Consider the following 144179-nt stretch of genomic DNA (forward strand, 5'->3'; position numbering starts at 1 on the left):
GTTATTGAATACATTGGCTCCAAAATTGTTTAACTGCAGTGAATGGAAGTGATGTTTTTTATAAACATATAGAAATATGTATATATGAGTAGATAAACATATTTATACAAATATACTTATTACAAAAAACCCTCCCTGTTTATTTAGAAATAAGCTGTAGTGTTGTTTATTATAATTCAACTGTTTTTGTTTGTTTCTTTTCCATCCTGACTCAAATCACCACAAGTAACTAGATGTAGTGCCTAGCATAAGAATTTCTAGTATAGTCTCATATGGGTGAAATTCCTATTTTATTATAGCTATAATGGTAGCAAAGAACTTCCCTAATCCTAATTTTAAACCTCAGGCATGATTAATTGACAGAGTTCTTGCACAGAATTAGTGCCTGACTACACACACACATATGTAACACTCCAACACTCATCTGCAATATTGTGTGAGGAAATTTGTTTGAGGGACAGAACCAGTTGTTCTAACTTGCAACTGAAAGATGTTAAGCAAAATTTGGTCTGCTCAACCTCCCTTATAGCCTGTAAGAGATGGGATATACAAATACTTATAAAAGATGAATAGGCCAAAGCTGTTGATGTTGGCAAACAGGTCTATCACTAGGAATACTAGAATATGATAGTACCCAGGGTACCATATGTAAAATTTGTTTCTTTATAAGCAATAGAAAGCAAAATTATTTTTTTCTAATTCATAACAAATTTTGGTACCAAATTATGGTTTATTTTTTATTATCCCCTTGGTACAAGAAAGGTTTTGGAGGCACCTAATCTAGGCAATGTTATTCAAAAATATAACATTGAGAAGGTAAGTCTTGAAATACTTGTAGATTTTGATGTTATGCAAAGATTTGTCAATGGAAATTGAGTACAGAATGTGCTTCCTGTGTAAAAAGCAGTTTTTGATACACTAAGTAAATGTCAAAAATGCCAGATGTCGAAAGCCAGTTGTCAAAAGCTGGACGGGTGAATGTCTTATTCATGAGTAAATCCTAAGTGAGCTCATACTTAATCAATAGTCATATAAGATTAGTTTATGTACACATGATTATCAGGACTTAAGTTGGTTTAAAATTATGACAATAATTCTATTGACTTCAGCTACCCTAATATTAATAGCATTACTTAATCTTTCTTAGAGACAAAGGTGAGACAGAGTTTGCGTAGTATATAACTGTTTTCTGGAAAAGAAAGGAAAAAGTTATACAAACTTTGTTTGACCTATCATTATGATCTGTGGGTATATAAAATACTGTCTAAACAGGGTTCTTCTCTCCTTTTCTATTTTAATGATCACGGACTGATCCTACATCACTGATATAACTGGAAGTTTACCATGATATTGCCAACATTTCTTTGGGGAATATCTTCTCTCTGTTAAACTTGCGTAGGGATGGTAGATGTATAAATGAATCCTGTGCTTCCTGAAACCAGCAAACATGCATATATATATATATATATATATGTATATATACACATATATGTGTGTGTGTGTGTATGGAATGTGTATATATATATATATACACACACACATTCATATTCCATATATATATATATTCCATATATATATATGGAATGGAAATTTCAAATGTTCAGGTATACATGTTTGATCATTCATAGGCAAACACATACATATGTATCAATGTACATATACACACATATATACATGCAAGAATAGCAGTTCTTTTTAGATCAAACATGTATACCTAAACTTATACTTACATATCAGAGTTTGACCATTCTGAACATCTGTGTATACATTCAGAAATATATGAGTGATTGTATGCTTATGTGTCTTTATATATATATATCCCTATATAAAAACTTTATCAGAGTACCTTAAAGCAAAAAGTAATAATAATCCAGAAAATATACAAGTTTTCAGAGAATTTTGAATCAGAAGATTTGATAAAGAGTGAATATCTTTAACTGCTGTTCAGGGGCCAGAGGAAGGAAAATTGCTGGCTTCAGAGACTGAATGGCACAGCTACAGCTTCGAAGAACACAAACTCCACCTAGTGGTAATTCTGAAGGTGAAATTTTAGAAAACTAGGAATTCTAAGGCACATTCTCAGTTGCAAGACGGAGGGCTGCAAAATCTAGGCATAAAGATTTAAATTGATACAGTTATCTTTGGGAAAGTAAGATAAATTATAGAAGAATATACTAAAAGTGTTTCTACCAGGGAACCTTGTGCTATCACTCAGCTGACGAAAGCCTTTTAATAAAAAACCCTTACATTTTTATCATATGAATTGTGAACTTGTTAAAAAAATGTTTTAACTTAGTACACATGAACATGCAATTTGTTTTCTTGAACTTGTAACTATACTCTTTTTTATTACTGAGGAAGGCATGTAAGAAGACATTAAATGGATTTATTTGCTCCTGCTTCTCCCTGAGGAAAGTGTGTGGACCAGATAAACATACAAATCCCTGAAACTGCTTTGATGTACATCAGTTTAGAATCGGGTATGTAATCTTTGTAGCATTAGCTTTAAGGGCAACTCCCACTCTAAAGCAACATTTTTCACTAAATCAACTCACATTTAGAATAAAGAAATTTTCCCTATGGTAACAACTTCTGTGATTGAGTCTCCTTCCTTTTAAAAAGAATGTAAAACTTTTATTTAAATTAATGAGGATACCATTTACTTTATTTCTCCTTTTCCACTTCTTTCCTATTCACAACAGTATCCAAGCAGAACAGAAACTAAATGTGCATTCCAGAAAATAGGAAGACATGTAAATATAAAGCACACTGGCAGAATAAAAATAGCTCATGTAAAACTCATCTGCAGAACTTGGAGTAGCCCAAAGAAAAATAACAGATCAAAACAAAAAGATCTTAACTCTGGCAAAGGATGACCCCAGCATCCAGGTTTTTAATATGATGCCTACTGCAGCACAGAGGCGGCCCCATGAAAGAATCTGGGCACCTGCCACACTTATAGGGACAGAGTGTTCAGCTGGATCAACTTCTAGGTCAAATATAACTCTAGACACTTGTGACTATGTTATATAATACTTAAGCAATCCTGAAATTAGGAAAAAAAATTGATAAATCAAAGGCAAAACATGACCAAAGGCAAATTAAAATGTGTTCATATGTCAGTGAAATTAAATAACATTTTCCTAGGTTTTCTGTAAAAATCATCTGTCCCTTGTAAAGTATTTTGAAAAGTACACAGATTCTCATAAATTCTTGATTTTATATTTAGTGCTAGAGCTTGTGTATTCATAAAACTTAAGTGTATTTTAGTAAGTGGCAAACAGACTTTAGATCAGATTTATCATGGTTGGGACATAAGCAGATGTCTTTATATTTCTTATTTATCTAGACTGAATTTTTGGAAATCCAGTCTTATTCAAAGGGAACACTGGTAATTAGAATAGTGCATTTGTCACTTCTGCTTCTTGGACTAATTCTAAAAACAAACATTTTGCTCATCTTTACTGCTAATGGGATTCATACTCCTGCTGCTCAGTCTTCATCTGAAGAAAAGCCAGCTTGCCTGAGAAAACCATGGATATTTAGCTCGTAATCTACTTGTAATATCAATGTATTCCATAGTAACTAATCTCAATTTCACAAAGGATTTTAACTTTAGGTAGAAAACAGGCAACGGCAGTAAGTGAGCTGTTGCAATAATCCTGTTTTCCCACAAGCCTTTTTCCTAAGCTAAAAACAGAAACACAGAAAAACCATCATGAAGCGATTTAATTCTTCAGGCTAAAGAATTCTTTTCTTGTTTAAATAGGCATCATCATCTCTTTTAAAAATAAATTTCTTTGTATACATGATCCCAGTCTTTTCCTATACTAAAAGCTTCACTAGAGACTGATTAAGGTATGGGTGTTCAAAGAACAAGGGGTTATAACACAGCTGAAACAACAGTAAGGATGTCCAGTTTTTACGGGGACTTACTCTGTGAGGAGAAAGTCCCATCAGCTTGCACTGATTTCAGCAGGACTGAAGGCATTCAGCATCTCTCAGCAATGAAAGGTTTCTGCAAGTCCCAATTTGGCAAGATACTTAAGTAAATATTTACATCACTGTTAGGTCTGTTTCCAATAGAGCTACTGTCACGTATGAAATTAGACACATCCTTAAGTAACTTCTCGAATCAGGGCCTACATGTTAAATACTTTGGAGTTTTATTGCTATTTTTCTAAAAGTCAAAACAGAAGGAGGCATATGTATTTCTAAGTAACTGCATACCCTGTTTAAATTGTGAATTCAAAACAATATTCTTACCTAGTTTTTTAAAGCAAACAATATGTTACAGCAGATATTTATAGTTTTGCTCTAATATCATACTGAAAGTGGTACCCTGTAGACTGAAATGTATAATAAAGTTATTTACCAAAAAACATGAAATGCCTGTATCCAACTTTTCACATAAAAAAATATATTTTGTTTTACAACACCGAACAGTTAAGGCCACAGCACTCCAGCAAGACTTGGATAAGCATATCAATTGTAATTATTAAAATTACCAATAAATACCAAGAAAACGGTCTTCATGTTTAAAATCACAGCAATCAAGTCAGTTAAAAAAGCAATCATCTACAGCTCTAGTAAGTCATAATTGTTTTCAAGTATAAATCGCAATGTGCTTTAAGACTGTCACCTTCTTACATATTATAACAGTGTTAGAGTAGTATACAAGTAGAAGATTTCATTTTTCTGTCCTGGTTAGTCACAGTCTCCTTGGAATTCTCCAAAGTATGATTCTGATTTTCATCTTTACTGTCTTCACCAGATAAATCTTCCTTTCCTTTTTCTTGTTCACTCTGGAACAGCTTTCCAGATCCATCTTCCTTGCTGTTACATACATTCTTCTGGCCTGTCAGTGGCTTTCGTTTAAACAGGGAAAACTGAAGTAAGAAAAGATAAATAACATGCACCAAAGAATTAGTTGTGGAATTCATTATTTAAAAAAAACAACAATGCAAAGCCTTTGGTATATACCAAAATCAACTTAGGTCACAAATTTTGGTAAAATAAATCATTTTTCCAAAACAACATGACTATTAAAAAAATTAATGAAAAACATTCTTCTGCAATCTTTGTAACTTAAATGTTGCAAAAGAGCACAAATGAACAAGAGAAGTTAAAATGATTGTATTTTGTCTAATTACATAATGTACATTTTCTACTAAGTAATGTAAGTTATGCAAAATTACTTGCATTTCTTTCAAACAAGAATCTAAGGCAAGATCCAAAAGTATAGACTGAGACCTGCAGAGCCCCAAAGCAGTAAATGCTTTGTATACTTCATTTTAAACATGTGTGTAGTTCCATTAAAGTTAATTACAATACATTTTTATGTCCATGAGACTACACGCATGCTCAAAGTTAAAGTGATGCTTTAAGGTCTTTGTTTGATAGGAAATAGCAGCCTGTCTCTGGCATGAAAAGCCTTTGGGTCCCAAACCTGTAAAAAATTCCATATGAGGTACTCCTCAATATACTATTTAAGTCAATGCATGTTGGAAATAAACACCATGTCAACTAGCTCAGCTGCTACTTTTAGAGGGAAATATGGTGGAAAGCTTATCTAGATAATGTCCCATAGGAATCAACTCCTAACTTTTCACCTCAATAAAACTTGATGTGATTAACAACCTCTCTCTTGTGGGCATGCGATACACGAACAGATAATAATTGGCTTTAGCTCGCTTCTACAGACAGAAGTACTATGATTTATTTTAATAGAGCAAATTTTTATCTAGTCTTGCTAACCCATCTGAATAGATAGTAGCCATTCATTGTTCAAAAATACTCTCATTAAGCTAATAAAAGCAATGTATGAAAATCTGGAAACTGACTCTTACGCTTGCCTTCAGGAGAAGCCAAACTAATCCAACCATCAGTTACATAAACTAAATAGTCCTTTTTTTTTAAAATAAATTAAAACTCCTTAACTAATCTTTTTATAGCAAAGGATTTCTGTATATTAAAGGATCACGCATGTCATGGTTATTCTTTAAGAGCAATAGAAAAAACTCTGGGAACAGCAGTTAAGTTATTTAAAACACCAGAAGTGATGTTATTTACTTTAAAATTAATTATAGTAATATCTTATTTATTTTTATTCAGTTGTTATTTCTTTCATTGCAAAATTTTCAACTATGTATATGTGTCTTAGAGAATTGCCTACTACAGACTTCATCAGAGTGCAATGTATTAGCAAAAGTCTTTTTTTAGTAAGGCAAACATATTGCATGTGTAAGTATTTTTACAGTCTAATGAGAGATTATAGTAATAAAATTGCCTCTTAACCTTTTATAGTTTCACAAAAACAGTTAGTTGCTTTTACTGTAAGAAAACAATACTTAAAACAGATACTAATGCTCTGTGTTAATCATGATTCTAATTTTGCCTACTGTTACATTTATGTTCCCTCTTATGAAATAGAATTTAGCTTTATTTTCAACCTTACATTATTTCTCCCTCACATGATCTGATGTTTAATCAGAAGATATCACAAATATATAGATGGCAAGTAAGTGTGTGGGAGATTAGGGTGATAACTATTAACAGGCTGCTCTCTTTCTCCCTTCAGTCTGTATTGTGTGTCACATCCCAGGTACATTGCTGTATTTTTCTTTATTAACGTTTCTATTTTGAGAGGAGATTTTAGATTTTTGTAAGAAGGGATGCACTGAAGTCAGTGGGAATTCTGCCATCCTTGGAAGCATTTTGTCCTGGCTAAATTTGTAACAATTTGTGTGTGTGTGTGTGTGTTCCTATCTATTCTCATACCTCTTTGCAAATGGGCAGCATCATTCTCTCATCTCCTAAATCAAGGCAGTGACCAGAACAGTCATGTGGCCCTGTCTTACTCCCGGAGTCCAGTCAGGTCACAAATGGATGCTGGTGGTATGACAGGTGCACACACAGATATGTGCTGGACATGCATACAGCTCAACTCACGTTTTGTGGATGATGGGTAGATGTAATTTGGGCTGCATGAGAAGAATGTCTGTTGGTCACATGTAAGGCACATATTTACTCCTACCACCTGAAGCCGTGCCACACAGCCCTAATAGATCTCTTTGCCTACACTGGCAGTAGAATTGTACACTTCTGAAATGGAGTTTTTTTCTGTGCCACTGAACAATTCACATCTTTGTTCCTTCCCCCGAAAGACTTTGCCATTGACCTTCTGGTCCACTGTCTGTTACATTAAAGGCATTGTAAAGAACAGTCAAAGAAGAGAAAATCTGATGGAGAGAGCAGCTTGTAGCTGCAGTCTCACCTTCAGACATATTAAGATATGAGAAATCTGGCCTTTTCCCATATGGCAGCTATTTTTAATTGAATGTTGGTATACTCTGAAATTATATTAAACTAAAGAGATTATCTATTACAGTGGATTATTCCTGGGTCAGATCCAAACAACCTTATGACATCATGATTTATGCCACAGTTGGTAACACTACTATGACATTTAGATACCTCTGTAGGCAATATCCCAACATTCTGCTATTCAGTTCCATTAACGTTATAATGGCTCGTGATGCTTTCCATATGGATTTTTCCTCTTCTTCCCTTAAGTGAACCTATCCTTCATCTACATTTTGGAGTCAAAGAGTTGGGAAGTATGTGGCAGATCTAATGTTACATGGCACTCTGTAATTTCAAAGGAAAAGAGTGGAATTCTGAAATACTCAACAACCTACATGTCTGACAGTCTCTGTCAGAAAAATGTTGCTATATATGTTGAATATACAAGTTTCTAATATCAGGATCACAAATTGGTTCATTCTGATCCCTGGATAGTGCACAATAATGAACACCCTTCCACAGTAACTTACAGGAATATCACAAAATAAATTATAATTTTCAAAATAAATTCTAATTTTAAACAGAAGGAACAGGTTGCTCAGTAGTTTCAATGTTTATACAGATCAGGTAAATTTTGATATTTTCTTCAGTTTCAGTAAGTGACTGCCTTCTTGGTCACCAGTAAAATTAGAAGGAAAAACGAGACCACGTACCTTTTTTCTCCTAACTATTCTTCCAACTATTCTGTCATCAGTGTTCTCTGAAGAATTGTTCACAGTGCGAGTGTCAGTGCTTTCTTCCTCTATAATAATATAAACCTTTATATTAACTTCCTTCTGATTCTTGCAAAGAGGAACAGAAAAAATTGTTCTTCTAATTATTTTTGAAGAAAAAGTCAATAAATAAAGTGTAGATCTTAAAAAAAAGCAATCAGAATATTCAGTTCAACTTGATGCCCAGCCAAATCCTGACAAGAGGGTTTTTTTTCAATCTCTATTTATAATGCCCCTATATTATTCTCCAGATGCTCGATTTTCAAGAACAGAACAAACACTTATGGCAATGGCAAGATATAAAATGCTTTGACTAGGACACTCATAGTTTCTTCTTGTTGACAGAAGACAGAATGTCTTGCACACTAATTTTGAAAGTATATCCTAATTTGGAAAAGCTGACTTTTAGGGCAAGAGTTATGGTTCAGCATGAATCTTTATTCCACAGAAACAATTCTGGGAAAGGAAAAGCTTTCCATCTGGGTTGATGTTCATGTGTTTAAATTTTCCTATACTCCCTGCAGGAATGATATAAATTTAGGACTTAGTATTAAAACTTCCAAATCACTGGATGATGGAAAAATATTTAAGGATCCATTCTAGACAAGCTATTTCCATTATAAAATTGGAGATAAATGGCATAGCTTCTTCATTACTAAAGGGAGTGGTCTTTTATTTTATACTATATTCATTTTTTTTCTTTCAGAAGACTAATTATAGCTTATTTTAGAATTTCTAAAATAAAGAAGTATTTTCGACCTGTCTTGCACAGAGGGCACTGATGCATGCCTTAGCTTTTCTAAAGGAATATATAATTCACTCAAACTATCATCAAAACTACAAGCAACATCTAGGATCACATCTTCAGCATCTCTGAACAACATTCAGAAATTACCGTGTTTCATCTAAAATAATCTATTTGTGAAAGCAATGAGGCAATGTCAGCTGAAAGGGATGGAAAAGGCTTCTCTGTTGAAGAAACATGGCACTTAAAGTTGCTTGACAGATAGCCCAATTGCTATTAGTTTGTCACCTCACAACTAGAACTGCTCTTAGTAAGTGAAGCATAATCCTGCTAAGAGAAAGTCTCTCACGCACTTCTCCCAATACATAACTGAAAATAGATTTTTTTTCTTTCAAATCATTAAAAATTAGTAATGTTTTTTAACTCCCTAATTTCATCTCTCAAACACTGCTTTACCAACTAATGGCAATAACTGTATTATTCAGCATTTATATAACAGATACTTTAGAAAAGTTTTATCGTTTGAAATGTTTTATTTGTTTTTACAATGTCTCTAATGGTCCAATTCTAAGGAATTGTGTTCTTACCTTGCTGAATGATAGTCTCTTTCTGAGTAGTCTCTTCTCTCTGTAAAGAAACAAAACAATGACATCCCTACTTTCAAACTCGTTAAAAAAATAAAAATTTAACTATTAATATCCATATATGCGTTCCTCCCTCTTCCAAAGCCATGCCAAACAACTTTGCATTTCCAAGATAGCTACACATATATTAATGTAAGCTGTAAAGCTAAATTCTTCACAGTACAGCAACAATTTAAAAGGAGTACATGCTTTTACCTCTACAGTTTCCAGTGTGGTATTACTGTTTTTCTCTCCCTCAGGTGTTTTACTATGATGTTTCTCTTTTTCATATTTTTCCTCCATTTCCTCTTCTTTGTCTATTTTTTCTGCTGCTGCTTCTTCTTCTTCTTCTTCTTCTTCCTCTTCTTCTCCTCCTTCTTCTTCTTCTCCTTCTCTTTCTTCTTCTTCCTCTTCTTCTTCTTCTCCTTCTTCTTCTAGTTCTTCTTCTTCTTCTACATCATCATCATCTGTCTCTTCATCTCCAGACAAGTTTTTTTCCTTTGATAAGATGGACAAAAAATAATTTTGAAACTCATATGCTGCACAATGATATTACAGTCCTCACCCTGAACAGTTCACCATACCTTTTCCCTTCATAATTTGACTATGAACAAGAAAATTCAAAAGAAAATATTTCAAGGAGTAGATAGAATAAGGACAAAGAGAGGAGTCCTTATGCAAGGTCTCTTGTTTTAATACTATAGATTTAAAACAAATAGAACTCCAGTGAACATTAGGAATGAAGCTGACTTTTATGTTCTGATAATACATGCCTTCTTAACGGATAAAAAATGAAAACAAACATTTTTTGTAAGCAAAATACTTTTATTTAAATATTTCAAATATGCGTAAGTAACAAGCCCAGTAATAACTGACACTGAAAAATAATTATTAAAGTCTATTTCTCAACAAAATTAATAAAACAATACCAGATACAATGCTCTGATTCAATATAGACACTATAATTTGAATTATAGTTGATTTCAGCCTAGGATAAAACTTCCACATAGTAAAATAAAATAGCCAGGAGTTTTATGAAATAAAAAAAATGTACAAATGCTATTTTTGAAAAAATATGTAGCAAAAGAGATCAATTATATACTTATGACTCTATTCAATCAGATTGCCAGTGCTATGCTATTTATGCTATTTCTAACAGTATGAAATACATTTTATATAGAAGCATTCCGTTGCAGAAATGTAAGGGCCTAAACCAAACTTCCAAGATGGACTGCTGATGTCAAATTGGGTAAACCCTGCTGTTCATCATTGCAACAGAGTGCCCAGGTGTACTATTACATTTTTGCATTCTGATGCTTTTATTCTATGATTGATAGAAATATAGACATTCAAGCAATATTTTGTATTAGAGAAACCTGAACAACAAAACATTTCTGTTCAACTGCAGCCTAAGTCATATTGGGAACTGGTGAGAATGACTGGCATGCTCTTTTGAAAGTGTGGTGGAGGAATGGGTCTTATTTGGGAAACCTTCACTGTATACTCAGGTCCAAGTGCTGTCTCTCTCCTATCTTTAGTCAATTCTTTCCTTACTCCCTCTTGCTTTTTTGCTTTTTTGCTCTTTTTTTGGCTCCACTATGACTCTTTTCCTGTGTACTCTTAGCTCATCAGAAGGTAACTTGCTGCTCAAGCAGAGACCTCAAGCTCGTGTTTCTAGAGGTTGGAACACAAGGCTTTTTAGTCAAGAACGTCAACGGCATGTAAAAGCTTAATAGACGAGGTTTTTCCTGGCCTGCAGTTTTCTGGGTGAGTTAACTATGTAGCAAAGTTTATCTGGGACTTAGCTAGAACTCAGACATTGGCAGGTTTCAAGAAACTTTCTACCACTTTAAGCCCAACAGCACATCTATAACTAAGAATCTTAATGACACCACAGTCATTCAGCTTTCACCACTTTCATTGTTCTCTTTTCCCCATTGTTCACAGGCTTTTCTGGTGCCCTTCCCAGCTTCAAGGACCAGATTTTTAAACCCAGGATGAAAAGCTGCACTGTGCATACCAACACGTGCAGCAGAGTTTATGGGAGTTCTCTATAGTTCTCCGAGGTCACAGTGAGTTAGCTCATGTTAACACTAGTAGAGTGTAAAATTTTGATATATTTTGATATGCTAAGTTTAAATGCTTTGCAACTGCATGATTTACTTTTTACAAGTTGGGGAAGAAGAATGCTTTCACAACAATAATTCTGCCTGTGGTGAAACAGCAAGGGTTAATGGCTGTACAGATCTTTTCACCTCAAAGAAGTGTCTGTAACTTAATGTGAACTCCCATGATCCATACACTGATCTTCCTGTTTCCACGTGTAAAAGTAGAAAGCACATGAGCTGCACAATTCTGTATCAGTTTCCCCTTCAACGTCTAATATCTGGGGAGAACATGCTACATTCTGAGAATTCTTGTGAAAATGGGCTAGCTGCAAAGATAAATCCAGGATGGAATTTAAGCTATACAGGCACACATCAACCACACACTGACACTAGAGAGCATACCTGGAAAAATGAAAGTATCCTGGTAGTATGGTTTATTTCCAGCTAGGCTCTAGAAATTTTAGGAATGAAATAAAAGCATAAATCACCACATGCCATAGGTAGAAAGTTCCTTCTGTAGCCTAGCACAGTGGGGACCCAAAAAGGCCCTTTTCAAGAAGGATGTGAACATTTTTTGAAAAATTTTTAGTTTTAGTGAGAAAATGCATTATGAAGCTAAATATGACAAACTCTGCACACTTGATTTTTATCTAATATATTCAGGCATCTATAATGGAAAGCAAAACCAAACAATTCTTTCACCTAGGGACTGAGAAAAGGTTGCTTCTTTCATATCAGTGTAGCTAAGGAACAATGAACAATAAAAACTGAAAATATTTTCATTTAAACTCCTTTGGAAGTGGTATTATTTACCATTGGTATGGCCCACATGTAGGCTTAAATGGTACCACTTCGAGTGCACTGTAATATCTAATACGGAGGTGTTCAGAGATAACACATGCACTGGATTTTATGTGTTTGCAAAAAATGCAAAAACAGCTCCTCTGGATAAGAGATAAGACTCCATTCAGTCTTCCAAGACAGTATCAGATTGACATAGAATTTCTTAGAATGACCATCTCTGAGAAAGACAGAATTTTCTATTTTTGGTTCCTTCTGATTAGATAGTCTTCACAGACATTGAGTACACTTATTAACTAGGGAAGGGATTCAACCTAGCCATTTCACACTGGAAGAAATTTAAGGATTTGTGGGGCAATACACTATGCAACATGCATCTACAAAATGCAGCATAAAGTAAAGACAGCTATATCTAAAAGAACAGTTTAGTCCAGCTTTGAACTACTGAAAATACTTTATCTCACTTATTAAGCACATGCAAATATCTGTAGCTCTGCTGATAGGAAATATTGGTCAAGCAATTAATAACAATACTGATGTTCCATATAGTGTGGGCAATAAAAGTAGTTAGGATTTGAGTTCTGAGTAAGGAACAACTTCTAATCATACAGTGAAAGGGTCATAACATGTTCACATGAAAATTAGTGCCCAAAGTCAAACGAATGTGAAAAAAGGTCTTCCAATCCCCACCTTTTCAATTACTTAGTCCAATCTTAAAAATGACCTAAACTTCTAGCCTAATTTCAAGTTACACTCAGTTTCCAACTTTCTATCTACTGGAAACTGCTTTCCTCCTCATCTAAATATTCAAAATATAATCTGAAAAAGGAAGGCTTATTTGCTTTCAAAACCATTTCTCTTACGCAGATAATAATGTCTCTGAAGATGAACAGTGGTCTTTAATTCTCATTAAGCTGGCAGGTAAATCTACCAAAGGTAATCAAGAAAGCCAGAACATACACAAACTTCCTAGAAGCATAATCTAATGCAAGTAACAAAGATAGGAGGGAAAAACACTTTTTTTTTTTTTTTTTTTAAATTTGGTGAAAATGTCACCAGAAATAAATGCTCAAAATGGCTAGGAAAGGTGTCATAGTATAATAGCCAAAGAGACTTTTCTCCTGCTTCTTGGTAAAGCTAGTATTTATTAGCTGGGCTTAGAACAGTGTTATTCTAAGAATAAAACAATGTTTTAGCAAAGTAAAGAATTTACTGTCAGCACTACAGAATTTGCCTGTCACGCGGACAGGCTTAACACTGTGGTAAGTGGAACCAGGTGGACACATATATACAATACTTGAATAAAAAAGCAGAGCACAATCATCAGTGTGATATCATCCATGTCAACATAGCTATAGCATTTCAGAAATTGTACACAAGATCCTACAATAGCCTTATAGAACTTACAGAACATACGTAAAATTCTTATGCCTACAAAAATCACTGCTCTTTTACAGATGCACAATGGTTGAATTTCTATTATAATACTCTGTAGGTTCTGCTTACAGTGAACTTGCATATCTATTTCCTAATCAGGTTTGGATTCTATCATAAAGATGACTTTTCTTATTAATCTAAACAAAGGTATCTAAACATAGGCATCTATATATGAGATAGAGCATAAGCTGCCATTGCAGTTAATGGAGATCTTGGGTGGGATTCCATGTTTAGTGCTACTCAAGATGCCCATGGAATCTGAGACATCCTTACATGGGCTTTACGGAGATCTGAAATGTTCTGAACCCCAGCTCATGGCCATGCAGGATACTCCACAACACCTGAAGTGACACTAGATGTGTATGTTTAGGCAACTGAGTCATGCACCTAAACAAAACAATCAGTGGAGTTAAGAGAGCTACTAATCTCACTCTAAAGAAGACACCTGCTGTTATTAAATTGATTAGCTTTCCAAACTGACCACATTTCCATTGACTTAGACACAGGTGTCTCCTGCTCTCACCTTATCTTTTCATCTTCTAAAACAACTTGTTTTGAATGATAACTCAGATACCACCATTTTGTTACTGTCTATTTCACTTGGCCATTTAAAGCCATGTTTTGGAGAGTTCTTCCAATGGTAGCGAACATGATGAGATCATATTACAGGTATCCTTTTTATTTGAAAAAATGAAGCATCTGGCCTCTACTAATTAAAACAAACATTTAATCCAGAGCAATCTCTGCATTATTCTTCCTGATCACATTTTAGGAGATTTATTTTCATATTCCATTTCATATGCCATAATCATAGAAAGATAATGTTGTAAGGATAACTTCAATAGTACCACTTCTAAAATGGAGACACAGAAGGGCTGACATGCCCAAAGTCATACACATGAAGTCAACAGTAATAAAGAACAGATAAGCAAATATTTGAAAAGGTTTTCATTTTAGCCTGAGATTCCAGTTTCTTCAAGAACAGAAAAATTGTTGGTACTATGAAACAACCTTTAAAATTTTGTACATATAAATCACTACAATGAAACATCAGTCCTGAGAAGATGACTTTGCAGACTTAACCGACTGTACAGATCTTGTATTACTGTTTCTGTTTAATTTTTACATGCATTTACACTGATTTCCCTGTGAACCTAGGGCTTCATAACAAGACATTCTTAAGGCTAAATTTGCTGTATCTTAGTTTTAGGGGACCAATGACTGTATTTGCCTAAAGTTTTGGCAAAAGTATTGCCTCAGTGGGTATGACAATGTCTTCTGCTAAAATGGCTGCAGCAGGCTTTTTTTCAGGCAGATTAATTACAAAAGATGTTTCTTTACTGAATGCTCTGTAAAAATGTAGTCTTATGCTTACAGAAGAGAGAGAAAAAAAATTACACTCTGTTCCACACCTTTAAGTCTGACCTGGTGTCATGCTCTGGCTGACAGACAATCTCACTGAAGCTTGCTGACATGTCTTATTGCAGACCATGTCCGAATGGCAAGTAGGAGCACATTTCTCTATATAGCCTGAACTGCTTCACTGTGAATCCCTCCTGCATACTTGCTGGGAACTGAGCTCTTGCAGGCTGACTGTCCATAGCTACCATTTCAGAAGGGAAGACTGATGGTGTTGTTCCAAGCCTTCTCAAGAAATCAAAATATTTTTTGTTTGATATCACTGATTTATGTTTTTAGGAAAGAAAATCTCAAAATGACCAAGGAAATATATTTAGTTGCAGATCTTTTTAAAATGTTGTGAAAACACGGTGATGAAAAGAAATCTGTAATTACTATATGTACTACTCAGAAATGGAGAGTTCTGGGAAGATCTGGATTTACAGAAAGGACACTTCTGTTTCAAGTTGCCCCAGAGACTGTTAATAATCCATGGAGAAGATTATCAAAGAAAGCTGAGAATGAAGCAGTAAGCTATGCGCTTCTTCCTTGGCCTTCTTTTGACAAGCAGCCATGAATTAGCAATTGCTTAGCTGAGTTTTTAATCACGCAAGGAACGGATTCCTCCCATTACCTGTCCAGCCTACTACCTTTAGATGCCCCAAAGCATCTCATGGCTCACTTACACTCCTCAACAACAACTGAACAGAATACATATCTAGTAGGACTTTCACTATGAAGTACAAGACAATGTATCAGCTCTAAGGAAGTTGGCCAACGGGCTGCGACACACGATGCCGTCATATGGGAGTGAACAACGCTCCCTTTGCAGACAACTACTACATACCATCCTTCTTTGTAGATGCAGGACTGAAGAGGAATAGCTAGAGGAATTATCCACTAGCTATCATTTTGTTTTCCAAAATACTACTGCATGTCAATGCCCCTCTTGATTTGTCTATGCTGGGAAATGCACTGTGTTAATACTTTACTAATACAGCATTTTAAATAACAATATTAACCATGACTTTACATATAGGTGGGAGAAAAAAAAATCCCTGTTTACCCTTTGTGGGTTGATCGATAAGGATGGATAGGCATGTAACATTCAGTTGATGTTGATCTTGTCATGACATCAAGTTCTCTAATGAGGAGTGACCTGAAATACTGCTTTACAAAACTCTTAATAATGCTAAGATACATATCTTATAATTTCTTCCTTGGGAGTTACAGTTAAACAACTTAACAACTTAAAAGCCCTATACTGTTAGCCACTTGTCATCAGGAATTTGAACTGGGCTTTCATTTTGCAACTATTAATACAGTAAAGTTACTAGTGCAGCTACTCTAACCTTTGGAGAAGTATCTTTCACTTCAATTATTAAAGAAAAGGCTGTTCAGTTTGTTGACTGACAAAATTCAAAGACATAAGTACTCAGATGAGACTTAAAAGCTTATTCTTTCAGTTACAAGCAGTAAAGCAGTCAACATGCTAAACTAGGCTTTCCTTATATATTTTCATGGAGACAAAGAGAAAAGCTCAACTGAATGCATTCAAAAGAATTTTCAGTAAAAAGTAGAGTCAATTGACAAACGTTGTCTAGAAGTTAACATCTGTGAGTAAAATAAACAAAACTTGTTATTCATTTTATTTCACTATAAAATTAATGCAGAGAGAGACCGGAAGCCTGCTGATCATGTGCATACTACAGTATGTTTACAGTATATAATATAGCATATACAGTAGTTTATGTTGCCACATGTTCTCATTACTGTCATCCCCTGGTGCCTCCCTCCATTTTCTGTGGAAACTGTATGAAATACCCCATTAAGATATACTGTGCTCTATTAGGCTACAAAAATGTCAGGCGCATTCCGATGTTTTATAGCAGTCAGCTCAGAAAAAAATCAGATTTGAGTGCAATATACTGATGGTGCCACAATAAAGTACAGCAAACTTAAAGAGGCCAACTGCAATAGCTGGGATCATGTTGGTAAAGGGAATCAATCTCTGACTGTACAGAAATAAGCCTTAGAAGTTCAGACCTTCAGGCTTCCAGTCTAGGCTGACAATAAGACAGCGTAAAAACATATAAACATACACAAGATAGTAAAAAGTGGTTAGACTAAGGATCCATTTTTAAAAGTAGCTTTCAGTGAAACTCAGGCTCTTAAGTATTCTTGGTACTTCTGAAGTTTTGCTAATGTTGGTTGTGTATAGGCAAACATCATTCAAGTTATCAAGAATACAACATTTAATGATGTCCCACTAGTGCTCAGTGATGGAAAAACAAGCAGAAATTATGGAACAGCAAAAATTATGGAACCATTTAAGTCAACTATTGGGTCAGGTCACCATCTTTGAGAGCTCGTCTAAAACTATGGCTTAAAAGTTCTTTGTCTATTAATTGCGTTTATATGATGAATGATTGCCTCTGGGGACAACTTCTTGGACACAAGACAGTGACAGAGCTGAGACACAGGATTTTATCACACTTTTAGTAATTCTATTAGGTTATATTGCTTTGCTAATTGTATAATTCTATGTCAAGAGCACTCAACATGGATTATCTGATACTTGTAACAGTCCCTTAATACTGTAGGCTTGAAACACTTTTCGGCTCTCCTGCTGTCATGTAAGTATCCTGGTGTACTAATGAAATGCTGAACTCATAATCTAATGCACACTGTGCAAAGATTCAAGCAACTGAAAGTAATTTTTATGTCAGACATGAGTTTCTTTAGCTACCTGTCAAGCAAAAATTGAACTTTAAAGATAGTTATGTCTTCTTGTTAATAATGATGTGAGAAAACATTTCAAAGTAGTAGATGCCCACATAGTGATTCACTGATTACCATGAATACTTGCTGACTATTTACCACAACAGTACTTGTGATACTACAATTGCGTCCTCCAGCAGGATGGTGTCACTTTGAGATAACTGGAATAAAATAGTGAAAAAATAGCTGTAAAAATATAGTTAAACGCAAAGAAGTAGAAACTGATTGACTCATTTTTCATGGTTGTGTTCCAAAGTCTCCTTATGCCAGTACTTTACTAAGCAATATGTTTTGTTTACTGAAAGCCAGACATGAGGACCTATAAGCTTCACAGATCTGTCTGCACATTCGTCACAGGCTGGCAGTACACCTGCTTTGCATTAAGAGAATTAACCTAATTCCACTGACTAATCAAGATTTGGGGTGTCATTCAGAGAGTACAGTTATTTTTAGTACATGGTGCTAGATGATCATTTTTGGTGCCCTTATCTTGAAGATTATTTCAGTTGGCTTTGCTGTAATTATTCTGTGGCTTGCCAGTTCATTGCTGTAAGTGTACCTAAAGAAAGATATACCTCTGAATTCTTGTTTGAGTTTAAACAGCTACTTAACAATGTATAAAATTGTATTATAAAACTACATTTTAAAAATAGACAGTGTTTGTACTTTCAGGTTTCTTTTAGATTTCAACTTAATCTGTCTCACCACAAAAACAATTTAAGAGATACCTAAAGGATACTCTTTCTCTAGCAAACCAGAAAGGTTTTTTATTATTTATACTGAAGATGAATCAACATCTGAAACAGCTCAGATGCACTGTGGCTTTCATAAGCAAAATTGTATCTTCTCCCCCAAAGTCTGCTTGCCTTTAAGAATCAATAGATAATGTTAATTTCCAAGGTAAAAAGAAAAAAAACCCCTACAGAAGTAGAAAGTATTTTTAATGTGTTTTGTGAAGCATCACAAAACAAGCTGAAGAATATTTATATCAAATATAATCTCTTATGAACTACTTTACATAGTAACATAAACACCTTTTAATCTTCAGGCATTTGGAAATGGCATACCAAAAGAACTCCTGGGTACTTAAGCAAAACAGCTGAAATATAATGAGCAACTCCAAATCAGAATACGTTGATATCATCTCAAAAATTTAGTGTGTCTCTGGAAGATATTATGCTGCATATAAAATGAATTCTTAATGCTAACAGAGGAGGAGGAAAACTAACTTGGGAATATTAGTCCACATTTGGATGCAGTTTGTGCATTTTTTTCCAAAGTCTTATAGAAGGAAGTTTTAATATCTGGAGTTTGTCATGCAGCTCACACTCATTTCCAAGTGAATGATGACAGTCACTATTTTCTGTTTTTATTGTGGCACATAGGTCTGAGTACTACAAGTCTCTCCAAGATACAATCCTTTCTGTTGAAATCCTACTGTAGCCATGCTATTTACTATTCAGTGCTTATATAAAAGTATGGTCAAGGCAAATTTTCACAACTGCACAGCGCACAGGAAGGTTCTTCACGACTCTCTGTTCTTCATATAATCTTGAAATGGATGCCGCATGGGTCACTACTGAAATCTCCACAGTCTCCAGGACTCAGGAGAGATTCTCAGCTTGAAAATACGTTAATGCAAAAATGTCAATTTCTGTACAAACCACCAACAATGTTTAAACCCATTCTCATCTTGTAGCTTTTTGTGCATGGGTAGATTTTTCAAGGCACACCCAACGCAGTAACACAAGTCCTACCAACTTCCACATGCAATTTTCTCCCAGGTCATGCTGGTACTTTCAAAAGTTCTATCCCAGCTATTTGATGGTCTGATTTAAAATATATCTCATCTTCTTTCTGTTCTCTCTGTACAGGACACATGCAGTTTTTCTTTGTTTTTCTCTCCCCTTCGCCCCAAGGTGACAATGAAGTGCCTTATAAGAGAATTTAAATTTTGCAGTTATTCTGCTGCGGTTTTTCTAATTGAGAGAAGTGTTTTGTGCCTTGGCTAAATGCTGGGTAAAACAAAAGTAAATATTTTAAGCCTCCTGTAGGAAAACCAGCCTCTGTCAGTGTGGCTCACAGTCCCAAACTCATGCTAGATTGATGGTTATTGTTGAGTTTCCAGTTGAAGAGCACAGCACAGTCTCTTTTATTTTATAATTATTTATTGGTACACAAGAACTGGGAAATACTCCTCTTCAGTACTACTTTGCTCTATATCCTTTCAGGTGTAGCTGCAGATAAAGGCTTTGTTTACTGTAAAATTGTGCTTAGAGCTACCTTTGTTTAGCACCTACAGCTATCAGTGACACTCTCAATCCGGAACCACAAATACTTTACATTTCTCACAAACTACATAGGCAATTCTGGGTGAAAGGTGGGGCACTCATTACAAATTATAAAGGTCTAAATCTGGAACGTTAAACTTGGGACATTCCAGCAGATTGCCCTGCAACCCACGTATCATGCAATGACAGAAAGAGCAAAGAGTCATGTCTGACATGTCTGTAATGACTGGCCCAATGCTGGGACATTTATGAAAGCCAGAATGGCAAATCTCAGTATGCTTGACAACTCAGGACCCCAATAATAAAAATGTTAATAACTACAAGTATGGGTTTTTGAGTTTTACTTTGAAATAATTCTGTTAATATTTATTTAAATTAGAGGTTGCCAAGCAAAGAAGCAATGGGAACTATCACAAATCCTTAAAAAAGACAGTGATTAAGTGTACTTGTTTTGTATTTTTGCAACAGAAAAAAAAAGCTTCTGTAGCTCTCAGCAGTGCAATTTTCTGAAGTCAAAGATATCTCAACAAAATCTCTTCAATATGCAAATGTAAATCTCTCCCTCTGCTCATTAAAACATATGAAAATTGTATAAACATATTATAAGCTCAGTAAGTGACTTCAGATCAGACCAAGAATACAGTCAGAACTTAACTGAGGATGAAACTATGTGTTTGCCAGTTTTGCAAGCAAAATATTGGCTCAGTTGCTCATAGAATGCTACAGAACTAAACACTGCCATATATTTGCATTGCACATTTAGAAATGAGCTGAGAATTTGCTCTTTTATGCCAGCTACTATGTAGTGTGTTGCAATCTACAGATCTGATCATATTCTTTTTTCAGATTTTCTTATTTCTGAGCTTGATTTTGCAAACAATGAGATCAATGTAAATGTTGCTACTGACTTCAGTAGATGATGGATAACATTTTATGCTGCATTTCTTGTGGTAACAAATATCAGGATATTTTCCCGTAATACTCATTTTAAAACTAAAGACAATACACAGAAGTTCAGGTGAGGTCACAGTTCATAGATCCAGCCTTATATTGTATTCATATTGTATATTTCATTTCATCTCAGTAACTTCATATATGTACTGTGAATTAATAGGGGGAAAGAGATTTATAATGACCAGGTCCATATAATGACCATATGGACTGCTAAAGGCTAGTGCGAGCCCCTAGAGCTGACATTCCACTGAAACAGAAGAACTAGATTCCTGACAAATTTTCAAATGTGCCCAAACTAGCACTTCATCATAGCTTCTTCTGGTTCATATAACCACAGTATTTCTGAGATTTCTTATAGCAGCATGGCTCTTAAAGCTCCCATTTCACAGATAAAGTTACAGAGATTGAAAATTTTGTAAGATTTCAATGGAAGTTAGGAACCCAACATCATTAGGCCTCAACAAAAACAACTCAGAATGAGTGCAGATTTAAGTGATTGCATCAACGCTTGGCCAAAGTCTAATACAGTTTTTCTTGAATAGAGGCTTTGAAGTCTTTTGTTGAAATGCCACTTACGGAGAAGTTGTCTGATATTTTAAGAGTAGACAGAAACTTATGGACTTCTCAGTAAAACAAAACCAGAAAAAGATTGGAGCATGGACCTTAGTATCGTAGTATACACCTTAGTTTCTTTACAATAGAAATGAGTATCCAGGTGACTTGCCCATATAATATGGACTAAGCAAAAAGTCAGACTGCATTAGTAAGACACCCTGCCTTTAATCTCTCTTTTGTATTAAAAAGAGTATTTGACAATGTTTTTGTTGAATGACTAGATTCACACCACAAATTCAATTAATAAAAATAAAATATTGTTTGCTATTCCAAGAGTTAAGATCAGGAATGTAGTGTCATGTATGATCAAAGTAAGCTAAAAGTTATCTTTTAGCTAAGAGAAGCTAAAGAGAAGAAACAAACAAACATGTAAACAAAAACTAAATGTCCTTTTCTGCATGATTCCTACAGGCCCCCTTCTAATAATAAGAATAAAAACGTACCTACCCAGGTAAGAAATCAGAAAGAAAAAATATCAGATCAAAACGAGACATTTTCTGTAGTTTGGAGAAAGACATTTTTGTTATTCAGCATCAGTTATGCAAAGAGAACTATTATCTCAATAAACAGCTTGATATTTTCAGACAACAAGATGACAACCATTAACTGTTGAAATTTTTCAAGTATGAGAGAAGAGTTATCCTATTCAACATATTCTAAAAGACTTCTGGAAAAGAAGTGGTAAAGACAACAGCTGATTATGAAATGTTGCAGAGGGAGTATATAAAGTGACTGAGCGATAAAATTCAGTGTGGATAAATGTAAAATAATCCACAATCCTTACTTCACATACACAGTGGTGGACCTTGAAGTGTTAGTACTGTTGTAAAACAGTATCTTGACATTACAGCTGAGCATGCTATGGTGTAATGATCAGTAGGGGTCAAGTAAGTGAACAGAAAATTATTAAGAAAAGAATAAGAAAACAAAATACAGAATGTCACTATGCTGCTGTTTAAATCCATGATGCACCTGTCTTTGGAATACTAACCAACTTCTGATCCCCCATCTTAAAAAGGCTGTTGTAAGAAGGGCCTCAAGAATTATTGGAAGTAGGGAACAGCTTTTGTCTGATGAATCTTTGGCAATAAAAAAGAGGACTGTGGGAAATAGAGAGGTCTATAAAATCACTGTGGGGAAATCTGCATGGCACACTTTGCCACTTGGTAATGTGGCCTGGATAACAATAGCTGGTCAGACAGGACTGTGAGTATAAATAGTGTGTGCAGGTTGAACACCAAAAGCTTTAGAGGTCTTTTGCTCCCAAATCGAGAAACCTAAAAAGGAAACTACCAATGACAAAGTATACTAAATCAAGGAGTCAGCCTGAAAAGAAGTATAAAAGCATGAAAATTTGTGACAGTAGTGGGGAGAAGTGGGAACAGGGTAGCAGTCAAAACTGTGTTTGAGACCGCCAGAAATTGCCCAGTTGGCATTGTCACTTCCATCTCGGCCTGACAGAGCAGCCTCCCTGCCGGACACCTGTGTTTCAACTAGTCGACTAACAGTATGAACTGCAACAAGTAAGAGACCCGCACCTTCTGTGTGTTCGTGAAGTTATGGAGTGCTTTTTCACCAGCATGTGGATTAGCAGATTAAAGGAAGCAGCCTGGGTATACATAAACCTAGAGTGCCCTCCTCTCTCACAGGAGGTGTGTGCAAATAACACACCCGCACCCCCTGGACCTCCTGGGAGAAAGGGTATGTGTATATGTAATTATATGCCAGTGTGTGTGTGAGCGTGTGAGTATGTGACGTGGGGATGAGTACTTCTGGGATCAGCTGTGCAAGGGTGCTCCCACATTTGTAGGTGTTCATTAATGCTGTGTAAGTTTCTAGTATTGTTGTTATCTGCTCTATTGCCGAAATTGCTCTTGAAAATGTAGCTCATTGAATCCTGGTTAACTGTTATTAATAAATCAATAAGCCACTTCAGTCCTGGTTTGATTTAAACCACATGAGTTGAGCAGTTTTTCCCTGTGACAATTGAGTTCTTTTTCTCTACTAATACCAGAATCTGGAGGCATCAAATGAAACTAACAAAGGACAGATTCAAGACAAAAAAAAGTTACTTCTTCAAACAGGATGTAGGCTAATCTAAGACTGTTTGCCAAAATACGTTTCGGATGCTAAACCCTTCCATGGGTTCAAAAAGTGACTGAAAGAAGTTCATGGAAGAAAAATGGCTATAAATACAACAGATACATCTTCTGAATCACATATTATTGAAGGCCAAGCAATTGCATATAAGAAGTATTGCTACAGGTTTGCTCTATTCTTGTGTTTTTTACCAGGCATTCCCTAGCAGACACTGGCAGAAACAAGATATTGGTCCAGATAGACATTTGGTCTGAACACTACATCTGTTGTTTTCTTGCCCCATTGCAGGATTTTTTCTCTACCGCTTTTTTCTCTACTTCTGCCATGTTGCTTAAGTACTGCACATAAATCTTTTTGTATCCCATAATAAATATCAAGTCCGTTCTGAATTTCCATAAAATCACAAGTTCCTAACTTTATAAAGCAGTATGAGTCAAACTCAATAAAATTCCACTCTAGTTATGCTAATGGAGTTCTAAAGTCCCCCCAAAGCCCAGAAGCGTTGGCACAGTGTACAGTTTATGTAATGATTCTGTGCAAAACTCTTAGAAGCGCTGCAGCAATGTTCTGCCCTTCCCCCACCACAGGAATGATTCACAAAGCAAAATAAAATCAGTTCTCACTTTGACAAACGCTTATCCAGACAGAAGAAAGGAAAGGAGTTGCCCATAACTTAGCTTCGCTCCTCTCTTGGGAAGCCTTATGCTACCGGTGCAGGGTATAACAGAAACAACAAATGGTCCCCATTTACCTAAGGTTTTAGATTAAAAGTTACAGTCAAGCAATAAATGAAGAGGCATTCCCATGTGTAACCTGAGATCACTGGCTTCACAGTGCTTTCACTTTTTCCTTCCCTCTCTCTCTCAAATTTTTTTATTAAGAAATAATAGATTTTTTTTTCTATTAGAATTACAGCACAGTTTTCTTTCAAGACTGGAGAGAATCACAATTAATTAAGATGTCATATCCAAGAAACACAGTTTCAGGCCTACAAAATTACCCTTCAAAATTACTCTAAGTTTAATCACAGTAACATCCTAATCTTTCCTAAGAAAGATAAGATAGCACAGCTTAGCTCTACTTAGCGTCAGAAGTAAATATTGTCCTAGCGGTTCCGTGCTAAAGCAGTACTTTTGTAAAAGAAATAGGGACTCCATTATTAGAGAGAGCTGTTTTCTCAGGAAGTGCATTTAACAAAATATTCCGCGCTCTCAGAGTATCAGGATACTTACCCTTTTCCAAGATTTACACATGCTGATGTCAAGATAATGTGTTCCAGAACAATCCAAAGCCTGAAACTAATTTCACTGTGACAAAATGCTAGTCACTAGTCACTAGACTAACTAGATTTGCTAGAGTTATGCCATATAGCATGTGACTGAAAGTGATCTTACCTTTCAAATGTGGTGAATGGAAGGGGTGACTGAGCAAGGAAGGGTTGAGTTGGACTAGAATCTACTGGTAAACTACTGATCTACTGTAGCCTTTCTAGAAAATAAATTCTGGAGACATTGTGTCAAAGGTATTTTAATGTCAGTATCTTACAAAACAACATTTAAAAATGTTTTATAATCTCAATATAAGTTTTGATTCTATTAACATTTTTATTGAGTGGCATTTACTCATTTTGATTTCTTTCTTCTCTTGTCCTCATTTTCAAATAGGATTTAAATAATTATTTTTCCAGAGAATGCCGATACTGAGATCTGTTTAAGAAATTTTCTTAGACCACCCATCAGCACAGTATTAAAATAATAATGATGAATGACAAAAGAGTCCATATCCCTTCTTTTGTCAGTTCAACCACTATAGCAGTAATGCAGTATCTTTAAAAGTCACAAATTCATATTAAAAACAATTTGCAAGATTTGTTTCTATTAAGAAAATAACTTCATTTTTTATATATTTTAAGGAAACAGAAATATTAAACACTCTTTTTCAAAAAGTTTAGACTTTCATGCCAGTTACTCTTCTACTTCATCTAGCTTCTTGGTTTACTACATTATCTTCTTCCTGGAGATCACTGATGTGACTTTTAGGAATGAAAGACACCAATCTCCTCCCACGAGGAGAAGCTGAGGCCCTGATCCCGAAAACACATATATACTTCACGCAGCAGCAAAATATATTCCCCTCCTTGGCAGCCTTAGAGACAGATGACTAAAGAAAGATGCATGTAACAGCCTTCCATGGGCAAATACTGAATCTCTTCTGTATTGCAGAATATACACAAGTAAATAATGTTTTATTGGTGTATATTTTAAGCTCTTAAATTAATTATGTCTAAGAACCAAATGTAATAGTCAAAAATTATCACTAAGTGGATTCTGACTGTAATGCAATCTAGCACAGATTCTGAGAGACGTGTTCATCTTTTTTGCACATAATTGTGTGCTGACACTAAAACAAGAAGTCTACCTCAAGGCCTTTGAAAAAGCCCAAACCCCAATTAACCAATGCCTACATTTACATTTACCTCCCATCTACTGACCCACATAAATTTGGCAACTTGTCCTTTCTTTAATTTACTCTGAATACTCAAACAAACATCTTATCTTATATATGAACAGTGGAAAAGTGGGAGGAAAGAATATGGAGTGATACCAAATTTTAAAATATGTATTTTTCATGATTTACTGATACTCCTTTCAGATGAGACACATCATTAACAAGTTAGTTATACTGTAACCAAAACTGATGTATTACCTTAAGAAATTTGATTCAAAGGCAAAGAAGATTACACTGTTACAATGCACATTTTATGTTGTCAGCATGAAATTATAATTTAATTAGAGGCAAACATGTTTTACCTCAGCAATTATTTTTAATCTGTAACAGTGTTGTATATGATAAAGATGACTGTATAAATGACTGTATCAACATTTTATATCATTTTTTATCTCATAAAAGCTTCCCAAATCTAAATATTTTCTCCAGTCCTTTTCAAGAAATTTGCACTTAAAGCAAGTAATATATTTTGACTACATTTTAAAATAATTTTTCAAGTAATAAAAATCAATCTAAAACAGTTCTAAAGCATTCTGATGCTGATGCTTAAAATGCATCTCCAGTAGACTCTGCTACTTCAGTGTTAAATAATGAGGTAACACATTGTTCCAAAATTGCTGTGAATTATGTACTCCATTTGCTACACAGTGTTTGGATTTCATTTTTTGTTTAGAGCTGTTTGGTACAGCAGTACTTTCTGTCTTCTTTGGCTTCCTGCTGTTTTTGCTTTTCTTTTGTGGAAGCTTATTGCTATCAACCTTTTTTTTATGTTTTGTTTTTTCCTCCTCCTCCCCTTCTTCCTCCTCTCCCTTTTCCTCTTCTTCCTCCTCTCCCTTTTCCTCTTCTTCCTCCTCTTCTTTTTCCTCTTCTTCTTCTTCCTCTCCCTCTTCCTCCTCTCCCTCTTCTCCTTCTTCTTCCTCCTCTTCTTCCTCCTCTCCCTCTTCCTCTTCTTCTTCTCCCTCTTCCCCTTCTTCCTCCACTCCCTCTTCCCCTTCTTCTTCTCCCTCTTCCCCTTCTTCCTCCACTCCCTCTTCCCCTTCTTCCTCCACTTCCTCTTCTCCTTCTGCTTCCTCCCCTTCTCCCTCTTCTTCTTTCTCTTTTCCCTCTTTTCCTTCTTCCTTTTCCCCTTTCTCTTCTTCCCTGTTTTCATCTTCTCCTTCCCCCTCCGCCTCTTCTGTTTCTACCTCTATTGCTTCCTCTCCGTCCTCCTCCTCCTCTTCTTCTCCTTCCTCTTCCACTTCATCCTCCCTATCTTCCTCTTCTTCCTCTTCTATTCCATCCTTCTGCACCTCCTCTTTAGTTTCATTTGCATCTTCCTCTTCCTGTTCCTCTTCCGATATCTCTTCTTCCCTCCCTGCCAATACTTCCTCTAACTCTTCCTCTTCAACCTCTTTGTCTCCTTCATCCTCTCTTTCTTCCCTTTCTTCATTTTCCTTCTCATCTTCTCCCTCCTGCTCTGCCTCTGACTCTTTTTCTTCCTCCATCTCTCTGTCTTCTCTTTCTTCCTCACTTTCATCCCTTCCTTCACTTTTAACTTGTTCCTCTTTTTCTTTTTCCATTTGTTCCTCTTCTGCATACTCCTCCTTCTCAATATCCTCTTGTCCCTCATTCAGTATTTCTTCTTCCTCTATAAACCTACCTTCCTCATCTCCCTGCTCATTGCCATATCCTTCTTGATGATTCTCTTCCACCTCTTCTGCATCCTCATTCTCACTGTCTCTTTCAACCTGTGATTCATCTCTTTCATTTTCTTCTCCACTATCTTTTTCCTTTTCATCTTCATCTCTTTCTTCTGAAAAGTCTCTGTCTGTACTTTTTTTGACCTCACTCTCTTCTTCTTCCTCCCCTAATTCAACTTCACTGTCAACTTTTTCATCCAGTTTTTCTTTTTCACTTTCAGTCTTTTCACTGTCTTCACTCTCTTGCTCTTGGTTAGATTCCTCTTCATTTTTAACTTCTACCTGTCTGCCTTCAACAGATTTAGCTTCAGAGTTTGTTTCTTCCTCATTCAGACTTTTTATATCAGTCTCTTCTACATATTCTTTTTCATTATTTGTAGTTTGCTTCTCTTCAGTCTCACTATCTTCTTCTTGCACATCCAAATCTTTCACATTTTCCACTGCTTTTGTTGCCTTCTGGGTATCCTCGCCTTCATAGTAGTCCTCTTTTTTTTCCCTACTCTTAAGCATGTATTTTGCAAGTTCATTACTGCTTTCCTCACTTGAAGATGATGACATAGTTACAGCTACTTGTTTCAAAAATTGATCCTTTTTTTTAAACTCCCTCTGTTCTTCATTACTTTCTTCCTCTCTGACAGATATTCTTTCATATTTATCAGCTTTTTCAATTCCATCCTTTGTTTTGTTTTCACGTTCTACTGCTTCTTTACTTCCTTGCTTTTTAACAAGATTGTATTTTTGTACAACTAAACAAGTCTGGGGCTGATCACTGCACGCAGAAGGAAGTACATCTGTTTTAAGGGATTGCTTAGATTTAACAACTTTTGGCTTTTTATAGGAAGAATTTGTTTTTTCAGTCAGAATTTGTTTTTCACTGGAAAGATCATAAGTTATTTCCTGTTTGACAGATTCAGGATTTTCTGAATATTCTTTTTTCCTTTTCACTAGTTTGCATTTGTCCCTAACAATTTGTTGAAAAACGCTTTTCAAAGTACCAACGCTTTGTGCCTGCTCATATTTACCTTTCACGGTTTTTTTGTCAGTCACAGGCTTCCCTACAAAGGCACTACTTTTTTCTAAGTCTACATATTGTCCCAATGACTCTGAAAGTGAAGACTGCTTTTGTATAGAAACAGAGTCTAATTTTGAACCCTCCTGCATGAAATTAAAATCAATGCTTTTCATCCCACCCTTACCATCTCTTTTCAGTTTCATATTTTTATTGTTCTTCTATTCCACATGAGAAGCAGAAAATTAAAAAAAAAAAAGAAGGAAAACATTAAGGACAACTTAAATGACAGCAAAAGAAAAAGACTATATAAACATCTGAACAAGAAAAGAAACAATTTCTGTGATGGAACTAAAAGGTGGCACAAAAGGTGGAATCTTTCTAATGAAATGAGTTTAAAAGTGCATGTATTAGAAAAATGAAATTTCTGTTTATAGTAAAGGTACTATTCCTTTTCCACAGTCCAAGCACTCAATGTGAATGGGAGAAGAACTATGCAGCCACTGTCACATCCCATAAGCTACAGCACATGCAATGTGTGAGGCAGTGCTAACAGAAGGAAAGAAGGAAATCTTAAACCTTCCTCCATCTTTTCCCTAGGGAAACCTTCTTCTGATGCACTCAGTGTTATGCTTTTTACAATATGCTTAAAAATCTGTTGTCTTTCTGCTTTAAATTTTGCACTTATTGAACAAATTCAGCAGAATCATTTTTTAAATATAAAATGAAATGATAATGAAATATAGCAAAGTACTGAAAAGCAGGTACGATGTTAGGAGTGAAATAGAATGGAATAGAATAGAAGGTAAATACATAAAGATAAATAAACAAAGATAACTAAATAAAGGTAAACAAAACCTTTACTTAAATTGTGTCCCAAGAGTCAATTAAAATATTTTCTTATCAACAGAACAGTAGAACTATATTGCTACCAGAATAAATTTCAAATTGTATACTATAGTCTCCTGTTCCTTAAACTGGGGGAGCATTGTACACTCTCATCTCAAACTACATTGGACATGTAGACTTCTATGTCCCCAAGCAAATTCTCTCTGAATTCAGTCAGCTACGTAGAGTTTTACCTCGTGGATTAATATTGAGAATATGAACAAGAGGAGGTCTATTAAATTTGCTAGGCTTTTCAAAAACTCACAGCAAAACAATAAAGAACAGGGATAATACAAGAATTATAGACGTTTTAAACATCAGCATGAGTATACATATGGATAATTAGTTACAGTACCTTTGGTTTTTGGATTGGTGATAATTTTAAGGACTGGTCACTGGGATTCAATTCCATCACATGTGTCTGCAAAAAATGAGAGGTCTAATAAAACATTAAATATAATTAATAAGGAGGGATTACATAATGATGACATGATAGCTACACTTTGAAATACTTTTTCATTGGAGAACCTTGAAATATTTTTCAAACCACATGCTTTCCAATAAACTGCTAGTTAAATTAAACATAAGCTACTGTTTCCACGAAGTAACTTAAATCTTCACACCATTTCAAAGAAAAAGCTGCAGGATAACATTCTAAGTTTCATGTGTATCTTCATCAATATCATTCAAAAGGAAGATAGCTGAATGACTGTCTAAAAATTAGATTTCTAAATGTGATGGGAACCTAGCACATCACTTTGTTTTGGCTATGAACGTCTGGGTCAAAAATCCACTTTTAAAATCCCTGACCTAGAGGTTAAACTACTGATTTCAAACTTACTGTTCATTGATATGGCCAGTGAGTTGCTCTTCTCTGAGCAGAGGAGGCAAAAGGAGGCCTGAATGAGAGAAAAAAATATAGAGCACCATCTCCCACCACTCAATTTGATTCTCCAACTATCACCAGCATAGGGAATTGGCAAGCTTCCTGAGAAAGAGACTTCTGAGAAAATGCCAGACAAAAGATCTGGTGGTGAAGAGCTGTCGAGACCAGGAAAAGGCTAAGAAACCATATAGTCAGAAACTGTAATCACGGTAAATCCTGTTTTAAATTGACAATTGGTATTTCCATTATGACACTATTAGTAAATGAAAACCTGAATAAGAGGTGCTATTTGATTATCTAGAAAACTCTCACTGCTTTTGAGAAATGTGAGAAGCACAAAGCACAGCAGTATCAAAGCCCAATTCTACTACAGAATACTATTATAAGGCAAGTGAACATTTTAATACCACTGCCCAGTCAGTTTGAGAAAAATCTGTATGATCATTCAACTCATCTATTTCACTTTCATTATTTCTTTTATTGCTTATAAAGGGAGACAGTGGTAACCAACTTAGATGTCAACATCTACACTGTCTGTAGAAACTGAGAGCTACATGGACAACCCCTGCCCTCTCTTACTGCCTACAAGCATGTTCCAGAACCACCTCCAACTCATTGTGGAGTTTCGTCTACAAATATAATGTCTTACTCCCTTATCACATACCCTTCATCTTAACATCCAGTTTGATACCATAACATTGGGAGAGCATGTTCAAAGAAGCATAAAAGCAGAAATTTTCATTGGGGTCTTATTCCTTAATCTCTTCTATATAAAGCAAAAGAGTAAAAGGCAAGGCAAGGCATGAACATGTTTGGGTGGTAAGTATAGTGACATTTTTTTCACTCTTTCCCACATCTTCCAAATGACAAGATAATGCTCTCTGTTGCTGTTAGTTAACTGCTTACGGTTTAACCACTATATTCTCTTTCAACACAGTGAGCACCAACAGCTCTGGTTTCTGACTCCCTAGAACTTCAATATGATATTAAAGGCTTTTCCTGCTCAAAAGCTTGTCAATAAGGTAAATGTCACAGTTCAGAAAAACTGAGATATGCCATAACAGATTTTCATTCAGATTCAAGAACAATCATGTTTCTTTCCATTTTGATAAGTTTGCCTGACACAGACTTTTTTCATATTGACTAAGTATTTCATTCTGATAAGTGTTTTAAAATTGCTTTATAACGGGAACAAACACAAAAAAGGGGAAAGAAGTCTAGCACATAAAGTGTGCAATATATTATAAACAAATGCCTCAGTAAATTAATGACGGCTGCCTTGTGTATCATATCTGAAAACAATTCTTTCTTGTCTCTATGTAAATTAAGACCAAATTTTATAAATGTTAAATAAATGGTATGCACATGCAACCAGACTTTTAAATTATTAAGTACTGTTGCCCAAAAAAGTAACAATTCCTGTAAAATATGCCATCCATTCAGCATAACTGACAAGATATCCTGAGCTGAGTCCACAGTGAGTTGAAGAGTTGTTTACATCCCACTGAAGGAAAAAAAACAACACTCTTTCTGCTGCATTGGTTTAGGGCTGGGACATACCCTGCCTGCCAAGAGAAGACAATGTTTTGGAGAGGTGAAAAAGTGATAAGGTGGACGTAATTTTTAAATAAGAGAAACATGTGGAAACTTGCTTGAGGATCACCAAATAATCAAAATATCTGCATCTTGGTCTCTCCTTTAATACAATCCACCTGCATGAAAAGAACTCTGCTAGGAACAGAAAAAGACGGTGCTCTGCTTCTTTTCCTGCAGTTCTCTCTCTTCTTGGAAATCATTAAGAAGAGGAAGATCAAGGATCATGATGTGGTATCCAGCCCCTTCTAATTTTCCTCTGATGTCTGGGGCTAAAGCATGGGGAGGGGTCACACTGACTGCACTGCTTCAATCTCACATTGCAATATTACTTGGAAAATGAAAACAAACTTTAGCACTGGATAATGATGGTACGAAACAGATGCTCATTTAACAATACGTCAATACTTCTTGATACCACATACGAAGTTCTGGGCTAGACAGAAGTTCTGTACTAGAACCTAAAACATGATTTAGCTGCTTTGTTTTTCCCCTGTATAAAAACAATTCAGTTATAGATTCATTAGTGGAATATATTACCATATTTAGGATGTCAGTTGTATCTCCAAGGTTTCTGTGATTATTTTCATCATCTGAATCTTCTTCCGCAGAGCCTTCACTGAGTTTATCTTTCTGATGATTCTTTTCTTTAAGATAAAATAGGGAAAGTAAACAAATACTACAGGAACAAGTGATACACAGCAAACAGAACATCCCACTCTTATAAAGTAAAGCAATTATTTCTATTTTAGTGCAATGGGATTGAAGCTCTGAGATTCCTCATTCCCCCAGCCTAAGCCAAAGCAGAAGCACTTCACTTCCTTTCCACCAGTTTACATTAACATTAGAAGTAGTTCAACAATCTAGCTAGTCTCTGTGCACTGTATATCTCTGACCATTTTTGTAGTCTTTCAATGCATAAATATTCCAAGGGACAAAGCTCCTTTTGGATAATCTTTTCAATAATATTGTACCAATTACACTTTATTAGCTGCAGTCATTATTATCTATAATGCACATTATCTGGAAAGGCAGTGAGTTTATTAGCTTTCATGCAGCATCATACAAATATACCTACCTCATTTTCAGGTCCACCTCAAGCTCAGCAGGTATATGACCAGCTTCATATGGAATAAAACTTGAGGTTTCAGATCTAAGAAGATTTTAAAGGCAATTCAAATTTCACTGCATTGCTTTCCTGGAACCAGAAATGCTAATGAACATGCTAGCAGCACTATAAATAATCATCTTAAGTCTAGCTCAATTAATTAGTTTCAAATTGAATTTGACTGTCCAGTCAATTTGAGCTCACTTCACACTGAAACATTGTGCATTCTGCACTCTTCAGCACTCCTCTTTCCAGGAAATCCAACATGCCCAGGAACCCAGATGCAGCACACAGCTGCATTAGAGACTGTCTGCAAAAGTCCAGTCCAGTATCAATATCGTTGTTATCCAGGCTTTTGCATTAGCTAGAATATCCTAATTTATATAATGGAGAGTCAACAGTACTTTTGCATTTCCAAGGGAAGAAGAAAGCTCTTGTGGGAGTTAGCAGACCTCTTTCTTATCCAACGTCTCTTGTAGGCTTTCCAGAGTCTTTAAGAAGTTTCCTAACCACATGTTCTTTTAATTTTTTTTCTTTATGAAAATGGAGAAAGTGGTTACCTATCTTACAGTATTTTTGTGAAGTCATATTTGTATGCCCTTGAGGAACTACACAATTTATAAGTCCCTTTTCTTTCATTCAACCCTGCTCTAAACCCTTAAGCACTTTTTCCAAAACTGAATGATGTTAGAGGCAATTTCTTCTATGTACTTTTCAGCTTTTATGTCTGTATTCTGTCTGAGCCTCATGAAGTAAGACTGAACTGGAACTTTGCTTCATGTTCAAACTGAGCATTTATGAATGATCAAAGCCGAACTACATAATTCTCAGAAAACAGCGGCACAATGTAGGGACAGTTTACCTGTTTCATGGTCCAAATCCATAGGTTTAGCTTTAGGAAGACTTGTTGCAGAAAAGCAGGGTGGGCTAGTGTTGCTAGTCACATGCAATGAAGATTTTAAAAAGTTTTCTCCCAGTGGAGGCAGGGTTTGTACCATTCGAATAAACTGTTCTGGTGATCTTTCCTTTAGAAGATTAACAAAAAAAAATTGAGAAAATTCTGAGGACAAAAAGAGAAGATTAAAATACAAGCAACCTCTCATGCCTAGCAGAGGTATTTTCCTTTAGTTGATGTTATGAACAAAATTTCTTGCACATTTTGTTTGTTTATAGTCCTAGAAAGTGGAGAGGTATATGACAAGATATTTTATGTAGTCTCTACGCAATAATCATCCTATGGAGTCTTAAAATATATACAAAGGGGGGAAAAAAGCTTTGACTTTTATTTGAAATAAAAATACCAGTTTCTCAAAAAACATTGAAGTAATTAATCCACAGCATCACCACCTTTTTACAAAATAAAGGAAAATCCAGCTTTTGTGTTTTTGTGGTAGAGTTAGTTTTCAGACAGGTAAGTGAGATGATCTCTGTGCTGCTCAAGGAAATCACAGGGAATGTGTAGATGAAGATAAAGGAGAAGAAACTACTGTTTTAAGTAGCTATATGGTCTTAGGACCATTTAAAGCTGATTGTGAAACTTCCCCCTTTGATATTTTATAAACTATGAACTAGCTCAATCTATTCAAGGACTTAGAGGGACCACCAAAAAGAGTAAGGTTCTCATTTTTTAAAAATATGTCTAAGATATTTTTAAAAACACAAAGGAACAGGCTATATAGTTTAGAATTAAAAACAAACTGAGTCTTTTTCACATGTCATAAACAAGTAAAACCGGACCAGTAACTATTTTTTCCCTGCATGAATTTTGTCAACAGGATAGGTATCCCTTCTTCTTCTCACACATTGAAATTAAACATGTATTTTGAGGAGAGATATTTATCTGCTGGGTATGTGCTGTGCTTTTAGCTTAAAAAGTCATTTTGTTTCTTGCAAAAAACTACGGCAACTCTAAACAGCTCTGAATTTACCTTCTCTCGACGTCGCATTCGTGCTGATAATGTTCGTTGTAAGGTGCTTGTTACTGATGAATCTACACTCATTCTAGAGATAGTAGCGGTCAAACGGTTTTCATATAAATCTTCTAAGAGTATTTCTTCAGATCCTTTAGGCCTTGGAGCAGCAAAAACTAGCATGTGACAACCACCACAAGCGACCTACAGCACAAAAACAAAGTTCTGATTATTTCAAACGCATGTATCAATACAAGGATCTCATTTTCTTACAATCATCTCTAGGGACTTAAATGATAATGAAAACAAACAAACAAAAAATGTCAAATGGGAAATATTTTGCTTCAAATCTAGCTACTGACTTTAGTAAGATAAAAATACATAAATACGATTACTGATGCTTAATAATCTCTGTTCATTCTTTCTTACTTAAATACAATACATTATACTTAAATAAAATTTAACAAATTATTGGTACAGAAGAAAACAAAGATATTTCCTCTGATTTTCAAAAGAATTGTAGCTCATTTTGATGCAAGTCAAATGTTAACAACACTGATAGCTACAGTGACACAAACCTAGATATTTTATCACAAAACCCACAAAAAGTAATGCAAAGTACTAAACCCATCCAGTAGATAAGGTATCATTACATAAAACCATAGGTTTCACTTTTTAAAAAGTTTCAGATCCTGAGTCGTGTTTGTAATTTTGATACTGGCAATTCTGTGATATTTTTCTTAAACATCCTCAGGAAATAGATTAAAACAATGCCCTTAAAAGAAAAGACTATTTCTCTTTTCTCATCCTGTTTGGATTAAAAAAGCAACAGCTTAAATTTTCTTAAGATTTTGTAAATATCCCACTGTATAATTATTAAAATTAAAATGACATCACTCTGCGGTTTTCAGAACAGATATCAGTTTTCCCCTTACTGTCAACAATCTAAAAGCAATGAGTATTTTATTTTATAGGATACTATCAGCTCTATAGACCAAAACATCGTAGTATGGCACTACTGAATAAAATCCTAAAAAGTGGTCTATATGTACAGCCCAAACCAAGTACATTCAAAACTGAATAAGCAGCATGATAAGCAAATATAAGCTCCTTTCTTTTTCCAATTATTGTTATCTATTAATTAAACATTGTAGGAAAAATTATTCTATAATGAGATTTCAGCAGTCATTAACAATGTGTCTCATAAAAATATAAACATTTTGATGTCTGAGAAGCATGAACAAAAGTTTTACCAAAAGGACTGTGAACCTCAAAAAGTTAGAACATAGAGTGGGTTCAAACTGATTTGCAAAATTCTCTTCTCCAAGTCCTAACTTGCCATGTCGTCCATCTCCAAAGGTAAACATGAGGCCATTCTCTGTATGTGGAAAAAAGGATGTTATTAATAACAAAGGTTCAATAGAAAAACATGAAAAAAACATTACAAATGAAGCAACAGACTGTTAAGGAACATTCCTCTTCCAAAAGTAAAAACTGAATAATTATTTTTAGACTCTCTACAGAGGAGTACAATCCAAAAATATGTATATTTTCAGACAAAATACTGTCTTAGAGTAGAGTTAGTCTAGACAATTTGAAAAAAAACCCAAAATGATAAAATAGAAATTGTATAGTGAAACAAAGGTTTATAAACAAGAATACTTGTTTGCAAGGCATGACTATGAGGTTGCAGTTCCCCAGGAGATAATTTGTACAGAACTACACATGGCTGTGAATCAGAAATTCCTAATATCCAATCTGGCTTTTTCACTAACTCCCACATAGCTTTGGCCACTCAACCTTTAGCAATAGTAAGTCTGTGTGTACCTTCTTTTTCTACTACTCATTTTGTACAGAAAGCTTATTCAGTGCAAAGGAGAGTCACTAGAAGTGCATTTCAGAATTTTTCACTTACATACCTGCTATTACAGCAGTATGATTTTCCCCACATGCAATGTTACATATTTTATGCCTCCTCAAGTGTTCCACAGACTTTGGTATGGAAGTTTCAAAAATAAAAGTACCATGTCCCAGTTGCCCATACTGCCCAAGTCCAAAAGTATATACATCTGTCTCTGAAAATGTACAGGAGAAGTTAACAACAAATATGCTGCCATATATATTATAATCTGCTTTCTATTAACAAAATGAAAGTTAAATGACACTGGCATCAAAAAAGCAATGCTTTATCAATTAATACCGACAGAAGAAAATGAAAAGAAACCAGCAGTGAAGCAGTAAATTAAATATATACAGAAAATAATTTTGAATGGTTGACTATGCAATATATTTTCTAATATATAGCATAACTGCAAAATGATCTACTGATCACATGTACACATAACATCAGCTAACAAAAATTTATGGGAGTTTACTGCAGCTAATTCAAGACCACAATGTTGACATATATGTGCATTTTCAAATACGATAGTCTCATCTTAGCTTCTTGTTACCTACAACACGTATGCTGCATGACCCAAAATTTAACAGACTAAACCTCTTTAAACTAGAACTAATCTACTAATTTGTGTGGAAGAAAATACTGGAACAACAGCAGAACAGGTTTCAGTATTCCTTTTGGCTACCAAGTCAACCCTGCCTTCAACACAACACTATAATTGTGTTATCTTGTGAGAGAATAATCATTTTTCCACACTGTACATTTTGTTCATTTAACAGACTGTCTGTGCCAGGAAAAAGAATGTGAGGTTCTCCAAGGCAATAAAGATTCTTGGTGTGTCCATCCCTGGCACTCCATCACAACCGGGGAAGACTGTGAAGCTTGGAAATCTTGATGAGGTCATGCTCAAAAAGGGAAATTCAAAGACTAATTATTTTTGGGAAGAGGAGACTTTTCCTGGAATTTTATTCCCCCCCCCCCCGCTATTTTTTGCCAGAAGGCAACAACAGAAAAGCAAGAGAAATACTAATAAACAGTTGCAAAAAGCTGTGAAAATCTGTGAAAGATTGGGAAGGATAAAAAAATATTCTGCCCCAAGCCAAAGTAACTGAGACTCAGAAGCAATACATCATTACATCACTATCATGAAGAGGGGGCAGAGCCTGTCCACTCCTGCCATACAGATACCATCAGCTCAAAAATGTCACCATCTTCAGGAGCAAGAGAGGAATGAGCTTCCACAGCTGAATGTACCGAATGACAAACAAAGGAGGATCTTTGCTTTTTGAGCACTTATTCTTGTTCAGAAAATGAGGTCACTGGAACAGCGAAGTATGCTTCAGTGCCACAAAACTAGTTTATATTGTGTAACCAAATATCCTTTTGCTGTTATTCTTAGAGCAGCCACAAAGTGAAGAAATAATAAAAACAAATTAGGTTACCACTCTCCCGAACTAATCTTTTGCTTCTGTCAGAGAAAGAGCAAAGCAGACAATCGACCACTTTTCATATTGCTACCATAGTACACTTACAAATTTATATTGAACTTTCAGATTTACAAAGGAACCGGGTTGAAATAAACATTCCAAAATTAGTAAACACTAAATATGGAAAAATTCTCTATCTAGGAAACAGTTTGCCCTTTCCACCCCTTTTAAAATTGTTCCATATTAAGATGTCATGAATTCTCACTGGAAAAAAACAATGGTCTCAAACTTTTTTAGACTGAAGGTGCAAAATATTTTGTAAAGCCATTTTTCTACTAAATTTAATAGTAAACCTCCCTCTACTGGAAATTTCAGTGCAAGAAAGCAACACCTTAGAAGGAAGTCTCTTTTTAAAGTAAAACAAGGAGTAAGAATTTTTCTGTTATTTGTACTTTCTGGATAAGAATCAAGAAACTACTCCTGAAAGACAGAAATTTTCTCTAAGTGAACTGAGGAAGTTTCATCTTCATTTTAGTAAATGGATTTCTCAGGATGGCTGATTCCATAAATTCTATTTTAAAATACTGCATTTGTCTTAATATTTCTTTGGAGACAGGCAGATCATATCATTTTCAAATTATATAGCTTTATCTGATTAATGTAATTATTTTGAGTGAAGTTGGAGTTTTTTTCATATTATCTTTAATCCTAGGTTGAGGCTTTCATGTTTAGAGTAAGATATTCCCAGATGCAAACTTGAAGTACAGGAACCTATTTTCTGGGGGAGAACAGACCAATCTAAAAACAGTTTGGAGTGCCTTTATATGAAGAATGAAATTTTCCACTTCCCCTGGAGACCAGGGGGACCTGAATTTTGCTTCTCCTAAAATCTGCTTATTAGTTGGTTATCAAGGTACAGGAAGACAAAAATCCTGCAGCTTTAAATGATTTACCTCTCTGAGAGAACATTTATTCAGGACCCAGTGCAGAAGTGAGGCCAAACCTCAGTGATAATCCCATTTAGCAGAAATGAGGTATTTCTTCCAAGCTATCTTTATAACTACATGGAGACAGAAGTCTACGGCAAAACAATCTCATAGACCTGGTGATAAAATGTTAGAGGTGAACTCTATCATTCTGAATGTGAATTTGCAAATGAATTTGCTGACCACACAAATCCAAAAGGGGATACAGCGCCACTGTTTTCTTCTTCTTACTGTACTCAGTCCCAGTAATGATATGGTTAGATGATGCAGATGAGACACAGTGCCACCAGAAGGGCAGATCTCACTCCCCATTTCTTTTGTCCCCACTTGCACTGTCTCTGCTGTCCACCTGGCTACTGGCTACTTAGCTCAGTAGACCAGGTTTGGGGATTTTTGCTGCATTAGTTTCCTGTGGGATGGTCAAAACAGCACCAGAGTGGTACAAGGGGAGAGGAAAGACATACTGCCAGAGCAGTGCGTCGCACTGCCTCCAGTGGTGCTAGCAAACCATGAGGAAGGCACAGCCCATTAACAGCACCCAGAGGAAGCACAACAGAATTCCTGTCTTGCCCCGAGGAAGGGACTGCTGTCTCCCAGAAGCCTCCCATGAGAAGGGGGCCTGAAGGATGAAGAGAAGTGGTTTCAAAGCCTGCACAGAAACCACTGGCTTCCCTGTTCCAAATGATCTCCTGCACTTAAAGTGTTGGGAATGCTTTTACTTCACTTCCTGTATTTTCTTTTTTGGAAGAACAGGGATATTTCCCAGTAACTGAGTTCAAAAGGACATCTTCCATGTTTGCATGCATCTTCTGGAGTACATAGCTGCTCTTTAATCTCAATGACACCCATATTATGGTGAAGGATGGTGAAGGAACTGAGGGAGTTCCAAGAGTCTTTGTAAGAGCCACACATTCCTTCCCACCTATTTAAAACTGTATGCAAAGTTAAAAATCCCCAGAAGAATAACAGAAACACACATATTCTAAAAGCTCTCCATATAGCTTTATTCCCCTTGAACTACGTTGTTATCATTATGTCAATGAGCTATTCACTCTTATTCTAGTTTTATTTTTAAACAGCTTATACTGAAAAATATTACTCTAAAAAATCAGCTGTCTACACAATACTCAGTTTTACCAGAGCCAGTAAATTGAATTTGGGGATTTCAGTACAAATAGTATACAGACTTAAGGAATAGTTTGATAAATATAGATAATCCTACATGGTTTCAACAGTCTCTTAGTTCTGTCATGAACAGGTAGAGGTTTTTCATCCTTCTCATTCTCTTTCAAAATGATATCTTGACTTTCTTTTCTTTTTAAAAAACCTTGAGACAGAAGATGAAAAATCCAAAATTTTACACACTAATGCACTAATGTTCTATATTATATATGATGTCAAGCTATCTATTCTCCAAGGACTGCTTCACTTTTTCCTTTGAAGAAGTATCTTCACCTTCCCTCCCTTCAGAGAATAAAAGGAGGTAATATATCCTTTTACAGAGAGGATTATTTCCAGACGATCTGTCCTTATCTGAAAAAATGGAAGATATTAAGGCCACTCCCAAACATCTGTTTCTGCTCTTCCAAACTTCTCGATTCAGAAGTAGTTTTTATTTGACTTTTTAAAAGCTTATTGAAAAAATACAGAAGTTGGGATTGCTGCTTTCTTATATTTCTTTTGAAAGTGATCATACCAAGAGCTTTCATTTTCAGTAGAAAGCGTTTGCAAGAATCTTGGGTAGTGGACGCGTGTCATTTTAGTTTCTGAGCGAGAGAAATCATCTGGGATGAGGATATGACCTTCTTGGATGAGCTGATAAACTGTCACGAAATGGATAGTTTGTGCTGCTACAGTGAGAGAAAACTTTCGTGGCAATTAAATTTTTAACTGTGTTATTTTGTTTATTTTCTAGAACAACTGTAAAATATTAAAGGCAAAAGTAACAATAAGATTTTTAAAGAAGATAGTTTCTAATACTATATTCAAAATTTCTATCCTTAAAAAGTAGTTTTTTCCTTGTCATTGTTCTCAATAGCTCAATTTTCTGTTCTCTGGAAAAAAATTTAAGGTTTTCCCATTTTGGAGTTTCAGATCAAAAAATGCATTACTTTAATGCATACTGCCTACCATTCACTCTGATACACTGCTTTAGAGATTTCAAACAGTATTTTGATGTTTCTTAGCATATAAAATTGCAAACAGAATAGATATCAGCCATAAAAAGAAATAAAATGAAGTGCTTTGGAATGGACTAATCATGTATGAGAGTCAGGAAGAAATTTGTCTCATATTCAGCAAGATAACTGAATTACGCTTTCTTCTAATTTGATAAGTCCTAAATAGAACTGATGGCAAGAAAGGAGCCAGGATGCACAGCAGTTTCTCCATATGACATTGTGTCCTATCCTATTCCTACATTAAATCAGACAGACGAAACAGGGGAATATACAATAGCTAGAAATTCACTTAGTATTTTTTAGGACTGAGATGACATTCTCCAGAAAACTGGAAAGACCCTGAAAAGATGAAAACTGTATCAATAGATACTGTGTTACTAAAGCTAAGCAGTGCCCTTTTTCCACATAAGTTGAAACATAAAATTCAGAATTTATTCAACTATTGTATAGTTTCTTAATTTAGGAGACTGAACTTAATAAAGGTATAAATGTTTTTGACCCCCTTTGAAGCTATATCCCTTATCAAAATTCTGAACTTGTGGTCATGCTACTTCATCTGAGGATGCAATATATACTTCCATATTGATTCCAAGTTAAGTTTCTGGTGCAAAGCCTATAATGCATATATGCTACACTCACTTTTTATATGATTACAGTGTCCTAATCTACTTCTTCCAAATATTTAAACAGTAAATACTGTACGAGTCAGAAGAATTTCTGTATGTTAACACTCCTGACAAAGCATCTTTCACTTGAGACAGTATTTCCTTCATTCCCTACTCTTCTTCAAAGTGTCTGAAGAACCACTAGTTCATAGTCGTAGCCAATTTAATAATAGTTGAATTATATTTAAAAAAATCTGTCTGAACTTTCAGTCTTATCACAACAATTATCAATCTTCAGGAAATGCATTTGTCAGAGGATACTGCTTTCCTCTTCTCTTGGCTCAACTGGATCTTCTGGCACTGGACTGCCAGCTAACCCAGCACTAAACCTCTATCTTATTTGTCTTCTATTACAAAATCTATTTCCATAGTCAAGTAAATCTTATATAGTAAAAGATTTTGCTTACTATGACATTTTCTTCACTATATTTGTTTTTCAGTTTTTATACTGTGCCTCTGGGTTCTACTTCTAGCTTCTGCCTCCAGAGACTTCACTATAACGCTGATGTCATCTGAGTCTACATCTTCCARCTAAATCTCTGTAACAGTCATTTGGTGTAATGTAATTTTATTACACCAAATACCATTAAAACAAAGTCTCTATTGGTTGGTTTTAGATTTATGGTTAAAATAATAATCAATAATGATAATCTAATTCTTTGTGCAGAACTTTACTTTATGACCCATAAAATATTGCTAGGATTTATACATTTGCTGGCCCCAAATTTATGGTAATTTTTTCCTAATAATGATAATCTGATTTCATATAGAGAAATTCATTTTATGACATAAAATACTGCTAGGGTGAGACTGTATGTTGGTGGAAGAATAGAGACAAAGGCTTTGAAATGTAGACAAATATTTGCATTATTTCCTGGATTGGCTACTGTTATTTCCTCTTCATACATCTCCCAAAAGAGTTTTAACTCACCCACAATCTTGCAGCTCGACTAGTCATTACCTATAACCTTTTCTACCACATCACTTCAGCCTTTATTCTCTCCAGTGGCTTGCAGTGCAATACCACATCAATTACTTGCAATTCATCTCAATCAGATTTTCATTTTGTATTTTAGAAATTTTTGTTACATAACCTAAAGGCACTCCACCAGATTAACAACAGATGACTATTTAACATTTTAAAAATACAGATTTAAGGAGTGATTTATACAGCTCTTGCATTTTGGGTTAGGAAAGGAGATAATTACAGGAATGCTATACAGTTGCAGAATTCATTACAAGCCAAAGATGATATTTTGGAAATCATCTATGGGCCAAGTCAAACTCCCTTTTCTTCCTTTACAGTATTTTACAATTATTTAGTCCAATGAAAACAGATTTTGATGAGCAGATGGTGACTCCAGCAAGATGGTCGGGAAAGCTGGGAAAGAAGGAAAGAGTTTTCTGTTTAAATTACTGGAGCTCCCAGAAGCTCACAGGAAATGTATAAGATACATAATATAAGACATTTAATTAGATTAACATTTATGAGAAAGGCTGTAGCAGAACCATGGTAAGAACTATGCCATCAGATTACAGAAAAAAACAACTTGCTTTCTGGAAAGAGAAGGCAGGCTGGCTGCTCTAGATTTCCCTGGGTCCTACACTATCATCTCTTCCTCGATCATAGAGATACCGCAGTCATTGAATAGCCACAAACTCTCTATACAGCCCATTTTTAAATGTGGCTATCCTTTCAGTGAGAAAATTTTATTTAATATCCAACTTAAACAACCCTTGCTGCAACTGAAGTTCTACTCTGACATCTCACAAAGAGAACAGCTTACTACCCTCCTCCGAGAAGCAACCTTCTATGCACTTGAAGACTGGTGCCATGTCTTTCCTTAGCTTTCCCCTTTTTAGACTAACCAATCCCCACTCCCCCTTTTTTTGATCTTTCCTCACAATTATGTTTTCCAGTTATGTTTTCTTGTTGTTCTGATCTGACACTCCAGAATAATTTTATGGCTTTTATAAAATTTGATGGCCAAACTGTACATGATGTTCCAGTGAAACCTTTAACAGTGTTCAACACAGTGGAAAGCTCTCATAGTGTTTTTACATACAAAACTTTTTTTACATACCTATGATGCTATTAGAACAGCATTATATGGCTATTGTTTGCAATTTGTAATTGCCTATAGTGCCATATTTGTTTCCACAGAATTCCTGTCAACACTATTCAAAAGTTTCATGAAAATCAAAGAAAATGAAATCTAGTGACTGTTACCTTTTGACAGAAGGAAATTAGATTGGTCTTATATTATTTGCTTTTGTCTGTGTTATCTTTCAGTTGCTTATCAACAGGCTATTTAATTGTCTCAACATTTTTTCAGCTAGTGAAGTTACACTGATTGATCTGTAATTTGCAGGCTCTTTAGATGCCTTCATTCATACTTCTAAAACTATGAAGGTAACAATGAATGTTTCTACGAGTGTCTCAATTCTTGAACTGGTTCAGGTTGTATTTTCATGAGGCCCAGACTCTTGAAAACTTTCAACATATCTAATAAGGTTCTACCTTATTTCCCCATTCTTTCCAAAGTTCTTTTTCTGTTGTACCACAAATTCTGTATTACAGCCAATTATTAAAGCCTTTGATTTTCCCTCTTATTACTGCTAAAATTTTTAGCTGTCTGAATTGTTATAGTGACAAGTAAAGCCAAAAAGGAATTAAACACTTAGGCATTCTGATGTCAGATGGTAGTAGTTTCAGTTTTGACAGTGGTTAGGAACTTCTAAATTCCATTCAAAACCATATCATTACTTTGCATAAATACTGTGAACACATCTAGGAAAGTCAGCCAATGAATACATTTGAACAAAGATGACAAATTACTGTATTTCCTAAAAATATCCTTTTTTGTTGCCAGTTTCTCACTTTTCAAATTTCTAGGAATAAACTAGCATTCTTTTTTGTGAATTTTAAGTGCATTGTAATTTCTTAAGATATTACCTTTACTCACTCGCCATCCAAATTTTTAAAACATATTTCTTACAAAAGTAATTCACTAACACTTTCTCTGATGCTTACTGTGAAAACAAAATAATTCATATATGACACACTAAGCATTATCCAAAATCATATGCTAAACAAAACTAGCAGAATGTTAGTTAGTAGAAACTTGTAGAATGTTAAACATGAGCAAGATTTGGTGTTTGTGGATATTAGGCAAAATTATGAAAAATGCTGAATGTCCTAAAGCAAAGGGTGTTAAAGTTTCTTGACAGATCAGATTAAAACAGACACATTGATGAAACAGTATTTTAATAAACACATTTTCTTTGAGACGATCACAGCTACTAAAAAGAAGACTATTTTCTGAAAACTTCCATCCTAAGTTTTATTCTGAGATTCCGCAACATTTAAATGAACAATATAAAACTATGCATTGTTTTGTGACTTAAAGTAGATCTAAAAAATCATTGGAGGTGATGTTATGATCCCATATGGAAACTGAGATACAACAAAAGTCACAATACTGTTAGCATGGGATGGCAATTTCTTTTAAATACTTAAGGAATTTCTGTCTTAAAAAGTAAACTGTCCCATTTTGAATGACCTGTTCAGAAGATTAAAAGCTTAACATATTGTATGGACTGTAAGTCCAATCAGAGAAAAGAAAATGTGAAAATGGAACAGTTAAATATCAGAAACCATTTAACAACCTTGAAAGAATCAAGGAAATGATGTGGTATTCTAGAATAATTTATCATTTTAAGAGAATTTTCACTTGGAATCAAGGTGTCTTAAGGAGGTCAGAGTAAGATCACACACTTTCAGTATCTATTTCTGAGTGGGTAATCTGTACTGTGCAGAAATTGGAAAAATTAAACAGCGTTTATATAAAAATAATGAAAGATCTCAGCATATAAATATATATGTAAATACATATATGTTTCTCAAGCACACACACACACAAACTCACTTTGGAAAACACTTTTTTTTTTAATACATGCACATATCTATCCAAGTGCATCCTAATACTTGAACATCTCCCTTCTTGTATAACCCTGCTCACGATTTTTTTCAGAGTGTCCCTTTTGCCTCACTCAGTCACTACTCCATATCCTTTCCATACACATCCGCTATATCTCAGTTCCTCCCAACTCGTTTTGCTGTTATACCACAAGATCTATTAATACGAAGCCTTTCAGTGCTGCAGTACTCTTCAGCTTTCACAGCTAAGGAGGCTCTCATACTCTTCTTTCCCTCCATCCCTAGCAAAGACTGAATACTCTGTTCCCGGAGTCACTGCCCCAGCACCCACAGAAGGACCAGAGGCTTGCTTTATCTTCCTTATTCATAAGACTCCTCCTTGCTTCCAAGACAGGCACCACCTCAAAGGCATGACAGATGCCTTTTTACTCCAGTACCCTGATATCCTCTGTAAACTTATTGGAAACAGTTCTAATCACACAAGGAACTTCCCATTCACATGAGCTCATGGAGATATTTCAAAATGTGCCAGAAAGAAGGTTTGTAGCCCAAATGCACTTAAGAGACTAGACAAATATAGTAAAAAACAGTAAAAAGAACAAAACAATTTAGGTTAGAATCTGTAGAAATGAAAAGCTGGCTATGCCTAGCACTTATCTCTTTGAAAAGCTAATTTATCATTGGCATACAACTATTTATTAGTTTAGTAATATACAGCATATTTCATCTTGAAGTATTGTACCTACAGCCCTGTGAACTAATATATGAGTTTTATGTACGGAGTTTTATATACTTGTATGGTATATTTAATGCACTTTATCTGTAATAGTTTGATACATATGTTAAATATTCTGCTCAAAGTCACATGTAAACTCTGTATTACAACAGGGATACTTAATCCATTTAGACATCTAATAGAACATGCATCTCTCTACCACTATTAACAGGCAGCTAGTTGGAAAGTGACTTCCTAAATATCACATACTCAAGGTCATTTGAAATTTATTACTGAAAGGATGCTTTCCCATATAACTCCCCTCCCCTCCCCCCCCAGTATCACTTTCAAGCTACTCAGAGAAAAGAAACACTGATCATCTTACATTTCAGTGGGATGTATGTTCTTCCAGGTAAATTGAGATTACTGACTAAGTTACAGGCCTATTAAAAAGCCAGTTAATTTGCACACCTGTAAGCACCACAGTGTGTCCTCCACCACAAGCAACCTTATTAACCTTTTCCATAATTCCTGGTACAGGCTGTGGGACTCTACTGTTCTTCAGCTGTTCAGGCAACAATCCCAGTTTCCCATTCTCAGGTTCTCCGAAAGTATAGAGCTCACCATCTCCTGTGAAAATACAGAACAGAGCCGGTTGCCCAGCATGCACTCAGAAGCAAGTCTGGGTTGTCAAGGCTGCTGCAGACACAAATCAGTAGAACAGAAAAGGGTATGAATATTATAGGATAATTGTACCTAATCAACTTAGTAACACACCACATACTTATATTCTATTACTAAAGCTCAGTCATCAGAAGCACCCATCTACTGTATTTTTGGAAACATGCACATTTATACTTCAGTACAAAATGTACTTTTGTTTTCAGAGGACTGCATTTAGTGTAGACAAATTGACAGAATTCAGAGTCATTAGTATCGCACTATGAACAAATGTCTGAGAAATTCTAATTCAAAAGCTATGAACCCCTAGCCAATATAAAAGCTGACTTAACCTTAGAAATGCCTTTCTTCCCCATAGAAAATGAAAACAGATGAGCTCAGAGAGAGTTTCAAAGCTGAAGCCTTATTTAGGTGTTCAGAATTGTCCATTAGAGACATCTATCTCTCTCTCCTCTGCACATAAATGGAGCATAAGAAAACAAGCTTATTTCTAAGATAATGTTGGTCTTTGTGAATATTTCCTTTACTTCTCAGCACAACTGGTATCTTTGTTTCTTTTTCCTTCCATTTTGTCAGCCCGAACTTAAAATTTGAGAATTTAAGGGCAATGGCAATAACCAAAAAATACACAGAAATAGGAAATATGAAAAAAATTTAAAATAACCCTATGAATGGAAGTGTAAGTAAGACTGAAGCTACATGTATGTTCTAAAAAGCAAATGAGAATAGTCAAATGATTAAAACCAAGTTAAAAATTGAAGGACATGGTTTAAAAGTAGTTGAAGCTTATAAAAACTTGGGCAAAACCAGCAGTCAGGAAAGGAACTTTCTCATTCTCAGAATTAAAAACTCAAAAGATAAAGTCAAAACTGGTGTAAGAAATAGGTCATTTTTGTTGAATCTTCCTGAGCTTTACTCTAGCAATACACTCAATTAAAAGTTTCTTTTTGCATGAATAAAAACTGAGCAAGAATTTCAGTTTGCAAAACTGCATCTTCCTTATGCATAACTATAGGCCAATTAGTCAGTAATACAATTTCATTTAAGTCATCTGGTAAGTCCAACAGATAAACTAAATTCAAAGTGTTTTTCCTGAAAGACTTTTGCTGGCCATATATTATTTTCTTTGTGGCATTTGGCTCTTGATTACTTAGTGCTAAACAGTCACTACAGCAGTTGGTGCACAGAACAGAGCAGCACAGGCACTGCTGTCGTGAGGACCTTCGTCCAGAAGGACTCTGGTGCATTGAGAAAACTCTTAAACTACTACGTCTTTACTACGAAGCAGCACTTCTCCTCCCATCCTCTCAGAGGAAGTAATTTTGGAGCAGTCATGCTGATCTGCTATGTATGCTTGCATGTTAGCTTTGTCATCTACAATCTGTGATAAGCAAATAAAACTGGCAATTAATTATGATCTAGTTTCTTCAAATGAAGCCCGAGGACAGGATTTCAACAATTTTAACTATAGAGAAAATCTGCGATATTTCTGTGATTTTACGCTTAAGTTCATTCAGGACAAAAAAGAATCACTCCAGAAGTTATATATTAAGATACCTCAGTTTCAAATTAATTTAAATGCATAAACTTATCCATTAACTTGAAAACTCTCAAAAAATTGTATTATTCCATACTCAACAAGCAAAGACTATAAGGACATTTTTTTCATAGAAGCCAAATTCCTGCTTTTAATGCAAAATGGGTCCCAAACCTCAATACAAAGTTTGAAACCCAGCATTTCCACTGAAGATTTAGAGCCTAACTTTGATGGTATTTACTTTTAAAGCTTGAAAGGCCTGTGAAATTTAGCATCTGTCTTAGTCAAAAAAGGCCAGGCTTTTCCATACAGTTTCATTTCCCAAGATCACTTCTGCCTCTCACAATGGCACAGATTCTTGAAGTATCAGGCTTCTAGGTCACTATGGCCAGCAAGTGGACTAATTATCTTTACCGAATGCTCTAACAGCACACACAGGCAATCAGGGAAAGACAATAACACAACCTTATTTGGTGTCAAATTTCCTGAAGGGTTTCACAGGACTTAAATCATTAAGAGCACCCATCCACAATCTATTCACAGAAGAGCTACATTCTTTTCAGTGAAACAGGATATCAACTGTATTTCCCAACTATTACCATGAGATGTATCCCCATCCTCCCAGTCATCCTTATTTTTTCTATCATTCCTGACATTTTCTCTTTCCTGCATACAAAAAATATTTTGAACTAAACCAATAATATTATCCCAGTTCATGTATGTGTATGTATCTGTGCAGAAATATCTTATATTGCATTCTTCTATACTCTTTGTTTCTGAGGGGTGTTCTTCAGTCATTTCAACCTGTGTTTTTTAAGAAACAGCAGAAAACCTCAGCTGCAGAAAAATTTATTTCATTTCAGTTCTAAACTAGTTGGACTGTGTTTAGGCTTCTCTGTTCAGTCTGATCTTCTGTTTTATTTCTTGCATACACAAGTGCTCTGAATATGCTTAAGCAACTGATACTTTGCAGTTTTTTGCAGGATCACTTTATAATCTAAAGCACTAGCCCAATTAACAACAAAAAAAATCAGCTGTAGGGTGACAGTTTCTGTAACCAAACCATTCCGTTGACAACAAAAGGAGTCCACGCTCCCATTTTGAGATCTTATTAGGGATTCTCTTGCTTTTGAGTGAAAGAAGAAAAAACATGACTGCAATTTTTGGAAGACAAGTATCAACGTTTTAATATTATTCCATCTGCCATAGAAACAAGTTGATAAACCCTGAAAAGACACTTGGGAGTTAACTACTCATGCAATTCTCTTTGAAGAGACCACAGCATCTCTTTTTAAACATTACTGTACAGCAAGTATTAATCCAATCACAATCTAATTAATAGGATTACAGATTCAAATGGTCAAGCTTTCATTGACTCCCCAAACTAATCAAATTTATTACATTTTTTAACTTAATAATCCAGCTAACAAAGATAAACCCATTTACTAAAGCAATTTTTGAATACATTACACATCCCTCTTGGGCAAAAGCAGTCTAAAAATCATGAAGAACTGCTATCAAGCATAAAAAGGATCCAGCCAACCCCAGATAAATTTTGAGTATAACTATATGTGTGCAGCACATCTGCATTTTAAGAACATTCAGTTCACAATACTTCCACCAAACCTGGTTATTTAATTTCCTCTCTCATGTGAATCTTCTCACGTTCTCAGAGGCTAAACTTTCCCTAAGGTGGAACATGTTCAGTGTCACTAAACCTTAGATCACAGGGGCATGTCAGGGAAATGGACAAGCAAACGGAAAACTACCTTTGGCTGTCAAGGACAAACGCACATACTGCAGAAGAGAGAGGATATGAGATGTGGCTGGTGGCAGATTAGTGAAGCAGACAAAAGAATTTAATCACTCCAGGAGTCCTTGAATAAATTAAGAAAAAAAATGAAGTATTTATTCCAGGCCAAGTTTGTTGAAACCACCTCAAACACAGGAATTCTGTGTATGGAAGTGTTTGTGGAATGGATGAGCTTTTAAATTTCTGCTTAAAAATAATCACAAAGAAAATAAATGAAAGGAATTCAGGGTACCCACAAAGCTCTCTGTGAAGACTTTTTCACTGTAAGAATCTCGCCTAACCTTGCTTATAGTAACAGTTCTCGCAGGGAAAAACACCCACAGAGATCCAACATATCCAGTTCCTTTCTGGCTCCAAGAAAGGGATCCTTCAGTAGACAGACGAGCTATATATGCTTGCCAAGCTTAACACTTGCTGAAAAACTGTCTCCTCTTGACTGAGTGTGGCCAAAGACTAGTCAAACAAAGATCTGTATGTGGCCTCAAACAGTGTTGCTACATTCTCTCAGCTCTTTCATTTCTTTTTCTGTCACTTTGCGTGAGACATGCTTCAAACACGGGGGTCTAATGTCCTAAATATGCAAAAGAAGAAAAAGGAAACTGATATTGCAAAAAGTCCAAAAGAGGAAGGACCGAAAAGTAAAAACTAGAAGTTTCTTTTCAGTGGAACTCTATGAAGACTGCAAAGCGAGAGGAGAAGGACAAGCAATTAACAATATCTCAAACATGAAATGAGTAACTGGACCATTTTTCTGATTTGCATATGGAAATGAGCTAGCCATTGGCTGTGCTCCTGTCTAGTCTAAATCTTAGAAGTGTTTTTTAATTAAAAATATTTCAGGCTATATTCTGCTCTTCTTTTCTACAACTTCTCTTGGCATCAGTGGGGCCCATGTGTACATGGTAGCATATAGGTGCCCGACATGATTAGTAGTTGAATTTATCACCTGCAAACGAGGCATTCCAAAAAAGCAAAAGTAAGAAAGGTGACAAGTCTTCTTGGAACTTCTAGATACTGGGATTTCTTTGGTAGAACTGTAATATACATTAAGATGATCAAATGCTGTAAAATTTCTATAAAATGTGCTATTTTGTTACTAAAATGTTTGTGTCAAGATTCTGCTCTACTTTTCATGGACTGTTATTGCACTTGACGTTATTGAGCACCTTACAGGTGTTTACCTACTTAAAAATCTATTTAAAAGTGGCTGTTTCAAAGAAATAACACCCTTAATTAAAAAGAAAAAAAAAGCTGGAATCTGTGGTACACTGCTCTTTTTCTGGATAAGTTCTTATTAATGAACATCCTGCCCTGGAGAGGGCACTCTGTGACCAGACTATGTACTCTAGTGTGTACTCACTAACCACCTTTTATATTTTAACCTAGATATGCTTGTGCTCCTAACAGTTTGATTAGTCAGTATACTGCTGATGTCAAATGTAAATACATTACAAAAGGGAACCATATGGTGCCATGCTCAGCAGTTCAACCCTGCAACATATCTTGTAACTATGTTTTATTATTAAGGATAGTATATTATTTGATGCGCTCTGTAGTACAAATAAAGTTTAAAAAGTCAGAATGTTGTAATTTTACAGCATTGTAGTAACAGGTAAGTAACAGATGTTGAACATTTTCTATTAATAGTGTTTTCCAAAATAATAGCAATCACAATTTAAAAAGTTCATCTGGTATATTGTATTGTTTTTGGGAGAATGTAATGTAGATTAAACACTCACCTGAACTATTCAAATTTGATTTCTGGAAATAGAGAATCATTTTTTCCAGGTGTTTCCTCCAAATTCCAAATAGTATATATTAGAAATGACACTAGTTATTTTAAATTCTAGCATACAAGATAAAATCATACAATCAAAATACACGGAAAAAACCCAGGCTAGCTAAAACTTTAAACACGCTTCAAGGCATAAGTCAATGACTAACTGGCAGTTAAACCTCCCTATAATGTGAATATTCCAAATATTCCATAATTACCTAGTTTGCTATGTTTTACCACCTCTCTGTGGCAGAATACTAAGGAGACGAACCACTATTCGGAGTGAAGCCAGTACAGTAAGTCTAGGCTTACTCAAGCAGACTCAGCTTGTAAAACTTCCAACTTGATAATTTAACAGCCAACATCATAGTTAAAACAATGTGTGACTGTGGTACACTTGAAAGTAAATGCGTAATGTTGTTTTGGAACACTATCTAGATATACATTGATACTACTGCAATAGAAGTAGCTAGATGAATTCAGTATAAGTACCTAGAAGTCCAACAGCGTATTTCTGTGGTAGTTAAAGGATCAGTCAAAGTAAACAAACAACTATGGCTCAAAGGAAAAAAAATCTAAAAATGTTTCTCCTTTCGCCACAGAAGAGGGCATCTGTGTGCCAGTAGTCTCAGCAAGGGACAGTGAAGCTCATTTTTTGCAGGATTTGCAGATACTAGAGCTGAAAATTAAGAGTCCCCATCTCACAACTAGGCCTGTTTAAACAGTAACAGGTTCAACAACTCCCATCTTCACAAGTGATAACCAGTGTATCTTCCTATCAATATTTTAAGAGGTCCCAGTTTTCTCACTCAGCCGCTACCCATATCCTTTCTTCTCATCTCCCTCCATTAAAAGTTTCCACTTCCTTAGAGCATTTGGCATCCTTTATTCCCTCCATGCTTTTAGATGCTTGCCCTCACCTCTTTTTTATAATGAGAACTTTTGTCACATCCCACTGTAGTCTTGTCACCACTTCAGCTCTTGTCTGTGAGGTGAAATGCACACCTTCTCGCTATATCCTAGAAGTAAGGATCTGTTATTATTCACTTCAAGTTCAGGAAGCTGTACATTTCCTAACGGATATTCAGATCCTGATCAGTCATTTGGCATTTCGTTCATTTATTCTAATAAAGCATCTATAATAAAAGTGGCAAACTACCAGCAGAACACCTAATTAATACTTCACCCAAGAAAGCTCTCATTCTGTTAATGGCATGTTCTCAGAGAGCTATATAGATCCTGTATGTGCAAAAGTACCATTTATCAAGTAAGCTGAGAAAATCATCTGATAGAGTAGTTCCTGGGTACCCATTAAAATCTTGTCAATCAAAACTATTAATCCTTTGAAATCATTAATTATTTTGATGGGACTAAACCTTAAAGCTTAATAAAGTAAATCTATATGGCTTGGAGGACTTCATGCCTGCTTATGTTTAATATTATCATTACTGATTGATAAATTGAACAACATTGGTATTATTAAAAAAAAAGAGAGGCATCATCACTTTGGAAAGCAACAAGAGAGGTAGAAAGACAATGTTTGGTTTGGAGATCAGAGACCAGCTCATGGTAACATTTGCTTCTCCTCATAAATTTCAGATTTGTGTATTACCTATTTAACTTACTTCAAAACTTAAAATTTAAGATATAACACCAAACCTTGACAATGATGTTGCAGTGCTGGCAGATGAATTAATTTTTCCTTAAAACATAGTAAAAGTCGATTCAATATTTGCATTTCTAGGGAAGATGAAGAGGATTATTTGATCACCAGACAAACACCAATAATCTCAAAAGTTGGATTATTGAAAAAATAGAATTAATCTACATTTGTCATAGCTTTCATGAAAATAAAATTAGTGTGGTGAGACAGTCATTTTTCCTAATATCTTTTTGTAAAACATTGTGCAAATGCAAAACATTCACTGCAATTTTTTCTCACAGTATTATTAATTCAATCATAAATACACAATTATATAATAGATTACATCAGCGTTTCCCAAATAAATTATGGACCACATTTTAGAGAAGCTGTCTCTGGTAAAATTTCCCAAGGTCATACACAACTATGTAGATCATTTTCTCTTCCACATGAGAGTTTATAACAACTAACATACCTAATTTTGAAAGTAATGAATGTCTCATGAGCTACCTTTGCCAAGACAACAGTTTGAGAACCACTGACTTATGTCTACTAACTACTGTTCTCATTTTCTTACCTGTTATCAAGGCAGAGTGATAATATCCACAGGATACTGAGGAAACAGGTTTTCCAACAACCACTTGACTAGGGACACAGACACTGGCTTCGTTAGCCAAGCCAATCTGACCTTCCGAATTGTCACCCCACATAAAAAGCTGTCCATCCTCTAAAATAAAGACAGAGAAAGTTAATAGACTTAAAACCAAAAGTACACTAATAAAAAGTTAATCTATCTATTTAAGAAGAATTTCATAAACTGTATGTATGACTACTAAATGTCATCATCATAGAGACACAAAGTGATATTTAGCACAATGCAACAAAACTGTCTGAAGTAAGAGGCTATCTTCTCTTCAAAAGTGACACAGCAAACCTAGTGATAACTAATGTTGCAACAGTTGAAATACTATGTAGATACATTCCTTCGAAAACAAGAAAGATGGAGAGTATAAGACTCCTTAGTTGCCAGAGGTCACTATGCCAACAGTGTGGTGAGTTTAAGGCATCTCATTTCCAGTGGCATGTCACCATTTTCTCCTTCCAAACTGATTCTCGGACTTTGGTACATATCCAACTAATTCTTTCCTTGTCTGTCTTTCTCTTCACAAGTGATTATACTGCCCAGCTGTGTTCTGCTTTCCTTAAACTGTCACAATAGCTGTTACAGGTTTATTAAGACCAGCCTCTGTTGACACAGATACCAATAGCAGCATTAAGAAGCAAAAAAGGTGAAAAAAGATTCAAAAAAAGGATAAAAAACTCTAGAAAACATGTGGTTTTCTCTCTGCATATTTATTGGTGAAAAACAAGCTGAGATGAGCAAAACCCAGCATCTACAGTGTTAATGAGATGTTGTTTGTAACTAAAATCATTCAAAGTTGATTTACAAAGCTCAGGACAATCTTAGCCATTGTCACAAAAAATTACAAACCAAAGAACAACAGCCTGGCATCTCCCTTATACTTTCTTATGATCTCTGTTACATTCTGAAACTACAGCCTCAATAATTTATCCTCAGCACGTACAGAAACAGCTGCTTTATAGCAAGGCTTGAGAAATACAAAAATTAGATTACAGGGGAATAAAAGACCACACATCCAGTGGTTGAAAGTATTATAATCACACAGATTTCATCAAGTCTCCATTGTATAATTTTGCCAATGGAGAAAATAGGCCTAGGTTAGGCCTCTCTCAGAATCAGTAATTACATAGTTGTATCACCTGCACCTGTAGATCAAAACAGTTGTAATAAAAAGTGGAATCAAAGAACTTAGTTTCCTTTAGATTCATGTTTTGTAGCTGGCTTTCCTGGTAACTAACTGAAGCTCTTCCCACTTTGGGGGCATTCATTACTATCTCTCCTTTGTGTAAATTCTTAGTATCTACTATGGCTTAAGATTCCACTGCATACGGTTGCCAATGTGAGATGTTCTCTCTCAGCCTGATAGTGTATTTTCACAAATATTGTAGGAAGTTAATGAGACTGCCACCCTTGTCAGATTTTGTTGAAATAGAAATTGGTTAAAAAAAATTACTACGATTACTAAGGAAAGAGGACAGGGAGGCATAGAAAATACACACACATGCAGACAGAATACTAAAATAAAAGTTCCCCTGGAACACCAAGCTGAAAACACATTCATAGATTTTATTAGCTGTTTCTCTTACCAGTTATTGCTGCTGAGGTGTATGATCCAGCTGCTAGCTGTTTGATCCTGTGCTGGTTGGTAAAAAAACTAATTAAATGAAATGTGGTCCTTTCCTCTGTGTCACCTAATCCCAGCTGACCTTCACTGTTACCTCCAGCAGCATATACGTTTCCTTTTTCTGCATATAGAAAAGCACATATAATACACAGAATGAGGACATTCTCATCAGTGGCAACGAGACATCAGAAAAATTGGGGCAAGTCATTTAATTTTTTTACAGAAAAAAACATAACAGAAAAGTTGGGGTCTATTGCCCTGAGATATTCTAAAGTTGATGTTAGAAGTTCGAGTTGTAACTAGCAAGGAGGCTTTCCTGCCCACACTTGAATGGGAACATTCTGAAGGTCTTCCATGTACTTAGACCAAGGGAGTTTCTCCACCATATTGGAGATTGATCTAAAAAGTAAATATAATCTAAATATAATGTAAATATAATCTAAAAAGTAAATACAATAAGTTCTTCAAGAGTTCTGACAAAGTGACTTTCAGTGGCCCTGGCAGCCAGAAAAACCTCCTTTCCCAAAGACTGCACAACTTAAATTAAGATAAAACAGGAGGAAAGTGGAGAATGATATCACAGGCAAGAAAATTAAAGTTGTATTAGTACATAAGAGATGCATAACTTGATAGTTTTGAACAGTGCGAATGAAATATATTCTTGCTTAGGTTTTTATTAGAATTATTTTACTCATTTCAATATTTAAATCACTTTCTATTTATCTAAGTAGCTCTTTATCCTGTTTTACAATCTTAAAATTGAAGTTAAAGCTGATGATTGTTATCTTTACCTTAGGAGAACTTCAAGATTTATATGTTTAATTTTAGTATGTTTCACATTTAAAGTGCTCATCTATGATGAAAAAGATAAGGCCCATTAATAACACAAACCCAGACGCAAATGTGATAAGCAACTGACATATAGTTGATAAATGGTCCTTGCTATATAAATGGCCACAAATTACCTAGCCAAAGCGTACACTAAAAGTGACTAATACTTACCCTGTGCAGTCTGGCATACTCAACTGTTATTAAAATGTGCTGTTTTATTCTAATAGTCTTATTTACAGGGCTCAGGGTATCTACATATATAAATCCCCTAATAATCAAACAGTCTTCCTTACAACATCACTGTAAGCGTAAGGATTGTAACCACAAAGGTGGCTATTCCTTTACATAAATTTTAGAAGCATGACAAGCATTTGCATCAAATCTCTGTATACTGTCTCTCTAAAAAATTATTTTTTAGTTTAAATTTACAGTTTATTTATTTAAAGCTTAATAAAGCACATTGTCAGAGAAATAGCAGAATGCCTTGTCTAACTAAAATGCAACAAACTTTTAGAAGGCTTCAAAACAGTACACTCTATGTATCTTTAACCAAATATATAACTTCACACTTCTAAAGATATATTACTTGTCAAACATAAATTTGAGTATAGATATATAGAAAATACTAGTATACCTTTGCAGGGCTTAAAAGGAATATTGATAATTGTTAAGCACACCTCAAATGTAGGCAACAAATTTATTCATCTGTCCATTGCTAGTAAACTCCTATATAATACTAATCTATACATGTTTTGGCACAGAATAATACAAGCATTCAAAGAACTGGATTAAAAAAAAAAGAGTCTTAACAGCCCCCTTTTGAGTTTTTTTTTCTTTCCTGAATACTTCTGGGTTTCCTGATGTAGTTCTGCATGAAACCAAAGGAAGAAATATACCTTTAATATTTATATAACACAGATTACATACCTGTGTAAACTAAAGTGTGGTTTCTTCCACAAACAGCAAGTTTAGTTTTTTCTGGTTTTAAAGCTATAAATTAAAGGGAAAAAATTACAAACAGGTTGATAGATGGTTCAACAACAAAATGTTCTATGCTCTACAGGAAGTTCTTTGATTTTTTTCATGTTTTTACCAACAGAATGTAAAGCTACAAGATTAGTTGGCTATATGAGCTTAGCACATCACTTAATAAATCAGCATCCCCCTAAGAAAGGGAAACAGACATAGTCCTAAAAACCTTATAGCTGCCATTCAGGCTAATTCAATAATCGCTGCTTTATCACAATGCCACCTTCCACAAAATTTACCATTTATAAGATAGGCCTCAAAGAATACATCAAGTTGCACCAAAATATACATGCATGGAGCTTTCTTCAGTTTTCATTAATCATATTATACTTAATTCACTCTCTTGCTTCTCCCACTAATTTAGATCTTCAAAACCATCCTGTTTTTTTCATCTTATCCTCCCTACCTTCCCTGATTATGCAAAGCTACTTTTTTTGCTAGGCTTTTGCTCTGTACTGTGCTCTTGTTGATCATTAAACTTACAAGCTGCTAAGGACAGTCCTATCTGGACTAGTGCCTAAAATAATAGGAGAAGCTGCATATACCATCCTGTCTCAATCTCAACTCAAATATCACCCACCTATGCATGTACTTCTCAGCAGTTTGGTCACAGTGAAAGACTGGGAATGTATGTAAGAGGAGTTACGAGGAGTTATTTTGGTGAGAAAGAGAGAATGCAGAGGTGCCTTTTCTCCCAGGCTAAGTGCACCCCATTTCAGAAACAGAAAAAAAAATTACTGACTTTTCCCTCCTCTCTCCAATTACTGATCTTTGCCTTAACAACTCATCTTCTCTCTACCATGTCTATTTACCCTACACAATATTCTTGATGCTTTTAAGACAGCATTATTTTTACCTTATATAATTTTTTAATTGCTTTTCCACTACACTGGTCTATGACAAAGCTGGCAACCGTCATTCCTTTCACAAAGCCTTACTCAGCCCTTCCAACCCAACCTTCATCAACTCTGTAACACTCAGATTATGCTCCCTTTTACTTTCTACCAAATCACTAAATAAATCTACCTACTTAAGTCTGAATTGTCTCTGGTGTATCATACAGGCACAAACAAATCCTCCTAACTCAGAGTCCTGCCTGTTCTACCTGACACCTACTGCAAACCAGACTGGAAACTGTGGCATTTCCAAAGTTGGCTTCTTCCCACATTCTTAATTTGTTGCTTTATATCCCTGTGCTCTGCCTCCTGCCTCAGAGATGATCTTAATGAGTCCTTCACAAGCCTGTGCTCCCTATCCTTCCTCCTACTTATGCTAAAGAATCATAACAGATAAGGCATGCAATATTTACAACACTGTGGGTAGTTTTTCATAACCAATTTCATTAGCCTCTAGTCAAATCCAGGAAGACATTTTCTCAGGAAATGTGCAGCCATGACCACTTGGCCCCAAGCAGAAGTTGAAAAGTGTGTCTTTGCAACCCCATTGCCAAAGCCAACCAATGCCTGAAAGCTAGTGAGAAAAGCTCCAGGACCTTCTCCAGCTGCCTATTGCCAAGAGAAGACAGGTACCCTAGCCTAGTGACATTTTTCAATGCAAGCCAGGCTGGTTTTGAATTCCTGTCATATTCTTTTTGACTTTTATTCTCCTTTGCAATCTGATAGTAAAAACAAAGATAGACACCCAATCCATTTAAGCCAAGGTAAGAATCAGCCTCTCACATGGTTGACAGAAGATGTGAACCTGAGAGTAGCTATTCTCCCTCTGAAGTGAAATACAGAGAGAGGAGCAGATAAAAGACATCAAAATACACTAAAACAGGAAGGAAAGTGTTTGAGCAAGCTTGACAATGTGTTTTTAATGATAAACTGATTTAATGGTGAAGAGGAACACGTTAAATGGCATGAATCTGATTTGACATAAGTAAGAGGACAGGAAAAAACATTGACTTGTTAGTTTTGTTTGACAAGATAAAACTGCCTGGGAAAGATTAAACAGATAACCAAATGGAATGAAAACATATTGCACAAAATATAATAGTATATGGGCATTTATTTTATTGCTTTTTCAGACTTCATACAAATATATTAACATTTATGCCCCCTCAGGCACTTCTTACACTTGCTAAAAATGTAGCAGTACTTGTAGAAAGTCCCTGTTAGATTTTTCTAGTTTATAAAGGTACTAACATAAATGTGATACAAACGTTACATAATGCTGTTGGAACCTTTGATCTCTAACACACGCACAATACAGCAGAGATCAAGCATTGTATAAATTTCCTTGCAATCAATGTGAAGATGTACTGAAAAGGCAAAAATTATGTAAAATGAGAACCCTCAAAAAGACAGGATTCTAAGTATCTGAAGTAATCTTCAGGCTCTAAAGTACTTAGAATCTGGAAGCTGTAGAAAATAAATCAGGTATCCTTTTAAGCTATCTCTATGTGTTTGTGCAGTAATATGCTACATGTGATGAGTAAAGAAAGCAGAATCAGTTATTTTGGAACTGCATATTATAAAGCACTTTTTCACTTGGGTCACCTTTTAAAAAGACAAAAAAATCAAACAAACCTTTAACACATGTTGGTTTGCTGACAGTATTCTTTGATCCTAGTCCTAACTGGCCCCAGTTGTTACTGCCAAACACGTAAAGTTTACCGTTTCCTGAAAAAAAAGGCACAACGAGAACCCATAGGAGTGTTTGATTATTCAGCAGCTTTATAAACATGAGCAGAAACAAGATGGTCACTCACACATTACACTATTTACTACTTCCTTTTTAATGCAAACTTTAAGATTAGTCAATTCCATGCTTCAATGTAAATAATAATTACTGTCCTTGTGCTTTTCCAGGAGAAAAGTAGTAATTGTATTATGTATGTAAAGAACTATTTTTTCCAGTAATTTAATGCAGCACTTTTGTTCTGCAGTTGGCTCCCTCTGTAAGTGACAATGACCAAGGAAAGAGACTGAGATTTGTTTAATGGATGGCATAGCCAGTAGCTTTATCAACACCAAAATATCCCTGGACTTTGGGGGATGCATACAATTAGGACAACACAGATACTGTAGCTGTACATTTATGGCCAAATTTTACCTCTTGATCAAAAAAAACCCCAAAAACCCCACCTAAACAATCTCAGTAGATAACATCAGTTCATCAGTCTCAAACAAATTTTGTTATGACATTTTATATACGCATATTTAGTGAGAAATCCTCAGCCAGAAGAATGCACAAAATGGCAGACCAAACTTCTCCTTTAGTTACATGACAAATAAACCACTCTTTGGAAAACAAAAAAGTAAGGTGTACTCTTGGACAGGCCCTGAGGTTCAGGAACAGTATCAACAGGACCACTTATAAAACAACAGTACATTTAACTGAGGATCCACATCTATTACTGCAGAATTCATAATATTCAGCTTATTTTATTGTCTGAAGAGGGAAAAGTCTATTTTATTACTGCTAAATATGTTCTCTTGAAAGGATCTATAAATTTGCGCTTCTACAGAACATGGTTTATGATAAATTTTCAAATGTGTTTGCAAGTTATGTGGGTTTTTCTTTGGACATATACGTCTATCATATAAGCCTTTTTGGTTCTCTCTTTCCTTCACCATGGACTAGTTTGGTACTCTGCATATAAAGAAAAGAATGTATAAGAACACCATACACTCAAGCAGTTTTATACACCATGCAGTTTTGTACACAATGCAAACATTATGTTACAAAACTTTATCAGGGATAATTGTAGAATCATGTCAGAAACTAATATGACATGGCTTTGAATTTACAAGTTTGACCATTACAAACAGCCAACTGTTTTAGAGTTTTAGAGACATGCAGATCAGACAGCCAACTGTGACTACTGATAATACCTTCAAATTATTATTTTTTCATTATTTTTAAATATTACCTTTTGTAAAGCTGTGAAGTCCATATACAAAGATAAAAACCTTGCTCCAACAGAAATCTTTGCAAAACATCAGAAACCAAGTTGTTAAAAAACCTTTTACAACAGCTAAAAGGGGATTGTTTACTTTTGCTGGAACTTTGCAGACCTTTGTGAGTTAGAGACTCCATCACAGAGCTGTCACGTAAATGAACTTTCAGTCACTCCGTCCACCAACAATTATCACATGAGCACAACACATAACCGCAATTCCACATAATCATACCAAAATATTATGGCTGTTCTATGCTTCAGTAGCCTGGGTTCCTGGTGAAGGTTCTGAACATGATTTTCAGAGAGTTTGATGCTATGCTTCAAAATTTTTTTAAATATCTACTCTGTTAAAAAAATTCCATTTATTTTCTAAAATATAACCATGCAGTTAAAAAGAAAACAACTAACAATAACTAGTATCTAAAGATCCAAACAGATTCTTGAATTTGATAGCTTTTGGAATAATGGTCAATGTGTCAGTACTATGTCTTGCCAATAAAGTTGGAAGGGAGAAATCTGAGGTCAAATTACATTAACAGTTTAACTAATAGCATCTATACCATCATCCAACTGTTGATTATGCAATCAGGTCAAAATGCATGGAGAGCTGTCTGAGAGCAAAACACACCTTACCAAAGAAAATTTTTATTAAAAAACAGCATCCTACACTGCTATATGTATCTCTGCATCCTGCTCTATACCTTTCAAATGCCTTTATGAGAGAGTAGTACTCATGTGGGAGTATGATGCCAAGTTCCATCATTCAATTTTATCACATTCTATTTCATCCATTCAGAATTCCAGTATAGGCTGGGGGCCACCAGCTGGATAGCAGCTTTGAATAGAAGGCCCTGGGGGTTCTGGAGGACACCAAGTTGACCATGAGCCAGCAATACGCCCTTGAGGCAAAGAAGGCCAACAGTACCCTCAGCTGCATTAGGAAGAGCGTTGCCAGCAGGTCAAGGGAGGTGACCCTTCCCTCTACTCAGCACTAGTGAGGCCACACTTGGAATGCTGGGTCCAGTTCTGGGCTCCCCAGTACAAGAGAGATAGGACATATTGGAGCGAGTCCAGCAAAGGGCCACAAAGATGATCAAGGGGCTGAAGCATCTCTCATATAAGGACATACAGACTGTTTAGCCTGGAGAAGAGATGGCTCAGGGGGATCTGATCAATGTTTATGTCTGATAGTAAGGTGTAAAGAAGACAGAGCCAGACTCTTCTCACTGGAGCCCAGTGACAGAACAAGAGGCAAAGGACAAACTGAAACACAGGAAATTCCATTAAACATAAGAAAACATTTTTGCACTGTTAGGATGGTTGAATATCAAACCTGGTTGCCCAAAGAGGTTGTGGAGTCTCCATCCTGGAGACAGTCAAAACCCGAACAGACACAGTCCTGAGCAACCTGCTCTAGCTGATTCTGCTTGAGCAGGAGGGTTGGACCAGATGATCTCGAGGTCCCTTCCAAACTCAACTATTCTGTGATTCTTTTCATCCTATAATCTGCTATTTCTTGTAGCAGTCTGTTAATTCAGATGCTACTTCAGAAGTCAAGAGGCTTAAGAGATGAGAGGAATTTTTTTTTATTATGTAACAGCTGAGTGACAGCCTTTTATAATTTCAGGCTTCCAACACTTAGCAGCATAACAGAAAATAAGAAAACTGCGAAGCAGATAATTCAGACAGTGAATGCAAACCAATAGGCATTGCAGAGGAACCAAGCCAGATGCCTGTAATGAAGGAACACATCTGGGTTTTGGAACAGGCACATGATGCAATCTAAGCTGGCCAGGAAACGCTACAGAATTTTGTATGCAAAAAGCCCTACTTTTGTAATTGCATACTGAGCTATCTCTAGTCATCACCACAGTTGCATTAAAGTGAGAATTACTTCAACAGCAGATGAATAGGCAAGGATCATAGTTCAAAACCTCGCAAACTTGGATTGCTCTTGTCTGCTTCCTCTTTGGTGCTGATAAATGCAGAGTGTGGCCGTCTGCCATCTGGAACGGCTGGCAGAAGACAGGCACAGCAGAGTAAGATTAATTACTCTGGGTAACAGAAGGGAAACAACAGGATATCAAGAAAGGGACTAGTAGGACTGCTTTGGTGACAGAAATGCATACTCCCAACTCCAGTCTCCATGTTCCTCCTGATGCAAGACTGGGGTACTTCTCCAAAGTATGTATATATTGGCGTATCACCAGTGGATGTTTCAGCAACATTTGGAACAATCAGGGAAGCCACAAGATGCTTACATCTTAAGGGACAGAGGACTTTTTGAGAGACTTCAAGAAGAGAGTGTTTCCTAACCAGCACATTTCCCATATGGGTGACTGCCATCATAACTGTGATTCCTGGGAAATCCATCCATCACGTGCTCCTCTGGTTCATGAAGCTATAGTAGAGGCATTCATACAGCAGCAGGGAAACACCAGCTGAGCAAAAGTTACTAGATACTCAACATGCTTCATGATAAGAAAATGGCAGGTAGAGAAGTATTCCTATCACTGATGTTTAAAGGTATGTTTTACATATTTTCTCTGTTGCTTTTTAAACAATACTGGTAGGGGAGAGACATAAAATAGGGAGACTGTGTACAGACTTTGAGTATTTATATATACTGCTGATTGTAAGATTCTTTCAAGAAGCTATACCTGGGCAAAATTTTAGGGCAGAGTATAATATGCCAGGCACCACGATTCCTTTGTATTTATTTGTGCTATTTTGTGAATAAACTGTGTTAACAGCTCATTTAAAATTCATATACAAATCAAGTGCATCTTTTGAGAATGGGGATGACATCAGTTTTGTTAGACAAGTCACGATATTCCCCAAATACAAGCTTTATGGAGCAATAAAACCAGTAATGCTTAGGGCATTTAACACCATACAAACAAAAAGAGCTCAGCATGTTGATTACTACATGCTTATGTTGATCTTTGGTATGTGTAGGAGCAATCATCTTCCTTATTCTTCCCTTGCAGCCGAGTGCAAAAGATACTGTGCCATGTTCTGATGGCCTGTTGGTAGGCAGAAAGAATAGAAAGGATTCATGTCCAAAGACCTGGAGAGATTGCAATGTCTCTTTGGTGTAAATTGTTGAACATTTAATGCCTTACAACACTTGAAATTATGTGCGTAACATCAAGTTGTGCTTCCCCATGCAGTTCTTCACACTTCTATTTTTTGACTTGAGATTTCTTTCTTTCCTTCTACTCCCTTGCACTGGGGACTTCCATTTCCTCCAGAGCTCCAAGTCTAGAAAACGAATCTTCTGTCATCACCATCTTCCCCTTCATGAACAGGATCAGTCTCTCTGATCAAATGTGGGCAAGATGCCTAGGATACCCTAATCAAGGCCAATAAAGAATAAGACAGACAACTGTTAATTTTAGCAGGTTTGCAGAAAAGAAAATATATTAATAGAAAGGAATTGAAAAGAGATTCTTAAAAATATACTTAAGAACACTTACTTCAGACCAGCTCCCAACTGGATGAATATACATGGTTGCTTTCCAAAGCCTGCAGCTATAAAAGATATAGGGAGTGGACTGTCAGCATTCTTGGGCCAAAATATAGGAGTAAGGAAATAAATATTGTTAAACATATCACAAGTGATGCTGGAAGATAGATTGCTCATGATAGTGTTAAAGATCTAAAGAAGCAGCTTAAAAAATACCTGCTTGAACATTTTAATCAAGAACATGCCAGAGGAAGAGGGAAATCTGAGTGAGGAAATAAAAAATTCAACCCAAAACTCCAAAGCAGAGGAGGAAATGTCACCCTGACTAGCCCAGCAAGCCAACTCAAAGTCAGAAAGAAACCATCACTGCTTCCTTCTATTTGAACATACAACCACAGTATGTAAATAAAATTTATTTTGAACTCTAACTCCTGATCTAGAAAGCCAAAGCACAGAGAGCTTTATATTTACTCTACACCTTGCTTCCTAAAAGCCATGTAGAAATATTGATGTTGGATTAGATGAAAGTAGTATTTGAAATTTTCTGAATATTTTGTTTGAAAGCTGAATATTAGTTCCTGTGCATTTTCTTCATTTGCATTCTGTCAACTTTCAGTACTAGATGTAGCTGTCTCTCCTGCCCAAAATAAGCTTTTAGGAATGTTTTAAATCAGTTTGGGTGATTATTTTGCTTATGATTACCAAGATGTTTTAGTATAAATCTGATATATTTCTATCAGATTTAAATCTAGTAGTATTCCTACTTTTCCCTACATACATAGATCCTAACACCTCTCCCAGGGTGAAAAAAAAAGGATGGGGGAATTTTGTGCCAGAAAACAAAATGAAGCATGCGCTAACACCCACCTACTTGAGACACTTTCCCTTCCTCAATGAGTTTGCTTGGCTCTTCCAAGTTAGGCTCAGCTGGATCTCAAGGAGCTCCTGGTTCCCCACAAAATCTGTACTCTTCTTGGTAAACTCATTATCAGCATGCACCTCTAGAGTTCTTCTAGTCCAGGTGTTACCAAGGTTCAACGTCATTCACCGAAGGCTGTAATTCCAGTGTATCATCCCACTCTATCTAACAGCAGAAGTGTGTGGTCCACATGTGCGTGCACAGGTGTGAAAGACAGATGTGGGGCAGAGATTTTCTGGGCCTTCTTTGCCTTTTTGTATGACTGCTACAGTTTCTCTCCTGTTGTTCAGTGTGGGTCAGTATTTTGCCCTCACTTTTGTCTCTATTTAACAATGTCCTAAAAAACCTCTTGGTACCATACCAATTTTGTACCCTCACTTCTCCAGTCCCTTCTCTTCCAAAGCTTTGAGAAAATTAAGATCTTTTTATTTTGAAGTTCCCTTGGTGACATATCTGTACACAACAGCAAAGGCCAGCTACAGAGATATTTTTGAAACATGGTGTTTCAGTGGGAAAAGACAGAGGAGAAAGGGTGCTGATTTCAACTGTGATCTCCAAGGCAAGCTTGAAAAGCTTGATCCACGTGAACACTATTGCAGGGACACGGGTTAGCAGATTATTGCTGGTTAGGTAACAGTGCTGGCACAGGCATGCACTGGGCGAATTCAAGGAGGCAATTTAAACTGAGCAGTCTAAGCTTAGAATTATTGCAGTGTTTTTCCAAATTGGGTATTGGCATATGGAAAGATATATTAAAAACAATTCAAAAGAAAATTTCACAGTGCCCCAGGATAATAAATATAAATGATAAATTTTATGCAACAGGCAATTTAATAAAATGTGTTCAATCCAAGAAGTGTGAAGTTTTGTTCAAAACAGAATCTATTCATGGATAATTCACCTTCTATGAAGTTAGGCTTGAAAAATTGATTGTATAATTTTACCTCAAGATGTTTTGCAGTCCATGAAATCTATATTCTTCTTTTATCATGCTTGAAATTGTTAACTGTTGTCAACAGATCCTGTTTACTTCCATGATACAAAGCTCTCTATTTAAGATTGTCTGCTGGACACCATCAGTTTTACATAAAGTATTCAAATTGTACAACGTCATGTTTACTTTAAATCTAGCATAATACATTCCAGTTCTTATTACAGATTCACTTGTGAGTGTTCCTGAGCATATCTTGTGAAATCCTTAGGCCACCTCCCACTAACTTCAGATGGATCTGACAGCACTTATAAAATAGTTCCCTCTCCTCTCCCCTAAACTCGCTTTTATATTACCTCAAAATTCAAATGAGAATCATAGCTTTCCAAGCTGTCCAAATACATAGCCTCTTATCATATACTTCATTTCCAATACTGACCTGTAACAATAGCAGTATGTTCATCTCCACATGATATGTGTACAGGCTTGTCATTTTTGAACCAGAACTTGCTGGGAATGTTTTCTGCAAATTTGCTTTTTCCAAATGTGAAAACAGCACCTGATTCTAAAACATAAAAAGACAATGTCAATTTTAGTGCAAGTAAATTTTGCCTCATACATTAAAAATAGTAACTACCTATCCAATTACACATTTTAGTTCCTCCTTTTTTTCTATTTTTTTTTTTAAACGACTGAAATGTTTTCTTTTATTCAGTTTCACCAAGATGACTTCATTTTCAGGCTCACATTTTAGTCCTCTGGTTTCTTCCTAGCCTCCATGAATTTCCTAAGAGACTAGGTATCGTTTCAGGTATACTGTTTTCTAAGGATACAATAATTTACTTTAAAGTACAATAATGTACTTTATCACTGCCATCTAAGAAAAACTACTAGATGTATGAAAGACAGAAAAAACTCTGAGAAATTGCCCCCATACAGTAAAATAAAAGGCTGATCCTGAAAGCAGGTTGAGACAAAGAGTTCTCACTTACGTTTATACTTGAATTCAAACAGGTTTTCCAAATTGGATTAGAGAGAGAGACACACACACACTGTAAAGAGGTGACAGGCTCCAAACTGACCACTCTTCCTCACTCATCTGAAAAGATACATGTGCTCTAAAAATGGCCCCCTAAAATCAAAACTCTCAGCCTTCAAAAACATGGGTTGCCACAACTGCCTTTGATCATACGACTATGATCTAAAAAACTGGATCAAAACCACCTCAAAATATAACACAGCCAATCCACCCTTGTCTAGTTTTCTCAGTTCTCTTCACGCTTTCAAAAGCAAGTGTCAGCACTATTGTTTCAAATAATCTAACATTAACTATTCATTTTCCTTTTAAAATAACACAAGTGTTTTGAGAACACTTTTCATCAAAACACTTCAAAATACTTCCTCAAAATTTAAAAACTGAAAATAATAGAACTTACAAGTTCACTGTGGCAAAGCAAAATTAGACCTCCTATTTTAAAATTTCAAACCTTGTGCTTTAACTACCAAGTCATTCTTTAGCAAATAAAAAAAAGTACAGTGTACAATGTTTTGGAGAATAACAAATACGGTAAAATGAATATACAGAATAACAGTAGGCTGCTTCTGTAAAATTAAACATAATAGTAACATTGCTTATATTGAAAACAAATACACTGAAATGTTTCATTCCTCACATCCAATATTCAAAGTTCTTTTTTTACCTGTAAATTTGATATTCATTTTTACGGTTCTTCAACACAACAGTTTTCCCATATTTACAAATGACTTGTTATTTTATATATTCCATTCAGCAGACTTATAGATTTGTATTTACCACCTATAGGTGCCTTTCACTTTCTTTGTTTTATTAAAAACAAGACTTTGTGTATGAGAATTCAAGCTTTTTATGTAAATAAACCTGCAATCGTGGATATACTGACAGAAGTTATCTAAAAACATTTTCATTTTGGTTTTTAATCTCCATCCAGAAAGACATCCATGCTGCGTATCATTTGAACATGCTTACAGTGATCTCTTTGACACTAGTGCTATGATAGAGGTCTCTGGTTTCTTTTCTTTTTTCTTTAAGAAACATTAACAGGGAGAAAAATTATATATTCTTAATACAATGCATACAAAAAAAGCAAAGAATTTAATTAATATTGCATCAGTTAAATGTCCTTTATAGCTCATTAACTTCATAACTGAAATCTAAGTTGTCAATCGGGAAATCAAATCCTAGCAACTTATAAAATTAAAGTCCATAAAACATAAATGAGTTGTTTGATGTCTCAGCACTGAGCGAATTTTTACAGATTGCCATAGGTCAAACCACAGACCAAACCTCATTTTCTTTTTTCTTTTCTTAACGGAAGAACCTGTCTGCTTAACATCGTACCAGTACGCAAAACTGATCAAGAAAGCAACGTTACCCCCGTCTAACCTTTCGCGTCAGCGGGTAAGCCCCGCATAACGTGTTAGGGATCTTTTCTCAGACACCTGAAAACACGAACCCGGCCCCGCGGCCTAAAAGGAACCTCGCGCGGCCCCGCGGCCGTTGGGCCCCCCCGTGACGTCCCCGCGCGCGGCGCGCGCCCAGCCCCCGCCTCGCGCCCCCGGGAGAGGGGGGGGTCAGCGACCGTTGAGGGGCAACGGGAGCACCAGGTGTCACCCCCCCGCGCCGCGGCGGACAAGAAGGCCCGCGGTCCGGAGCTCCGTCCCCGCGGGGCCCGGCACCACTCACCGGGCACCGGCAGCTCCCCCTCCTCGGCCATGGCAGCTGCGGGCGAGCGCTGCCCCCCGCCCCCTCCACGGCGGCGCCGCGCCGCGCCGCTGCGGCCGCCGGAAGTAAACAAAGCCCCTGCCACTAGCAACGGCCATAGAGAGCGTCCGGCCGCCTCGAGCGCCCGCCGGCCGAGAGGGGCCGGCGGGAGGAGGCGACCCAGCTTGGCGGCCCGCGGCGGCGCCCCCTGCCGGCGGGCGGTGGGGCTGGCGGCGGCGCGGCGCCCCATGGGCGGGGCGGGGGGCAGGGCTCCGTGCTGCGCGCCGCGGGCGGGGCTGGCGGCGGCGGTTGGAGCCGCGGGCGGGGCGGGATCTTCCCGACAGCGCCAGGCTCGCGGAGGAGGTGTCGCCTCGCCGCCATTCCGCGCCTTTCGTGTCCTCTCACTGCTGGTGGTTGCCCCCCTCCTCGATCCCTGCCTCCAGGCACAGAGGCCTGGGAGAGAGGCTGTGGGTGAAAGCAAAGGCGGCGCTGAGTGCCTTGTCCCTCAGTCACCCACCCAAGTCAGTGGCAGTCCCACATTTACCTTGTTCTGCCATTTAACACTGATGGAACAAGAGAAGCTCTTTCTGTGGCCCTTGATGGCCCTTGCAAGTCTCAGTTCCAGCTGAGCTTTGCTTTCCCAACACCATCCGCACATGGCTGGGCAACGTTTCTGTATTTTTTCTTTGTAGCCTGTCCCTGCTTCCACCTCCTGGATGATGCTTTTTTGCACTGGACGTCTGGCATGACTTCCCTGCTTAGCCAAGCCAGGCTTCTCATATGTCTGCTCATTTTTCTGAGTATTCAGACAGATTGTTCTTGGGCTTGGAGGAGGCTGCCTTTAAAGACCCGTGAGCTTTCCTGAGCTCCTTTGCCCATCAGAGCTGCCTTCCCATGGGAACCCCCCCATTCCCTGGATAAGCCACAGGCCCTCTCCTGAAGTCCAGAGTCTGTGCATTGCGCCTCTCCTTCCTCACTCCCCTCAGGATGAACTCCACGATTGCTGCTTGGCGGCTCTCCCAAGCTGACCCACATTTGGAAAGCCATGCAAAACTCCTGACCTGCTGTGCTCTTGGCTTGCTGCTGGGCCTGAAAAGTGCCTCCCCTCAAGGGTTTAAGTCAATAGCCAGCCCTGCCTGGAGCACTGTTAGCACAGACAAGCCGCACTGTGGGCTTCTTCTCAAGGGAAAAGAGTTTTATTAAAAACCTCTTGAGGAAATGTTTGACCATCCCCCATCTCCTGGTCTTGGCTCAGGGTATGGGCTCCTCAAGACTAGCCATGCCTGTGCCGCCTCCTCGGCCTCCTTGCATGCGCTGGCCTTTGCTAAGGCCTTGGGTCTTGGAGACCGCCGACCTCAGTTGCCAGAGTGCTCTCACACCTTCCAGAGCCTCTTGGGCTTCTCTGGGACTTGCTGGCATCCCTCCAGCTGGACCTGCCCTGGTTTCTCAGCTTCCTGGGGCAGCTTCTGGCTGTTTTTGCTGCCTATTTCCTTGGGAGTCTGGCTAGCACTGGAGCTGTGACTGCTTTCCTGGGCAGAGAAGGGGCCTGGGGACTGCTCATCCTCCTCTTTTGGAGAGCTGGGGACTCCTGGGCGAACACTTCCTGCCCCTGACCCTGCAGGGAGCAGAGGGGTTGCAGACACTGTCCTGAGTAGACCCATGGGCCACTGCCTCTGTCTCTGCCTGCTTGTCTTACCCCTCCACCCCGAGTGCTGCTTCTGCTCGAGCAGGGGAGGTGTTGTGGGTCAGTCCCTCCCTGCGGAGAGGAAGGAGGCCTTCGCTAAATGGCCGCCCTCAGGAGCTGCTGCCAAAGGGCCTTTCCTGCTCTTCATCGCAGCCGCCCCCCCCAGCCACCACTTTACCCCCTCCCTGCAGGACGTCTCCTGGCCCAGTTCACCGCGGCAGCGAGTAACCTCAAGGAGCCAGCAACGCATCTCCCATGTGTCCCAAATGCCCCGTCTCCCCCAAATGCCTGCGCCAGCCCCAAGCCCAGCCCTGCAGGATGCCCCGCAGCCCTGGCAGCCCCCAAACACAGTGCCAGGGACAAGAGGCAGCTCCATGGTAGAGCACCAGGAGCTGCTGCTGCTGCCCCAAGAGAAGGAAGCGAGCAGTGCCCAGCCCAGGCCCAACTCGGCGCTTCTCGCTCCTGCTCGTTTGGCAGGAGCCCATGGGCGCACAGACAGGGCCGAGTGTGACCCTGCAGCTGGGTGGTCCCTGGACCGGGGGCGACCTCGCAGAGGGGGCTCACACCCCCCTGCATCCCTGCCTGCCCACCTGCCTCCTGCTTGCCTCGCCTCGCTGGTGGGGCACCATGGCTGGAGATGGCATCGCTCAGGCCTGAGAGATGGTGCTGGGGGCCCAACACCTCCTGCTCCTTTCCCCTGGCTTGTCACCTCCCCTCCTGGGCATCTCTCGCTGCTCGAGTGCAGTCCTCGGTGGAGGGGCTTGAGTGCCAGGAGCAGCGTTTGGGACGAAAGTGCAGCCAGGAGGGAAACCCTTGCCCAGGCTTTCCCTCGTGTGTCTGGGTGTCTGCCTCTTTCTCTCCCTTTGTGCTCATTTCTGTATTTTTTTTCCAGTCTGATATCTCCCCTTGCAGCTGCTGTTTTTTCCAAACACCTCAATCATTATTTTTTCTAAGCTCATCAGTTTGTCCTTGGGTTGCCTGAACAGATCCAACCAACTAGCCACTGCCCTGCAGGACTTCTCCAATGCAGGCTCTCCTGCTTGGGCAGTCAGTCTTTAATTTCTTATATGTGGTTCTCTCAGTAGTATATGAACACATCACCATCTCTGAGAAAATATTTTTTGCCTGATGCCATCACCCTGAATTAAATAAGTACTTTTTTTTTTTTTTTACAGATGAGGAAATGAGAAACTCATGGCCATATTTCAAAAGCACCTATAGCACATGCAGCATAAAGTCTTACTTGACAAATATCTGAAGATAAAAATTTTAAATGAAATCACATCATTATTTAGGATTTGACCAACATCCGAATGTATAGAGAGCTTTAACATAGAGTGTTATGCAGGTCATAATACTTTAACTTACTGGGCCTCGCTGAGTGCTGTTTAATGCAACCATAGCACAATTTAAAGCTTATTCCAAAAAAAGTCAACAACAAAATTTATTTTTAGTATGGTCATTCCCCATTCTTCTCTTGCCTTTTTCTGCTAGGGCATGCTCCTGTACAAGTATTTAACAAGCATGAAATTGCTAAGAAATAATATTGACACAGCTGTAATATAATGGTCCCACACAGAAATGCACAAACTGTGAGTTGTGCAATGGACCCTGTGAAAAACCTTTATCTATAGAATTTGACCAAGTAAAAGACTCAGTTTCAGCCCTCGCCAGGCCCAGCCCTGACTGGAAAAATCAAAGATAAGGTAAGGTTGTCTGTTCTTCATACTACCCTTGTTTGCACAGCAGCACAACTCATTCTCTGCCTCTTACGACTTCATTTCTCTTGACTTTATTTGCAGGACTAAGAGAAATATAATACAAAAGGAAGATGCTTTTTAATTTGAGGAACTTCTTCAGTATTACAAATTTATCAAAGAACAGCAAGCATCTGGTGCGACATTTTTGGTAAGCTTATGCTTTAGATTTCTCTGGCATTCACTGACATTTAATCAGAAACCTGGACACTAAAGCGATTGAAGTCTGTGAACAAGTAAGTGTTTCAGATAAAGGCTTCTGTTACGGTGTGTAGTCCCCCTTTGCCTTCTGAGGCAGCAAGTTCTGAGTCCTTGTGAGACGGGAGGATTTTCCTTTTAATGTTTGTGAAATCTTGTTAATTCTTTCCATGGGGTTTAGCAACACATGAAAAAAGTGTTTCCTCTTGAGTTCAGTGTACACTGCAGGTACTTGTATACAATAAATAACTATCTGGATAAAGTATAGGAAATTCTAATATGTTTAGAGAAGTATTTTGACCAGTACTGGCGGGAAGATTCCCTCCTTGAAGCTGCAAGGTGAATCTCAACTTCAGCATTAATTTGTTTGTATACATGCTTGATGCATGCAGGAAGAGCAGTATGTGACATGAATTTCAAAATTAACCATGTAGACCTGAAAACCTGACTTTGGATTCTTTCTTCAGTGGCATAGATTTTCCCATTCCCTGTGGCTTCAGAAATGTACCTATCACAATGTTTCAGCGAGCCGCTTCTAATGCTTGTCACATCTCAAGAACTGAGTTAAAATTTAAGACTTAATTCCACATTTACATCAACTGGAAAACAAATGTTTTCCAAGTTATGTGATTCAGTTGCTACAGTTTTAAAGCGGTCCTGAAGCCTGGGTGATATTTTCTTTATGGATTTGGGGTTTCCACTGCTGGCAATTGGTGGGAACTTTCTCTGGTTAGCAGAGATGATAGAAAAGCAATTGTGGAAAACAACTGCTAAGTCAGCTAATTTATTAGACTCCCCATACAATAACTGGATGTTATTTTTAGGGTTCTGTTTTTACAATTTGTATCATATCATTAGCATAAGCTATCATCACTGTCTGTGAACATTACAAGTTAAGCACACAAAGATTGATACTGCAAGATAACCCAAGATATAGCAATCTATGCTAATGATCCTAAGTAATTGCTATCCCTGCTCAGAAGGTATTAAGCCAACTGTTTGACCTTGCTATTCTGCCTGTCACATTTTAACTTTGGTATGTTATCTCATGCCCCTTCTCTGGAATTTATTTGTCCACCTCTGTCTCTATTTGAGAAGATGTGGACAATAGGGAGGGGAACACATTTCTGAAGGTCATAGCAATAAAACAGAGTCATCATGGGAGCACAGAAATGTTGGCAGGAAGGGATCTCTAGTCCAACTTTCTGGTTGTAGCATGACAACAGCAGGTCAGGTCAGTTATGGATTTGCTTACCAAGTCTTGAAAATCTCCAGGGGTGGTGATTCCAAATCCTCTCTGGGTAGCCTATTTTAGTGCTATTTTATCTACCAGTGCAGAAGTTACAGAGATGGATGCTTCTCAATTCGCCTCTCAGTAGGGCTAAATAGTTAAACAAGAGGTCATGAACAGAAGTTGCTCTTTGGGAGGTTCAGAGTGGACAACCTCTGTAACTGCCTTGAAGTAATCATAAGCTTCAATTAGAAACTCAAAGAGCAGCACTGAGGACTAGAAACAATTCACTGAAGGAGAGCAGAGTGACCAAGCAGCAAACAATTGCGTAGATGAAAACAGTGCAAGTGAGTATTTTTTGTTTCCCAAAACTGGACAGAGTAGCAAATCCCTATATGTTCTAGGGGGGGAAAATGAGAACACACAATTATGAAACTACATTTCCTTCAGAATATACACATTAAAGTTAGAGCAAATCCCTTGTAAGACTGAGTTTTCAAGGCTTGATTTTAATAGTTTGCCTTGGTAGGCTATTTTTCATTCTGTGGTGGAAGATGCCTGACATATGAATGACCAACCTTTCTTCAAATGCCAGGTATATTCCTCTCTGTGGGTACTGAATATAGAAGTGCAGGGAATCATTTTGCTAGCCCTATGTTTTGCTATCACTTCAGTTTCTGGAATGGGGCATATGGGTGCTTTCTAACGTTTTCTGGGTTGTTTACCTTAGTTTGGAGACAGGCATGGAGGCAGAATTATAACAGTTATAGCAAAATATGTAACGTTATCTCATTAAAGATTGTGATGGTGTCAGACTTAGTCTTTATGGCTTGGAAATGTACATTATTACTTTAAGTGTTACTGACAAATATTTATTACTGAAGCTATATATAAAATTTAGACTATATTTTACTTAATCACATTTCAGAGACACTGTAAGAAAATACATACGCAACATTACTCTAAACTTTGAAAGCAAGAAATCCATTCTTTTGTCTGCTTAGTGCTGCAGACAGGTCCAGTCCGCCAGCAGTTTGGGGCCTGTGCAGAGACTGGATTCTGATCGTGCACATTGATGGGAATCTTTGCAGTGGTCTGTGCTTAGCTTAGCGGTGAATCCTATGGTATTCTGCAAAACCTCTGGAGCACATTGCCCTCATATATGACAGCATACACTGACTTCCAGGGGTATTAATCTCCAGGGCATCTGCATTCCATGTGCTACTTCTTCAAATCTTGTCCATGTTTCTGTGGTTATATGTAATCATTTTCAGTAAAAAAAAAGTCTTCATAGTGGAAGTGGTATAATGTGTAGCTACAGCACTTTTAAGGTATCTAGATGGAAAATACACAGAATTTAAATGTTTTCAAGTAAAGGAAAAATTCTGCTACTTGTTTTGAAAAGTCATGCAATTTGTGCTGGGATGTCAAATGGACAGTGATAATGTGTACCATTACTTTAAGAGCTGTGGTCTTCCACATTCAGTTTCAGTTTGAGCCTATTCCACAAAATTCAGAGGAAGAAGAGTCCATCCTTCCAGGTTTAACTGATAAAATGCTAAAATCTCTAGAAGTCACCATAGGCCTATGTACTAGTGGGCTTTGATTCATAAGAATTGACTTGAAGCATGAACAGAAATTATCATTTTTTTCCTGAGTTTTCCTGGCAATGGACTCAAAGACTTGACAATTGGCAGGTGTTATAACTGAGCCTGACCTCAAAGGTGAGCTGAAGAGGAGCCTGCTTGGAAATAAAAGACCAGTAGTTGCACTCAGACAATTTGTTTGTGTTTCTTTGATTTCCACTCCACCAGATCAGTTTAAAATTGCTGCCTTTAATTAAGAAGGTATGTTTAGCTTGTACCCATCCAAACTTTAGCAAGAGTACAGTGCAAGCTGTGTTAGGTTAAAGAGGGCTGTAGAAACAGTGCCAGAGAAGGAGCTGAACTGTCACTCTCCATTACTAGCATTAAGTCTGTAGAAATATTGGCTTGCTCTCTACTGTTTCATTAAGACATGCCATCTAAGCTAACAGAAATGTTACTGCGCAACTTCTGTGGGTGATTATCAACATTCAATTTCACTTGATTCTAAAACTAGCTTTTCACATTCATAAATCTGGCTGGACACACTGTGCACATGCTGAATAAATACATTGCACGCACTCTGAATGTTTTTTATGTGACAGGAGAAGGGCCAGGGCATGTGGCTATTTTGTTATTTTTAAATTTGGTTACCTTATTCCCCAGTACCATGTATAATCAAGAGTTTTCATACACATTTATAGAAATGCCACCTTTTATATGCATGAGGGTGGAATGTGGCAAGTGTCCTATCTATCCACAAAGCATGCAAGGGGGAGAAAGAACACCGAGATCAGTTCCCCATATTTTGTGCCCTGAAGGGCAGATATACAGTCTAGTCAAAAGTCATTTCACCAAGCTCTGAATGGCTTTATGCATTTAGGTTTATTTGCTTAGACAGCAAACAGTCAAGTCATACACATATCAGAAGGCATAAGAAAATATATCTAATGCACAGATTATGATACAATTTGAGAGGCTGTTACTGTGGTGATCAATAGAGTAAATTGTGGCATGTTGTCTCTGTGTGACAGTAAAAGTTATTCAAACTAATTAACACAGGCCATCAAGTTTATCCAGCTGGGTCAGATGAGGGGAGTCAAATGAGACACATTTCAGCTGCTTGCTCATTGGCTTTAACATGAGTACAATTTATTGCCAAATGACAAAAAGCATATTTTTGCTGCTCTTTTGATGCAGGTGTGGGCAACCAGCTCAAATGAATGTTCATCTGAAAGGCCGTGACCTCCTCACTCTACAGAATTACACAGCAGATGAACTCAAGTATTTGGTATGGATGGCCTCAGATTTGAAACAAAGAATAAAGCACAAAGGAGAGGTAAAATGCTTTAACTGTCATTTAGGTCACTCAGAAGGTGAAAATAAAGGTTGTTATGAAAGATATTGGGAATCAGCAGTTCAGCTGGCTTGTCCTAAACATCATCACTTAACCCCTTAAATACCGTAAATCACGTACTGCAAATCAAAGAACCTTCCTGTAAAATGTTTAGAGTCGTTCTTCAGATACTTCAGAGGACTTTGCTAATGAAAAGTTACACAGCTTTGTACAGCTAATTGTTATTGGCTAACCCCATTCATCTACACATGGTGTACATGCAGCACTAAATGGTGCAGGAACTAGAAGACACTTCCCTGTCCTATATGGGGAGAAAATTAGTATAAGAGTTCTCCTTAATGCTAGTTCAAATCAAGCCCCAAAATGCAGTTTTCTTTGGCCCCAAATTAGTTCTTTCTCTCTAACCTTTCCCATTACTTACTTGAAGAACAGGAGAACAGAACTATGGTAAAGAAATTTATAATTATACTAATGGTGGATTAAAATGTGAAAGAAGTATTTCACACTGGAAAGTGTGTAATGACTATAAAACTGAAATGCCTTCAATTCCTGTTTTCCAGTATTTGCCTTTGATGCAAGGAAAATCTTTGGCCATGATTTTTGAGAAGAGAAGCACAAGAACAAGATTATCCACAGAAACAGGTAGGTCAGAGCAATGGTCAGATTTATTTGAAACTCCATACTGTGAATATGTATGTACTAAAAAACACTACTTAATTTTGTTTTTAGGAGTTTCTACTCAGAAGAAGTCTAAAGTTGAAAAGCATAAATAGGAAAAGAATGGTAGCTAACTGTGTTTCACCCTGCCTATTAATATTTCAGGCACATCCCTTTGATCACTGAAATCCCTCCCCCCCAAGATCATTCCAAAACGAGATAGATTAGAAATAAAATAACAGGTAGAAGTAAGTGTTTCTGATGTAAGCTCCCAGTCATGCTGGCAAGATGCACACTTTCCTAACACACATTTTAGTAAGCATCTCAAATTTAATCCTGAGCAAGCTCTAATAAATATTTTTCTAATGTATTATGCATATACTGTTGTCATATTCCAGAGTATGTGTTTAGACTGGGAATCATAGTAATGCCTTGATGTAGATTAGGGAAAAAGGAAACTTAACACGATTACCTACAGGGGAAGATAACTTGATGGAGACGCCAGGGTATTAGCCTAATAAGATCAGGCCCTGGAACATTATTCTTTCAGGATACAGTCCTGCAAGCACTGAAACACAAGCACATCTTTATTTACAAGGTAGTTGCTCTGAAGTCAATGGGACCACTGAAATAAATCATTCATGTGCTTGTGTTAGCAATATTGTCCCCATATTTCGTCGCTATACATTCTAACTTCACACCCCAGGAATTGCTATAGGTTGGTGTCTGTCTTATGAGTACATTTTTACTCATCAGGGAAGGAGAACCTTGCCCTTCTCACGTTTAAGTTGACCCAATATTTCTTAGGCTGACTTATTCCTAGAGAAGGGACAGGAAATACATTGAGTATTCACATTTCTCTGTAAGGTAGTGAGAATGTAAAAATAATGGGAGGAAGATGCAGATAGGTAATCTGCAACCAATTCTGAATTTGTCTTCATGTCCTCTGGCACAGTGCTTTGCTTGTTGATCTTGTCTGATAGACTTGTTCCCTCCAGATAAGTAGGACTTATGTATGGGCTTTTATCTTGACTTTCCTCCCTGTGAAACCAGCCCACCTTTGAACTCTGGAGTTTTTAGGACAGTTTATAACTGCCTCTCAACCTGGTACATGGGCAGGGAATCAGGAATTCTCTGAACCTGTTTATCCTTCTTGCTTGTATATTCTGAGGGAGGCATTATTTAGTCCTTGACTTTTGAAGGCTTATGGAAGGGAGAATCTCAGGAAAGTTCAAATGAATTAGCTTAAGGCTGGGAGTTAATGCACATAAATTCATCCAAGAATTAAGCTCCAGTGAAAAAAGACCATTTATTTCTGAGTAAGAGCTTCCACAACAGACTTTAATGCAGTTTAGCTTATATGCATTAACTTCACACCTTCAGTTAATTGGTCTTAAGTCCCTTAAGCCTAAAACTTTTCTTCGAAAGCAGACTCAAATTTTTTCAGGCCATGGAAATTCTGTACATTTCAGCTGCTTTTTAAGATACGTGACTTCTCCCTTGGAATTTCTAACTCAAAGCAAATGTGGGGTCACACACGTTCCTTTCAGCTAAATAAACTAGTTTCATACCAATTTTCTAATGTCCAGTGAAAGATTGAAATGTTTATTTACAAAATGCATGAGTCGTCTCAAATAGCATTTCCCAAGAGCCGTACTTTCAAGATCTTGGAAAGGTCACTTGTGGGACAAAGCTCTGGTGATCAGATTGATATGAATAAACTTTGCAACTCTCAGGAACAATTAGATGAAAATCAATGTATTTCATTAAAAAGAAGTAGAGTCTAGGAAAGCATTGTTTACAAAATCGGCTCTGTGCAGTGTCTAGGAGATTACTGCTATATATTAACACTGTGAAGGTCTTTTCAAAAGTCCTGTTGTCCCTGTGCCTCTAAAGAACTCCATACTTGAAAAATAGATAAATATTAATTTGTAATGCATTGTAAAATGAACAGTTAACATTTGTGTCTTTTCTAACATATTGTGTCTCCAAATTATGTTATTCTGATGGCATTGGAACTGTACTGAATAATGTACTGATCCTTGTGGTATAATTCTTTGATGCTCTACTCTTCTGAACAAATATAATCTTGTCCTAATGAATATTTCTGAAACTCATATTATTTTTACATTTTTTAAGACTAGTAATAGTTTTGTAAGTTTAATGAAGAACTACAAAAAACTTCCATAACATATTGGCAAAATAAATACAGTTTTGCTGAGCCTGATAAATTTATTACTATCACTGACTATTATATTAAAAAATGTGTCATCTGTGCTATTATACTGGAAAATATGTCATCTGTTTGCAGTCAGAGTCCCAAACCCATTCTGTATAAAATCTTGCAGAATTTTTGAAAACAAAGGTATTCCATATGGTCATATATTACTTATGCCATGCCTGAGGATATTTATTTTATAAAAGTGAATGCCCTGTTTTTTTATAGTTTTGGTGTAAAATATGCTGGCTGTCCCTGATGCTCTTAAAACACATAGCTGCAGTTACTTTTCAGCGAGGAAATTATAAATAAATCCAGCCATTTCACAGATGCTGAATGTAGACAATATGTCACAAGGTAGAAGTGGAGAGCAAATAATACAGGCAGAAAAACTCTGTATACCTTCTTTCATTGTGTACTAGAGACACAGCTTCCAATACCTTTATAGAGGTGTACTGCCACTGGCTTTAGTGGTATTAATCCCAGCTCACACTGGGATGAGAGGAAAATGAAGTCCATGTCTGAAGACTACTACATACAGGGACAATAATAGTTGCATCACTTCATATATTCTAATGGACTCGTGATGGTAGTACATGGCAGGAAATGGAAAGTCTGTTTTTTAGTTAGAATGGCTAGTATTGTGTAGGTTGGCTACATTACAAAGGGGGCAAGAGGTCTCTGTTATCTTACTATCTGCTTAGACATGTAGCTTTAAAAAAATACCGTTAGGGAATGGTCTTCTGCTTGAGAACTGTTCCTGTAATTGCTGCCTAAAGGGTTCTTTGTTATCAGTCTAGGCAGATAACAGCTTTCTAGGTTTAAGTCTTGGTAGGCAGTGAGTAAGCTAGCAAATCCAAATCCAGATGTTTTGCAATGTAAAAAAAAAAAAAAAAAAGGATCCTTCTTTGAGCTTGAGAAGATGGGTACGTATGTCTCCTTGTGATGGAGAGGCAACCCCATAGCTGTGTATCCAGTGTGTGAACTAGAGGATTTGCTTTGGCCCCTTTACCCAACATAACAGGGACAGACTGGCATGGAGATCTCGCCACTTGTCTATATAACTACCAGAACTCATGTCCTTAGTAAAAGAGTTTGCATAAGCCAGCTCAAGACTGTGCCACAGCCTGAGGCATGCTTGTTGCAGATGATGCATCAAAAATAAGTATAAGCAGTTAGCATTTGGCTTTAAATATGACCATCTTGTGACAATGAAGAGGATTAGATCTTCCAGTTCACCAAGGCACTCAAGCCTGTGCTTGTTACTTGCTGAACTGGTGCTTGTGTGTCTTCAGGAAGTTCTGCTAGTACTCTGGATGCTAATGAAAGCACAAGCTCTTTCTCTGCAACTATATCCAAAGCTAGAGTACAGAACTCCTGTATTTCCAGATGGAAAGTTTTGGATGGAAATATGTTTTTGCGCCCTGCACAGATGGCTGGTTCATGAGCAGAAAGTCCAGCGCAATAGGACTCTGCTGTGTACATGGGCTCCAGGTGGTAGCTCTGACTGGGTTACCTGATGTCTGACAATTCTAAATAAATGGTCTGATTCCTCTTTTCCTACCTGGATATCACTTATAGAAAAACAGGGCATGTCCATGGGAGCCTGGGATGTGACAGATCTACCAAAGTGTATTCTTGTGAAGAACTGAAGTGCAGAACTGTTGTATTGTGTGGAACTTGTTGATATAAATCACTGACATAATCATATGTGACTTTGAAAAATAACTGCAGAAAACCTGAGAAGTTACCACGGATGACTTTTCATCCTTGAGGTCTTGACTTAAAGACCTGTCTTGAATAGATGGGTTGTAATGTCTGGGCAACTGTTCACATACACATCCTCATAAATACAGTGTTTGTGTCTGTGCTGCAGAGAGGAGGTGAAAGTATCTGGGGAAACCTAAAAAAATTTCCTGCCTTAATACAAAAAGGCTTCTGAAAAAAACAAGAAAGGAGGGCAGTGCAACCAGCAAATTTATAGTGAATGTTTTTATAATGGTAAATAATAATAACAGAATTAGTAACATGTCATTCTTAAAAACTTGCTGGGTCTGACTCTAATCATTGTGAGTTGGGACAACCCTTAATGATGACAAAGGGAAAGTAAAATCAGGCCCATTCAATAAAGTGAATATACACAGGCTGGATGGGGAGAGATTGGCCCTTCAGATGGGGTCTGGAGCAACATTATTTTTAATCTGATGTTAAGGGAAATTGTGGCATTCAAAAGGCAGTGATTTTCTGATGTTATTTTTATCCATTTGGTTTTAAAATCTAGAGACTGTCTGAATCGATCTGAAGTGGCAGACCTCATCTCAGCCCTGCCACTTGCGTGGGATGGACTTTAATAAGGGCTGCTCTGTTTTGGAGGTCTGGTTGTGGTGTGCTGGCAGAGCAGCATGAAGGGTTGGATTGCTCTCCTGCCCTGGCCTGGAGCCTGACCTGGGTTCCTTGGTTTTACCTGTGAAAAGTTTCAGTGTTCGTTCCTGGTTCAATCATTTTTAAAGAGTGGTAGCTGTGAGATCAACTTAACACCGTGTTGAAGCTGCAGTCCCGGCGATGTTTGCAGTGCCATCTAATGGCTAGAACCAGTTCGAGCAGCTTTTAATTTTTTTTACTTTTTTTTTTTTCGTGTTTAAGGGCACAGAATTTGTTAGCACCTCCAAGCAATCATACTTTGCTAAAGAAGACGGGTCTCAGCTCTTCTGTGCTGTATGCAGCTTTTCTCTTCACGGCAATAAAAATAATATGGGCTTCCTTCTAGATTTTTGTCATCTCTGCTAATAGAGGCTCACTCCTCCGCATGTCGTTGTCTTGACAAGATTGGTCTGTCCACATCAGGATTTTCTACAAATTTCCTCCATCATGGAAATTAGAGACAGGGAAAGATCTCCCTGCCCATTTATCTACTAGAAGGAAATTGTTTTCATGTGGAAAATCTTCACCAATGCACAGAAAGTGCCCTAGAGGGCTACCTAAAGCCCAGTTCAAATCCTCTGCTTTGTACTTCCCCAATTATAAGACCTTGTGTCCTGTGCAACACCTCTGCTAAACTGTTTGTGGCTGTTCCTGAGTCAAAACCCCCAAGGCCCAATATGTGGCCATCATACGGGAGATTCAGGGCAGGGAGGCAAAAGCACGGAGACTTGTATGTTGGTGACAAAAAGCTGTTTTTCTCCCTGTTTGGGTCAGCTGGTTGCTTATGGCAGCTTTTTAGTGGTGGTGTGACGGAAACGAGGCAGGACAGAACCTGAGATTTGCCCTTAGGGAGAAATTTACCTTTGTCCAAATGTCTGTCCAGGCTCCTTTTAAGTTCCAAAAAGTGTTTTATATTCTTAAACAGTGCTCAGGTCTTTCCTTGATTTCCTGTGCAGGAAATGGATTCATTCTTTGGGCCTAATCCAGTTCCTTGTCTCAACTTGTAAATTCCTTCCTATTGTAGGGCAGAGGGATACTGTCAGCACCTGTGATCTTTCCTTCTCTGTCACATTGTAATTTTTAAGGCACTTTATTAACTATGGCCAAACTCTGAAGTTTGTTACAGGGCGTGAGGAGGCCTAAGGTTTTCTAGGTGAGTGAATATACTTGCAGGCCTTTCCCATAGCTTCTTCTAATGATGTGGAGTTAGACCTAATGACTCAGAGGGACCTTCCTAATTCTGTGATGCTAAGTACCTTGAAGTCAATACTGTAGAAATTCAGCATGATGAATGGATTACCTAGCTCTTGACAAGGAGCCATAGTAATGCCTTTGGCAATATCTGGGCTTGCAGTCTGAATGGGTGTTCCTCTGGAAAGGGATCAGAACTGGTGCCTAAGGATTTTAGCAAGGTATCGTACTTGGGTGTTTTTATTCTAGAATGCATTTATTTGTGTTTTGTGAAGTCTGACTTCAAGTATTTGAAATATTTGCATGCCCTGCTGAGCTTTACTTTTATTGCTGGAAATAACTTCTATGTGAGAGAGATTTTGAAACTTGGTTGTAAATATGATGTTCTGGTGTTTAATTTCTCTTTTATTTGTCATCATTGCAGGATTTGCTCTCCTTGGAGGACATCCTTGCTTCCTTACAACACAGGATATACATCTGGGCACTAATGAGAGTCTCACAGATACAGCAAGGTTGCTAAGATGTCATTTGCCTGATTGGTAGATGTATAAGGAAGTATTCAATCAAGCTGAAACCATTCTTGCATAATTTTAGAAGCTAATATTTTCTTTCCACGAAATGTCAGGAAGCCCTCCAAATTTCTTAAATATTTGCAGATCAGCTCACAGAATCTGTAGTTCAGAACACCGTCATTCCATCCATTCTAGCTTTCGAAAACATCTCACAACGGGAGATATATTTATCAAATCTGGGTTTATGGAGTGTCAATGAGGGTGACCGCTCACACAAACAGAAATGTTTTACAAATCTCAGTTATATAGCTCCACTGATGATGGCACATAACTCAGACAAGACTAGAACATTCTGGTTCTGTTGCTTCTGGGGGAGCTAGAAGTACAGCTGACTGGAAATCAAAAGCAGAGGCTTTATTTATCCCAGATATGCCAGCTGCTGGTGGGCCTTAGCCTTCCTGGAGTGATAGGGTGGCACTGAAAGCCATTGTGGTCTCTCTCTTTCACCAGCACCTAACTGGGCCGACATTTTGCAGCAGGTTCTTGATTCCATGTGCCCTCCTCCACTGCAGTACCCACTGTCAGGACTGCTGGGCTAATGCTTCCTTCTCTTACCAGCACCCCTGGAAAACCTTGTTCATGCCCAGCCCCTTGTGCATGCAGGGATGGGTGGGGAGCAGCCTATCCCCATTGCCATAGCACGGAAGAACGGAGCTCAAGGCTTTTCTCCAGTATGTTTCCCCCAGTGTTGCAGAGAGCAGGCAGAACATGAAGTTATGGAGGTTATTTCTTGCAGATGTTCTTGCTGTTTTTCATAGTCCTCCATATATCAAAGACTCATTGAGCCAAAGTATTGTGCCTCTTTCTAGGCCTGAGTTTGACTCAGTCAGGCTCAACTTTTGGAAGGTTAGCAGCGCATGAAATGTCCTTTTTGTTTTGGTGAAAGACATGCAGTGTCAAGCTTGTCAAACTTAATTCAAAATATACGATTGACCAACTGAGGAGCCATACCCTCTGCTGACTACTACAGGTTTCATGGTCTTTAGTGGGTGATATTGAGAACAGTGTTCCTATTCTCTCTGTGCTGATACCCAAAGAAAATGTAAGAAAAATACCAAACATTCAGACATTTAAATTTTTCCTTTCCTGCCTTTAACTGCTGAAGTGGGGGACATAAGTATGTTGATGGTAGCAAGCCAAAATTTCAGTCTTTTGAGCCTTGAAAATACCTAGGCCTCACTCCCTGCTAGATGCATAACATCGCCAATACCAAAATTAGATGTTTCAGCAAAAGTGTGCCCCACTGCCTTGCTTTAGTAACTACAAGTTTACATTTCTAAGATTCAAAAAGTCATGGGAACTTGTGGGTGTACAGAAGGACCAGACTAACCTGAGAATTAACAGTCAAGTCTGATGTACGTTAGGCCACTGTGTCCACATGGCCAGTTCAGCAGAATTCAGACACTGCCATTCACATCCTCTCAAAGGAAATTCTTCATACAATGTGGGACATTGCCCCAGCTTAAGCAGGATAGCTATAGTTTCATCAAAGTGTGCCATTCAGAATCTTCAGAGCACATGCATACCTGCTACAACTCTATTGGCATGAGAGATGAAGAATTTTTCAAGTCAAATGTATAGCTCACTTTGTCATATTAGAGGTAAATGCCCAACATTGATGTAAATAGCTATTAATCTCCGAGCGTCTTCCTGTGGTGCAGGGGGAGCCACAGTGGGGAGATGGGAGGTCAGGCTAGGAGGTGGGACCTGCATGGTGGGCGGGAGTACCAGTGTGCCAGGGTGGAAAGATGAAGATCAGCTATTTGCACCAGCTAAAAGGAACTGAAATTGAGAAGGGACTGGACACATCAGGGCAGTGAGAAATGAAGGAGAAAGTGCAGAGTTGTCCCATTTGGGAAGGAATGACTTCAGGCTCCAAGGCAAAATGATGTAGAAGGATCGCAGTGCTGCCAAAGGTGACTGGTGAAGCCAAAGGAGGGGAAGATTTACCAGGGACAATATGAAATTTCACTGTGGCATTTGTGGATGTGAAGGGAAGGACAAATGGTGAGAGACTTCAGTGTGTTGGGGCATCATGAGACCAGTGGCTCCTGGCAGCGCGGGGCCTCGCCACCTGAGCCCGTCCCACAGCCCTGCAAGGGAGCAGGGCAGTCAGGGGCAGCCCCAGCCCTGGGCATCGGTATTGCCGCAGGGCCAGGCTGAGGCTGGTCCAGGCGGTCACCCATGAGTCGAGATTGGGATAGGCACAGGCACAGGTGCAATGCAGTAGGAGCAGTAGCTCCCAAGGGAAGTGGGTCAGCCCTGGCTGAGGCTCCCTGCAGTACTGTGAGAGAGTCTCTGCCTGGTCCTTCAGGGTGACGAGGGGCAACCCTCAGCTGCACCATTGCTAAGTTGGCCCTGAACCCCATCAGCCCAACCTCCAGGAGGGAGAGGATGTGGTCAGGGCCTTACACAGTGCTCCCTGGCAGTAACCTCTGCCCAGCACTGTCACACCACACACCACACATGCAGATGTCGCCTGGAGCAGGGTCATCTGTCCTTCAGACACCAGCAGGGCAACAAATGCAAAGTGTTCTGATACACAGAAGAACGTGTTTTCTGTAGCCCACCTTTTAACTCCTTCTTCCCAAATGGTATAATAAATGGCCATTAAATCTTTGGCTTGCAATCTCTTGAATGACCTTTGCTTGCACAAGCAAAAGGGAAATAGAAAGACAGTAAGCTACAAGAAAGATGACAAAAGGCAGAAGCAAGCAAATCCCCCAGCAGCTCCAGAGGTGTCCTCCATACTGTGGAGAAAACTCCCACAATACCAACCTCCCCTTCCAGCCTCCATCCCCTCTCCTCCGTCACCACTTGTTCTTCCAGGCTGAGCCCCTATTTATGACCCTAACCTGGGGATTTTATTCCTCCGCTGAGTCATGGCACTCAACTGCTACAGTGGTGTGAGGGCTATCAGCTTTCCCAAGTCCTTGCAGAGCCCCACACACTCTGCTTTACTCCTGCTCTCATTAGCAGAATTACTATTGACTTTGCATAATCAAGACTGAGCTGTTTACCCAAAAGAACAACCTAAGTGTTCATTCCTTGGCATTTCCTGTGAATGAAGGATGACATGCCAACCTTATTCAGTTAATGTGAGAATAAAAAAAAGAATGCCTGTATAGACCCACAGGGTATTTCGATTTACAGCTTTGTGTCTGGGGCTCTGAAGGCCTTAGAAGTATTTGAGATTGAGACTTAAAGCAAAGGGGACACAGGACTGTAAAGGTCCCAAGTTTTTATTATAATTGGTGCAGGTAAGTATTGAAAGCATTTCTGCTTTCTGTGAACATATTTTTAGTGACTTATTACCTGGCCATAATACAGTTCTTCCGTGCTTCACAAAACATTTATATTTGCACTGACACAAGAGCAAAATCTTACCACCTATTAAGGAGCTCTAAGCCTTTCAGTGCTGTTCAGCATGTCTGATATATTATGTGAAATGAAATATGAGTATTGTATCTGTATTTTCCACTGTAAAGCAGTTCCTTTGTGCACCACAGTAGCTCAGTGGCTTTTAACAGTTCACTGAGATTATTGTGGGACAAATCTTTGCATATATGGGGAATGGGTTTTATCTTTTTAAGCCTTCTCACCATTTACTGAGAACAAGTCTGCACTAAACATGTGTAATAGTATCAATAACAATGACATAAGTAGTCTTGTTAGAAAATTAAACCTTAGAATTAGTACATACTTTCAAGAAAAAAATAAGGTATCTAAACCTTGGATAGCAATATTCTACCCCAAATATATGCAACTGACCCAAAATCACAATTCTGTGTTAAAAATCCAGAGATCAACAACAAAAAGAATGCTTTTATTTGTGTTTAATTCTGGAGTCCTTAGAGGATACACCTGAGTAATATTTTCCAGCTTTGCAGTGTAGAAATGAACTTATTTTGGCAAGATAGAAATGCAGCTTTCCAATATACTTATATATTTCCAAGCTCTGGGATTTTGAAGCTAATAGGTTAAAATCTTGTAAAAAAAAAAAAAAAAGAACTTGTAGTCAGTGGTAACAGAGAAGCCTTGATCACTCCCTCAAATGCAAGGAAACTGGTAATATCAGTCACCTGATAAGCCTGTGTTTACTCTCCCTCACTTTTGAAAACTTCATCTTCACTAAAGACTCTTCTTTAGCCAGGTCTTTCTTACACCGTTTTCTTCAAATTGATTTAGTTACAGGAGACCATCAGCTGAGGACTAGTTTTTTGGCTGAGTTCAATTCGGTTTTGATTTCACAAAGGATAAGCCCAGTTTCCACTTGGGTTTCCCCCTGTAATATGACATCTAGAAATGCTGGCAGAAAGACTGCCCGATGTCTTGCACTGTGTCCAGAAATTCCAGTATCTACTATTAACAGAATAAGGATGAAAGCCCAGCAATGATCACTACTTGGTCATTGATTATGACTGAATTTCCTCAGTGACATACACTACAAAGGAAGCAACTTTTTGAAATTCTTTACCAGCCATGTGAGGTAAGGATCAGCTGACCTAATGTCTTAAAAACCTATCTAAGATAAATGGGCAATTTCCCAATGCAACTTCCTCTTTTTCTTGGCAATAGAGGGAATAATTATGTCCAGTTTAGGGTGGACAGCTATTAAATGGCCAACAATAGAGACCATGCGTCCCATCTTTGATGACTTGTTCAAATCAGAACGGATTGTCCATAGTCACATGATTCAAGGTAGATTAAGCAAAAAAAATTTTGAAACTTGTGAGCTAGGAAGAAGTAATAGCACAAATAATAACTATTCCAAAATCTTACACTCCAGTAAATACTCTGTTCAGTTCCTCCTTTTCACTTCCAGCTGTCATCTGCAATCTTTTTCTTCAGAGAGAGCTGCACAGGGAATCCTCTAATGTTTTACAGGAGTTTTGCATGTGTAAGGAATGTTTGACACCAATAGAAAAAAATTTGTTACTGACTTCATCAGGAAGTTTTTCTGGGTAAAGACTATGCCATTTACACCCATATTTCCACAGGGGGAGATATCAGAATCCCTTGTGGCTAATCAGAAAGATGGATGTTGCAGGAGTTTTTCATACTCTTCTATTCGGTCTCCTTCTTGTTTTGTTTTAAGGTTCAGTTAGAGATAATATTAAAACACACAAAATTCTACTACAAAGTCATGCTTCAGGGCCTGATTATAGCACAGAAATGCAGAGCTAAGCCGCAATTTGTGTTTAATTTATCTAAAAATTCAAAACATACTGAGTATGCTATGCTAATCCACTATGCTAATCTCTGAGTCTTTCACCCTTTGGCAAATAAAGTAAGGCCGGAGTGGCGCAGTGATTCCTCCATGCCCTTATCTATATACTGAGTTTTAAACTTTGATGTTACTTGAATGGTGATACCATTTGTGTCAATATGCAAGTGTGTAGGTAGGAGAAAGAATGGGCTGGTATTGTTGGCTTCTGTTTTAGTTTCCATTGCGATCAATAAAGAATTGTGGTAATCTGAGACAGATATTTAGTACTAATCCTCACATGGGTCAGGTTACCATACAAACTAAAACGTTCTGTCGATGCTACATTTGTTCTTTGCTAAAAGACTGAAGAAATGTTACACCTTATCGCTTCCCAAGTTATCAAATACATCAAATATTACATTGTCAAGCCATTTCTTATTTTATTTCAGTTAACATTTATAAGTGCTAAATCTGTGGCTACAATCAAAAACTAAAGAGAAAAAGCATTGAATACAGGAGCAGTTTTCATTTATTTATTATAGTTGGTTAATAAGTAAAACTACTTACTTATTAGCAGTTGTTAAATGCCTGCATTTAAGTGTGTTATGTAGGCATCATAAATTATTCAGTTAGCTGGAAAATTTTGATTCATTATCTCTTTTCATTAATATTTATGTGTTACACATTGAAGAGTGCAACAGGCATATATTTATTACGTTTGACTTAGATATTTTCTGCCATCTTCTAGGGTGCTGTCCAGCATGACAAATGCAATCCTGGCTCGAGTTTATAAGCATACTGATCTGGACCTAATGACAAAAGAAGCCACAATCCCAATAATCAATGGGTTGTCTGACTCATACCATCCTCTCCAGATTCTGGCTGATTACCTTACTCTTCAGGTAACAATATACTCCCTGTTTAATAATATTTTTTGCTAAATCTTGGTCTCAGTAAGTATTTGGGAAAGTCAGGTTCAAAAACATTTATTCCTAGGGTTTTTTTAATTGGTAATTACACGACACTTGTTATTTAAAGAGATTTTCATTGAGCAACATAATTAAGGACCTGCTTAATTTAAAACAATTACATAGTCCTATCAGCTGTAGTGGGACTGAAGTTAGGCATAAAATTAAGTACTTCACTGGAATTAGGCCACAATTCAAGCAATGAACGGTAGGGTTTATATAGTAAGATAAATGTGAGATGCTGGCTCAACCAAAGCCAATGAAAGCTTTGCCACTGACTTCAAAAAACCCAGTAGTTCACTCTCAATTCTGCCCTAACCTGTGAACGATTTAAAAGGAATCATTATCCATACATTAGGAAAGTAGTTGAACAAATTTCCTTTGAAAAACAAGTTAATGCTACCAGTGCAAATCCCTGATGTTCAGGCACTTAAACTTATTTAAAATTTGTTCATGTCAAGGAATAGTTAACAAAGATCATATTCTATAGTTCTAATCTAATGCAATATTTTATTTGACAGCTCTATAGCATTTTACCCATATAATACCAGATATTTATCTGTGAACAGGACTATGCTGTTTTACAATCAATTGAGGAACCAGCTTATAAAAAAAGATTGGTATACTGTAGGCCTGCTTGACAACTTTGATGAACTCCTCTGACCTTGTTTACTGTCTGAGTGAATAAAAATCACACTGCTTGAAAAGGGAGGGTGAGAATAATTTCCTGGTTCGTTCAGCTGTGTTTCTCAGCCTTCAAAGACTCTGCTATGGGACATTCAGTGTGTGGCAAAGATCTAGTGAGAAAAGTAACAAAAATTCATGCTTTAAATGCTGAAAGATTTATCTGTTTAGTGAAAATTACTTATTATTTTTCTTAAAATTTTCAACAATATAAGTGAAAACACTAGTGAAAAGTAGTGAGCTTGGGACTAAAATGCATCACATACCTCAGGGTAAGGTACATTTGGGAGAATTACATTGAGCCAGCCTGAGTGAACTGTTCAAATGATGCAAGACAGTAAGCCATAATGAGAACTTCATCAGTCATAAAAAGTCATCGTTTTATTTAAACACTAAGTGTAACTGTAAAATGGAAGGATCTTAAGGTTGTGTATTCTGGGGTTTTCTGTCTTGCAAATATCTTAGTTAGCACATTACCACTTGTGAGTAGCAGGCTTCAGCAATGATCTGGAACTCATGGTTTATGTAACTATTGATATCTCTGCCCCTAAAACTGGATTCATCCTTCATAGCTTGAGGCTGATGGAGAGAGACCACTGAGCATCTCAGTCACCCTCTAAAGATGCACCTCTTTCTCAACTGATCTTCAGGGAAACCTGTGGAGATTAGCAGAACGAATATATGTCCTGTTGATCATCCTCTGCTCCTCTTCTATTGTGTCCCTGAATAGGCCAGTCACGATGTAGAAGTTCCAGGTGAACATGTCCCCACGGCCTGGACTTTTTTTTGGTTTGAATACCTAGAGCCGCAGCAGCAGCAGCAGCAGCAGCAGCAGCAGCAAGTGGCTGTCCTTGTTACGTCAAACACTGGAAAGGGAGTCTTTAGAAAGAGTGTCCCTGCTCAATTTATATGATGAGGAAACAGGACCGCAATGGCTGGTACTCAAACCAAAAAAGCATCCAACCTGGACAGGCAGCATGACAAGCTGAGTATTTACAGAAATCTCAAGTAATGGCTTATCTTTCAGACAGCCATGGCAGCTTTTTTAAAATTTGCAGCACTTTCCCAGTGTCCAATAAGCAGATTGCTCTTCCAACCATTCCTATCTCTCCCCTTCTCTTTCCAGCACGTCCTTTAGCCCAGTGTTTGTCAGGAGCTCTTTAGAAGGCACTTGGATGGCTGCCCCACTTCACCAGGGACATGCTGCGCTGCTGGTTTATGACCTTCTTTTCCGCTCTTGCTTTCTCACCTAGGACAGAGTGGGCAGACAGGGAGTGAGATTCTGCACAGCACGCTGTGGGTATGGTCACTGCATGCTCGCTTCCCCTTCCTGACCTGCCCCTCTGCTGCCTCTGTTCTCTGCATTGTCTGCTGAGGTGGAGAACCCTGGTCTTGCAGCCAGTAGCATTTGTAACAAAACAGCATTGTAATCATATAAGGAACAGCTCACAGAAGTAATATTCAAAAAAGTGGGAGCCATAGCATCCAGTTGGTCCTTACCACAGCCAAACTTCTCATGGGATTTTCTTTAGGGTGAAAACATATGTTATCTGAGCACTGCCTGCAAGAAGATTAATACAGGGATGTTGGATAGTACCACTGATTCTTTAAATGAGCTAAAAGTTTATATATAACATTTGGACTGCTTTCCTTTAATGCAAAGGAAATGTACTTGATATACATTACATACATACAAAATACAATAATGACACACATTGCCTTATATGGCATATAAACAACAGAATTTATGCAGTTGTTTTGTTTTATTTGTCTTTAGAACATGTTGCTTCCTTGTCTTTGTAAATATTTTTCTGCCTGGATCTGCCCTTCCCTGCTGTCAGTACATACCCAAAATGTACCTTTATCTTCTCTTCTTTTTCTCCTTCTTTTTCTAGGACTTCTGTGTTTGCCAGTGGATCGCTAAGTGCACTCTGACCCTCTTCATCTTTAGCAAATTTTTACTCTTCCATTTTCTAAATCCTATTAATTATTGTTATGTGCCTTCTTGAATCCTCTTCGAGCACTTTCTCTTCCATCTGCAACTGCCTAGTTTCCTGTTTTGTTTTGTCAGAATATTTTCTGACTTATGCACCATGGCTTCTCATTACCTTTTCACAGGTGTATTTTAGTGGGTTTTGTTGTTGTTGTTGTTGTTTTAGTAAATTCTGTTACAGGAGCATTCCCAAACAGTGCAGCTGGTGTATTTTTCAGGGCTGCCTCTTTCTCATTTTGTATTCAGGATGTTCTTGTCAGATCATAAACTGTGCTCCTGTCATGAATATGGGAGTGAGATTCTTCAGATACAACATCCTTTTGCCCTGTGACTTCTTCCTGAGCAACCTGGACCCCCCCCCCCACATTAGCCAGCTAAGCTGTTTCTCCCCTTGCCTGTGGTCAGTATTAATGCCCTCTGCAGTGACACATGTAATGCCAAGAGGTATGTTTTTCTTGGCATACCTGTGACCTTCTTTCTTAAAAGCTTTCTTGAGCTGAGTTTGCTCTTGAGGTGAGTTATAACCCACTAGAAATGGTGGTAAACATTTTGCCATCTGATTTTGAGAGTTTGAGGATTTGGCCTTTAAAGACTATGGGTCTGTGTGCTGTTACGGTGCCATTTTACTTTGCTGTCTGTGCTAAAGGCCTGTAACAGCCACTTTCTTAGTCTGTTGGTGCCTCTCCATCCGCTGTGGCTCATTAACTCTGTTCTGTGAAGCCTGGCTGAGGGGCAGCATCACACAATTTGTATTCTGAGAACAAACTGTGTATTGACATCAATTCAATTGATATTAATGTCACTGCCAAATCAGCTAACTTGCAGCTGACTGCAAGATGGCCTGACTGGTCATTAGAGTGCATCCATATGCTACTAGCTCCATATGTCACTGGTCTGAAGTGAACTTTCTTTTTAGAAAAGAAGTGGTTAGTATAATAGCAAAGATTTTGGCAGGGAGAGTCTGAATTCTTCTGATAGGTTACAATTATATAATATAATTCTGCTGTTAGGTTATAATGGTTGTGATTTCTTTGCCTACGTAGTATCACCAATATGAAATTGGCCATTTTGGGCTCTTGAAAATGTAATTAAGAGATTTTTGAGTCTGCTTGTCCATCTCTATCCTTACTGAACAGCTTTGTGTCACCCTTAGTGATAATAAATATTGTGTAATTCAAGTATACCCCTTTGTAAATTTTGTTTTTCTCTTACATGATTATTTTTCTGATTTTGGTTGTCTCATTTCCAAACATTATGTAGAAAATTACATAGGTTCTTCTAGCTTGTCAGTGTTCTTTGCTACCTTTTAAAGTAAATCAGTGGTTCCTTTTCAAATAACATAACAAATTACAGTGTTACTCAGCTTGAAGAGGGCTGCCATATATTCTCTCTCAACTTCTCTGTCCTCAATCTGTGACCCAAAGAGCTCAAATTTTATTGTTCCCAAATTCAGCACCGTCATCCTTATCATTATTCTAACAACTAGAAATCCCAAGTAAGATCCACACTGATCCTCTAGAATATCCTGCCTCAATAACCCTGACAAATGCAGAGCTAGGAATAAGTAAGATGACTGGCTCAGCACTTCTCTTCAGCTCAGTTTGAGAGCCTATAGATGCCAGCTTGCCCAATTTCTCATTTACTGGATTGCACTGCCTCCTGAAGGGCTACAGCTTTGACTGGTCCCTTGCTTTCCATTTTTAGTTTTGACAAATTATCAATTCATTATTCAAAAGCTTTCTGTAATTGAGGCTGTTATGACTGATGCTATCAAACATTTCTGAAGCAACCTATACTGGTGTCAGAGTTTCAGCCTAGCTAAAAATAAGTCCAGACATAGAGTCAGACTGGAAAGTTCTTAATTAATTAAACTGGTCTTCTCCAAACATACAACAACGCTAAATCACGGGTAAGAACAGAATGAAACATAGTAAAATAAGCACGAGCATGAGAAAGTTGATTGTTAAATCAACATTAATCATTTAGCAGGGATTTTTCATATGAATAGCAAAGCCAAGTTTTGTTGCACTATAGAAGCAGTCGCCAGTTTGCCAAAGAGGCATTCAGAAGGTAGAAGGGCTCTAAACTTTCTAAATACATTTTTTTTTGTGTGGTTTAACTGGAAGTCTAAACATATTGAAGTCACACCCCAAAATATAAAGGGATATAAACTGCAGAACACCCAAACAGATAAAATGCCTACATCAGTATAATAGGGTTTGGAAAAATTGGGCAGGGATGCAAGGAAAAACATATCTTCAGAGGCCCAGGCAATCTGAGTTATTGTAAAGATTCTGTTTTAACCTAGATTGTTACCATTGTGGTAAACCACTTTTAGCAGGATTTTCTCTGTTCAGTTGTATAAGCATACCCTATAAAACAGAGAAATAAAATGTATGTCTCACACACACTAGCTTTTATATTGCCTCAGAGCTCCCTGGTTCTGATCAACACAATCATCTCATCTTTCTCACAGTCATTCTTGGAAGCTGAGGATGTACGAAAATATGTACCACAGTCATAGTCAGTGTGCTGGCTTTAAATGAAGAGGTTTGAGTTACAACAGCAGTGTACCAGCAGCAGCATGACGCTTTGCACAGGATATAAAATAGGCTCCACTGGCACACACTGAGCTTGATTCTACATTGGCTAGGGCTTCTTCCATTAGCTAAATATCTTCATTAAGACTTGCTCAGCTATGTACCCTCTATGTAGCAGTCACTGCAGACATGGCTTTGCAATTTACAGCGCAGATTATGAGGGTTATTATATGGCCATCTCCAGTTCTTCGAACTTTATCTGGACCAGCTTGGGAAAACAGACAAAAATATTTGATGTGTGTTGTGCTTCTTTTAATGCAGAGTAGCAGCTGGTAATAAGGTGGAAGTTATTTAACATAGCAGTATATCTGTGACTCACTAGTCAGTCAGTCAGTCAGTCAGCTTTGAACACTACAGGCTGTGATGTCTATTTTTAAATAGTAAGATCAAATGAAGTCAGGGTTGTCTGATTTGCTCCTGATTGTGGGTTCATGCCTCAGCTATCACTAACCCCTAACTGGAAATGACCTCTTAAATGCCTTAGTTTTGTCCTTCTCCTATTAGCATCATTGCTACTAAAATGATAATTTTACTAGGGAGAGAATACCAAGGAAATTACAAGAAATGAACAAAATGACAAGGGAAGGCTTGCTACCAAAGGCTGGGAAGCTAGTTAGTCTGAAATCAGGCACCAGCATGACTGCCCTTAAACCATAGGCAGCCTAAGAGTCTATGAGGTTTAGATTGCAACTGCATTTTAATGTCATTAAATATTCCAGATGCTACTATTTTTGACTCAGAATTGCGGTCACTGGCAGAAATGACAATAGGTTTGTTCTGAAGCAGCTTCACAAATATTTGTTCAGGAGAAACTGCTGCCAGGAGAGGAGAGGGTAGTTCCAGCCTCTTTCCTGTTCAGTCTCTTGGCATCTTTGCTGAGGCTATCTACGAGGTTGCCAGTTAGTACAGCTCTATGGCGTGGAGGCTTATCCTCTCTGACAAGCATTGAATCATGTCACACAAAGTGCTGAAACACTGTCTGGCTTCCAGTTACTACAGTGCAATAGCAGCGTGGCCCAGCTTTGAACTGGTGCCTTGAGAATAAAAGGCTCTCCATCATGTCTTTAGTCTTTCGAGTCATAAGATGGAGTTGTGGAGAACAGGCATGTAGAAGTATTTGGTTAGATCTTTACATATTTTCTGGTATTGACTTAAGTACATACAAATATGCATATTTAAAACAAACCTTTCTGAAGGGCCTCAAAGTGTTCTGGTCCGGAAATGCATGACTCCTGTTACTCTTGCTCCTCCTGATGCCTTATCTGCCACTGGGTGGGAGCCAGAGTAGTTGCACATGTACAGCGTGCAATCAGGTAAAGCTCCAGTTAGCACAGTAACACTGCGTTAGGGTCAAGTTAGAGTAATCAACTTAATAATCTTAATAGTCTTAATAATCACTGCATTCCTTGGCTATCCAAAAGAGAGCCAACTCTGAAGGCAGATGTTAGAGACAATGAAGACGATAGAGTTAGCCATGAGTGGCACAGCTGCTTTTGAAACATTGCTGCTGCTGCCCGGTACAGCTATAATGGTTAAAATGCAGTTTAAGGGCATGGCCACTTTGTAGACAGGAACATGGTGTAGAGACAGCCAAGCTAGAGCAAGCCTGAATAGGGCAAGGCTGGGAGGAGTTTGATCATTAGAACTAAATTAACAATTCCTACCATTCACTGACAGCTATGAGCACCAGCCGACGGCTGCAGCTTTGGTGCTGAAATCGCTACTGTGTCTGCCAGCCTGGGCCTCACTGTATGGCGTATGAGTCAACATGCCTCTCATCAGAGACAGTTGCAACAGTCAGGTCTTCATATAAGACAAGACACAGGGACTTTCTCTTGCTGACCATCTTGTAGCTGCTGCAAGTTCAGTTAGTGCTATAGTCCCATGTCGACAGCAACTAGCGTCTGGAGGTAGCCAGCCTTCCCTGGGTCAGACTGGCCTGATCAATCCTGTCTTCTGCCTGTGGCCTCAGCCTGCTCAGCTCCCCTGGATTGTAACCTGGGCCTATGTGATTCGGTTGGCAGGAGCACTACGGTGGTCTGAATGGGCTCACGGTCACCTGGATCGGGGATGGAAACAATGTCCTCAACTCCATCATGATGAGTGCTGCAAAGCTGGGAATGCATCTCCGTATCGCAACTCCCAAAGTAAGAAAGCTGTGTGCCTGGAGAAAGGAGGTCAAACTTTGCCAATTCCTGTGTCAGCCACTTGGATACTTCCCAAGGGCCTTGGCTAGGGGGACTTGCATGCATCTTGAGTGTCAGCTTTATTTAAGAAAAGAGGTTCAGAATCTTGATTCAGTTATTTTGATGCAAAACAGGAGTAACTATACTGAGTCCAACTTCAGAAGGGCTGAGGGGAAATCACGACTGCAGTATAAATCATGGGGCTCTGTGGAGGAAGAAAATTCTATTTGAGAAAGTATTGAAAAATCCCCAAATGACTCACCAAAGAAAAATGTAAAAATCATTGCAGATTGGTGGAAGTGTTTTAAATTCAGCTTTTTAGAATGCTGCACTGTAATATAATATAAAATATAAAACAAAGAATCAATTTAGAACAAAATAATTACTGATACAGAAGCATTTCATTCTATAACTGCTGAAATAATAGGTGGATTTTTACCTTATCAGAACACTTCCCACCAGTGTATCTCCAAAAGAAACTTTCAACAAAATCCATATAATTTCCTGAAGCTTTACAGTTCTGACAGATATGCCTCTTCCAATGGAAAATGGTTCTATCAGCATTCTTCTAACCAGTTTTAATCATCATTAATGATCATACATAAGTTCTGTAATGTTATCTGTCATCTCTTTTGGCAGGGCTTTGAACCAGACCTCAGAATAACTAAAATAACTGAACAGTACTCCAAAGAGGTATGAGCCTAAGATATAGCCTAATACAGTAGCTAGAATAGAGTTTATTTTATGCTATAAATGAAGTTAAATTTCCTTATTTTCCTGATCTTCCTTATTTTATTCACATTAGTATGGCACCAAGTTACTTCTCACAACAGATCCTTTGGAAGCTGCAAATGGTGCCAATGTCTTAGTTACAGATACATGGATAAGCATGGGACAAGAAGAGGAAAAGAAAGAAAGACTAAAGGCATTTCAAGGTTATCAGATTACAATGCAGGTAAAAGCTCAGATTTATTTTTTTTGTTGATGCTTTTATAGATTGCATCTGTAAAAATCAACACCAGCAAAGCAAGGGTTTGATATTTCTTCGAGTAGGGCCATTGACTAACCACATGCAAACCTCACTCCAGCTTGAAAAACTCACAAAGACACTGAGGCTGAGTTAATCTCTTACTCTTCCCATGGTTTGGCCCCTCTCAGAGCTTCCCAATGACATCTAACTCCAGAACATGACCAGTGCAAGAGAGCTAACCCTCTACTTCTTGATAACATAAAAACCTTTAAACATGACAAACCCCCCCCCCCCCATTTCTAACCTTGCATTTTCTCTTTGCCACCAGAAAAGATCCCTTATGCTTTATTTCTAATGAACAGCTCACAGGTTAACTCTTAAGTCCGTAGCCTGGGCAGGATTTGGGGCAATTTTGTGTACATCTGTCAATGGATGAAGCATTAAATATATGTGTCCTTAAAAATCATCTAGCTGAAATACTTATCTGAACAAAGACAGTTAGAGAAAATGTAAGGTCATAAAGTATTTGTTGTTGAAGATAAAAAGGACATTTTCCTTGCAGATAGAATTACTGTTTTAATTGACTGCATTTTAATATAAATTCACAAAGTACTGTTAACAGGTATGTCTCTGAACTGGCTTAAAATGCTTTAAATCATTGTTCAGATATTAGATCAATATGTTATGAGTGACAATATCAAAAGAACTGATCATAGCCTTTTAAATCATGGTTTAATAAGCTCTTGTTGCAATTACCCTTAGTATTATATTACTATATGGCATTCCGATACAAATTGCACTTTATTGATCCACTATGTCACTAGAGTTTTTACTCTCCTACTAAAGCCAAAGAAATAGGAGTGAAAATTTGGCTTTCACGTAGTCAGCACTGAACTCTTATTGACTTGAGTGGGGATATTCCCATCTTATTCACAGATGAGCAGTTCTTTTGATGTCACTGGAATTTTTCTGAGTTCATCATCAAAGTCACTAGAGCAGGAGCTTATATAAAATTTGTTAACTTTTTTACTAGTTAAAGCTTTCATTAATGCCCTAGCATATCCCTTTATTTTTATATGCTTTTTGATCTACAGACTGCAAAATCTGCTGCTTCCAACTGGACATTTTTACACTGTTTACCCAGAAAACCAGAAGAAGTTGATGATGAAGTATTTTATTCTCCACAATCATTGGTTTTCCAGGAGGCTGAAAACAGAAAATGGACAATTATGGTATGAAAGGAAGATGAAAACTAGTTAGAGGTTAGGGTCAGCCTTTGTTCCATCTTTCACTACAGGCATGGTATGAGTTCGCTTCCTCAATAAACCGTAAGCATTAATATATATATTTCAAATGCACCCGACAGCACATCACAGTTTTGACTATAGGCATCTTATATATGCATAGCACAAATGCTTTTTGCCATGAATGTGACCTATTTTGATGATAATCTGCTGTTGCTTGACCCAGTTTTTATCACCAAATGAAATCTACAGTATAAATAGTAACTTTCATATTTAATTCACTGAGTTTATTATAATGATTAACTTAGTTCCTCCATTTTAAATCTCGCTAAATGCTGAGGTCCCATGGACTGGTCTTACAGACTACAATTTCCCTTAAAGCAGACAGTGCTAGAGATCATGCAGTTTTCGCTGAAGAAAAGCTGCCCCTGAGAACAGTGGGAACTTTCTCTGAGAAAGCACTGCTAGAGTAAAGCTTTCAAGGCCCCTGAAATATAAGGACCCTCAGTTATGGCCTGGGTAACGCTGTGTTCCATGGGAACCACAAGAGGACATTTGGCATTTAATATAAACCATAACCCCACTCTCAATATTTCTAGGGTTTCAGAAAATTACTCTCGAATCTCAGTAGCCTGTTATTTATTGTTGGCTTTAGAACCATCATGTTGACAAAAGCTAGTGAAAACTTTCAGAACAATGAAAAAAACTGAAATGGCATTAGCATAGCTCTCAGAAAAGCTCTGCATTTGCTCCAAGTGAATATGTGGTTGAGTATTATATTTGCCAGAAATGCAGATTTTGAATTTAATCAGAGTTATTTACAAATTTGTGTTAAATTCAATGCATAATTTTGGCCTTAAAATTCTGAAAAGTCTTCACATTATTGATTTTCTTTCTGAAATGTTTCTAAATGCCTTGTTTTTTTTTTTTAAGGACACAAAACCTTTAGTTTGGATTCAAGCTGCACATTTTGTTTGGGTAAAAAAGGTGTTACAGTCTTATTTTATCAAGCTAAGAAGACCGTATAGATCTTGTTTCTGTGTTAGTTTCAAGTGTCTTCAGCTCAGCCAGCAAACTGAAAAATTAATTATTTGCTCAGCTGTAGTTCTAAACAGGGTTGAGTGCAGCTATGACATAGGTAGCAGTAAGGGGGCTGCACAGCCGTATGTTCAATCCCCCGCTGTGTGTCTGGGACTACCTGTCTCACTGAGCAATGCTAAAGGGAAAGGAAAGACAGGCAGAAAGACCGCAACCCCTGGAGGGCTCTTGTAAATCCAATTCTGGGCCAAAATGCCAATTTGCAGTCCAACCTTGCTGTGAAATCACAACAATGTGAACCAAGTAATGCCTTGGCAAAAAAAAGCGAAGCACAGGGGCTTGTTATGTATACAGATGTGAGGAGGAGACCAAAGCAGCTACTTCAACACTGTATTTTATTGGCATTTCCATTGCTCTCATTTCACCATGACTGCCATACCCAAAGTTTGTTGGAGTGTGTATGAAGTATTGGAAGGGAGCAGGAGGGGAAGATGACAAACCATCAACCTCAGCTAGGATTCCAGGTTTTACTGAAAAAAAATCCAGCTAAACTGGGATATCAAAGTCCTTATTCAGGTATGACTGTCTTTGATGCTAATGGAGCTTCTGCTGAAACCTGCAAGGGCACCCACATGCTGTTTGGGTACCTACAACACCTCGCAGGAGTAGCTGAGGATACAGTGTGGCTCACCAAAAGGGCCTTAGTGTTTGGTCTAAACATGCTTTGTCTGAATTTCTCCTGTGTGGTCCATTAATATATTTTGTCCACACTGAGAAAACCTATATCAGCTACAAAACAGAACACCCTAAAAGATTTTTCAGGTTTTTCCTGATTCATCATCAGAAATGCTAGCAAATAAATCTAAGTGTGCAGTTTTTGTCAGGACAATAATTTTCAACACAAGACTTCAGAGATAGAAAATATTTTCCCCTTATTTATTTTTATGGAGTATCTGTTTCCAATGTGATTGGATTTTTTTTTCTTTTTTCCCTCTTCCAGGCTGTCATGGTTTCCTTGCTGACAGATTACTCACCACAGCTACAAAAGCCTACATTTTGATGCTTGGAATCCTGCCAAGAGAAAATATTCCTCGTCGGCAGAATATTCTGGTCCACAAATACATAGATCTTCTTCAGAAAAGATCAAGGCAATGAATGATTCCTTAATAAAACTGTATAGTTGCCTCTGTGGAACTGTAGAATATTGCATTACATTTGTGAAAATTTTTGAGACAATAAACACCGTTGCAAAAGCTGCTTTTTAGCTAGATGCTCTAAGGTATATATCTTTTCTAGTGATCAGCATCTCTGAAAGTTTTTCAGGGTTATACTTTAATGATTCACTCTACCAGTATCATAGACATATCATAGTCTAACACAGCTGTGTTAGCACTAATATAGAGTAACATGACAGACATAGACCTCTCCCTTAAACCCGTCCACTTAATTGCTGATCCCAGGCAGTGTGCACAGGGAACCAATGCTTTCCTGTTTGTCTTGGGTTCCCATGGCTGTCGTCCAGCCCACCAGGAAACCCCACTTCTGTTCGATACCAAAAATGTAGGGCCCTTGTCAGCATTATCGTCCTCAGTGCTGTTCCTGTGGGCTGGCACTGGAGGATGTTGCTGCAGTGCTGGAATAGAGCAGCTTCTGCAGAGCTGGATGCGGCAGAGAGATGGCTGGGAGGAATCAGTTCGTTCTTTGACCGTCTCCCTCTGACCTTCACTCCCTAAACAGAATTTTGGCTAAAGAAGCAAGTTTTCTATTTCTATTTCTCTAAGCAAACATGAAGGACACTGTATAAGAAGATAGGATACAGCTCTTTTGTAGAAAGAATTTGCTGCATTTCATCCACCACTATAACGTTGCGCACATTTCAGCTAATCCCTCTCAGTAGTAAACAGGTTCATGACAACTGTAGTGTTTATGATGGCTGGATGTGTGTGCTTAGCATTTTACGTAAAGCTTATGTACTATTAAAAAACACCTCTTTGTTGTTGTTAATTAGTTTCAAGAATGTGTTGATTCTTTTTCACTGTAATACTTCAACAATATTTGTGATTTTTTAAAATACTGTAAATTGGTTTCCCTTTTCTGACCAGCTGCAAAACATTATTTAATTCATTTCAAAATTGGAGTTCACTGCTGGGCCACACATGTCACTGAAACAAAAATAAAAAAGCATTTGTTTATCTACCCACTTATGACTGATTCATGGTTTTCACAGGTGTTTGTGTGTCTTGTTAAAATTGACATTTTCCATTACAGCATTACAAGGGTTTCAATAATCTAGTGATTATTTACACTTCAACAGAGATCTAGCTGCAGTAATGATGGAGGAGTAGGGCATTTGCTAGAAATCAATATCTTACTGCCCTGTTTAGCATGTGGGGAAAATGCATGCAGTACAATATATTTCTGATTGCCTTAGGTTCCAGTTCAGCAAGATACTTAAATGTATGCTCTTGGAGCTAATGAACTGTTCAAGTGCCTAGCATTGCACATATTCTCACTAACCTGATTTTAATGCTAGCTGAGAGGAAGACAACCCATTTTGCTAGTCCTTTCATAGCAATCACACACATGTACATCAGTTTTATCATGTTGATTAATGTACTGTCAATACAGTCAGGCAGATTTATAATAACAGGGAGTGGTTTTGTTAAGTATTTCACAGTGAACAGATTACAAATTATCTGCTAGTCTTTTGCTTCTCTTTGCTCTGATTAAGGTACATGTAGGTTATCACAGACTCTTTTTATACTTAGAAATCCAAACAGGATGCCAGATATCTAAATTTCCCGACATTTTTAAAACTCATGTGTAGATCTGCTGTGTAGCACGTGAGCAGTAGAGTCCAATGTTTCCAGGGGGTTAATTTCATATAATTCTATTCCTCTGTGAACATAGAAGATAGTCCTTGCTCTGCCGCTTGCACAAATTGCTCACATTGTGTCTGTGCAGCTATTCTGATGCTTTTTAAGTACTGAGTGGACTTAATGCACACACACACAGCAACTGCCCATTGTGTAGAAGCACTGAACTTACTACACATTTATGCACAAGCAATGTATAGTTTGTGTGGTGTGTGCTGGGAGCCAGATATACCCCAGTGGGTCAGATTTACTAAACACATGCAGAGTGTCTGCACAGGGCATGCAGAATAGATCTGACACTTGCTGGAAGCGTTGGGTTGGTACCAAGTAGGCATGTACATTTCTGCCCTACAGGCCCCAGAGATATGGTACCCTTAAGGATTCCTGTTCTGCCCCAAAGAGACTTTTACTGCTTCTTACTGCTGTAAGAGTCAGACCAGCGCTGGGAGATCTACCCCACCACTGCAGGTTACGCGTTCTGGGATTGCCACATGGTAGCTGTGGTAGTGTGCCAGGCACTATTATTAAGCCTTCCAGATGTCTCATGAATTCATTAATTGAATTTACAAGAGATGACTGCAAATGGGGCGAGTAAAGGAAATGGCAATAATGTGGAAAGATTTTCTAGGGAAAAAAATCAGTTATTAGCATTCAAAGGGCTTAAAACAAACGCATAACAGGTAGCAGTCACTAATAGCTTACAGTGTCTTTCATTACATTTATTATGCTTTAATCAGTAGAAGTGCTGTTTTCATTGCTGAGTGTACTTGAAGGATAGGGTTTTTTCCTCCCTCTTTCTACGCAGAAGCTCATGACTGGCAAGGATATAGCCCAGATCTTCCTTCCTCAAAAGCCCCACTCTTCTGCTTCACCTAAAGAGCAGTCCTGGGCTAGTTCAGGTCTATCAGATCTCCCCCTCTTCTGACTCACGTAACACCCCCTTGCTCTGATACCTCGACTCCACACATCGACAGCGCTGTGCTCTGGTCCCTCTCCAGGATCCTGCGCTGACAGGCAGCTGACTGCCTAATCTGCCACCCACTGCCCAGCTGCCCTCGGGGGTACTGGAGTGGCCAAAGGCCCAGTGCTGCTGCCACTGGGGAGGGATCAGCCCTGTTCCCCCACACAGGTTGTCCCTGCTGTGGGGTGGTTGTGGCTATCCCACATTTGACTGCATCCAAACCTCATGCCCAGATAGGCACCGCTGGTGTGCTACATCCTGAGAGGGTATCTGCACGCTGATTTGGATGCCAAAAGCCTAAACACAGCCCTTAAACTGATATTAAATCTGGCTGTGACATGACCAGGTTATGTCTGACGAACCCCGAGGCCCTGAGGAGAGGGTCTGGTGCTGAGAGGTTGTTCTCTAATGCCATTGCAAGCACCAGAGGTCCTCTGGGACATCTGCACAGGCCTGGCAGAAGTGACACAGCACTGATGGGACACCTAGAGCAGAAACTGGTGGCCAGCCCGAACACCCTTGGGCATCTCCAAAGGCTCTGGAGTCCTGTGCTTTGGCATCCGATCCACTCCCTCAATATCTTCATGGTCCTTTGGAGCAGAAGATTACTTCTGATCTACACTTAGAGGTACAAATGCAGCATTGCTTATTAGCAGTTTATGCACTCTGTAAGCTCTGACTCTACGGATTGTTACAAGCAGTGGTGGGATTCTTTAGTTACCTTTATTTGATCATCTGAAAGTGATCTGACACTGATTTGAGATTCAGTGGAGAATGAGGAGCAAAATGCTCCTATATACTTTGTTCAAAGAACAAGGACTACAGCTTTTTCCTGCGCAATTCTTCATGTACAAAGCTAACAGAAAGCACAGCAACTATAGCAGGTAAAACATAGGACACAATTTAGGAGGCTGAAAAAAGAATTTGCAAGTGATTAAAATCTCTAAGAATATGAGAAACAGTAAGCTTAGAAGTGACTCAGTGGGGTGCTTGGGCAATCAGGAGATAACAAAGAAGACTAAGAATTCTGAAGCAGAATTAAATATTTTCTTTGCATTGGTTTCAATCAGAAGTGACATTGGGAAAATATCTACAGCAGAATTACTCATTTTCAGGTATCAAAGGCAGTGTCCTGTGAGAAGCTGTGCTGCTAAAAGGAAAATATGGGAGTAATTAGATGTATTAAATAGCAAGAAGTCACCCAGGTTTGGTTGCATGAAGTTCTCCAGAACTCGTGGATTTATGTTTATCCTGCATAAGACAGACTGGTGCTAACTTAGATGGTAATGTCACCATAGTTAATTATTTCACTGCCTTTCAAATTCTGCAAGAAAGAGAGGAAGAATTTCATGAAGGTTTAAACAATGCAGTGAGCTGATCATTCAGTCTGGGGAGCACTTTCATGACTGTGTTGAAGCATACTGAGCTTAGTTTTGTTTTCCAGAAATGCATAACAACTTCGGAAAGTCTGAAAAACACTGCTCTGCACACAAAGAGAAAGGTTCATTCTTTCTTTTCTGTTTCCCATTACTCAGTTAATCACTTGATTAATGTTTTGAGCAAATAAACAGTGATTTTTGATCATTTCACCATGGCTGCTTAACCAGATGCCTTTCAAGTGCAGAGCCCAGAATTTCTGGGTCTTGCCCAAAGTTATGTGTGCAGAAACACTTCATAAGCCACAATAAACATTTTATTCAGCTGAACATTTGCTGTCATGAATTAATGGGATACAGTTATTTGCAAGGCAGTTTGGTTCTTACACAATCTAGTTATTACAAACTCTTTGAAAAAAAAAGAACCTTTGTGGCCTCTGCAAATATTGATGATACCTCCCACAAGTATTTGCATAAAGGATTTTCTCTGGGGTTATGCAATCTGAGGTGACTCCATTCAGAAAACAGGTCTTTCACAACCCCAGTCAAAGCATTGTTTGATGCAGCCAAATCATTTGGAAAGCTCATTGTGGTCTTCATGACATGTTAGAGGACTGCTTAGTTCTACTGCTCTCTAATGGGCCTACTTTAAGGGGATTGGCACCTATGTAAAGTAGGCTCCAACAGTAGCAGAAAATACCTAGAAAGAGGGATAAGCAGCAAAGTAGCAAATGTGGTTGACCAATGTTACTTGGTTTAGTCAAGACTTAAGGTAAACCATGAGGAATTGCAGAGAGAGCAGAAGAGCAGTACTGAAGAGTGGGAAGGGCAGATGCAGACAGAGCTAAGTGATTTAAACACAAAATAATGATCAATGGAAGGAAAAGGCAAAACTCACACAGAGCATGGGGCTTCTCAGCTCCCTCTCTAGGCTATAGCCAGCAAGTTTGATGACATGTCTCACCTGACTGACTTCTGTCCTCCCGGCATCCCCAGCTGAGACCCTCGCCCTACATCCAAATGTGAGATGGGTGTACCCCATGGGACATGCTGCAGACCTGCCCTGGGGTTGTTCAGGCTGCAGGACATACAGGAGCACACCAAGGCTCCCTTGCCACTTGCTGGATCTGATTCCCAACCAGTGGGAAGGGGGACATGCAGGCCTAGACATGCACTCGGCTTCCAACCTGCTTGTTCTCACTGCCTGGCAGGTGGAAGGCACCTCCATTCCCTCCAGCTGCGGTGTGACCTGAAAGCCCAGGGCTTTCACCGGGATCAGCAAACCCTCTGTATGTCCTAGGGTGGTTCAGCTGTTTCTGAAGATAAAGATCAAAATGCCCAGGCTGGTCACAAAAAAGCTGACGCAGTGATGTTAAAACATCTGCTTTGGGATGATCCACACGACATATAAAGGCATCTGGCAAGAAACAAATTATTTTCATAGCATGCAAAACAGGCTAGGCTCTTCCATGTTGCTTCCTATACTGTTCTGCAGCTGAATTTGGCCTGGGAGTTTACTGTGTGAAAGGGTTACATTTGATAAACTGTCAGCCACCAGTTCTCCACCAGGGCCTAGGGCTAGCTGTTAGTCTTATTTAGGTAACAAAGAAAGAGAAAGTCTGTGAGAACCTGAAACAACAAATGTCAGAGAGTCTAATGTGCATGCAGAAAAATTAGGCTGCTGAATTCAAGTATAGGTAGCCACACAAAAGCTCTTGCTTAGATGTCCCCATGGGGCTCTAAAAGGCCCAGGTTAGACATGCCGGTGGGAGAGTGCTGGCTTTATGTGCAGTTTGTCCCTAGAGCAACCTGCCACAGTTACTGGTGGCGTAAGGCTGATGTGGGAATCTGCACCCCTCCGATCACCTGGGAGGCCCTCCTACATGCTCGGGACATGCATACTGCAAGGATAGGCTTCAGCAGCAAAACCCCCAAAACCAGTCGTGCTGGTGATGGTGCCTGCCACGAGCTGCCGGGACCAAGCTCCCTCCCAGGCTGTGTCAAACCTGCCAATGTGGGACACTTGCAAGGACCACGTCTGACAGATGGTGCATTGTACTTTCCTGCGCAGAATACACTCTTTTGCAATTGATATCATTTGAAGGATAGTTGCTTACTTTGTGAATTTAACTAATTGAAAAGACATGCCTCCCTGGGCCACAAAATCCCAACATGAGTCATCAGCAGGCTTTCGAGTCCCGCTCAGGAGCTCAGATTTCTGACTTAAATCCCAGCGTAGTTTTGGGGGGATTTGGGAGCACCAGCCACTAGATGGTGAAGTGACACACGCACGTTGCAGGGGTGTTTCCCCCCCATCAGCCAGGCAGCACTGCCAAGCTGCTGGCTCCTCTGGGGCACAGCCACCCCCTGAGGGGAGCGGGGGCAGGAACCACGGAGCTTTTCTGAAGCGCTTTAAACTCCGACTTCAAGCAGTAAAATGTCTTAATTCTAATCCAGCAGTTATGTAACACACCTCATGTGGCAGTGCATTGCATACGCCTCCTAGGCATATAATCCTGTCATACACAGAGTTATTGATAGCATCATCTACAAAGGAAGAAGAGAGAGCTTTTAGATCCCCCTCTCTTATTCTTCCGTGCTATGACATAACTGGGTTTCCTTTAAGTCTACTTGTAACCCTGAATTTCCTGTATTTTGCATAATCACAATGCTCCCATATTTTGCTGTAAATTACTTACACTTTCATGCAATAAGACAAATTTTTAAAAGCGTAGCCAAACAATTTGATTTTGAGGCAAGCTCTGAAGGAAGCAAGGGTAGACACATGTAATATGTCTCCTACCAACTTTATTGAGTTCCTGACTTTCAGAAAAGCTAACAATTCCATCCAAAAATAATTCCATTAGACATGAAATATCAGTGCTCTGAATCACTGGGCATTTCAGAGTATCAGGTCACAGCAGGAGAGCATCTGAAAACTGCACCAGAGACAGGAGTTTAATTCTTATTGTAGCACTAGGGAGGAAAATGCAATCAAAAACAGCTATAGGAAGTTGCAATACAGCATAACTATCTATTTTGCTAGTTGCCTTCCTGGGAAAAGGAGACCATGAGATTATAGTTGTTCTTCCAACAGTACTGCTGATTTGGTCAGGGTAGTAACCAGGATTCACAGGACTGCAACCAACAGCTCAGGAAAACGCATTCAATTCCACTGAAAGGATGTATTGCAGGGACCAAGCGCATGTTGCTTTTAAGTATCCATATAGCAGGATAATAACTGGTTCTGCTGAAGAAAAGCTTTTCTGATGCTCCAAGAGAATAGTGAGTAGGGGAAACAGTTTTTCCCAATTTGCAGTTTTTAGCTCTGACTACATAAAAAGTCACCTGTTCCTCATTTCCTTCTTTGCAGCTAGACATAACAACTCTGTTTTAAAGTAAATGACTATAGAAACTTTCTACAAAAGTGGTCCTGATCATTGCCAGTTAGCCAGGGCAGTTGTTTTGTTTGTAACTTTTAGAACTTATCCCACTTTGAAATGGGATAAAACTATTACCCAGGGTTGTGTCGATTGTTAATACTCAGGACCATGATGGATTTTCTTACTCTCTCCCATTGTGGAGATGGATTGAAGAAGGAGAACGAGCCCGTTCATCTTGAATGTGGTATATTGCAAGTAACTGGAGCTCTGTCGAGTTGCCAGGGTGATTTATCGACATGGGACCTGATCTTCAGGAGAGGGAGACTCACAGAAATTGCACGGACCTCAAGCACTCTGTATCTCTGAAAACTAGCACATAATACCTGGCTCCAAAGTACCTGGTACCTGTGCAAAATAGGTGCCAAAGGCTGTTACAAAAAATATAGTAGACTCTCTGTAGGTGGCAGGATATCAGGGTTGTTAGGCCAAGGTCTGGGTGTCTAAAGAAGGTAGGTTGCAGAGTATGGGGCTTACATGGTCTGCTCGGATAGCCTTCACATCCTAAATGCAGCAGGAATCTGAACTGTCTCTAAAAGAGCTAGTGCCTTTCCTTGAGAAGCAGTCTGCTTTTGCAACCAGCTGATGGAGAGCCAGTATTCACAGAGATGCCTGGTTGCTGCAATAAAGGCAGAGAATGTATATCATGATGGCTGTCTGCAGGAGTAAATGTGGGAGCAGAAGGACACACTTAATAAAACCTCTGGGTAAACGGGTGACAGTTTTGTCAACTTTAGTTGAAATCGCCAGTATCAAAATACTTTGTCAAGTCAATTTTTCATTATAGAGCTCAGTCATTTGTTAGGAAACTTTTTAATTCTCTCCCAGGTTTTTTTTTTTTTTTCAGCATGCTGAAGAGAATAGGTCTCTTTTAACATAGGTTAAACCTGGTGAGTGGACAGAGAGCTGAGGGCATACAAACTCTGGGGATCCTCTTTCCTAAGAACCCAAGTCTGTGGCTGTCTGCAGCATGGGCTCCTAGCCCGACCATACTAGAGCCACCTCCAGTGTTTGTCATTGAGGTACTTGTCAGGGGACTGTCCTGTAGCTAGGATCCTCTTTCCATTTTTCAGAGACTCTTAGCATGGGAAGAATTATCACAATCCTCTCTGAAATGGACTGTCTTCCTCTGCCTTTTCCTGTCTCTTAGTTGCAGCATCCCAACACATCTCTCAGCTTACCAGGGCCCAGGAGTGGCATACAGTATGAAACAAAGACCTTGAATGAGAGATTTTTAAGGAAAAAAAACCCTTTAAGAATGAAAACAATGTATTGCTCCATTCGTATCATATATTGTCTATAACCCGCAACAAAAAGAGAGAAGTGACCCTACATTTGTTCGTGACAGAAAATTTTTGGAACGGAAAGAGAGCCACAGGAGATGTCTGGATCTATAGAGAAATGTCCGCGTGGCAAAGAGGTAGATGTCCAGTTCTACAGAAGACATTGCTAAAAACATTCATGCTCTATTTCCTATATTTGTGCCAAACTGTAAGGATGCATTCAGCATTTCTTTGTAATTTCCCATTCTTTTCTTTTTTAAAACCCAAGTCTCTGCATCAGGGTTGGCATTGTCTTCTCAGAAGGAAATCAAGGAGGGGTGCCCTTCTGGTCTCTGAATGCCATTTTGCATTCAAGGTGGAGGACACTAACAACTGACAGGAGACTCTCTGAGCATGAAAAAATACCTAGTGCATTAATCTATGCAAAGAGTGGTTCCCACCTCCCTCCAAGCAAATAAATCACATAGGCACTCCATGGCTCCCTGGAGCTATGTATATGCTCTGCTCTACCCCCAGCCACAGTGAAAGGGGCTTTTCTTCCACTTGAACTGACCTTTGGCAAACATTTCCCTTTCAATTAAGATCTGAAATACCCTTGTAGACTGTTTTTGCTGGAGACAGAAGGGAGAAGGATCCCTAAAGCCATTCACACATGAGTCAGCACGAAGAATAATTACCTGAATTCATAAGGTTAATTCCAGTCTAGACTAAGGCAGAGAGATGTCATCTAGAGGTCTATATAGGGAACAACTGTTTGTCTTTCTAGACTCTCCGTTCTCTCTGTGCTGTCTGCTTACTATATACTATGAATATTTTTCTCATGGACTGTTGAGCAATTACTGTGTCTCAGCACTATGCTTTCTTTCTTCATGTCATTATCAGTTTTATAACCCATTGCGAGCATCCAAGGAATGGGACCTTGATTGTGGCTTGACCTGGCTGGAAAAAATGGAAAGTCTCCTGTGAACTGCAATTTGGGCGTGGGGTGTTTGGCATTGGGGAAGTTGTTGCTTGAGTGAACTAAATAAAACTTATTAAAAAAACTTACTAATTGCAAACTTAAGGGTCAAGTCCAGAGTAACTTAACATACAGTCTCAATAAAAAGGACCATGACAGCTGACAGAGGTAGAAGCAAAGCATCAGATTAATCAGGATAGGAATTTCAGTGGGTTGCACTGGGAAGAACAGATTGATGTAACGTTCCTGTTCAGCCTCCACATATTTTTGCAAATTCTGGCTAAGGGGCTGATAGTGCAGGCTCTTTTCTCTCTCTGCCTTTCCTTTCCAACATAGCAGTCTCCATGTGCAGCCTTGGGCCCTGAGTATCCTTGGTCAGCCTTGTGTTCAGCAAGACCACATTACTGACTCAAAGCTGGCTATATGATGTGCTGTGGTGAAGTGCTTGGATTTTCACAGCACAGTTATTTGGGTTTTGTGGCACAGACATTTAAAGACAGCTATACTAATGCTTTTGTCATTGTTAGGATGGTCAAGGGATATGATATAAGCTTGGTTTGTAAAGAAAAATGATATCCTTCAAGACAGGGCTCTCACTAAGCAACTAAAATTTTCTTATCTGCTCTGTGCCATGGGTAGATGAAATGGGACAAACACTGGCCCAGTGCTCATGTACTCCTTGGTGGCTGGTACATATGCTAGATGCCATCACTTCTTCTTCAGCCACTGGTCCACATCTTCTTTAGGATCTAAACTTCCTAACTGACCTTGGTGCCATCAGTTTTACTTGCCTTGCTGAAACCTTTTCTTTCTTTGGCTTTGCCAATTCTGCCCTTCTCAAGGTCTCTTTTTGTTTCTCTGCCTATTCCTTTAACCTTTAAGGAGCTTTTCAACAGCTCCTTCTGTTCTTCTCCTTTCTTTCTTTGAAAGGAGAATCTCACAGCACCTGGGTTGTCTTGTCTGTATCCTGACTCTAAGTAATCTTACGTGCTTATAAGAGTGCCTCATTAACCTGGAAGTCACATTATGTGGCTAAAACTTCAATATCCTTTGTATCTTGCTCCCTTTCCCTTAGTACCTACCATCTATTGACCATTCTCCTTGTCTTCCAGGCCCAGTGTAAGGTGACAGCCTATGTTATATGCTGTGCCTGACATGGTGTTCATAATAGCCCATTGCGGTGGAAATTTATGAATGCTTCCTTCTCTTGGCCTTCCTAGTATCAAAACCATTTACATGCAAGGCATGTGCACTGATAAAGTGATTTTCTTTCCTGTTTAATCCCTTTTTTCTCTCTCTGCTGATGTCTTCATTACAATTACATCAAGCACAAATATTCTCTGTTCACTTTCCAGGCCACTATCTGTTTACTTACTTTAATGCCTTGTTGATCTGCGTCCTTTACAACGCCAGAAATTCCAGCCTCATCTGTCTGAATGTCTAATTTCCCACTGAGTATATGCATGCTCTCTTCATTGTGGAAGGAAGGCCCTTCTGATATCAGTCTTTAAAATCTGCATCTGATCATTTTCTAAGCATTTTTGTTTTTATTGTGTTGCCTACACAACAGTGACAATGACATGACTGTGCAGGCAGCCAAGGAAATAAAAAGGCCTGTTCTGTGTGTGTTTTTGCCCACATATTTACATGTGTGTGACTGAACTATTCATGGATATTGCGTGGTCTATTTAAATAGGATCAAAATATGCAAGGAAGAAGCAGTGTGATCAGGTGCATAAAGAACTGGACTGTGATTTAGGAACTTAACTTTGATACCAGCTCTGCTACTGCTCTAGCATGCCCTGAGACCTTGGAAAACTCATCTGCTTGTGCCTCAGTTTCTCCATCTTTGAAATAGCAATAATTTTGCTTACCCTGTTTACAGAGTGCTTTGAGAGCTAGTGATAAAATATGCTATGCAATAAGCATATAGTGTTGTTTTTCCTGTCCCATTCGTTCTCATTATTTGTCACACCAACTGCTTTCATCTGCTGCTAAATTAGATCATGGGCATCTGAAGGATTCCTACATTTTTCACAGTGTGCTGGTAGAGGCATTTCTGTGCCCCCTAACTTTCAGGTACTAATGCAGCACAAAAAACAATTATATTAAAAGCACCCACCTGGAGCTATGGACAATGCTACAAAAGGGAATGCTAAGTGTCTGTACAATCTAACGTGGGTCTAAAGCTATTTCTTGTGATGTTTTATAGCCTGATGGTTGCTTGAAAGAGAGCCCATATGGGAAGTAAATTGCATGTGTTGCTGCCATATGCTTGGGAAAGCAAGATCCATTTGTTCTTTTAGAAAAGAGAAGCCTGCTGAATTCAAACAAGAAAGCGGATACACATCCTGCTCATCCCAGCTTGTGTTAGGACTGTAGCAGTTCTTTATTCTTTTTCTTTTGCATAAAGCTCTGTTTGGTGTAGCTGAGCTTCTATCAAAGGGAATTAGTGTATTATATTTTGAAGGGATGTAACAGATTTTGGTTGAAAACTGTATTTTCACTCCATGGAAAAAAAAATGTGAGCTACCCCATATAACACATCAAGCCAAATTTAGGCATAAGCCTGACTCCATGAATTTTCTCTCACTACATGAGTGTTCCAATAACTTAACTGAGGGCTGAATTTGGCTTAGAATTCACATTAGTACTTTGGATTGTTATTTAAAAGCTCAAAAGTTTCTATTTAATTTTTTCAAGATTTTTACCCTTCTCTAACAATTCACAAGAAAGATAGATAGAATGGGTAGGGACTGTTATCTGAGTTTTCTCTCTTCTCTATTTCTCTATTCTAACACTCTATAATTTTTAGGGATCCTTCTTCATTATTAGAATCCTGTATGGGTTTTATTGGTATGCATAAATACAAGAAATAGCAACTAAGCAGGTATTGAAACTGCCAGACTGTGAAAATCTTCATTAATAAAATGCACAAGACACCGATCTTACCTGACCCCTGCTGTAATACTAGAAACAAGGCAATTTTTGTTTGAAGCAATGGTATTCTGAAAGGAGCAATACAATAGTTTAGGGCCTTAAGAGTATCTGCGACTTTGTAGTAGTATCTTCTCACATTGTTTTTTTGCTTGGATTGAGCTCTAGGAGTCATGAAGCAGGAGCAGTGTGATCCTTAGAGGATATTTTCACTCAGGAGAAAATTGCCAGGCTGTCAGATTTAAAGTTTTCAGAAGATTCATGTACAAAATTAAAAGAAAATGGTTTTGCTTCCAAAATATCTCTCATGCTGGTGTCATCTGAATCGGTAGGGCTAGCGACTACTCAGCAGCTGTGTCAAACGTAGATGCTACAGGCCAGATTCCCCTAACCTAACTTCAGACATCGACACTGCAGATTAGCCATGTATGAATTAGCGTGTGTGAATGACCTTCCTCAGTTCAAAAAGTAAGTAAGTGTGCAACATGGCTCAGAATGAAGGTTAAGACAGCTTAGTTTGTAAACTAATCACATCTCTGCCTCTGACTCTCTCTACCGTGTAGCCATCTCTCTCATTGCTTATTTTTTGATAATGTGACCAAATGAACATTTTTACTGTGCACATTTGAAAGAGTTATTCACTGTATTTAATTTACATACTGATAAAAGTTATAAACCATGAAATAGCCTACTCTTATATCATCTATATTTCCACCTTCCAGTAGGGCTTTGAATATGTCTCCTGTGAAGAAATTTCAGGAAGTTTACCACCTCTAGGCTAGGACTAAGCATTCCTTCTTGTTCTCTAACCTACATGTGGACCACCAACAGAGAGCATTACACTCACTGAAGCATTTAAAAGGTAGAAAAGAGAAAGCAAGCCCGACTCTGAGAAAAGTCCCTGGAAGAGAAAAAAAATTAAAAAAACCCCAATAAATTAAAAAAAGAAAAACCACTACAGTGGGTTAAAAGAAAGTTTTCCAGTGACACCACTGAAAGGAGCTTTTGAGGCATTTTGGCACTGCAGTACGGTGCAGAGATCTCAGGCCATATCATATGTTGCACTCCTTCACTCCTAATCTCATGACAAACTCAGCATTGCTGTCTATCTTATAACTGCACTAAAACTAGGGACAGTCAAAAACTACACGTCCCATCCTCTGGAAAACTCCACGGCTCCAAAATTTGGTTTCATTCTGAATAAGTAAAAGTGAATACTGTGGAATTTTACATGGAGGGAAATATACAAAAATTAAGGACAAAATGTTTTCTTTGGACTTAATCAATTAGATTTCATTTTGCATTTATGTAAAATAGCAGTATAATATAAAGGCTGTAGTGAAAAGGTAAGAGCAGAATATTTCAACATTTCATGCAAATATTTTAATGAAAGCCATATGTACCAGTAAAAAAACTTTAGTTTTGTCAAATCAGCATTTTCCAATGGGAAAAAAGTTTTCCTCTAAAAAACCTCTGCCTTGTGTTTTCAATGTGTTCACCTAGTATTTAAAATTAGGTATTAGCCAGTCAAAAATATGTATTTTGTCACGCTCCTCCTTCGATTTCCTTTCTAGAAGAAAGATTGTCATCTAGTGATTTATGGAGGCCTGTGAAGACCAACAGACTTTTTTCCAGTGGAGGCCAGTCTAAAGATTTTCCATCTCTGTCTCATTTCAGGATTCAGGCTTCAGGGAAAAAAGTAGAGTTGGTAGGAAAGTGAGCAGGGAGGGACTGTAAAACAGCAAAGTTGGATGGTTGCAGATGAGTAAAGGTTGAGCTCACTATTTAAAACCAGGCCAAGCTAAACTTCAAGTATTTGCATTACAACATACTTTATCATTATCCCCTTTTTAATACCTTGTGGGATGCAGGGGTCAGGCATCTGTTGCATTCATGCCTGAAAGAGGCAACACCATTCACCACAAGCAAGCAAAATGCCAGATCATTCAGGAAAGTCAATATTCCTCTGTCTCTCTCTGGGTCATTGGTCCCCTCCTCAGTGGTCTCTTTAGTAAGAGGTTAATATAGGAAAATAATGTATGTGGCTGAGCATTCATGAAACTCTAATAGCCTGCTTAGGCCAGAAAATGAGCTTGCGCACTGCTTGATAATCCAGCAATTACTAATCATTTTGGTTTCCTTTGGGAAGAAACAGTCATTAGAGGAAAGTCACACCACACTGAATTAACAAAGTATTCAAAATGCTTTTACCAAGTAGACATCATTTTACAAATAGATTTGTAAATACATCCCTGGGCAAGGAAATTCAAATAAAGACTTAATTTAGGGAACACCTCCTTCGATTAAAAAAATATATTCCTGAAAACAGCTGGAGCCATTTGCTGAGATAAATCAGATGCTACTCTCAACTTTTATGGGTTGCTAAACCCCTGAAATATATGCTATGTCTCGGATCTGTTGGCTGCATTCTTGTGCTATGAACTCAGATATCGTAGTTTGCTAACAAAGAAAAACGATGAGCCCAGCGTGCAATGGCAAAGCCATATCTTCTTTTTTCATTCTTACTGATTAGAGCTGAGAGAAGACAGCACTGGTGAACACTCTTGAGCCCTCTGACTTTCCCCATATTAAGGCATGAGCTGGAAACAGCCTGGCTTTTCTACAGCCTCTTCTACCTCTTTTCTTTGACTTCACTTGCATTTGGCTTCCCCACATTCTCCCACACAGTTCTAGGGAAGATTGACTAAAACAAGTGTGTGGGAATTATAAACTGCAAAATTAGCTCTTCTGAGGAGAAAAATATAAATGAAATATCAATTAGCTTTTTTAAGGTAGAGCAGAAGGAGCTGTGACAAGGACCTGTAAAGAAGAATGTATTTTTAGGAATGCTGCCTCAAGGGATAGTCTCAGGCACCCATTAAGCCCTTTGTGTCTCTAGCATCTCCAAGTTTATGATGTATGAATCTTCTCTTCTGAACAACGATAACTTATCTAAAGGAAAAAAAGCACTTATTGTAGAGATGAACGACAGGCTGCAAAAACAACAAAAGAGGTACTGTATCATATGGTTTCCTCCCTGCTCCCCTCCCCTCCAGGACAGAGCATCTACATCCAATCGCACTAAAGACATTTTCTCACAGATTAAAAATTGTGTCCAAAGGCTCTCAGTCGGGAAGCCACAGGGGCATGAGGAGTAGCATGCAATGGTCAACTGGAGATACATGAGGATGAGGATTACGTAAGCAATACATACAGCTGTATATTAGTAAATACAGAAGGCAGGTCTCAAAATACAAATGAGGCACCACAAAAACATAAAAGAAATGCTTTGCTGTTTTGCTCTTGCCTTTTGCAATATAAGTTCAGAGCTCACAGAAAGCTCCACTTCCAAGCATCACTGGAAAAGAGGTGATGTAAATGATCTACCCAGTTCAGATTGTTTTACTGTTTTACTTCCCTGAACTGCTGTGTTTCTTGGGGTGTGGTGGCTGCAAAGGTACAGGACTGCTGTACTTCAGGGACTGAACTGATTGCCAGTGAGATACACACTGCTTTCTTATGAACATTTTCCGTATTCTCCTTTTGTTGTTTGCTTAGTCTCTGTTGCTATTCATGTTGCAGTAGTTCCTCTGCTAATCTGTAAACTGCTTTGAAATTCTCCCAGTTGAATTATCAGCCAAAATTCAAAGTGTTGCTTTTGTTGGCAGCTAGGAGAAGAATCACAACATAACATTATACAAAAACTTCTAGCCTACTATTCCCACTCTCTCCTTTTTTTTCTTTTCTTTTGGCCTGGATAGCAAGTAATGGCAAATATGTTATTAACACTCATGAGCACAGTATTTCCTTCGTGATGTCTGCAGGAGATATTTTATTCAATTTATGATTTCAATTCTCAGCTTTCAGACTAATTCTTTCTAGTCAGAAATTCCTCTAACTTAGGCTCAGGAGGAAGGGATTTGTTCTGAAGAGTTTTAACAAAAGCCATTTTAGCCAGTTAAACCATTATGTACTTTTTTTTAAAAAAAAGCTATTTCTTCCTTTTTTGCCTTTTTGTTTCAGTAGCGACTATTAAATAGCCCTTTTTTCATATGGAAACGTGCAATATTTCCCAGTGACTGATATAATGGAAAGTACCACGGGTGAGCTATGATAGATTTGCAGTGAGAAAAGGTTTTTCTCCATTACTGTGTTTATCACAAAAACTTCCCACATTTAACTAATAATATTTATAAAAAACAAATAATATTGTTTAGGTCAATCAATATTTACATCAGAGATGGGTTTAAAGATAGCATGGATTAAGTCAAAGAAAATCACCCAGTTACAGAAGTGATCTATCCATTTGGTAGCCTGGGTTGAAGATGTAACATCTCTAGAAAACCTTCTAAAGCTAACAGCACTGTGTAGAGCAAGTGTTGGACTGCCTGCTCTTGAAGAGGCCAAGACATAGGGTGTACTTTATACAGAAAACAGCCTGATAAAGATAAATCCATGTGCCTATATTCTACCATTTTTCTCTCACCCACTTGACCCCACATTCACAAACCAACACACATGTATATTCTTCTACGGTTTTTGCATATTACACACTGACTTATTTTGATACTAAGAAAAGCAAGCAGTTCTAAAGGTCAGAGTAGTGGTATTTTTATTCCAGCTACTGGAACAAGGAAACTTAAGAAACATTCTAACAATCCATACTAACAATAGGAAAGAGTACTAACAATAGACTGTATTCTCTAAAGAAAGATCAGGGCAAGTGGTGTATTCTGAAACACATGTAAGAGGGAAGAAAAACAGCATTTTGTATGCCAGATCATTTCTGTGTTGTGACCATTACAAAGATATTTTTTGAAACTCACACAAACCAAGAAAAGGGAGAGCTCCATATCCTTCCATAGTTCCTCCTCCTAGGCTGGAAAGAAAGCAACATTTGACATATTTCTGATGATGAGTTGTGTGCAGTTGTTCTCATATGGGTACAGCTAAAGCACCAAAAAGCCCAAAGCAGATGGCAGGCGCGTGGGTGGGGAGTGGATTGCTGAGATTCCAAGAGGAATAAAAAGGAGAATCGCTGGTTATTAGGAGAACTACAAATGTGTACAGGCAAAGACTCATGCATTTTTTAGCCACCCTTTGCTGCACAAGCATATGGGACATGAACACTCTGGAGGAGTATCGGTTAGTGGGAGGGACATGGTGGGACAATAATACTCTAAGATGATTAATACGACCATGGTGAGAGTTGCCATTTATATCTAGTTATTCTTCCCCCATGTGTTATGAGTCACCTGGCACAACAGAAACTGAGAGCAGATTACAGTGGAGTATGAAGTGCTCAGGACTGGCTACTGTTAAAGTTACACACACCGTGCTTGCGCCATGAGAGAACTGGCCACTGTGGTGAACCTGGCAGTCCTGCTCCCCTCCTCTTTCAATTAGAAGAGCAGGCAAAGCATGATGCTGCTCCTTTCTGGCCTGCACATGCAGGTTTTCCTCTTGTGGAATTTGGGGTGAGGGGCAGGAGGCTGGTCCACATTTAAGTCTTGACTCAACCCTGGGCCTGGAAGTAGGCAGAAGGCACATGAAGATCCAAAAACTGGAAAATAATCTAGGTCCCACAGTAAAAACATGGGTCTAATGCTTAAATTAGTAGATGAATGGGTGAATCAGTAATTCAAACACTTTTTTGAAAGGGTTCACAAGCACTGCCAGTAGGCAAGTTTTCCACCAAGACCTTCATCAGAAACCTGTAGCATGAAGCAGCTTGGCACACTATATGGGGCCTGCCGGAGTAAGGGGCATGTGGGGCAAGAGAGTGGCCTTTGTCCAGTCCAGCAAGAGGGAGAGGAAATCACACCACTGTTCATTTTTACATCCCTGCTATCAAGATGTTTGTGTGTGAGGATAAAAATGTAGAAATCAAAGAGGTCAGGTGGAGTTTTGTTAGAGTTAATGCTCTGCAGGAACATTTGGTAAGGAGAAAGAAGGACTTAACCCTATTTTGCACCCCCTTTCCTCTCTTCTCAGTGTCTAAAATATCCAGTCTAGAGTCCTAGGCAGCGCCAGTCCTCTGTCACCAGCAGGAGGTACTAACACACAAAGATTTGATTAGGATCACAGCTTCACATACAATATTCATTATTGCGTGCACACACCAAAGCTCAGAGATCCATCCATGAAAATAACACTCCAAATGAAATCATTGTGAAGAAGGGTGATCTGAGTACATGCCAGCCAGAGCAGTGATGCGAGGCGAGGGCTGCACAATGTCAACAAGCACAGCACAATCTGCGCTACAAGGTACTGGCCTTGCTGGGTCTTTGAACTCAGTATGGGCTACCCTTATACGAGATCCCCTGTCACATTCTGTAACACCAAATGTCCTTTTTTTTCCTTGCTGCATGTTTGCCAGAGGAACTCTTACTTCATCCTGTTAATCCCCAACACCAGAAATGTGTCTGTTGACAGGTATTTGTGGAAGGCACTACTGACTCCCCAAGGGGCACACTGTTTCTGATGATGTTATTTCAGAAAATCCAGGGATATGGACTATACACAGAATATTATCCCAGGAATGTCAACAGCACTAGGGTCAAGTGGTCTCCTGCAGCCACTTAGAAGAAAAAAGGCAATCACTCATTTTCTCTTAGCACTCACACCTCATTTACATAACTTCTCCTATCTGTTCTCTTTGTCTTCCTGTCCTATCCCCATACCAGATGGTTCATCTTGTGTTAATTTAATTCATAAGATTTCTGGGGTGGAGAATGTATCTTGCTGTGCTTGCAGTGAGTACATCTGGCATTTCCTAACTTTCAAGTGCTTGACTTCACAACCTAAATAAATATAGCTTTTGTATATCAGTATTTGTAATATATTTATATCACTATATTAATAATGTGTCATTAAATACTGAAAGAAAGTAATTTGAAGTGCAAAATGAAGAGAGAAGAGGATATAAAAATTACAATACTAGAAAAACTAGAAAAATACAATATATTCTCAAGATGACTGAATTAGGTGATGCAGTGGTAACTTTAAATCCAGCGGTTTTTAACTTTCAAGTGTCTGACTTTGCAGCTTGAATCTTCTTAAAGTAAGGTTTTTATCAAAGTTTTTACATGATTTTTTTTTAACATAATTTCCCAGATTTTTTTCTATATAGTGGAAAATGGTAAAGAACAAATTATATGTAACTGTAGCAAACCACTGCCATTATGAGAAGGATTTGAACCCCAGGCACAGACATATAGAGCGAGACTCAGCCTCAGACCTAGACAACTGAATTTGGGTTTTGCTAGAATAGCTGTCTACATGTGAGCCACCTACCGTTATAGTCAATGGGCTCTAGAGAGCTACCTTAAAATGGACACATTTAGTGCCTTCATGGCTCTCCACGTTCTACTGAATTGTACTAATTAGATCTCTATCGACTGCAATAGGAGCTGAGACACCTACTCCACCTGCAGAAGCCAGTATTGTAGACAACTGTATCTAAGTGTCTGAAAGGAGAGAGGAATACAAAGGTTTGAATCTGTCCCCTAAATTCTGGGGCATTGTGCGGTTTTGCTACTACCATAACCTCTCATCAGAGTGCAGATGCTGGCAAGCGAGCAAGTTTTTCCCAGAGATGAAAAGTAAGGGAAAAGTAAGGGTGTTTTTTTTTTTTTTTTGACAATATACTTTTAATAATTAATGAGCTAGAGCTTGCTAAGAATTCCACTTCTCCAGCCAAAAAGCTTTGCTCTTGCTGAATACCCAGCCCACCACAAAGAGTGAATATATGAAAGTTTCTCATGAAATGTCACAATGGTCTTTTGCAATAGAAAGCATTAGGCAATGTAAACTGACAGGGCCCTTTTCCATTCCTCCTGAAATAATCAAGTGACATAGGCATTTAAGAGGGAATAATGAGGATGGAGTTGCTTATCACAGATACAATGCCATTAAATACAGGCAAATCATCTTGGAACTTGTTTCTTCTGTTGTATCAAGCCCACATGTTGGCTTGTGTGATGTTCACCGAGTCTGGAATGCAAAATCAGCTGCCCTGACTGAAACTGCAACTCTACAAGCTATTTTCAGAAGGCATTAATGAGATTTTGCTTTGGGATTATCTATTCAAACTGGAAGGCCCAAGGAGGAAAGAAGTGACAAATGCTCTCTAGCAACAATACAAGCACATCTACATAAAACAGAAGTTCAGGTTTGCCAAGAACAAAAAAATTGGTTAAAAATTAATTTAAATGGGCACCACCTGACTGGATATAGATCTGGTCCTATACCGAATTAGATGCATGCCAGTTTTGTGTATTGACTGCCCTTCACAGTCATGCTACAGGCAAGATTTCTGTAACACTGGACAATCTGATATTCTGTCATGTGTCTTCCCATCTGATAAAGACATTATTTTGTGTTCCCAAAATGTGCACAGCTGGCAGGTGGTCATTTCCATGACTACGTCATCCAGAAACATCTCCTGATATATAGTCATGCCTGTATGCTGTTTTACTGTATGTGGCACATTCAGCTAGTTATGTCCAGTCCAGAAACGTGATTTTTGTGAGACATAGTCATCTTTTCATTAATGTTGTATTCTGCCACACACGACCATGGAAGCTGAATTCATCTGCTACTTGTGCAGATTGGAGCTGTAGGTACATAGGTTTGGATTTCTACTGGGGCTCTAGGTTTTTATCCTAGCTTCCTGCAATCAGAGCATTTGGGACCTCCTAAGCTGCTTCCAAACCACTGTATTTAAGAGCTGCTGATGATAGTTTCCGTATTTTTGTTACTAGGTATTTGCATAAGCAGGCTGTGCTGTGGAGGAACAAAGTTTGAGAGCTGGAACAGACTCATGGTTCTGCCATAGCGGTGGCAGAGCAGGCTGAATCAGAGAACACTTTCTCCAAGCTCTTTCAACATGCCGGGTACACACAACTTATTTTTCTACATCCATAGCCTGTATGCACCCAGATCCAGACAATGGTTTGGATGTCTTGGGACAGTGCTAAACAGTGTGCCCCCAGTAGAAGTGCCCCATTAATCTGTCTGTCCATGATGCTGAACCCAAGCCGTGGCTGAGCACAATTAGTGAATGCGCTTATCAAGAAAGTGGGATCAGGATACCCGTGCTTGTATTAACTACTGCTGTGAGTTCTTTTTCCAGACTCAGCCAATGTCCAAATGTCCTAGTTTAGGTTTTTAAATGGACTCATCTGAGATTGTCAGCTTTCCTGATGGACATTTTTCCAGTCCTGAAGCAATAGTCATTACACATTTCTGCCCGTCTTGTAACTACTTCATGGCTGATTCCTCAGAAACCCCCTGGGAACGTTTCTGATGTTCTCTCCATTTCTACCTCTCAGCTGCCAAGTTGCAAGCTCCAGAAGTAGAGACCACATTATAATGGAGCAACTTGTTAGCCTGCCTATTAGAAAAGGGCACTGTGACCCCTGAAGAAAGATTATTGGAGTGCTATAAGAAATTCAATAATAGTAGTCATAAAATATGTGTGGGTTAAAAATCCACAGTTCTTTGTTTACATATTGTGTTTTAGGTAGCGCAGAGAGCTGCCCATAGTGTGCTATTAAAATACAGTGAGACAGACTATTATATACTAATGGAAAACCATAACAGTGATAGCAGAAGAGCGGTGGTATGGAACCAAATCAAACCATGTATTTTGTAACAGCTTAAATGTACCCTGACTCTAACTGATTACTAAATTATGGTTGTAGCTGCTGCATGGACTTGCTGGGAATCTAAGAAGAGCCATTCTGACTGTTACTCAATCTCTTTCCTTCGTGAAATGACAATTTCCCAATTTTCACTCTCCAGCACTCCTTTCACTCTGTTTGGATGTGGTTAATTGTTCAGATATGTTTAATTATTTCTATTACTGTAGCACTTAGAAGCACAATTCATGTCCCAAGAATCAACGTGGTAACTGTCATACCAATGAAAAACCAAGATGTCATTGAAGACACTCTCTTCTGAACAGGTTACCTGTGTCTTTTACAGTGGAAAACCCTTTTGCTCAGTTTTATCCTCCCAGCAAGCACATTGCTTTCTCAAAGTAACATTTCCTTCCTGTAGCTTTCCCTATTCAGTTCTTCTCTTTTCTGTGCATTTCTCCTTACAAGCACAGAACCACTTTGTCTGCCATCAGTTCTCCATGTTTTTGCTCCTAAACTGTCACTATTCACCCAGTGTCAGGGTCTCACCCCTCCCATCCCATGGTACTATATGTGGATACTCCGTACCATATTAGCATGGTTTCCACCGCTGTGAATGGACTGCCATTCACAGCTACCCTATCGAGCTCCTAATTTTCAGCTGTCCCTGTATTTAGGGTTACCCGTTCCTGCAGCTGACTCCTGCTTTCCTATATAACAACTTGCCCCATAGCTCCAAGAAAACGCAGCTTCTCCCCGCAACCAAATTCATCTGGGAGCCCTGGCTTTTCTGGGGCTGGCTGCTGCCCTCCCCTCAGCTCCATTCCGCTTTCCCTTGCAGGCACAGCTCTGTCAGCTCTCGTGAAGCTCAGGAGAAAGGGTCTTGCTGGGGCCAGTAGCAGCTAAGGGAGGAAAACTGCAGATTTACAGCTCAAAAAAGCTCAGCGTCTTCCCCCAAAGTAAACAGAGACAGCTTTCATGCTGCAACTCTCCCACACTCCTCCCCAGCATCAAATATCAGCAGAGACTGCTCTCTTCCCCTGCCTTTGTGTCCATGTGTCCTGTCCTGTCCCCTCTCAAGATGGGCTACAGCTGCAGGCAAAAATACACTTAGGCAAACCAGAGGTACAGCTTCAAGGGGAATTTGCCCACCACTGTTTATCAATATGGCAACTTGCAATGGTTCCCTCGTTTGCTGCTCAGGCATCCCCCTGCTCTGAGGGGAGAAGAAAGAGGAGTGAGATTCAGTGTGTCCTGTTTCTTGATGGCATTTCTGGCTCCTGCAAATCAGTGAGCTTCATGGCATCATACTAGTTGAGTGTCTGGCTCTTTTGGTGTTAACACTGAGGGGATCAAACCTGGGGATGTCATGCAGGGATTGTCTCAGACTAAATGCTGTGCCTTGTCCTTGCTGTTGTCTTTCACAAGGCAAACTAGTCTACCAGTTAAACTGGCATACTCTATCTACCTGCTGCTCTGTGTCCCTGCAGGGGAGAAATGATACCTAAATCATTGTGGGCCATGATCATGGTGCCTGAGAGCAGCTTGCTGTGATGGAGAAAGGAAGCAGCCAGTCTGCAAACAAGATTGGCCAGCTCTTGCCCACAAAGCTCCCATTGATCCCTAGCACGCACTGCTTCCTAATCTACACACACACATTTACAGTGTCATCTAAGGGACACTACCATACAGTCTTCTTTTAGTAGGAGCCTTGCTCTCTATATGCAATGATCCTTCAGCTACATCAGTCCTCAGCACAACCCCTTCTCTTAAGTTTTATGAAACATATGACTATGCCTGTACACGATCACAGAAACCCACACCGAACTCCATGAGTACAGTCAATGCTGTCCTCCGCACTGAGTCCAAGCTGCTCCAACACTAGTTTGCCCATACACATGCACTCTCTGTTGTTATCAAAATAGAAATTACCTCCCATGCAGCCAAATTCTTGTTAGGTCTTAATTTCCTTTAGCACAGGATAAAGCTCACCTCTCTCCCCAGAGACTCCATTTGGACTTCCCTTTGTATCCAGGAGGCCCTCAGTGAATCCACCAACCTTTCCCAGCAAGAGTCACATACAGAGTATTTCAAGCCAGTAACACCTGTCTGCTTCAGGCTTTTCCTCTTGTGAGCCTCACCATTCTCAGCATGTTCAGCCACCCCAAGCTGGAGAGAAGAATCCTTTTCCAGGTATTTTGTGTTTTTCTGTGCAAAGATTCTTGTTCCACTCCCATTTTTTCCCAGAAAAATAATTGATTTTTGGCTTTATGCCTGAATCAAGACAAGGTCAGAGAGATGCCCTTTTATGTCAGTCTACCTTTCTGGCCTCCTCTCCAGGGACTAGGCCAGAAGAGCTGGTTGATGATTCTGTATTGCTTCATAACAAGCTACATCTTTGTTTTTTTCCTACTGCTCCTCTGGATAAAGCTTCTGCCTGAGGCAAGAAAGGCTTTATAGCACCCTGAATCATGCCTCACATGACACAGAGTGGTCTCAAGGGCAACAGTCAGGTTAGGAGAGAGTCTAAAAAGTTTCCTGTCCTCTTCCTACTCCAGTGTAAACATACTGGTCCTCAGGAAGAAGCTCTTTTTCCTAGCTTCATTTGTAGCTGCATGTGCTATTTGCATAGCAGGTCACTAAGACTTTTAGATTTTATCCTAAACTCCCTGAGCAGAGTTATCAGCAGCACACAGATTTGAGAATTTGAGAAATAATGGGCATTTCTTGAGCAAGTTTCTGTAGACCAAAAACATCTGAAGAATAGAAATATTCAGTGCAGAAACTGTTTATAACCTTTTATCTTCTGAACATCGATCCTATCTGGTCAAAAGGATGAGCACCTGAATACACAACTCACATCCATTTCCTTAAATCCTGAATATGTTTGAATATTTTTTTAGCTGGCCACAAATACTAGGACAATGTTCAACCTGGCCACTGTAATCATAGGGAAGGAGTAATTCACTATTCACATTCTCACCAGAGCAAGAGTCACTCTTCTCAAGGGTATGAAAGCTACTTAGCATACAGTCAGAGAAAACAGACATTATACTGACAAAAATCTACTGACTGACCAAATACAATTTCCCTCCTGTGGTCCCCACAGTCCCCATGACACAGGCACTGCTTTTTCTTAATGTTCCTGAGGGAGTTGGTCAGCACAAAATGGGTAAAGTGCACCTCTCTGCCTGTTTCCACCAGCACACACACACACACACATGCATGCATGCAAACCCACCACCCACCATATCATGAGTCAGTGAAGACAGCCAGAGACTRAGAAACATCCATTCAGCCATGACTTACTTGTATCAGAACTTCCTGTTATGACACAGAAACTCTTTCCAGACCTTGCCTACAGAGCTCAGTCAAACCTTTAACGATTTTTGATCATAAATCATTAAAAAAATTGAATTTCTTCTCCTTAGTCTAAAATCTGAAAAGATATGAACAAATTATCATGAGCTCAGAAGACAGAAACAAAATGATAATTTTGAAAATAAGATTTGGGACAGATTAATTTTAGGACTACACCATTTGCAGATGGGCAGTACCTCCAGGACAGTATAATGTATCAACTAGTGGGAAAACCATGTCATGCAATATTAAGAAAGGAAGGGAGGCAAGAGGGAAGAAAGAAGGTGCCCTAGTTTATCTAGTTTCTCTAGGTGCAAAAGATTCTCTGGTGAATCAAAAAGACAACAGAAAAGGTAGACAGCTTGAGATGGAAACTATGTCATTTGGTTTGCTGGGAATGGAAGATTTCTCCAGGTGATGAGAGGGGACCCTGCAGAAGATGGCTTCAGGAATCACAAGCATCTAGAAAGAAAGTCTGATACTTCTGTAGCAGCCAGCTTCAAGGCATACATACCTATTGCCACTAATATAATCTGTTTCAGACTGAAAGAAATAGGCATGTTTTCTGTACAGGTTAAGAAATGAAAACTAAAAACAGCCACAGAGTTAAATAATTCTGAATATTCAATAATTAAACAATACTGAGTACTTGCACATTACATTAATTTCCAGAGCAGTGCATGAACAGTAACTTATAGTCATCATAATAGCCAAGAGAGTGTATAAGTATTATCCCTGTTTTATAAATATGAGGAAAAGGGAAGGGGGAATAAGTGAAATGCCCAAGGCTACAGAGAAAAGTTACTAGCAGAGACAGGATCAGAAGGTGAGTATCTGTGGAGCTGATCCTCCGCTGGTCAGCAAAATGGGTTGTTACTTACACCATCGAAAAGGGAGCACAGAATGTTGTCAGTGCAGAATAGGGGTGCATTTCACCTACCACTGGTGCTTTAAACGGCTGCTCAAAGTGCAGGCAATGAAACATCTGGCTCTTTGTGCCCCAGGCCCAGGTTCAGATAATGACGTCCCCATACATCACCCTTCCCGGAAGGAAGTATGTTTCAGTTACCACAAACTCAGGGCAGAACTGGAAGTAATCAAACTTAAGTTAAAACAGTAGAAAATCTATGTTAAACATTAATATTCGGAGATAATTTAACTGTTACACAACAGCAGAACACATTACAAAGGGACTTTATACACATGGGCAACTTCGTGCACATAAAGTAAAATCCAGGCCCCAATGAAGTCAGTAGGATCAATGTTTTACCTGTATGGTTTAACTGAACTCAGTAATCTGCCTGCAGGTTCTTGGTCTGAAGACTGTAAAAGACACCATATGATTCACCTCTCTCATTATTAGACAACAAGGAGAAAGAAAAGGATGGAGGACTTTCATCTCCTAGGGTATATCAGTAATAATAAAATATTTCCATCACCCTGCAAAGAGGTGACGTGAGTGATTCCCCAGCCATCCCTGCTAATCCACACATTTCTCTTTCAACAACATTCTTATAATTGTTAAGACAATATTTATACTTTGCCAGAATCACTTCCCTCTAAATAAAAAATGATAATACAAGCAGAGAGCACAGCAKCAAGATGCAATTGTGAGCTCCTTTTCTTCACGCGCAACCCTAATATTTTGTTTTCAGAAGCTGACTGTTAAGTTTTGTGGGCAGAGTTGTCTCTCACGTGAACATGCTGGCTGCTCCAGTGACCAGAACGGAGAGCTGTGCATGCAGAGCAGGGCAGTAATTGGGCTCTCTAATTTTACAGCCGCACTAAATTACCACTAGTGGAATTCTGCAGGGAGCTGAAATTGATCTCAGCAGTAAAACTACAAACATGGATTTTGTTTGTATGACCCTGTTTAAACTGGAGCAGTGCAGGAAAGATAAACTATGATTTCTTTTATTCCAGTCTATACTACAGATATCTTCCAGCCTAGGATGTTGATAGCAGTGAGAAGAATAACCCTTGACTGGCTTAGCTATGTCAGCAGAAAGCTCTGGTGCAGAACCAGCTATACTGGCAAGATTCATGCTTGCTCAGATAGCTTAGTCTGCTCATAAAATATGGCTTTGTTTTAGCAGCACAAAGAGCAGACTTGTTGGCAGAGCTCTATCCATGCACAAAAGATTTTGTTCAAATCAGTGTACCTATATTTCTTCATGGGTGAAGTACTTCTAGGACTGGCCTGGCATATGGACTGCCACACATGAACTCTAAGAAACTTACAGCAACTGCTTTAATATGTGACCAGCTTCAGCTGTCGCTCGCCTCCAGTTGCAAAGGCTATTGTTCCCTTAGCAACGTCAGGAGAAGGAAATGTGTCCTGTTCCTTGGTTGCTCCAAATTATGGTCCACAATATTAGTTGAAGATTTTAATGTGCTGGATTGTGAGTGGGAGCAGATGCAGTTGGGTGCATGCCCCTTCTGCTGACGCTTACAAGGTCATAACTTTGAAGGGAGGGACAGAGTGGGCAGCTGGAGGCAGTAACAGCAAGGTCTACCATCTGGCAAAGCCCTTTGTACTGAAATGGTATAAACTGAATTGAGAAATACAAATTTTAATAATATATCAGCTGCTAAAGCCCCAAGGATAAGGGGAATATACGAGAAGCTTCCTTTGGGTGCCAGCATTGCCCCAGGATTTGTGTGTCTGAAACCAGGATCCAATCCGATGCTTTCCCTTCTGGATGTCTCCAGTGAGAGAAAGGTGATGTTCCCTCACACTTCCATGTGCTTGCTGGTAAGGAAGGCTGAAGACTGAGACATTTCTGGTCCCTGCATGTGTGGGCAGTGTACAGCACACCTCTGGGGCCTGTTCTGGCAGACACCTAAACACATGGAGAACCTGCTTGCTTACTCTAAAACTCTTCTGGCCAAAACACAACAGTCATGGGGCCAGAAGCAGAAGAGGCAAGAGGAAGATGGCTCCAGCCAGGGTTTAAGAAGGGGCAGTTGTTGTGCTCTCCCAGAACACCCTGGATCCTGCTCTGTGACAATTTATGCTATTACTGACATATGGCAAGGAGCAGAAGCTCCTGCCACTTCCCACGTGGGACTCAGACTCCCTCTTGTTGGCTTTCCTACTTACCCCGTGAGGCTTGGGAGCAAGACTCAATCAGAGCCCCATTACTGACTGCATAGGGGTCCTTTGTCAAAAGGACAGATAGAGGATGCCTCATGCTTCCTCCCTGACTCTCCTGCATGCTGAGTCTGATGGTTAGCATACTCTCATGTTGGAGGAAAAGAGATTTTCTTAGGCAGCGGAGGGCTCAGAGCCAAGGCTGCTCACATTCCGGGCACATTTTCCACCCACCAGTCTTATTACATGGGGAGATGGCAGGGAGAGGCAGAAGAAAAAGACGTGCCACTACCACTACATTTTCTTATAAATGCTGCTGATCCTCCTCCGAAAGGCAGTATCTTCAGTGGAGTGAGTCATCCAGCATTTCCTATTCATTCCTTAAATTATCAATGGAGAGAGAGAGAGATGCTGTATATAAGATGCAGGAAGTTTCTAGAGGCACCTCTTTCTCTCTCGACTGTACAGAGAATTTTGGCTGACCTAAATTAGATACCTTCGGGTGTTTGTTTCTGTTTGGACAACACTAAATCAAGAGACACACTCTAGGAGCACATGTGTGTTGCTCCAGCTACGGATTGGACTTCAGCGCATGGTACAAGACTAGAGCCAGTCTAAATAAAATCCCTGAAATTTGTGTAGTAAGGATGATGGGTCCTTAGCATCAGAGGACCACCTCTTGCTCTCCAAGGTCTGCCTCTACTGCTGCTCCTTACTGGCTAATGTGAACACAGCCTAAGTATAATCTGTGCTGTGCAGGGAGCCATGTGTGGTCACGTTTATCAGGCTGGTGTGCGTTCCTTTCCATTCCCACTCACCTGCTGCTATTTGTCCCTCTTCTTCTGTTTCCTGCTCCCTGTTCTCTTTTGCTGTCACTCAGCAAGCTGCCTCTCTTCTAAGGATAGCTCTGCCCTCCAGGTCAGAGTTGCTGCTAGTAATCTGCCTTATTTCTTATAAGTGCTTGAGGAGTTCCCTCCCTCCTAGGTCTATCTGCAATGGCTGTAGAGACATATCTATGACATATCTGCATCCTAAGTCTAATGACACAAACTAGATTTCAAGGATACTGAACTAACAGTGTATCTTAGCAACAAATATTTATTTCAATAACAGTACTTCTAGCTATGTTAAACAAACACCTACTGCAATATTCAGAATGCCCTAGAGCATTTTATTCTGTCCCACAGCTCATTTTCTCTTGACTCATCCTCATTTAAAGAAATTATTAAAGTCAATGTCATTGTCCCAGAGTGATTGTCTTCACTGCCTTCAAAACTTTTTTGAATGCCACCACAAAAGAAGCAGACCACTATGCTCCTACTACTCACCCATACAGATTTGCCATAGGGGCTTTCTTCTGACCACCCATTAGATATATTTGGTTGTTGTTTATAGTAATCTACTCAAAAGAGTGACGTTGAACTGTTTTCTTGTATGGTCTGTTTACTTGTGTATCCAAGTACTGCACACCAAACACTCCTGGTATTTCCCTAGTGATGGCAGCCAAGTTGATGCCTGCTCTCTTCAGGCAGTCCTTGACTGACATACTCTCACTGAAGCTGTCAAGGAGAAGCAATAAGTAACATCTCAGCCAACTTCCTTGCTATCTCTCCAGCTTGCAGCTCACCCAATTCACCACAGGGTTGACCATCCGTTTACATTGGCCCTTATTAGAACTCTAGGAAGGTTATTGATTTAAAAGAAATTTTCTTGTTGAAAATAAGATACAGTGGCAACATTTCACCAATCAGGAAATATTGCTAACATAACCACCTATCTTTGTTGTTTTACTGTCATTGTACATTTTGCAATTACCTTTTTCTCTCCCCTACTAGCCAAGCTGTGAGATTTTCTGTGACATCAAACCATAATTTCTATGGTCACCATTATAAATTTGAGAAAGCAAGTAATAGTTTGTCTTATGGAATAAAATAACACAGCGTGAAATTATAGTAGCTTATCTTCATATTCCTTGGGCAGCACATTGTTGTTCTCTGATGGGTTGAAAGCTCTTTCTTTTAATAAAGGCCAATAATATCTGCCTTTGAACTCTCCTGGTAAGATATTTTAGTGAAAGTAATACCCAGAGACTTTTTTCTCAGCATATCTCTATGCAGGATAAATCCAATTGCTCTTATGCCTGGCAACTTGTTGGAGAAGTTCAGCTTCACTTCAGAAAGGGTATACAACAGTCATCAGAAAGTACAGCCTCTACCATTGCATATTTTTACAGGGTTTGTATGGGGTACATTCCCCATCCTTCCCTAAGGAAAATATAGCAAGGCAGATTTTTTTTTTGCGAACAGCCTCTCATCAGCTTCTGTGTCACCAGCAGTGAACAAAGTGGAACCTGAAAACCTCTGCTCTGGGGAGTTGGCGCGGTCCAGCCCAGCCCAGCAGACACTCACCAGGCTGCTGGGCACAATCCATCCTGGGACAGCAGGCCCTCACCAGGCTCCTGGACATGGCCGCTGGCTTGTCATTGAATAACTCTTTCGCCAGGTTGACTTCAGTCCAATTATTTTCTCTCTTCCCCCTCCCCCCACCGGTACAAATATGTGTTTGTGTACAGCTGAGGGAAAAACACCTTTCACAGTTTCATAAAAATAAATAGCAATCTGTCACTGAATTAGTGAGGAAGTTCTTCTGAGGTAGAAAGCGGTTCAAAAGCTGCCATTGTGCATTATTTAGCAATCTCCTCCTGTGTTAAGATGGTAAATCTGCTATCATAAAAAGTGTGTGTGTGGGCAGGGGAATTAGTAACGGTATCCAGTATCCTGAAACAACCCTAAGAAAGAGATGTTAAGGCAATAGTTATGGTGTGCACCTAGAGAGCTACACTTACTTATGTCGAAAGAGAAATATTGCTTGCCTCTGTCACTCTTGCTTGGTAAAGGTCTAAGTCCAAAACAGACACGTGATGCTACCTGTGCTCTTCCCCAAACAAGTCAAGGATGCTGGCTAGTTTGGGTCTGAAAGGAAACAAACTCTTCCTCCAATAATCTCAGCACAACATTGTTAGTGACAAGGGCTGAGAGTGAAAGTGACAACCTCGTCATTTGGATTTGATTGCCTGGTGTGTTACTTGGTATGGAGGCACTTTGAAGCTATTTATTGCTTTGTTCTTACCAGAGAACATAATCTGATTATTATATTTTCTTGCCTTGTTATGCATTTTGTAAATAAACTAAGTAGCATGCTTGCTTCATTTTATGTTTGCTCTATTATCCATTTTGACAAATTCTGTAAAAAGGACATTGAGCTGGTTTACTCTTTTAACCACACCAAGGGCCACCTGCCTAATGGCACAGGCAAACTAGACATTTGGCTCTTCTACACTGTCTATATACACAGTATACATCTGCATTCAGTGCCCAGCAGCCTCTCTCCCCCAGGATACTATATTCATAAAGCACAACAGGCTACTCCAAATCTATCACAGTCCTTTTTTTTCCTGATTTCTGAGCCCCATTTTTTGCAGCTGCATTAACTACTGACTTTTGCCAATGTTTCTCTAAGCCCTTAATAGTCTCAAAGTACACTACAGTTTTTCTAGATAGAGTTTTTCTCTCCATTCACCCTGAGCAACTGCACATATACAGGCACATGCTTGTAGACTTGTGTAGACACATCCATATAAACTAGGGCAACCTGGATTCATAAAAGCAGGCAAGCTGTTGGTGTTTTTGTCTGTTTTCAGCAGCGCTGCACAGCTGAAGCAGGAAGAATTGCTGCAGACTAGCCATTTGACTTCCTGCTCTCTGAATACAAAGCAGTTTTCACCATTGCTGAGACATTCATTTCTAATCTCTTATTCGAAAAGAATCTGACATCAGTGGTAAGGCAACACATCTTGGGATAATTTGCTTTTTAAGACTCTCAAAAGAGGAGATGCCATGTAAGCTATAGTATTGAGTGCTGCTTCATAAATTGGCCTTTATTTAATTTTCTTTATTTACAGCTGGAGTAGCAATGCATTTCAAAGCACGGGTCGGATTGTATGTACTCGGGAAATGAAAGACGAAGGATCTGACCTTTAAAAATGTTTCCTCTTTGTGTACTGAAAGTACAGCCATCTCTTCTTCCGCCCTTCTGTGAAGGCCTATCCTAACCCTGAAGGTTTTGCAACATAGTCACCTTTAAATTAGCCTAGGAGAATGAAACATACTTCTCTCTGGAGTCTATAAGTATTCTTTGATCATGCAGACTGACAGTGGTTGACCAATTAGGTAGGTAGTTAAGTATCTAGCTGGAATATAACTGAGAAAATGATGGGGAAAGGTACCCTCAAATATTTGTTTCTAAGCTAACAGATAATCCTGCTCAACCAGGTTTGCATCCTTTTCCTGTGTTTTTCCAACAAACATTTGAATTGTCACTGTTTGTTTGCTGGAGTATTTGGAGAGGAATCAGTGCTTGTACACAGATAAATATATGCTGCAAGAATTAGCACAACCCAGGTTTAACCATCACTATGCTGACAGGGGAGGGTGTTTGGGAGAAGGTGAGGAAGCATGGGGACACCAGGGAGCAAGGCAGCCACCACTTTTGTCTCAGACCCAAATGAGTGACCACTGGCAGCAGCAGGAAAGAGAAGGAATCCTTAAAATGTGGTGAAGCCTGTGACCAGAGATGACATGTTTGTCATTCTGACACATTTGCCATCCTTGAACACGAATGAGGGGTCTCACCAGGAACTGGGTAGAAAGGATTTATATGATAGGCTGCAGCTAAAGACAAACTCCTTATATGCACAGCCTTATTCTACCTCTGACCTTAAGGATAACTGACATGGGCTTGTTTGGGGGAAGAGTGAGAAACTGGTAAATACTTAGTATATGGTTCAATGTCTGACTGTTCCCTGAATGAAATGGACAACTATCAACCCCACTGTCCAGAGGTAAGTGTGGGAATAGAGTTGGGCAGCTTTGCAAGATTTCTGTTTGAGCTGAATTCAAAACACAAACTAATACATAATTCAGAAACCCTGAAATCCTTATTACCCTGTATGCTACATTGAATCAAGCTCCTCAGTCTTTCTGGAGCTCAGTTCTTCTTCTTTTAACTGAGCCATTTTATCTGAAGACCAACTCTCTGTTTTAGGGACAGCAATTAATTAAAATAATAAAAAGATTGGTATAAATCATCACTCATCATTTGGAATAGTTCTGCAGTCATTTGGGTCTTAAAAGTTTAGCTAATGTTTCTAATGTAACGTTCTGCCATGAGATTTAATTGCACTTAACAAGCCATTTAGTGGCCTAAACACAGATGCAGAAACAGCTAATACCTATTAAGCCAGTATGCCCATATCCAATAGGGTGGATTTGTCCATAAAGAGACACTACAGCAATACTCCACAGATGATTTTGGACAGCAGGCCTCAGCTCTAAACTCCATTTAATTATATGTTTGTTGTTCTCTTATTGTATTTATTTTCCACTGAGCCATGTATATAATCAGCTCTCACATCAGTTTTCCAGTTATGAACAACTAATTTCCATTAAATGTTTTTCTTAGTTGTTTGTCGGTTATGTCATTATCTGGACATAGTGCCAGACCAAGGACTGGCCCTTTTGTTTGTGGATTTGTGCAGATCAGTCATTACTCCAAGAGCTTATGACTGATTTATAAGAAAGGACACCAGAGAGGTCACAAAAATCATAGAAGGCTGTAGTCATCATCTATCCAGTTATTTTCATTAAATTGTCCATGCTATTCTCAACATACCTCCATGTAATGTCTTTTACTGGTATGTGTGTTAGAAATATTTTTAGAAGCTATAGTAATTAGCAGTATTACAGTTGGCAGTTACTTTAGGCAGTGTTATCTTTTCGGTAATCTCTTAGTCTTCTTTTCAGCAATTGTCATGGTGGACTCGACCTACTGTGATATCTCTCCCGATCATGTGGTCCTTGACTACAAAGCTGTTTAAAACTGGCTTGAGTCCAAAGGAGCTTACCATAAAAAAAAATCTTTGGTTAATAAGCAGTGGAAAGGCACCCACTGGTTAAAGAGAAGAATATAAATGGAATTGAAAAGCAGAAGCTAGGGAGGACATGCCCATTACTATGGCAGCTATGCGAAGGACATATTGAGCCAAGATCGGACAGCTTTCTGTACCTCATCTGTGTTTCTCTTCGCTATCTTTCTCCAGTTAGGAAAAAGTGATATGTTTCTTGCTGTATCACCTGCCTGTTACCCAGGGAGATAAAATTCTCCAATAAAAATGAAATGCAAAGCTGTATGGTTTCATAACTAAGCCTCATTATTTCAATTCAAACTCCTCTCCCCTTTGGGAGAAATAACATACAGTATTTGATTTACAGACTTTTTATTCTCTAATTTTGAATTCATAATAAATATGAACAACTATAATTCTGGAAGAAAAGAGTGAATGCTAGTATTGCAGAACCAGCTCCTGGATGTGTACAGAGTCCAGAAGAAACTATAAACATTTCCCTTCCTTGTTTTATTGCGCCTAACTAGTGGAAACTCTCAAATCCTAAGATAAGCCCTGGCACTGTATGGCCCTAAGTTTGCCTAGTCATCTACCTTGCAGATTTAATTCCTCTCTGTGCTCCCTCTACTGCACTTTAGAATAAAACACAGCCAAATAAGTTCTTTTTAGTAAGTGTGGATTACAAAATGTCCTGGTTCCATCCTGCTTAGATTGTGTGAATAGCCCACTGCTAGGCTGTTCTGAACTTGACCCTCATTCTGCATCCAAAATTCAATGATACAGCTATTCATCAGCTTGATTTTGGCAGTGTTAATACACGCCCTCTGAAACATTATTTTTGGCAAGCTCTCAAAGTAAAAACGACTTTCAGCATACAAATCTCACTGACTTGCTGCATAGTCTCCTTCATGATGCTCAACATCAGCTCAAGACCTTGGCTGACTAGCCTAGAACCAAAATTAGTGCGTTTGACAATGCAAGTCCGCATAACAATTAATATGCAACCTCAGAGGTAATAGTAACTCCGTTATGTGCACCAGCTATTCTGTGATTGCTTTTCTCAACCTTTGTGGAGCTGAACTTGTCAGGAGGAAGTAGGTGCACAAGGGCTGCCTGCAGCCTGTCACTGCATGAAGCCAATGTTGTTGTAGATTGAGTTCTCCTGCTGAGAACTGTCTAAAGACAGTTATTGCAAAGAGCCTGTATCTGGGCCTTTTTGGTTAAAGAGGAAGTAGTAATGACTCTGCATACTTTTGTAAGCCTTGGAAAATTTTAGAAGCATTTTTATTCTTTTTGACTGCCTCTAGCCAAATGTTAGCACTGGATTACCAATGGGGAAATGGCAGCACAGAACAGTCCAAGGGCATTGGACTCTCCCCGTCACTCAAGTTCAGCACTTGAGGACCAGTTCCCTGTCTTTTTTCAGATCACTGGGTCTCATCTCTTTACATTCTCAGAGTTTCTAGAAAAAAGCACAAGACACCCTAGGACCCTTGTATGAAATATGTGAGTGTCCCTGCAAGCATTTTTTTGGAAAAGCAGCAGGAAATATTCTCTTGCTGCAGTGCTTTATATAACCCAGCAACTAAATACCCACATGAAAAGGTATATAGTTCACCCGTAACTGATAAAGTGCTGTGGGGATCTGCTCAAGTCCAGTGAGGCATACGTGACACTACTTTACCCCATCTACCCTTCTTCAGAAACCCCTGCAGGAAAAAAGTGGGAAGAACTGCCTGGACCCTGACAGCATCTTCCACTCCTGCAGAGGAAAATCTGAGGAGCAGAGGTGATTCAGCAAAGGATGATGCAGCATTGAGCTGATCTGCCAGGCAGTCACCCTATTGCAGATCTGCTATCTCTGTTGTGCAGCACCTCCTTCACTTATAATGAATAAAATCAAAACCCTTTCTTTTCATGGAAAGGAGATATTAAACTTGCCTCAGTTTAGCTTTGTTTTCTGAAGATAACATCCTAATCTAGCATGTAGGAGTCATCCTGCTTAATAGTAACCTATATCTCCATTCTTTTAGCCACTTTAACCTCAGTCTTCATATTTCTCATAGTCTGGGTGTTGAATCCAACATTTTTCAGAGAAGGCCTTCAATACCCATTTAAAGAAGGAATAAACATACGCTCAGACTCTAAGCTTGATTCTTCAGACAGTTGTGCATTATTTCACACCAATAAATAACTGTAATGAAATCAGTGTTGTAAGCCAGTAACAATTATTTTATGATGTGAGGGATCAAGCTCTATAAAACTGTATCCAGAAATTAAAGAAGTAAAATTGAAGCAGAGCAAACAGCTCCAGCATATCAAGGTAATTTATATCCTGTTAACCAGAAAAAAACAGACACAAGAGACATTTGGAAGTGAAAATTAACTAAAGCCAGGCTAATGGTATAAACAAGAGAGAAATACAGCTTCTAGGTAGGTGTAGCTGAGGCTGATGGATGTCACAAGCTAGTTTGCTAGGAGTTTTTATTTTTAAAAGAATAAAACAAATAAGGAAGGAAATTTTACATTTAAAGCCATAACTACTCAATTCAAAGATTTGTGGGGGAATGAAAGACAAGCACAGAGGAAAAAATAAGCTGCCAGCAGCTCTAGATGATGTGTATTGGGCCCAGAACTAACTGAATAACAAAAAACATTATTTGAAAATCACTTTTGTTGTCAAAATTCACAAAAAATGTTATTTACAAACTGCTGTATGACCACCTGCAGATCCGATTGAATTAAAAAAAACACATACACAAAATAGTCATGAATAACTATGCGAAAAAATGAGTGTAGAATATACCTTTTAAAAATGCCAGTTATCCAGCACATCTCTCCCTGTTGTAAAATCATCTTCCACTGATGACATTTAGTGAAGGAATTTTCTAGGCTTGGTGCAGCTCTGTGCCTAGAAGCCCATGGATGCTTCTAAGCACCACAGTAGTTGTTGCCTCCAAAATTCTTTGTTCCTTTTAAATCTGGGATAAAGACTGCACGTGCTCCTCTCTGGGGAAAATCTGGCCACGATTCTCACCTCACCTGTGACTTTGACTGCTGTTCTCATGCATATATAGCTGTGAAATCTTCTTCCAAACTGCTGTGGGCTCTGCCATCTGTTTGATCCCCCACAGATCTGGGCAGAGTGGTTTTATGATCTGCACTCTTATCTACAATGGATGATGATTTTATAAAGGTGGCAAATGCTACTGCTTAGTAAGTTGTGTGTTTTGGTTTATTTTTTATTTTGAATGCTGGCAAAAAATATCTTTATGAAGTTTTTACTTGCTCACATTATCCAACCCTGCCTCTCTCCCCCTGCCCAAGCAAATATTTGCTAAAATCATGGTAAACTCAGCAAAGCAGAAAGGATCAGCTTTTGGATTATATACCACTATATCTCATGCACTAACAGTACTGCTTGCCAAATTCAGAGTCCACAACATTTCTAAGCACAAAAGTAATTTTCAGATCCCAGGCTAAGTTTGCAGTGCTGATGGATTAAAACACTCTCCTTTTTATTTATAAGTTGACCCAATTTGGCAGAAAAATCTCTAAGAGAAAGCAAATGTAGAACTCTATATTTTATTTAATACTACTTTACTGACTACAGCAATGCTCTGGAGGTCAGTGGTGTTATACAGGAGCTCAAAGCCAAACTCTGCATCAAAACATGTGCCTGAGAGGTGTATATGATTCTCTCATTTTTGCATGAAAATGATGAAGCTCTTTCTAAGGGTACCACCTCTGTGGTGCACCAACTCTGCATTTTTTTTGTTCTATTCCTGCATAGGAATAATAGTACTTCAGTAATACATAAGTATTACAGAGACCTTGCTGTGCTTCTGAAGTCACCAGAACCTAGTCAAAAAACAGCATATAAATGCAGCTGGGCCTTGTGTAACTTGCGCAGTATGCATGTGGCTCCTTCAGTTGTATATGGTGTGTAACTGTCACATGACAAACTTTCCAAAGGTAGCCTGTGTGATAAAATATCCTTCTGTAAAAGCATAAAAGATGTGATAAAAGATATGTCTGAAGGCTGGGCTGGGGCTGGGCTGGCACTCAGAGAGGACTGTGTCTGTAAAATGCAAGCCCCAGGAAAAAAGTGAAAAACAAGCAAATTACTTGAAATGGAAAAGGGAAGAGACAGAGATGTATTTTGTTTTCTGAAGTCTGGAAGGTGCACAGGTACTGAAGTGAAGAATAAGGTTTAAGAGTCTCAACAAGGCCCTCCAGCCAGCTGAATGCATTACCTGGGAGATGTGCTGAGGGGTGTTCCTGGTCTCAGGGAGAGCCCACACCACTGCCAGTGCCGGGGCTACAGAGCTTTTCTGGAAGATGCGGAAAGGATGGTCTTCCCCAAGAGATGTGTTCACATGAGTGTCACTGAAATACCTATAGCAACTCCCAGGGACTGACAGCACATTTTGCTTCCCTGGTCCATGAAGCCAGCAGGATGGCAGGGAGACATGGGAAGTTCTGGTGGTGATCCTCAACTCCTGCGCACCCGGCCAGAAGACCCATGAGGAGCTAGACAGCATAGGGCAGCCTTCAGAAATCATTTCTACAGTGTGTTGTAGTATTGACGTGTACTCAGACCCTTTTTTATTGCTCCTTTTGGCATGTGAGATTGAGTATTGTAAATAAGAGACTTTTAAACTCTTACATATTCTTTCAAATGAGTCAAAAAAAAAATCTTGGTCCCTTTTCCTAATAAAGGTATATTTCCGTTGGTTGCCAGTAAAAAAAGAAACCTTAACAAACATACACAATTTGGGACAAACAAGGAAAAGAACCATACATTTCAAACACAATCAAACATTATAAAACATTATCAGTCTTGACTATACACATTATACAAGGAAAGTGCTAAGTTGATCCTGTGTTAATTAAAAATCTGAGTATGTACAGTCAAAGATCTTGTTTTTACAGACCCAGTGTGAATGGCTAGGGATGCAGATAACATTTATACCTTATGCATCAGTAATAGCATTGTGCCTTGCACGCCATGCTCTGTGTTGGGGACAATGGCACATGTACAGGACTTGATCTCCTTGCCCCCATGCTCATTGCTGATACTGCTGTTGAATCAACCTATGGAATAGGCTGAGCAGCAATGACAGCAAGGACCTAAGAGACTCTGTAAGGCAAAGAGGGATGGGAGTCAAGGTCCCCAAAAGTGATGAGAGAGTGGAAGGAGCCTATAAGCAGCAGCCACCTCATGGGCAGGATATCAGAAAGTGATATGAGAGAGTTACTCCTTCAGGGTTGCAGGGAGGGAGAGATGCTGTGCATTATCCATCAGGAGAAATGGCAGTGCTTCAAGCATGATGTTCTGGTGCCTTTTCTCTGCACCTCCTTGCCCTTCTGCTTTCTACTTATTTTGCCTTGAGATCATTGTCTTCTTGATCCTGCTGCTCAAGCATATGGTGCTTTGTTTTCAGTGCCAGGGAGAGTATGAGAATAAGCTATCTGTATATACTTCTTCATTCTTTGACCTGAGCCCATCTATGGTGGGTGGCCAGTTTAGAGCTCTCCCAGATGCCTTTTCTGAAGTGACTGACACAGACAACAATGAAATTCTTAGCTTTTTATGGGAGCAGAGGGAAGGAAAAGAGAAACTGTGAAGTTCTCTGCATTCTCCCCTATTAAGACT

At 38.6% G+C, this 144179-nt stretch overlaps 2 protein-coding genes across 4 annotated transcripts; one reads left to right on the forward strand and one right to left on the reverse strand.

The window, feature by feature from the left end:
* Nucleotides 1-2640: 2640 nt before the first annotated feature.
* On the reverse strand, nt 2641-71053 carry RPGR (retinitis pigmentosa GTPase regulator). 2 transcript variants are annotated; one of them, XM_026072797.1, is made up of 17 exons: nt 70851-71053; nt 68568-68693; nt 61434-61526; nt 58801-58863; nt 57005-57163; nt 55353-55502; nt 47797-47955; nt 37432-37587; nt 36766-36890; nt 35531-35716; nt 34465-34627; nt 33035-33141; nt 30371-30436; nt 9663-9944; nt 9411-9450; nt 8019-8107; nt 2641-4889 (listed from the first exon to the last, which is right to left on the reverse strand). In XM_026072797.1, exons 1-17 carry the CDS (start codon nt 70879-70881, stop codon nt 4665-4667), a joined length of 2220 nt encoding a protein of 739 aa, XP_025928582.1. In that variant the 5' UTR covers nt 70882-71053; the 3' UTR covers nt 2641-4664. The 2 variants fall into 2 exon arrangements, with proteins under 2 accessions (XP_025928582.1, XP_025928583.1); XM_026072798.1 differs by lacking the exons at nt 2641-4889; nt 8019-8107; nt 9411-9450; nt 9663-9944 and adding exons at nt 10857-12005; nt 54793-54873 and having other exon boundaries at nt 30371-30454.
* Nucleotides 71054-74297: 3244 nt separating this feature from the next.
* OTC (ornithine carbamoyltransferase) lies at nt 74298-103806 on the forward strand. Of its 2 annotated transcripts, XM_026072793.1 has the most exons (11): nt 74384-74463; nt 75206-75275; nt 78517-78660; nt 79239-79320; nt 85590-85677; nt 91695-91848; nt 99216-99338; nt 100017-100070; nt 100183-100332; nt 101442-101579; nt 103630-103705. In XM_026072793.1, exons 1-11 carry the CDS (start codon nt 74384-74386, stop codon nt 103687-103689), a joined length of 1143 nt encoding a protein of 380 aa, XP_025928578.1. In that variant the 3' UTR covers nt 103690-103705. The 2 variants fall into 2 exon arrangements, with proteins under 2 accessions (XP_025928579.1, XP_025928578.1); XM_026072794.1 differs by lacking the exon at nt 75206-75275 and having other exon boundaries at nt 74298-74460; nt 78522-78660; nt 103630-103806.
* The last annotated feature ends 40373 nt before the right edge of the window (nt 103807-144179 follow it).

Source organism: Apteryx rowi, unplaced genomic scaffold, assembly GCF_003343035.1.
Source record: "Apteryx rowi isolate R43461 unplaced genomic scaffold, aptRow1 scaffold_350, whole genome shotgun sequence".
Classification (NCBI taxonomy): Eukaryota; Metazoa; Chordata; class Aves; order Apterygiformes; family Apterygidae; genus Apteryx; species Apteryx rowi.

Coding starts and splice junctions, on each gene's coding strand:
- RPGR (XM_026072797.1), bottom strand. CDS start 70,881: ATGGCCGAGGAGGGGGAGCTGCCGGTGCCCG. Junction 68,694..70,850: donor GGGGGAGCTGCCGGTGCCCG/GTGAGTGGTGCC, acceptor TTTATGTTTTAG/AATCAGGTGCTGTTTTCACA. Junction 8,108..9,410: donor AGAGACTATCATTCAGCAAG/GTAAGAACACAA, acceptor ATATTATTATAG/AGGAAGAAAGCACTGACACT.
- OTC (XM_026072793.1), top strand. CDS start 74,384: ATGCTTTTTAATTTGAGGAACTTCTTCAGTATTACAAATTTATCAAAG. Junction 74,464..75,205: donor CTGGTGCGACATTTTTGGTA/AGCTTATGCTTT, acceptor ATTTGGGGTTTC/CACTGCTGGCAATTGGTGGG. Junction 91,849..99,215: donor CTGATTACCTTACTCTTCAG/GTAACAATATAC, acceptor TTCGGTTGGCAG/GAGCACTACGGTGGTCTGAA.